Consider the following 144179-nt stretch of genomic DNA (forward strand, 5'->3'; position numbering starts at 1 on the left):
TTCTTAAAGGTACGCTTACATGACAATGCCCCCAGAACTCATCAGTTGATACTACAGACCCCTCTGTGAACCCCTTTCCCCTCTAACCCCCCCCCCCCTCCCATGCCAAGTCTCTTCTGCACACCTCCCCCACCTGAACTGCACCCCAGTCCTTCTTACCCTCCCGCTCCATCTCCCTCTTTCCCCAACAATCTCCACACTGAGATGCTGGCTTGCTGGACAGCCTCTTCTCGCTGACAAGGAACCTAGAGGAGTCTGGTTTCAAAGTGGTGCACACCTATCACGCAGAGCTTTATGCCCATCATTTACACTATGGAAATGAAACCAACAACATTACAGCCATGGTGGAGCCTCCAATGGTCACTGCAGCAGAGGTGGGAGCTATCAACATTTCACTGCTGCAGTGGAAGCTCAGATATAGACTGTGAGATCCATTGTTGGTGCTACGCAGGTTCAGACTATCTAAAGTTTTATGGAATGCTTTTTATAAAGACACTTCTACAACCATATCTTAAACAGAACTCAGCGCATACAGAATAAGACATTTACCATACTGAGGCACTCTCAATTACGACGAGAAAGCGAGGTCAGTAATCAAAGGCTTTAATAAACAGAGAACGGTGGCAGCATCCAAGAGAAGTGTGCTCGCAAAATGGAGTCTCATCTTAAATACTGTTTACAGGGGGCGTAGCCAGAGGCGGAGTCCCCCAGGGTTTCAAGTCTCTTAAAGGGGCAAGGTATTCCAATCATCACATTCACCCCCTGTTTAAAAAAAACACATAGTCCGTCGGGGATGAAGTGTTTTAAATTATAAGTTCAGTCTTTGTGGTGGTCTGATAGTCCATGCTGACTTTCGCTGCTCCGGTGGTGGCGCCGTGGATGCGGTCGGTTCCGATGGTGGTCTATCCGGGAGCACGGTTGACTGAGGCTTTGCCCGCCTTGGCGAGGGGGTGGTATCAGGAGTGATTAGGGTGGTCGGTGCCGGCTGGGGGGCAGGGGGCGCTATGGGGGGGGCGCTGTCGAAGTCGGCGGTCAGTGCGGGGCCGGGAGCGTCGGTAGAAGGGGGGGGGTCGGTGGGGAAAAAGTCGGGGTCGGTGGGAGGGTCGGTGGGGTCGGTGGAGTCGGTGGGAGAGTCAGCGGGTGCCAGGTCTCGCAGGGATACAGTATCCTGCCTGCCGCCGGGGTGCTTGACGTAGGCATAATGAGGGTTTGCGTGCAGCAGGTGGACCCTCTCGACTATGGGATCCGTTTTATGGCTCCTCACATGCCTCCGGAGTAGGACTGGACCCGGAGTCGTCAGCCAGGGTGGAAGCGAGACTCCAGAGGTGGACTTCCTGGGGAAGACAAACAAACGATTGTGAGGGGTCTCGTTCGTGGCCGTACAGAGGAGTGACCTAATGGAGTGCAGGGCATCGGGTAGGACCTCCTGCCAGCGGGCGATAGGGAGACTCCTTGACCGTAGGGCTCGGAGGACAGCCTTCCAAACTGTCGCGTTCTCCCTCTCCACTTGCCCATTTCCCCTCGGGTTATAGCTCGTTGTCCTGCTCGAGGCGATGCCCTTGCTGAGCAGGTACCGACGCAGCTCATCGCTCATGAACGATGTACCCCGGTCACTGTGAATATAAGCGGGGAAACCAAACAGAGCGAAGATGCTGCGCAGTGCCTTGATCACGGAGGACGAGGTAGTATCGGGGCAGGGGACAGCAAAAGGGAAGCGGGAGAATTCGTCGATGACGGTGAGGAAATAGATGTTGCGGTTGTTGGAAGGGAGAGGCCCTTTGAAGTCCACGCTTAGTCGCTCAAAGGGCCCAGAGGCCTTTATCAGACGGGCCTTGTCTGGTCGATAGAACTGCGGTTTGCATTCCGCACAGATCTGGCATGCCTTAGTCATGGCCTTGACCTCTCCTGTGGAGTAGGGCAGGTTGCGGGACTTGATGAAGTGGGCAAGCCGGGTGACCCCCGGGTGGCAGAGGTCATCGTAGATGGCTCTCAGGCGGTCCAATTGCACGTTGGCGCACGTGCAGTGGGACAGGGCATCTGGGGACTTGTTGAGCTTCCCCGGGCGATATTTAATATTGTACGTATAGGTGGAGAGCTCTATTCTCCACCTCAGAATCTTGTTGTTCTTTATTTTGCCCCGTTGTGCGTTATCGAACATAAAGGTGACCGACCGTTGGTCGGTGATGAGGGTGAACCTCCCACCAGCTAGGTAGTGCCTCCAGTGTCGCACGGCCTCCACTATGGCTTGTGCCTCCTTCTCGACTGCAGAGTGTCGAATTTCCGAGGCGTTGAGGGTTCGGGAGAAGAACGCTACTGGTCTGCCCGCTTGGTTGAAGGTAGCAGCCAGGGCGACGTCTGATGCATCGCTTTCTATTTGGAAGGGAATGGCTTCATCCACCACGTGCATGGCGGCCTTGATGATGCCGGCCTTGATACGGTTGAAAGCCGACTGGGCCTCATCCGTCAGGGGAAAAACCGTGGTCTTAATGAGTGGCCGGGCTTTGTCCACATATCTGGGGACCCACTGGGCGTAATAGGAGAAAAGCCCCAAGCACCGTTTGAGTGCCTTGAGGCTACGGGGGAGGGGGAGTTCCTTAAGGGGACGCATGCGGTCGGGGTCCGGGCCTAGGGCCCCGTTCTCCACGACGTAGCCGAGGATGGTGAGCCGGGTTGTGTGGAACACGCATTTCTCTTTGTTGTACGTGAGGTTGAGGGCCTGGGCAGTCTGAAGGAACTTCCTCAGGTTGGCGTCGTGGTCCTGCTGGTCATGGCCGCAGATGTCAACGCTGTCCAAGTACGGGAAGGTCGCCTGTAAGCCGTACTGGTCCACCATTTGATCCATCGCCCTCTGGAAAATGGAGACTCCGTTTGTAACACCAAAGGGTACCCTGAGGAAGTGAAACAGCCGACCGGCTGCTTCAAAAGCCGTGTAGGGGAGGTCCTCTGAGCGAATAGGGAGTTGATGGTAGGCCGATTTGAGGTCAACCGTGGAGAATACCCGATACTGGGTGATTTGAGTCACCATTTCAGCTATGCGGGGAAGTGGGTAAGCATCGAGTTGTGTGAAGCGGTTTATTGTCTGGCTATAATCCACAACCATGCGTTGCTTTTCCCCGGAGCGGACTACCAATACTTGGGCCCTCCAAGGGCTGTTGCTGGCCTCTATGACCCCCTCTTTTAGTAGCCGCTGAACCTTTGACTTGATAAAAGTCAAGTCTTGGGTACTGTACCGGCGACTCTTGGTGGCGATGGGCTTACAGTCGGGAGTGAGGTTCGCGAACAGGCGGGGTGGCGCAACTTTGAGTGTCGCCAGGCTGCATACTGTGAGTGGGGGCAGGGGTCCGCCGAACTGCAGTGTCAGGCTCCGGTGGCTGCACTGAAAGTCGAGGCCGAGCAGCAGGGGGGCGCAGAGTTGAGGAAAGATGTAAAGTTTAAAACGTGAGTATTTCACGCCTTGAATTGCGAGGTCCGCGACACAATACCCCGTGATTTGAACCAAATGGGACCGTGAGGCGAGGGCGATAGTTTGGGAGGCGGGGTGGATGCGCAGGGAGCAGCGCCTTACCGTGTCTGGGTGGATAAAGCTCTACCTGCTCCCGGAGTCGAACAGGCAGGGAGTGTCGTGGTCGTTGATTCGCACCTGCATCATCGAGTTTCGCAGGTGTTTCGGCCGCGATTGATCGAGTGTGATCGCTCCTAGATGCGGGCCGTCAGAGTCGAACTCACAAAATGGCCGCCCGGAGTCACAAGATGGCCGCCGCCGGGCGCACGTGTCGGGTTTCGAAGATGGCTGCCGCCAAGATGGCCGCTCCCATGACTCGCACGAGGTCGATGACGTGTCAGAAGTGGGCGTGTCCGGCCACAGCGCAGCCGCGTTGCGGGGTCTGTGAGGCCGGGAGTTTGATTTCTGGGCCTGATGAGGGTTTCGTTTGTGGCCTTTGGGCCCAGCCAGGCAGACTTTAGCGAAGTGCCCTTTCTTCCCGCAGTCGTTGCAGGTCGCGGATCGGGCCAGACAACGCTGGCGTAGGTGCTGGCCATGCCCACAGAAATAGCATGGGGAACCCCCGGAGTGAGTGGTTCATCGTGTGGCACAGGCCTGTAGCGTGGCCGAGTCTGGAGGGGATCGAGAGGGGTTCGTAAGGTCCGCAGAGTACGTACGGAGGTTACGGTGAGCCGTTTCGAGAGAAGAGGCGAGCGTTACCGTGCCTTGGAGACCCTTCACCCCGTCTTCTAGGAACCGCTGCCGGATGTACGATGACCTGATGCCGGACACAAGGGCGTCGCGGATATGTAAGTTCCTGTGTTCTTCAGCCGTCACTGCTTTGTGGTCGCAGTTCCTCGCGAGCGTGGTGAGTCTTTCCACGAACTCATCCAGTGTTTCCCCGGAACGCTGGCTGCAGTTTGAGAGCAAATGTCTGGCGTGTACCTCGTTAGTAGTTTTTATGAAGTGTTTCTTCAATATTACGATCGCCGCCTCATAGGTCGTAACGGTTTCGATCATGGCGGAGAGTCGGTGGCTCACCCGGCCATGTAGTAAGCGCAGCTTGCGAGCGCTGTCGATGCCAGACGGTGAGGAGTCCAGATAGTCCTCGAAACACCGGAGCCAATGTTTAAAAATTTCCGAGGCTTCCGGCGTCCTGCCGTCCAGGTTTAGTTTCTCTGGTTTCAGACCGCTGTCCATCTTGATGTGTTCTGTTTATTAAATTGAGGCACTCTCAATTACGACGCAAAAGCGAGGTCAGTAATCAAAGGCTTTAATAAAACCAACAACATTACAGCCATGGTGGAGCCTCAAATGGTCACTGCAGCAGAGGTGGGAGCTATCAACATTTCACTGCTGCAGTGGAAGCTCAGATACAGACTGTGAGATTCATTGTTGGTGCTACACAGGTTCAGACTATCTAAAGTTTTATGGAATGCTTTTTATAAAGACACTTCTACAACCATATCTTAAACAGAACTCAGCGCATACAGAATAAGACATTCACCATACTGAGGCACTCTCAATTACGACGAGAAAGCGAAGTCAGTAATCAAAGGCTTTAATAAACAGAGAACGGTGGCAGCATCCAAGAGAAATGTGCTCGCAAAATGGAGTCTCATCTTAAATACTGTTTACAGGGGGTGTAGCCAGAGGCGGAGTCTCCCAGGGTTCCAAGCCTCTTAAAGGGGCAAGGTATTCCGATCACCACACATACTATCAGCGACTGTTGTACCATTCACACCAGAGGCCGACATGAATCAGTCTGCATTCCATTAACGGGATTCAGATGAAACCCCAACCAGAATTGTCCCATGTTCAATTTTCTGCGCCATCCAGCGGGCCATCACTCCAGTCTGGAGTACATCCAGATCTTTATGGCGCAGATATGTCGGGACACACCTGGAAGAAGGCTTAGTGCAGCTTGTGGAAATCGGAAGATAGAGGTCACATTGAGGCTCAGCAGCATATAAAGCTTGAGTTGCATCCTCATTTAAATAATTGTAGCATTGAGATTATCAGGATCTCTGTAGGTCACCCCTTCGAGGTCCTCATCTGAGAATCCTGCTGCAGAACTCAACTGTGAACTTGCCCTGTGGTGAACTAGAACAAAGAACAAAGAAAAGTACAGCACAGGAACAGGCCTTTCGGCCCTCTAAGCCCATGGTGACCATGCTGCCCGACTACAATCTTCTACACTTCCTGGGTCTGTATCCCTCTATTCCCATCCTATTCATGTATTTGTCAAGATGCCCCTTAAATGTCACTATTGTCCCTGCTTCCACCACCTCTTCCGGCAGCGAGTTCCAGGCACCCACTACCCTCTGTGTAAAAAACTTGCCTCGTACATCTACTCTATACCTTGCCCTCGCACCTTAAACCTATGCCCCCTAGTAATTGACCCCTCTACCCTGGGGAAAAGCCTCTGACTATCCACTCTGTCTATGCGCCTCATAATTTTGTAGACCTCTATCAGGTCGCTCCTCAACCTCCGTCGTTCCAGTGAGAACAAACCGAGTTTATTCAACCGCTCCTCATAGCTAATGCCCTCAATACCAGGCAACATCCTGGTAAATATCTTTTGCACCCTCTCTAAAGCCTCCACATCCTTCTGGCAGTGTGGCAACCAGAATTGAACACTATATTCCAAGTGTGGCCGAACTAAGGTTCTATACAGTTGCAACATGACTTGCCAATTCTTATACTCAATGCCCCGGCCAATGAAGGCAAGCATGCCGTATGCCTTCTTGACTACCTTCTCCACCTGTGTTGCTCCTTTCAGTGACCTGTGGACCTGTACACCTAGATCTCTCTGACTTTCAATACTCTTGAGGGTTCTACCATTCGCTATATATTCCCTACTTGCATTAGACCTTCCAAAATGCATGACCTCACATTTGTCCGGATTAAACTCCATCTGCCATCTCTCCGTCCAAGTCTCCAAATGATCTAAATCCTGCTGTATCCTCTGACAGTCCTCATCGCTATCCGCAATTCCACCAACCTTTGTGTCGTCTGCAAACTTATTAATCAGACCAGTGGAAACTTACTAATCAGACCAGTAAAACAAGTGCCAAACAAGTTGCCCATTCTTCCTGGCTGCAGCCCACTTGTGCCATTACATGTAGATTCTGACTCTATACTCACCGGTGAAGCTTGTGCCGCACTATTGTCTGAGCTGGCGACTGAGAGTACCAGATTGAGTAATAGGGCTTCTACATCACTGCTATGCTGTTGCTCTCTCTCTTCCTCCTTGGGCTGCTATGTCTGGGCAGTGGCAGTTCTTTAATGTCTGAAAGCAGGAAATCAGAAGGGGAGATTTGAGTGAGGGAAGAGGGTTATTGGTGTGGGAAGCAATGGGTCCATGGTCACAACCTCTGCAGTCACATTTCGTGTCATATTGAAGGATGAGGATGAGGTGGGAGCTGAAAAGGGAATAATACAGTAACGTACAGCCATTTGTAATGTTCTCAACAATGCTCGATGCAACAGGCTTTGTTACACCCTGCTCCATCGGGCTCAGGAAATGCAGGCCTTCTTGACCCCTGTGCAGTTCTGCTGTGCTCCTAGTGATTCTGGACTTGAACCACAAGAAACTGGGAGAATGCTGGTGATTGTGTTTGGGTGATGTGCCTGCCGCAGCTGAATAGTTGAAGTTATGTGAAAGTATTGAAAGGTGCGTACAAGGCTGGATTGTGTGAGAATGAGGTAGAATATCTGGATGTTAGATGGGAGTCTTAAATGCCAGGGACTACTGCTGGGTGAGTGTTGTAGGTGCAATGAGAGGTGGTTCATGTGATGATGCAGTGACCTTGACCATTGCGTGAGCTCAACAAATCTCTTCCAACGCTGCTGCCAGGTCCTCTCGGCCAGATTCCAGGAATGAACCTTTCTGGTTTCCTGGGATCCCACAGAAACATGACCACTCTCTGTCTGTCTGCCTCCAGCATGAAGGCTCCCATCACTGCACCCATAAACCAAGAAACCTCTCTCTTCCCTGATGTTCGATTTGTACTTTCAACCAGGGTCAGTACAAGCTGCCAGCTATATCTCCCATCCACTCTCAGAAGCTGCTCTTCAAGAGAGTCTGATTGCTTTTACATAGAATTTACAGTGCAGAAGGAGGCCATTCGGCCCATCGAGTCTGCACCTGCTCTTGGAAAGAGCACCCTACCCCCTAAACAAGGTCAACACCTTCACCCTATCCCCATAACTCAGTAACCCTACCCAACACTAAGGGCAATTTTGGAAACTAAGGGCAATTTATCATGGCCAATCCACCTAACCCGCACACCTTTGGACTGTGGGAGGAAACCGGAGCACCCGGAGGAAACCCACGCACACAGGGAGGATGTGCAGACTCCGCACAGACAGTGACCGCCGGAATCGAACCTGCGACCCTGGAGCTGTGAAGCGATTGTGCTATCCACAATGTTACCGTGCTACTTAGTTGAGAGCTAAAAGCTAGTTGGAGCCTGTGCTAACAGCACACACTGTCAAACTCTTCTGAATGCTCAGCTAGCCAGCAATGTGGGTCCTGATCAGCCCAATGCTACAATAATTTAAAGGAGGATGCAACACTAGGGGCTGGTTTAGCTCACCAGGCTAAATCGCTGGCTTTTAAAGCAGACCAAGCAGGCCAGCAGCACGGTTCGATTCCCGTACCAGCCTCCCCGGACAGGCGCCGGAATGTGGCGACTAGGGGCTTTTCACAGTAACTTCATTGAAGCCTACTCGTGACAATAAGCGATTTTCATTTCATTTTCATTTCATTTCAACACAAGCTTTGTCTGCTGCTGCCTCAATGTGACCGGGCACAGGCTGTTCAAGTCTCAGGAACCTCCTGCCTGAAACCGGGCCGAACAGAATTTTGAGCCCAAAGTATTACATTAATATAGCATTGTTCACAATCTCAGGATGTCCCAAAGCTCTTTACAACCAATGAATTACATTTGAAGTGTGGCCAATGTTATAAAGTAAGAAGCACAACAGGTGATCTGTGCATAGTACAGGAGCTTCACAGTGATTAGCACTGCTGCTTCACAGCACTGGGGACCTGGGTTCAATTCCTGAGTTGGGCGACTGTCTGTTTGCAGGTTCTCCCAGTGTCTGCATGGGTTTCCTCCCACAGTCCAAAGATGTGCAGGTTAGGTGGATTGGCCATGATCAATGTGCGGGGTTACGGGGATATGGTGGTGGAGTGAATTGAGGTAGTATTATGGGCCAGGATTTAGAGAACCCCAAGGTGTATCATGGAGTTCACCTGACCCACAACTTTTAATGGATTTTGCTTATGGAGAGCACAAGGGCCCCCTCTACAGGTGTGATGCAACAGAGATCTAAAGTACTTCTAAAACAAAACAATGTTTATTCTATGAATCCAGTTAACACTTTATAAACACACAGTAAACATCTTAGCAACTATCAACTCAAATACTTCCCCCAAAGAATACAGTACTCTACAAGTAACCCTTAATCTTTCCTAGCAACGTCCATAAGCCAAACACCCTCTTTAACAAAGATAGCAGATTTAAATTCTCTACTGAGAGCAGTTATCACTTTTAAATTAGCAAGTGATCTGAAGACATTCTTTCTATGTCAAGAGAGATCAAAATTACACCTTGTTTGGCTGGATGCAGCTCCAACTCTGAAAACGAAACCAAACACACACTTTAGCTGCGAGCTCAAAAACAAAAGTAAAAGCAGACAGACAGCCCAGCTCTGCCCACACTCTGACATCACCGCAGCTATTTGATAACCAGTCATTTCTTAAAGGTACATCCACTACAGCTATTCGATAAATACCCATTTTTTAAAGGGAGAGGGCAGGCAGGGCCGGCCTCAGTACCGTCTCACCTGAAAGATGGCACTTGCCACATGGAGCACTCATTCACTGGAGTGTAACTTCATTGCAGTGATAATGTAAGCCTACTTCTGACACTAATAAATATTATTATTATTGTGTGCTGAAGTTTCTGGAGTGGGACTTTAAACACAATCTTCTGACTCAGAAGCATTAGTGCTACCAACTGGGCCACAGCTGATGCCTCCTTATTGTGATGGAATTGGTATTGATATTGGTTCAGTGGTAGCACTTTCATCTCTGAGTCAAAAGTCACCCAATCACATCCCATTTCGGATACTTTACGATATCATCTCAGCTGATGCTTCAATGCACGATTGATGGAGTGTCTATCTGGGAGTTTAATGTTGACAGCTCTGTTTCCTACTTTGCAACTTACTCAAAAACAGGTATTTTGTTGGCCGTTAAAGCATCTTGATGCATCCTGAGGTCATAAAAGCTGCTAGACAAATCAAGTTCTTTATTTTGAAGACATCCTAAACCCCAGTTCCATTTGCCTTCTCAAGTGGTTGTAAAAGATTGCGTGCACCAGTTTGTGAAAAGTTCAGTAAAATTCTTGAATGTTCACCCTACCCTGAGTGCTGGAAGCAGATTCAAAGGTAATTTTCGAAAAGGAATTGTGTATCTACTTGATAGGGAAAAGATTTCAGGGTAATGGGGAAGAGCAGGGAAGTGAAGCTAATTGGATAGTTCTTTCAAAGACTAAAACACTGGTACAATGGGCTGAATGGCCTCCTTTAGGGGCTGTATGATTCTATAATTCTTCTGGTGTCCTGATCTACATTCATCCCTCAGCCATCTCTATTGAAACACATCAGCTGACCATTCACTTCATTATAGTTAGTCTGACTTTTCTAAATATAAATTATTACCACACAGGGGCATTTCTCAAGTTGCAACAGTTTTAAAGCATTTCCTCAGTTGTGAAGTGCTTTAGATTGTCGTAATGTTGTACCAGACACTATATAAATTCCAGATTTTTCTTAGCCATTTTCTCTCTATCTCTGCTTTGTGTGGATGAAAACATTCCTGTGAATGTTCTTGAGCGTAGGGAGCTGAGAACTCGCGAGTCAACCCTATCGGCTGCACCGTTGGAAGCCGATGAGGCCAGTTCCCCTACAGAGGAAACCGTGCCTCCTGAACTGTCACTGGCCACTGACAATCTGCCTTCCTCAAAGGGTGTTGAGCCTATGGGAGGACTACGGAGCTCTGGGACCAACTGAATCTTTGATTAAACTTTCACTCCCCTGATGTCTTATACGATGTATATAGAACCTATACACAGTTATTGTGTAAAATGGAATAAGGGACACAATAATTTGAAGAGCTTCCTCAATGAAGTAAGCTTTTCAGGAAATATTTGCTCCCTCCACGATTGACCTTTTTGAAATACTCAGACCTATGACAAGGCGTCACATGCAGAAGGTGATTTACCATAAACTTATGGTGTACTGTTTTCCTTTTGTTGAAATAAGACGTTATCTTAAAATTGAAGTTTGCACACCTGGGTGGTTGCAATAAGCTTATGATGGAATCATGATGGTTTTGATAGAGAAAATAAGGTGACCCTGTTTCCAATTGCAGAATGGTCCGTAACTTCACAGATTTGAGGTGATTAGCAAAAGAACTAGAGGTGACAATATTTTTCAAATACATCGAGTTGTGGTCTGAAAGGGTGGTGGAAGTTGACTCAATCATAGGATTCAAAAGGGGATTGGCTAAATGTTTTAACGGATACTCATCTGGGATTGATTTACCGAGACTATGGCTGCCCTCCTAGGTGGGTGTAAAAGACCCCATGGCACCATTTTGAAGAATAGCGGAGTTCTCCCTTGTATCATAACAGAAACTGATTATATGGACATTATTGAGTACTGCTTGTGGGATGTTGCTGTGCACAAATTGCCAGCGGAATTGCTTTTATTTGTTCAGGGGATGGGAGCTTTGTTTGCTGGGCCAAGCATTTGTTATCCATTGAACTTAATGGTTTGCTAGGCCATTTCTCAGAGTCAACAACATTCCTGTAAGTCACATGCAAGTCAGGCCAGATAAGGGTGGCAGATTTCCTTCCCCAAAATGAACCAGATGGGTTTTTACTACAATTACTTCATCATTAGACTTTCAATTCCATATTTAGGATTTAAGCCCAGGTCCCTAGAGCAGTATCCTGGGTCTCTGAATTACTTGTCCAGTGACAATATCGCTACGCCACCAGTTCCCAACAACGACTGCCATTTAAAAAAATACTTGACTGTAAAATATTTTGAAGACAGGTGGTCATGAAGGTGCTATGGCATAAATGCTATACACATATATATTTATAAATGTAAGTCTTTCTTTTTAAACAGTACATGATATCCATAGTAATGAGAGGAATGCCTTGATTGTTATTAACCCAAAGAGCATGGGTGGGATTCTCCGTCGGCTGGCGTCAAAATCAGGAAAGGTGGTTGGGCGAAGAATCGGTTTTGAAGCCAAAATCATGATGGGCGCTGGTTTCACGCCAAATCACAATTCTCCGATGCCTCGACAATGCATCAATGAGTTCCACTCTGCAAGTACAGTAAACGCTGTTTGCATATCATTAGCGGGCCTAACCCATAATCTTCGGTGCCTCCTTGATTCTCTACCTCCACTGGGGGGAATTCACAATGTCGAGGTTCACATGTTTTTAATAATCGGGAAACAGGCACCGTGGCTGATGAGGGAGAGAAAGGAGGTAGGACATGCAGAGGCATGGACGCAGGCATGGTCCTGACACAGGCCGCAGAGCCGGGGTGACCCCCCCATGGGACTGGGGCGGTGTCCAGTCATGGACCACCATTGCCACGGCCTGCAAGGCAGCCATCTTGCTGCGCACCCTACTGACCACCCACCTTGGCCGCTGGTTCTGCAGAGTGACACCGGCAGTATGGGTGCCCCGGTGGGACAGGTGTTTGCGGGTGTGTATGGAGAGCCGGCTGTCCAACTGGCCGAGGAGGAGGTGGTGAAAAGGCAGCGCCGCATGAGGTCTCATGTGTAACGGCACCGCCTGCCACTCAAAGACCTGCCAGACAGGGCATGCTGTTGAAGGCTCTGGCTGAGCAGGGGGGACAGTGCGATATATCTGCCAGATCATGGCACACCTAACACCGTGGGGGAGGACACCCGCTCCTGATGGCCATCAATGTGACGGTCGCCATGGACCTCTAATGCCACCGTCCTTCCAGGCGCCCCGTTGGACCTCTCCGGGGTCTCACACAGCTCAATGCACAGGTGCATCTGCACCATCAAGCAGGCCCTATATGCTCAGTCAGTATTTTACATCCATTTCAATGTGGACAGAGCGCACACCAGGGTTCAACGCCATCGCCGAGATTCTCTGAGTCCAGGGGATGATCGATGGGATGCATCTGCACGATTCCCCCGTGTCTGCGTGGGTTTCCTCCAGGTGCTCCAGTTTCCTCACATAAGTCCCGAAAGACATGCTATTAGGTAATTTGGATATTCTGGGTTCTCCCTCCGTGTACCCGAACAGGCGCCAGAATGTGGCGACGGGGGTATTTTCACAGTAACTTCATTGCAGTGTTAATGTAAGCATACTTGTGACAATAAAGATTATTATTACTACAAGCACCTGCAGATGACAGGCCGATCTTCACAAACTGAAATGGGTTCCACTCAATGAACGTGCAGCTGGTGTGTGACCAAGAGCTACGCATCATGTGCCTCTGTGCCCGACACCCAGGCAGTGTGCATGACACCTTCATCCTGGCACACTTAACAGTTTCTGGCCTCTTCGATGCGCATCCCCGCCTGGGAGGTTGGTCCCTTGGCAATCCACTGTGGTTGATGATGCCTATCCAGAGGCCGCAGACCGATGCAGAGACCCGCTACAACAACGCCCATGTGAAGACCAGGGGCGTGATCGAACGGTGCGTTGGCATCCTGAAGATGCGGTTCAGGTGCCTGGACCACTTAGGGAGGGGCCCTTCAGTGTAGCGTAGTGTAGTAACCTGCTGCGTACTACACATCGTGCAGCAGAGGGGCGATGTGCTCGAAGAGGAAGATTACCGTGAGTCCTCGTCCAATGAGGAGGATACGGGGGAGGTCGATGATGGGCAGGACACTGGGCCCGGGCAGGCAGAGGAGGCCGCACAACATGTGCGGCAGGGCCAATCATAGAATTTACAGTGAAGGAAGCTGTTCGGCCCATCAAGTTTGCACCGACCTTTGGAAAGAGCACCCTACCCAAGCCCACACCTCCATCCTATCCCCATGACCCACCTAACCTTTTTGGACACTAAGGGCAATTTAGCATGGCCAATTCACCTAACCGACACATCTTTGGACTGTGGTAGGAAAACGGAGTCCCCGGAGGAAACCCACTGAGCACTGGCTTAACTGCAGTCCCTCGGCCAAGTCCACCCCCAACGTCCTCCCATTCCCCCACCGCCCCTCACCACCACCCCTGCGGCGGGCCCAGACCAGCCCACCCCTCACATCCTTCAGACAGAACACTGAAGCAGGTTGTAACATTGTACACAGGAGTTTAATGTGAAAGCATGTCTACAGATTCGTGCCCTCGCCCCTATCGCTACTCTGTGCTCTGCACCCCTGCCAATTTATTTGGTGTCTAATTTTCTGACCTTACGGGCCCTAATGGTACGCTTTGGTGGATCCGATGAGTGGAGGCAGCCTGGTATGATTCCCGCCCTGCAATCTGGATCCCCTGTGAACACAGAACATACATGATGTGGAGATGCCGGCATTGGACTGGGGTGGGCACAGTAAGAAGTCATACGACATGTCAGGTGACATAGAACATACAGTGCAGGAGGCCATTCGGCCCATCGAGTCTGCACCGACCCACTTAAGCCCTCACTTCCACCCTATCCCCGTAACCCAATCACCTCTCCTAACTTTTTTTTTTGGTTACTAAGGGCAAGTTATCATGGCCAATCCACCTAACCTGCACATCTTTGGAGTGTGGGAGGAAACCGGAGCACCCGGAGAAAACACACGGGGAGAATGTGCAGACTCCGCTCAGACAGTGACCCAGTGGGCAATCGAACCTGGGATCCTGGCGCTGTGAAGCCACAGTGCTAATCACTTGTACTACCGTGCTAGCGGCCATCTTCTGGGGTGACCGGGCCTGGATGGGCCCAGCTGCTGCTCGGGTGTCCCAGGCTAAGCGGTGCTGCTCTGGTCTGCCCGCTGACCGTGTGATGCGGGAACGACCGGGAGGGGGGGGTGGGGGGTGGGGGGCTGGGGGGAAGGGACCAATGTGCCGCATTGTTCCGGCAGCTCCCCTGAGTGTTAAGTAATGGATTAAGAGACATTCCAATTAGTTGTCTCATTTATGTTAAGTATCCAATAATTGACACTGATATGTGAAGGGGCTTCTGGTGGCCTTTGTGTGAGGTGATGTGATGTTAGAGTTAGAGTTGATGCACAGGAAGTGGACCACCTCCGACTGGGACTGCACCACCTCCCTCTGGGACTGGGCCACCTCCCTCTGTGTCTGCGCCACGTCGGCTAGAGCCTGGGCAATCCCGCTGGCACTCTCAGCCATGACCCGATCCGCTGTTACTGGGACACGCTCAGAGGTGCTGCTGCAATTTTCAGATGGCTGCCTGTGAGGTCGCAATCCTGTCCTGGGCCTCGGCCAGCACTTGCACAGAATGACTCGGGCCTTGGACATGCTGATCCATAGCCAAAACCGTCGCCCCCAATGCGGACGCCATCCATGCGGTTTTGGCCTGGGTGACATGCATGGTCGGTGCCATCTCCTGCTGTTGCACGTGGTTGGATTCCTCCACATGAGCCTGCAGGTCCTGGATGCTCGCCATCAATCCCTCAAGTAGTCCCTGGCTCTGTGACTGCATCTCCACAATCGATAGGACTGTCTGTTCTGTGGTGATATGCCTATGGGCTATATCGTAATTGGAAGGTGTGCGACCTCCAACCAGCAGGTGGTGGTACAGACACACCATGCGGTCTCTAGACTAAGGTAATACATGTGAATGGTCAGTGCTAGGTGCAAGCTCCAGAGGAGTAGTTAGCAGACTACATGATAACGTGCTCTGTATCAGATTGCTATCTTACCACACGAGACTCAATAAAAGATTCTGGTTTGGACAAGGCAAAGTGTTTGGTGAGTTCCTTCGTGAAGTACAAAGGACCAAATGCAACATGGTACCACGAGTGCTGAAGACTAAAGATAGCGAGGGCAGTGACAACGTTAGGCATTCGGCTTGAACCTCGGGCATTGCCCCAAGGCCCTCAAACGGTGCTTGGGCTTCTTCTCCAACTACGCCCAGTGGGTCCCTCAATATGCGGACAAAGCCCGCCCACTCTTTAGGGCCACACAATTTCCCCTGTCAGCCGAGGAACGCCAGGCCTTCAGCTGCATCAAGGAGGACATCGTCAAAGCGGTCATGCGGGCGGTGGATGAATCCACTCCATTCCAGGTTGAGAGCGACGCCTCAGAGGTAGCTCTAGCAGTCCCATTAAATCATGCAGGGAGACCAGTCGCATTTTTCTCCCGTACCCTCTCCGCTTCAGAACTCCGACACTCCTCAGTCGAGAAAGAAGCACAAGCCATTGTGGAGGCTATTCGTTACTGGAGGCACTAACACGCAGGTAGGAGGTTCACCCTCATCACTGACCAAAGATCGGTTGCCTTCATGTTTGACAACTCGCAAAGGGGCAAAATTAAAAATGACAAAATTCTGAGGTGGAGGATCGAACTCTCCAGCTACAATTACGACATTAAGTATCGACCCGGGAAGCTCAACAAGCCTCCGGATGCCCTATCCCGCGGGACATACGCCAGCGCGCATTGACCGATTGAAAGTCATCCACAATGACCTCTGGCACCCGAGGGTCACCCGGCTCGCCCACTACATCAGAGACCGAAACCTGCCTTTCTCCAACGAGGAGGTAAAAGCGGTCACCAGGGACTGCCCGATCTGTGCGGAGTGCAAACCGCACTTCTATAGACCAGACAGGGCCCACCTGGTCAAGGCCTCTAGGCCCTTTGAACGCCTCGCGATTGATTTCAAAAGGCACTCCCCTCAACTAACAAGAACGTTTACTTTCTAAACGTCATAGATGAGTTCTCCCGTTTCCCATTCGCTATCCCGTACCCCGACATGACCTCCCACACAGTCATTAGGGCCCCGCATAGCATCTTCACCCTGTTTGGTTTCCCCAGCTACGTACACAGCGCCCGGGGTTCGTCCATCATGAGCGACAAGCTGCATCAGTACCTGCTCGACAAGGGCATTGCCTTGAGCAGGACTACCAGCTACAACCCCAGGGGGAACGGGCAGGTGGAGAGGGAGAACGCGACGGTCTGGAAGACCGTCCTACTGACCCTCCAGTCTAGAAAGCTCCAAGTCTCCTAGTGGCAGGAAGTCCTCCCAGACGCGCTCCACGCTATTAGGTCCCTTTTGTGCACAGCGACCAATCAGACCCCTCACGAGAGGCTCTTCATTTTTTCCAGGGGCACTACCACGGAGGTCTCACTTCCGGCATGGCTGAGGACACCGGGCCCCGTACTTCTTAGGAAATACGTCAGGGCGCACAAAACCGACCCCCCTTGTTGGAAAGGTGCGCCTGCTCCACTTCAACCCCCAGTACGCATTTTTCGAGTTCCCTGACGGCCGTCAGGACACTGTATCCCTCCGGGATCTGGCACCCGCCGGATCCAGCGCCCCCTCGGCCCCCACAGAAGGACCCCTCACCCTACAACCCATGCTGCCACCCCCTCGCGCTCCCGAGCCCACGAGCTCGCTCCACCAGTTCCGCGCACCCACGCCGGCCAGTCCCCAGTCCCCGGTCGAACCAGGAGAGTATGAAGCTCGGATACAACCCTCCCTGGAGTCCGCCATCATACCCCAGCACACAACACCCATCCAGCCACCGCAAGAGGCTGAAACCCCGCTGCTCCGCAGATCACTGCGGACAGTTCGACCACCGGACTTTGTAAACCACCACCCCCGCCGGACTTGATTTTTTAGCAGGGGGTGAATGTGGTGAATATAACACGGTAAATTCACACTGTATATTGTAAGCGCAGTAGCGTTACCCGACCACTAGGGGGAGTAGCTCTGGGAATGCTCAGGAGCTTGTACAGGGCTCCACCCTTGGCTCCGCCCATGACTCCTCCCCCTAGTGCTGCTGTATAAATACCCTTGTCCAGAGTCAGCCTGCAGTTCACAGAGAGTTCATCAACAGGTAACAGGCTGGCTCTGAAGTAAGTTGATTAAAGCCTAGATTCATATCGGAAACACATGTCTGGTGAATTGATGGTTCCATCACACATGTCAGGAAGAAACCTGGTCTCAGTGCTGGTGGCCATTTTAAACGGCCGACAGGAGCTGCCGCCGCCATCTTGTGCCAAAAATGTGGCACTCGAAATGCCCCAATGCAATGTCCGGCCAATTGAAAAGTTTGTTCCAGGTGCAGCCGTGTTGGGCACTTTGCAAAACGATGTTTTACGCGTCCCACCATGGACCATTCACGAGCATGCATGCAGTAGATGAGATAGAAACGGAAGAACAGTTTATCATTGATCACATCGCGGGGAGAAACCAGAAAACTCTCAGAAACAAAGATGAAAACAAAATCGTAAAAAAGAATGAAGATAATAACACTCCGAAAACCTTTACGTCCGTACTGAAATCAAAGGTAATGCTAAATGATGCTTCGATTTGGTGTGACTGTGACCCTAAAGCGACAGCCAACCTCGTGAGTCGACATACTTTACAAAAGCTAAAAGTGCAGTGGGACTTAGCTGATTGGCAAGGGTTGATGATGGACTTCAGAACAAGAACTCTGGAGACTTTTGATGTTTGCGAACTAGTGCTCTCAGGACAGGTTAGTAACACACAATACTGTTTCACATTGTAGACATGGATGTGGACTCAGTATTTGGGATAAAATAGCGTGAATCCTTGAATCTAGTCAAGCGGATAAATATCCTAGAAGATTGCTGGTCACCTGAGCACAGTGAATCACTGCAAGGCATTACAGTGTGCTGGGTGTATGAGCGGGATTTAGAAGAAATCCTGATGGAGGATGACAAACTAGACAAAGGACGGAACTGCTGGTGAACATTTTGGAATTCTGGTTAACAGTCTTGAAGAACGTGCACAGGCTCAATGGCATGAACCCGTATTAAGGCATCTGCGAGATGTGAGTGTTAAATGGACAGAGAATGAAAAGCCGTGGAGTTTTACTCTGGAGTTTACATTCGGGCCTAATGAGTATTTCACGAATGAGATGATCACTAAAGTGTATCAGTTGGACTCATGGCTGCTGAAATCGTTTTTTGCTGAACCACAAATCATTGGCTGTACAGGCTGCACGATTGACTGTAGGGAGGGCAAAAATGTTACAGTAAGAACAATTCGAATGAAACCAAAGTACAGGAGTTAACAAGAACAGCAACAAGTCCATATTAAATGAATCGTTCTTCAATTTCATCAGTCCCACTGAAGTTCTACAGGGTGGGATCTTAAGCCAAGCTTTGCCGGCCAACAAAGGCTGATTTTGAACGTGGCGCTTTATTTCGAAAACAAATAGTTCTGTATGCAAATTTATATTTTTCTGGTGAAAAGGCTGACGATGATGCTGAATCAGAGGCCGATTATGATGAACATCTGCTTGAAGTTATCGACGATGATTCAGAAAGCGATGACATGGAAGGTGAGACGGAAGACGAACACTATGAGCTGCTTGCTTGCACGTTTCTTCTCCAGCAGCACAAATGAGGCACCAGCTCCGGTGGTCTGCAAGCAATGACGAGGTGGTCACGTGGGACGCCCAGACTAGGCTGGACTCTGTGGAGAATGGGAGTTTAGAGATGGCGCATGCAGAAATTGAAGATGCTGATATAACCAAATTAATTGATCCAGAACCACAAGAAGTCGTCCCAATCTTGGAAAAACTGGCCTCGGAGGTACGTGGTGACCCTTTACAAGTCCTTGAAACGGCTCATGTAATTTACTCCCAAGCAGTCGACGACACCGATGACAAATGGGAGGACATAAATGAAAGTGCTGATAACAGCGACGTGGAGATTGCAACAGTCGGCAACTCTAACACTGACTCTGTGGACGACCTGATGACTATCTCATTATGCAGCTCCACAAACCACTCACATATTTGCGAGTTTAATCAAGAAGACCCAGTACCATGATCAGCTCAGCCAGAAAGTATAGTCATCTCCAGTGACGAAGAGCAAGTCACCAATGCTCCAGCACACCAAGAAGAGGTGAAACCGACAAGCCCTGTTCCATCCTTCATGCTGGCACTAGAAACTGAGGTGATCCAGCATGTCGATGAGGCCACAGAAGTGGGTGTGGTCACACCACCCTGAGATGATGCGATGCCTAAACCTCTGCAAACAACTCAACACACAATGACAGTGAGTACCATGCCAGAGACTGCTACAAAGAAAAAAACAAAACCAAGAGACACACCAAAATACATCACCATGTCCTAAGAATTAAAAGAAAAAGAGGGGAAGACTGGGAGAACTACCTCATCCCACCAGCAACAAAAACAGTCGCAAGTAGCAAGCAACAGCATGCAAGAAACCAAAGAGAAAGCGACTGGTAATGCAAATATGGCAGTCTTGGACACAGGCCTTTCAACGGCACAGGGCGAAGCACAAGAGAAGGAAGACACCGACAAGTCATCCAGTCTCCGACGAGGTAGGCAACAGCTCAAAAGAATGAGATCTGTACAAAAGGAATGGACACTTGCCAGGCAAAGCATGTAAATAGACACTTTTGTAATACTTGCTCACACTACCAGCTACATGTAATGAATGTATAAGGTTTAATGTTACCTGTAAAAATAAAAATAATCTCAATGGTTTGTGAGGAAGGGGAATGTGGTGATATCCTATGGGCTATATCATAGTTGGATGGTGTGCGACCTCCAATCAGCAGGTGGAAGTGCAGACGCACCATGCAGTCTCTGGACTAAGGTCATGTGACCTCTGACTCCAATATAAAGGGCGACACATCCGGCCATCTTCAGAAGAAGATTGAGAGGGTTATAAGACATACATGTGAATGGTCAGTGCTAGGTGCAAGTTCCAGAGGAGTAGTAGCAGACTCCATGATAGCATGGTCTGTATCAGATTGCTATCTTACCACACAAGATTCAATAAAATATTCTGGTTTGGACAAGTCAAAGGGTTTGGTGCGTTCCTTTGTGAAGTACAAAGGACCAAATACAACATGTTCCAGGAGCCTTAAAATCGCCTGGAGTGGCCAGCTAGTTCCTGGGGTCGGCCCACCCTCCAACCATCCACCCCGTCAGGTGTTCTTACTCCACCTGATGTACCAGATCAGCAGTGTGGTGCGCACCAGATAGCGTCCCAGAAGCCTCTTCATTAAAGCGCCCAATCAAGGTGAGTGTCTCTGGGATGGTGGGGGATGTTGGAGATAGTTGTGACGGGATATCAAGTGTCATCCTCGGACTCAAGTTCAGGGGTGTCTTGAGTTACAGGAATATGGCTCCCGTCCGTGCTGCTCTCCTCCTCACTGCTCGACACTGGCTGGGGGCTCCGGCTGTGGCACTGGCTGGGGGTCACCAGATCGACCCACCCAATCACCAGCAGCTCCTGCAAGACACAAGACAAGACGCTTGATTAGACAGCAGGCTGAGAGGGGGGAGGTGGTGAGGGTGGTGTGGGGATGAGGGTGGTGTGCGAGCGAGGATGAGGATGATGCGGGGGTGGTGTTGGAGGGGGTGTGGTTGATGCACGTGTCACAAAGAACCGCAACTCAGCGGGGTTTCTTCCTCACCCGCAGCCGATCTCAAACCGAGACGTCCCTTTCCTCTGGGCCACGGACCACATCCAGGGCCCTCTGCCCAGCCACAGTGAGCGGCTACAGGTCTACGGTCCCTCTCCAGTTTTCTCCCCACTCCCGGCGGTTCTGGGTGGCCTTCTCCTTGGGGCAGAGGGTGGGGGGGGGGGGGGGGGGGGGGGGGGGGGGGGGGGGGGGGGGGGGAGAAACAGAAGATGCAGACCAGGGGGTGGGTAGCTCGGGGCCTGTGGCCAGACAACCAGGGGAGTAGGATTATGGGTGTGTGGGACGGGGGAAAGTGCCAGGGGCATAGTGTTGCCTAATCACCCAGGCCGCCCCGAGGTTGTGCAGTTTTCTCCGGCACTGCTGGCCAGTCAAGTTGGTGTTGCCCATGGCACTGGCCGCTCTGTCACCTGCGCCGAGTGATACACCATCAATAATAGACGACGAGTGATAAACGTAACTGAGGCTTTAATACACTAAACAGCAAGCCTCCTGCCTCTGGACCCGAACTGGGTCCGGAGGCGGAGATCTGCCACTTTTATACAGAAGCCTCGAGGGGAGGAGCCACAGGCGGAGCCAGCCTGGACAAGCCTAGGCATGTACGATACAGCACAATGAAAATAATACAATAACATGATTCACCACATTCACCCCCTGTTTAAAAAAGGTCCGACGGGAGTGAAGTGGTCTTAAAGGTCAAGTCTGTTGGGGGCCCTGACCTTCCGCTGTGACAACCTCAGTCCCGGCTGTGGTGTGGCCGGTGACGAGACCTGCGTGTCCGGGAGTGTGTTGACTTCTTCACCCAGATGATGAGTCGGCAAACGGGGCGGGGGGGGGGGGGGGGGGGGGGGCAGAGTATGGGCGGAGGTGGTGGTGCTTGTCCTCAGTGGGCCTGCGGCAGTCAGTTCGTGAGGGAGGTGGGCGGAGACGGTGTAAGGTGGGGTGTGGTGGTGATGGTCGCCGGGGAGCCTGCAGGAGCCAAATCCCGAACAGAGACCGTGTCCTGCCGCCCATCCTGGTGTGTCACGTAGGCATATTGGGGGTTTGCATGGAGCAGCAGGACCTTCTCGATGGGGTCGGTTTCATGGCTCCTCGTATGCTTGCGGAGAAGGAAGGGCCCCGGGACTGTCAGCCAGGACGGAAGTGGACTTCCTGGGGAAGGCAAACATAAGCTCATGAGGAGTCTGGTTAGTGGCTGTACATAGAAGCAACCGGATGGAGTGGAACGCATCGGGTAGGACCTCCTGCCAGCGGGAAGCTGGGAGACATCTAGACTGTAGGGCCAGGAGGTTGGCCTTCCAGACCGTTGCATTCTCCCTCTCCACATGTCCGTTTCCCAGGGGGTTATAGCTGGTCGTCCTGCTGGAGCCGATGCCTTTGCTAAGCAGGAACTGACGCAGCTCATCGCTCATAAAGGAGAAGCCCCGATCACTGTGGATATAGGCGGGGGACCTGAACAGGGTGAAAAGGCTGTGCAGGGCCTTGATAACAGAGGCAGAGGTCATGTCAGAGCAGGGGATGGCGAAGGGGAATCTGGAGTACTCGTCAACGATGATGAGGAAGTACACGTTACGGTCAGTGGAGGGGAGGGACTCTTTAAAGTCGATGCTGAGGCGCTCAAAGGGGCGAGAGGCCTTTACCAGGTGCGTCCTGTCCGGCCGATAGAAGTGCAGTTTGCATGCAGTGCAGACCTGGCAGTCCCTGGTCATGGTCCTGACCTCCTCGATGGAGTACGGCAGGTTGTGAGCCTTGATAAAGTGAAAAAACCGGGTGACAGAGGTCATTGTGGAGGGCCCCAAGTTGGTCTACTTGTGCGCTGGCACATGTACCACGGGAGAGGGCATCTGGGGGCTCATTGAGCTTCCCGGGCCGAATCAAGATGTCATAACTGTAGGTGGAGAGCTCGATCCTCCACCTCACGATCTTGTCGTTCTTGATCTTGCCCCGCTGTGTATTGTTAAACATGAAGGCAACCGACCGTTGGTCAGTGAGGAGAGTGAATCGCTTGCCGGCCAAGTAATACCTCCAATGTCTCACAGCTTCTACTATAGCTTGGACCTCCTTTTCGACGGAGGAGTGTCGAATTTCGGAGGCATGGAGGGTACGGGAGAAGAAAGCCACGGGCCTGCCCGCCTGGTTGAGTGTAGCGGCCAGAGCAAAGTCCGATGCATCGCTCTCCACTTGGAAAGGAATGGACTCGTCCACAGCGTGCATCGCGGCTTTGGCGATGTCTGCTTTGATACGATCGAAGGCCAGTCGGGCCTCACTCGTCAGAGGAAACGTGGTGGACTTGATTAGTGGGCGGGCCTTGTCCGTGTAGTTGGGAACCCACTGGGCACAATAAGAGAAGAAACTCAGGTATCTCTTCAGGGCCCTGGGGCAGTGGGGAAGGGGGACTTCCAGGAGGGGGCGCATGCAGTCGGGGTTGGGCTCTAGGACTCCGTGTTCCACGACGTAGCCGAGGATGGCCAGGCGGGTTGTGCGAAAGGCACATTTTTATCTATTATAAGTTAGGTTCAGGAGTTTCACGGTGTTGAGGAAGCAGCAGAGGTTCTCGTCATGGTCCTGCTGGTCACGGCTGCAGATGGTGACGTTGTCTAGGTACGGGAACGTGGCCCGCAGCCCGTACTTGTCAACCAGGCAGTCCATTTCGCTTTGGAAGACCGAGACCCCGTTGGTGACGCTGAAGGGAGCCCTATGGAAGTGATAGAGGCGGCCATCTGCCTTGAAGGCAATGTATTGGCGGTCCTCTGGGCGGATAGGGAGCTGGTGGTACGCAGACTTCAAGTCGACTGTAGAGAAGACTCGATACTGCACAATCTGATTGACCATGTCAGATATTCGGGGGAGGGGGTACGCATCGAGCTGTGTGAACCAGTTGATGGTCTGGCTATAATCGATGACCATCCGGTGCTTCTCCCCAGTCTTGATGACCACCACTTGGGCTCTCCGGGGGCAATTACTAACCTCGATGATCCCCTCTCGCAGGAGTCGCTGGACTTCTGACCTGATGAAGGCCCTGTCCTGGGCACTGTAGCATCTACTTCTGGTAGCAATGGGCTTACAGTCCAGGGTGAGGTTTGCGAAGAGGGAGGGTGGGGCAACCTTAAGGATCGCGAGGCTACAGACGGTGAGGGGGGAGCAGGGGTCCGTTGAACTTCAGGGTAAGGCTCTGGAGATGGCACTGGAAGTCGAGCCCCAGTAATAGGGCAGCGCAGAGATGGGGGAGGACGTAGAGCCTAAAGTTGGTGTACTCTACGCCTTGCACAGTAAGGGTCGCGTTACGGTACCCCCGGATCTCCACTGTGTGGGATCCGGAAGCCAGGGAGATTTTCTGGGTCACGGGTAGGATGGGAGGGAGCAGCGCCTTACCGTATCTGGGTGTATGAAGCTGTCTGTGCTCCAGGAGTTGAAAAGGCAGGCCGTCTCGTGCCCATTGATCCGGACGGTCATCGTGGACTTCGCGAAGTGGTGCGGACGGGACTAGCCGAGTGTGACGGAGGCGAGTGGGGTGTAAGATGGCGTCCAAGATGGCGGCCCCCATGGGTCGCACATGGCGGGTGAGGTGTAAGATGGCGTCCAAGGCCGTGGCCCCCGTGGGTCGCACGTGTCGGCCGAAATTAAAGATGGCTGCGCCCACGGGTCGCACGTGACGGGTGGAGCGGCAGCTGGGGGCGGCCCTGACAGGCAGCAGGTAGTGCTGCTGGACCTAGAAGATTTGGGGGGGGGGGGTTGTGCCTGGCAGGCATTGGCGAAGTGGCCCTTCTTCCCACAGACGTTACAGGTCGTGTTCCGTGCCGAGCAGCGTTGTCGGGGGTGATTACTCTGGCCGCAGAAGTAGCACTTTGGGACTCCGGTGTTGGCGGGCCGCTGTGCGGCTCAGGCTTGCGTCTCACCCAGGTCAGTTGATGGCTGCGCCTACGAGGCTCACGAGGGTGCCGTGCGGTCAGAGGTGCAGGTCCCCATGTTCTGGGAGGCCATCTCCAGTGAGTTGGAGAGTTGTGCTGTCTCTGGGAGGCCGAGTGTCCTCCCCTTCTAATAACCGCTGGCGGATATAGTTCGAGTGCATGCCCGCGACATAGGCATCTCTGATCAGCAGCTCCGTGTGCTGGGTAGCTGATATCACGCGGCAGTCACAGTTCCGGCAGAGGATGCGCAAGGCACACAGAAATTCCGCGAGTGATTCCCCAGGGCGTTGGTGTCTCGTGGCGAGGAGGTGCCTAGTATATACCTGGTTAACGGATTTCACATTATGTCCTTTTAGCGTTATTGCCTCCATGTACGAGGGGGCGTTCCTGGTGAGGTTAAAGCCACTTGGGCTCACCCGTTTGTGGAGGGCCTGCTTCTTCGGGAGGTCTGTGAAGTCTTCGTTAAAAGATGCGAGGTACGCCTCGATTCAAAAGTCTCTGTAGCGTCAGCTGCTTGTGGGTCCAGTTGCAAGCGATCAGCTTTGAGTGAGGAGTTCATCTTGAGTGAAGAGTCCAAATTTAGAAGTTTAGTGTATTAAATTGATACACCATCAATAATAGACGATGAGTGATAAACGTAACTGAGGCTTTAATACACTAAACAGCAAGCCTCCTGCCTCTGGACCCGAACTGGATCCGGAGGCGGAGACCTGCCACTTTTATACAGAAGCCCCGAGGGAAGGAGCCACAGGCGGAGCCAACCTGGACAAGCCCAGGCATGTACAATACAGCAGTGAATATAATACAATAACGTGGTTCACCACACCCAGGCACAGCAAATGGTGGCAGGTGGCAGCCTCCCTCCCTGGCCGGGGTACAGTGTCACCCACCTCTCCTCCGCAGTGTCCAGGAGGGTCTCCAGCTCGCCGTCCATAAATCATGGTGGTGCTCTCCTCGCTGCCATCTTGTTGGCTGGGAAGGTGTGTGGGGAGTGGAGTGTGTATATGTGGTTGCAGTTTGTCAACCTCCTGAGTGTCAATCGCGAATCCGGTGAATCGGGCACCGTTTCTCATTGGAAACGATTGTGTTCCACGTGGCGCTAGTGCTAGCCCCTCAACGGTCGGCGAATCGGTCCAAGTGCAGCGCCAGTGTTGCTGTCGTGGAAGTCCATGAATCCTGCGCCGGCGTCAACACTTAGTCTCGGGGGCAGCACAGTGGCGCAGTGGCCTCACGGCGTTGAAGTCCCAGGTTCAATCCCGGCTCTGGGTCACTGTCCGTGTGGAGTTTGCACATTCTCCCCGTGTTTGCGTGGGTTTCACCCCCACAACCCAAAAATGTGCAGGGTAGGTGGATTGACCACACTAAATTGCCCCTTAATTGGAAAAAATGAATTGGGTACTGTAAATTTATTTAAAAAAACACTTAGTCTCAAGAAGGGAGAATGCAGCCCCTAAGTCTCAGGAACAGAGAATCTGGCCTCTACCATCTGAAATCTTCCCTACTTAACTCTCGCCTCCTTAATTCCACTCTGGACCTAGCCCACCCCAGATGGCCCCTTTCTCCGCCCCTGACCATTTCATCTCTCACCCCTGCCACGTCACAACTATCTTCTAGCTTGGGGCTGTTTAGCACAGGGCTAAATTGCTGGCTTTGAAAGCAGACCAAGCAGGCCAGCAGCACGGTTCAATTCCCGTATTTCAAGTTTTGGAATGAGGAATTGATTTTGGAAGCTAGTGTAAAATGAAACATTGTTCTTTGCTCTCCTCCCCACTTTGGTTGTTATGGTTGCAGATGCGGTTAAACCATTAAGAGTGCAGGGGAAGTACACTTCTGCCAGAGTCACTTCCTGAAACCATTTGCAGTCTCCAGCGATGGTGGTATTGTGGTGAGCATGGCTGCCTCCCAAGCAGTTGACTTGGATTCGATTCCTGGCCATCGCAGTAATAAATTAGGGACTGGTTTAGCACACTGGGCTAAATCACTGGCTTTTAAAGCGGACCAAGGCAGGCCAGCAGCACGGTTCAATTCCCGTACCAGCCTCCCCGCACAGGCGCCGGAATGTGTCGACTAGGGGCTTTTCACAGTAACTTCATTTGAAGCCTACTCGTGTCAATAAGCGATTTTCATTTCATTTTCCATTTTCATTTGTTTGGTGCAGTACCTCCATACTTCCTCTTAATAAAATAATTTGTTTTTGAAAAAACACTTTTATTGGATTTTTTCAAATGTTTTTAATCAAAAGTTAGAATAAGACAAAACCAACACATGTATCAACAATCAACACCAATTACAACAACAACTGTAGTTTTGATTATCGTACGTAAAGATACAAAAGAAAAAAATTACAGAAAAAGCAGTAGCTGATTGGCAACCGAGGCATACAGGTGCCGAGGTATGCCCTCTGGGTCACGTGAGGTCAATATCTGGCTATGTGACCGAGAGGGAGTTTTTATCTAGTTATGGGGGGGGGGGGGGTCCCTGTTTGGGAGCCCCTGGTGGTCAACCAATACTGCTGTGTGGCCTTGGCCCCTGCCTTGGTTGCCTCCTGGCACTGGGCTTTGCTGGAGGGGGAGGCTGTGTCCTTTGGGTGCGCTTGCCACTGTGGCGGTTTTTGTCAATTGCTCTTTGTCCCTTCCAGTTCCTTCCTTCTACCTGTTCAGCATTTCCTGTGATGTCTTCTGCAACCCCCCCCAACTCTCCAGTCCGGTCTGGTCCTTCCCCACTCACTAATCCCGCAACCCCCCCCCGTTTCACACTCTGCTCTGGTGCCCCCCTCCCCCTGTTACTTTATTGGTTGTTGGTTCCAAACAGGTCTTGGAACAAGTGGCTGAATAGCCTCCATGTTTTGTGGAAGCCTTCTTCCGTCTAGCTTGAGAAATTCTGCCAGATCAGACAGCCAGTCTGCAGCCTTGGGTGGTGCTGTTGATCACCAGCCGAGCAGGAGTCTCCGGCGGGTGACCAGGGAAGCAATGACTAGAGCGTTCGTCCCTCTCCCCATGAAGAGCTCCGGCTGTTCTGATACCTTGACGATTGCCACTGCCACTAGTGGGCAAGGCTTAACCTTCACCTCCACGACCCTAGACATGGTCTCGAAGAAGCACTTCCAGTACCCAACAAGTCTGGGACAAGACCAGAACATGTGGGTGTGGTTGGTCGGATCTTCCTGGCACTGTTCACATTTGTCCTCCACCTTTGGGAAGAACACGCTCATTCTTGTCCTGGTTAGATGCATCCTGTGAACCACCTTTAGTTGCGTTAGGCTCAGCCCTTCGCACGTGGAGGTGAAGGTTTCCCTGTTTCGCTCCCGACTCGCTTTATCTCCTTACCTGTCCTCCCATTTCTTCTTTGTCTTGTCCAATAGTCAAAATTTATAATACCTTTGCGTTCGATAGTGAGGCAGACAGCAAGAGCTTCGATGAAGTAATAAATGCTTTGATTAGCGTTTCTCTCCAAAGAAAAATGAAATGTTCGAGCGTTATATCTTGCGCACGCGTACTCAGAAGGCAGGCAAATCTTTTGATAGTTTTCTAACCAACTTGCGGTTAAAGGCGCAGTCGTGCAATTTTAATACTTTAAAGTCGTCGATGATCCACGATCAGATAGTGTTCAGGATATCAAATGGAAAGGTACACGAGAGGCTATTGAGGGAAGAAGAGCTTCAACTAGAAAACGATATCAAGATTTGTCATGCACAGCAGATCAGCATGCTCAATCTGAAACATTTTGGTGCCAATCTGGAAGAACACGCCAGTGCCATAAGCTTAGTGATGCAGTCGAATAAGAAATGTGGTCTCAGTGCAGGCGGCCATTTTAAGTGGCTGACCGGGTTCACCATTTTATGCCAGCGATGCAGCAATTGACATTTGCCACGAGTGTCCAGCATTTGGGAAGGTGTGTTCCCAGTGTGGCAGAACAAATCACTTTGCAAGGCAATGTTTTTCATGTCCAACAGTAGACCAAACAGGATCAGTCAACGTGATTGATGAGATATGCCTTGAAGACCTGTTTTTCTGTTTTCGTTGATCTGATTTCGACTGAGGACGCGATGAGTCCGAATATGCAAAGTGAAGAAGTCTAACTTACCAGTTACAGCAATAATGATGGTGATGCTGATACCATAGAAGACAGATGGACAATTCCATTGATGCTGAATGACACATTGATCAAATGCAAGCTCGACACGGGAGCGAGGGACAGCTTTGCCCGATTTGAACGGGTTGCGAGTTAAACCTAAAGTAATTACAGACAAGACTACTGAAAGGCTACAAGGGGAATGAGATTGCGATGTTGAGAGCATGTGAGCTTAAAGCATGGGTAACACAACAGAAGTCACATCATACTATTTTCCATTGTGGACATGGAATGCCAGCCTATCATAAGAGCAGAAGCGTGTGAGGCACTGGAGCTAGTTGAGCGGCTGTACATTCCAGACACCACTGCGACAGAGGATGAATGCAAATGGGAATGAGCTGAAGAAAAGGAGGAGCCAAAAAGAATTCCAGAAATCTGGTTGATAGTCTTCAAAATATGGATTTTCTCAGTGACATGACACAGGAGCATGATGAACCGATCTTAAAGCATTTACAAGATTTAAAGGTGAAATTTTCAAATCTTGGATAGCAATGAGTTTAACTCTGGAGTTTACATTTGAGCCAAATGAGTATTTCACAAATGAAGCAGTGACAAAAACATACCGGATGGAGTCGCAGCCCGATGTGTCAGACTTTTTCTTCTTTGATGAACCAGAAATCACAGGGTGCCAGATCGACTGGAAGAAAGGAAAAAAACATTACATTGAAAACCACTAAAACAAAGCAGAAGCGTAAGGGTCGAGGCACTGGTAGAACAGCTACGAAAACTGTACCAAATTACTCTTGCTTTAATTTTGTTTAGTCCTCCTGAAATTCCAGAGCCTGGAGAGCTGGACGAAGGTTCTGCAGCAGACTCACTGCTGACTTTGAAATTGGTCACTTCTTGCATGAACACATAATTCCATGAGCAGTGTTATACTTTGCATAAGAAGCTATTGCAGATGATGATTATTACGAATATGATGCTTACGATGAGGAAAATGAAGAATCAGACAAAGAGCAAGACTATTAATTTAATTTATTTTGCATTAGTGAGGAGTTGACAACAAGTAGCATCCAATCTGTGCTGGACAACGATAATTGTGAAATCTCTAAGATGGAGTGTGCAGAGGCTGAAAGTGAGATTGCAGCAGCAGACAAATTAGCTGAGAGCAAATCAACAACGAACAGTCAACTGGCAAGTGAAGAAATAATCCCCATTTTGGAGAAATTGGTTCCAGAGAAGTACGATGAATTAGCCTATGCCCATGGAATGGTTCATGCAGTGGATTCCCAAGTACTCGAGGCCAGTCCATCAAAAATCTTACAGGAAGAACTGATGGATACATCTTTGTGCAGTTCTCCAACAAAAGACAAAGCATGTATTGTTATATCAGATGAGGATGAGCCACTAATTGAGGCTAAAATACAAAGTGAAGAAGCAATGCTTAATGTTGAGGACATTGATCTAGCTAAGATCATTCCTGAAGTCACAAACTTGCCAACAACTTCAAACGCGTCCAAAAGAATGCTGACATTAAATGCCTACCCAATTGATGGGTGTATGGTATAGAGTTCGAGTGCAGCACCATAGATCAACCAAAACTCCTCGATCAAGTAAAGGCTCCAGAAACAGCTATTACAGCAGAAGATTCGGAAACACCAAGGCCGGGAGTCTCCCTTCTGGGGACTAAGTCCCCACGCTGGTGGGAAAACCGGCGCCAACCACTCCGGCTTCAACAGCCCTCTAAAGTGCGTAATTCTCCGCATTTTCAGGAGCTAGGTGGACACCGGAGGGGTTGGCACCGCTCCAACCGGCGGCGAAGGGACGGGGCGAGTTCGTGCATGCACCGAAGGGCCGGTGTGAGCTGGCGCATGGGTGGAATGGCCGGCGTGATTCCGCGCATGCGCAGGCTGGCCGGCGTATTTTGGCGCATGCGCAGGGAGTTGTCTTCTCCGCGCCGACCATGGCGGAGCCCTACAGGGGCCAGCGTGGAAGAAAGAAGTGCCCCCACCGAAGAAGCCCGCCTGCAGATCAGTGAGCTCTGATAGTGGGTCAGGCCAACGTGGGGGTCCCCCCGCAGTCGATCCCCCCTGCGCCCTCCCCGAGGACTGCTCACGCATACTCACCTGCCAGGTCCCGCCGGTGCGTGAGTTGAGTGATTCACGCCGGTGGGACTGGCAAAAAATGGCCGGCCGCTACGAACGGCTCCCAACTGGCGTGGTGGGAATCCCGCCCGGCCCGAAAAACAGCGGCGGAGAATATGGCAGACGGTGCCGGGCTCACCGAGAGGTCGGAGAATTCCGCCCCCTTGGCCGAGATCACTAGCATGAATAATGCTTTCGGTGGACAGGCAGATGGGAATGTGAAATATACCAACTTCACAAATGATGGTTCTAAAGCTAAGAAAAAAAGAAGGAAGAGTAAGGGAAGCTGTGGTAGTATGACTAGGAGTATTACGGTACCTGGGAGTGTGAGCTGCCATTGGTGCAGAGGGCTTGCTGCCCATTGGCCCAAGTATCGTGTCGTCTGTATTCTCATTGGTCGAGAGGAAGGTAGCTCTGCCTACAAGGCGGGGTATAAGAACCCATGTACTCCAGCAGCCAGGTCATTTCTGTACTCCAGCTGCTGATTAAAGCCTTCGCTTCGGACTATTCCTTCGTTTCGTGTCCATTGATTGTGCATCAATTTAATCAGCAAGATTTTTAGAGGATGGAGCTCCGCATCTAGCCGGAGTGTCTTCGACTCAGCCCCCACGCAGCGAATGCAGCAGCTACATTTAAATACTGGCTGGCTTGTTTCAACAGTTACCTTAGTACGGCGGAAAACGTCCCGACGAAGGAGCAGAAACTGCACATCCTCCACTCGGATGTCGGCACCGCCACATACACGCTCATCGAGGACACGACAGACTACGACACAGCTATGGACCTACTCAAAGGACACTTCATACGGCCGGTAAATCAAGTCTACGCTCGGCACTTACTAACCACAATGCAACAGACCTTTGATGAGTCACTGGACAAATTTAACCATGCCCTCCTTGTGCTGGGGAGGAACTGCGGCTGCCCACAGGTATCTGCTGCTGAGCACACTGAACTCCTAATCCGAGACAGCTTTGTTGCAGACATGCAGTCATCGCAGATCCGCCAGAGACTGTTAGAAAGAGAAACCTTAAGCCTCATGGAGGCACGGGCCCTCGATACCTTCTAGATGTTGCAAACCGAAACGCACGCTTGTACGCCCCCGACCGCGTGGCGGCCCCCTGGACAGCGTGGAATTCAGCATCTCCCTCCCCCACGGACTCAGACTCCCCCCAGGCCTGCGCTGCAGGGTGCCCCGAAAAACCCGCGGAGACCCGCTGCTATTTTTGCGGCCCCGACAACGTTGCCCAGCCCGTTCCGCAACCTGCAAGAGCAGCGGGAAGAAAGGCCACTTTGTGGCCGTCTGCCAGGCAAAGGCGGTCGCTGTGGTCCCGGGCAGCGACCGCGGGACTCCCCCCCCTTCTCTATCTTCAGGGGCCCCGCGCGGCCCGCGGACCTCGCTGCCCCCATCCCCCAACGCCACGTGCGACCCCCGGGCGCCGCCATTTTGTCCACCCCCCACCATGTGTGGCCGACGGGCGCCGCCATCTTGGATCGGCACTGAGGACCCCGCGAGTGACTACTCCCTGCCTGATGAAGACTCCAACTATCTGCCATGACTCGCTTTAGTCACTCTGGACCAGTCTCGACCCCGCACCCTCTCTACGGCAACAACAAAGATTTTACTCAACGGCCACGAGATGAACGGCCTGCTGGACTCCGGGAGCACGGAGAGTTTCGTCCACCCCACCACGGTAAGATGCTGCACTCTCCCTGTCTACCCGGTTAAGTAAAAAATCACCCTGGCCTCCGGCTCTCATTCAGTACAGATCACGGGGTGTTGCATAGCAGATCGCAGGGTCCAGGGGAGGGAGTTTAAAAATGATAGGCTATACGTCCTCCCTCATCTCTGCGCAGCAGCACTCCTGGGGTTAGACTTCCAGTGTAACCTCCAGAGCCTAACATTTAACTTCGGCGGCCCCATCCCCCCCTCACTGTCTGCAGCCTTGCGACCCTCAAGGTCAATCCCCCGTCCTTGTTTGCAAACCTCACCCCGGATTGCAAGCCTGTCGCCACCAGGAGCAGACGGTACAGTGCATCAGGTCCGAAGTCCAACGGCTTCTGAAGGAAGAGGTCATCGAGGCTAGCAACAGCCCCAGGCGAGGTGGTAAAGACCGGAGAGAAGAATAGGATAGTCATAGACTACAGTCAGACCATCAACAGGTTTATGCAGCTGGACGTGTACCCTCTCCCCCGTATATTCGACCTGGTCAACAGGATCGCGCAGTACAAGGTCTTCTCCACGGTGGACCTCAGGTCCGCCTACCACCAGCTCCCCATCCGCACAAGCGATCGCAAGTACACTGCTTTCGAAACGGACGGGCGGCTCTACCACTACCACTCTATCACGAGACACAAACGGGGTCTCCGTCTTCCAAAGGGCGATGGACCGAATGGTCGACCAATACGTTTTATGGGCAACCTTCCCATATTTTGATAATATCACCACCTTTGGCCACGATCAGCAGGACCCCGACATCAACCTCCGCAAATTCCTCCAAACCGCGGAGCTCCTGAACCTGACCTACAACAAGGACAAATACGTGTTTAGCACCGACCGTCTAGCCATCCTCGGCTACATAGTGTGTAATGGAGTAATAGGCCCCGACCCGGAACGCATGCGCCCCCTAATGGAGCTCCTCCTCCCCCACTGCCCCAAAGCCCTCAAGCGCTGCCTTTGTTTTTTTTCCCATATTACGCCCAGTGGGTCCCCAATTACACTGACAAAGCCCGTCCCCTCATCCAATCAGCCACGTTCCCTCTGTTGATGGAGGCCCGCCAGGCCTTCAGCCGCATCAAAGCGGATATCACAAAGGCCACGATGCAAGCTATCGACGAGTCCCTCCCCTTCCAGGTCAAGAGCGACGTGTCCGATGCAGCTCTGGCAGCCACCCTCAACCAAGCGGGCAGACCCATGGCCTTCTTCTCCCGTACCATCCATGCTTCCGAAATCCGCCATTCCTCGGTCGAGAAGGAAGCATAGGCCATAGTGGAAGCTGTGCGACACTGGAGGCACTATCTTGCCGGCAGGAGGTTCACCCTCCTCACAGACCAACGGTCAGTGGCCTTCCTGTTTGACAACGCACAGAGGGGCAAGATAAAAACGACAAGATCTTGTTGTGGAGGATCGAATTCTCCACCTACGACATCTTGTATTGTCCTGGGAAGTTGAACGAGCCTCCCGACACCCTGTCCCGCGGCACCTGTGCCACCGCACAAGTGGACCGCCTTCGAACCCTCCACACGGACCTCTGCCACCTGGGAGTCACCCGCTTTTTTCACTTTGTCAAGACCTGCCCTACTCCATCGAGGAGGTCAGGACAGTCACAAGGGACTGCCACATCTGCACGGAGTGCAAGCTGCACTTCTACCGCCCCGATAAAGCGCATCTGATAAAGGCTTCCCGCCCCTTTAAATGCCTCAGCATGGACTTCAAGGGTCCCCTCCCCTCTACCAACCGCAACACGTACTTCCTCAACGTGATTGACGAGTACTCCCGCTTCCCATTCGCCATCCCCTGCCCCGACATGACCACACACACCATCATTAAACCCCTTCACACCATTTTCTCCCTGTTTGGATTCCCCGCTTACATTCACAGCGATAGGGGGTCCTCCTTTATGAGTGACAAACTGCGTCAATTCCTGCTCAGCAAGGGCATTGCCTCAAGCAGGATGACCAGTTACAACCCCCGGGGTAATGGACAGGTCGAGAGGGAGAACGGTACGGTCTGGAAGACCGTTCTGCTGGCCCTATGGTCCATAAATCTTCTAGTCTCCCGCTGGCAAGAGGTCCTCCCAGACACCCTCCATACAATCTGGTCGCTACTTTGCATATCCACTAACCAAACGCCTCATTAACGCCTTCTTGTTTTCCCCAGGAAGTCTTCCTCAGGGACCCCACTCCCGATCTGGCTGGCTCCCCCCGGGCCCATCCTGCTCCAGAAACACACGCGGGTGCACAAGTCGGACCTGTTGGTCGAGAGGGTCCAGCTGCTCCATGCGAACCTGCAGTATGCGTATGTGGAGTATCCCGACGGCCGACAGGACACAGTTTCCCTATGGGACCTGGCACCCGCCGGATCCCGACCACCGCCCCCGGCACCAGCCCCCCCCAACCCCCCTCCAGCCGCAACTGCTTCCAGCAGGCGCTCCCCCCCCCCTGGCCCGCCAACAACCTTACCCGCGCCGTCTAGAGGACCGGATTCCCCTTCCCCGGTCCAGCCCACTCCAGCTCTGCCTAGGGGTACGGATGCAGCCGGAGTCACAGATGCAGCCGGGATCATCGCTCCCGGAGTCACGGACGCCTGCATCTCCAACGTCTCCAGCGAAGCTCCGCAGGTCGCAGAGGATGTCCAAGGCCCTCGATCGGCTGATCGAGTCTATGTGAACTGTTAATGGACCTTGTTGCTTGTTCTCTCGTTTTTTTTCTCTCCCTCAAATCTGTATATAGTTTCAGGCCAGTGGGCAGCAGGCAGCCACCGTTGGAGAGGTTTGATCCAACATCACTAGTCATACTACCAGTCTCTTACCCACTTGCACGGGACACCCCCCCCCCCACGTCCTCATTCCTCGCGCACCCCCCCCCCCCCCCCGGTTCCTTTCTCAACAAGGGGTGAATGTGGTAGTATGACTAGGGGTATTACGGTACCTGGGAGTATGAGCTGCCATTGGTGCAGAGGGCTCGCTGCCCATTGGCCCAAGTATCGTGTCCTCTGCATTCCCATTGGTCGAGAGGAATGTAGCTCCGCCTACGAGGCGGGGTAGAAGAACCCGTGTTCCCCAGCAGCCAGGTAATTTCTGTACTCCTGCTGCTGGGCACACTTCTTGTTGATTAAAGCTTTGGACTATTCCTTCTTTTCGTGTCCATTGATTGTGCATCAGAAGCGTCGAGGACACAGTCTGTTGGTGGGGAGCAGCCGTGACAGTGAAGACATGAGCATCAGCAATATGGTCCTACAAGAACACCCGGAGTACGAAGCATCATTTCAAAAGGCTGAAAGAGCTGATGACTCACCAGACAGGAAATCGGTGTTTTGAATAATGGAACAAGATCACGAATTCGGTCAATGCGCAGGAGACCAAGAAAACATTGTTAACCTGAAAGACTGAACGTGTAATCATTGAATTTACAGTGCTGAAGGAGGACATTCGGCCCATCGAGTCTGCACCGGCCCTTGGGAAGAGCACCCTACCCATCCCATCCCTGCAACCCAGTAACCCCACTTAACCTTTTTGGGCACTAAGGGCAATTTAGCATGGCCAATCCACCTAACCCGCACATCTTTGGACTGTGGGAGGAAACCGGAGCACCCGGAGGAAACCTACGCAGACACAGGGAGAACGTGCAGACTCCACACAGACAGTGACCCAAGCCGGGAATCGAACCTGGGACCCTGGAGCCGTGAAGCAACTGTGCTAACCACTATGCTACCATGCTGGCCTGTAATGAACTGTGTATAGGGACATGTTTAAAATTGTTATGCATATCATGTTTTGTAAAGCACAGTTAGCTTTGTACATGTTGCATGTTTGAAATTGTTATGCATATCATGTTTGGTAGAGCAGTGTAAGTTATGGCAACTCTCCATCCGTGCCAGTTAGGGCAACAGAACTGGCAAGACTTACAGACATTTTAAAATAAGAAAGTTTCCTTCAAAAAGCCTGCAACAAAATGGCTAGAAGCAGCCAGACAGAGAAATACACATCACAAAATCATCCCAGAGAAGAACAAAGGGGACAATGGGCCAGGGCAGGGCCAACAGAAAAATTATGCCAGGTATGTGAATGGCTCAGAGTGAGCTGAGGAAGACAATAACTATGGAAATGAATTTCTGTCCAAACCAGACAGAAACCTATTCCACTAATGGCAAACTAATTCAAACTGTCCCAGTATCTCCTAGGAGTCATTTGCAAGCAATCAGGCAAGCTCTGGTAACGTCATCAGCTATTGTGAAGAAACTGATCAGGTTAACTTCTTCCTGAGGGTGATTAGCGCCCTTTTTGTCTTTGAAATCGATCAGTGGGAGGAGCCAGCCGGCTCCATTGAAACATGTGTGCTTAAAGACACAGGACACAGACAAGTGAGAGAGTGATCTTGGGTAGATTTTACTCAGAAGTTCCGATTGAGAAGTTTTGCACAGTACTGTAGTTTGGGCTGGAGGAGATTTGAGAACTAAGAAGAAACTCTAAAAACCTACGAAGGGACCACCACAAGGAAGAATTACGGGCCCAACAGGAGAAGCAAGTCTCCACGAACCAGGTGCAGAGGCAGACCGTAACAAACTAGGACCCAAGAAGCCAGAGGGGAGGCCGACGATTTTGTGTGTTTTTAAACAGACCCATTCAGCTAGGAAGTGGTGAGTATATTTTGTCAGTTTACAGAAACTCCCAATTAGGCTAGGCTTGTTGAGGAGGGGTGTTGAGGGACGGTATATAACAACCTCTTATAAAACATTGCTAAAACTGTTTAAAGTAAGGATTTTTCATTTCGTCATTAGTCCTAGTTCTCATAGACATAATTGCAAGTGTGTGTGTGTGTAGATTTCAATTTGGGTTGTGGATTTCAAAAACTGGATTTCCTTTTCCTTGAATAAATTACTTAATTTTAATTCACCTTGGTTGTGGTCTCGCCTGTTCTCTTATCGCTCGCCCTGGCCAAGTCACACTCAAATGCCAGGAAATAATTCCGCAGTTGAGAATCTTTGAGGGGGTCCGGGCGCCTCGAACCTCTCACCCAGGAGGAACCAGCTGGTTAGGGATAAACAGGAATTCCTCCTTCTCTCTCTCTTGTGAAGCAGCCCTAGTGAGGCACTTACAGGGTGGTAGTTTTTTCCACCGACAAGAGAGAGAGTCACACAGGTGTAGGTAGTGGTCAGGATAGCTGGTGTGGCATAAGGACAGAGTCACCGGTCAGGTATAAACGGTGAGCCTTGCTCACTCACCCTTGCGAAGCGGTCCCAATGTGATGCTCTCGGGTCTTTGATTTCAAAGATTGCAGGGGAGAGACATCCACAGCTATCTGTGACACCAATTCCAGCCGGGTGAGGGGTAAAAAGAACACCCTTCTACAGCAGTTATGTTTGTTAAAACATTCACATTTCCAAAGGAAGGGGGAATCTGGTGCTATGCATAGTAATGTATATAGTTAGATATAGGGCCTCCGACCAACAGGTGGGGACGATGATCCACCATGTGACTCCAGAGATCGGCAGTTGGTAGGAAGTTGTACAAGAGGGCAGTCGCATTAGAAGCAGCTCCAGGATGAGCAGCATGGTGCCGGTGGTTAGCACTGCTGCCTCACGGTGCCGAGGTCCCAGGTTCGATCCCGGCTCTGAATCATTGTCTGTGTGGATTTGGACATTCTCCCCATGTTTGTGTGTGGGTTTCACTGCCAAAACCCAAAGATGTACAGGGTAGGTGAATTGGCCACGCTAAATTGCCCCTTAATTGGAAGAAAATTAATTGGGTACTCTAAATTTATTTAAAAAAAGAAGCAGCTCCTGAAGAATTCACTTATCCGTTACCGTTTTTATTACAGTTCGTTAGTTATCTTACTGGATGTTCTATGTGCATCTTTACCACGACCACAACACAGAACATAACACCCGACTCCGAGCCCGTCCGCAGATAGTAGTCTGTATAATAGTGAGTGTCCTGGTACCTGGGGGGAATGTCGCTGTCTCTTCATGAGGAAGTTTTTGATTCAATTGTATCTTAGTTTGTTCTCTTTCGGGAGCTGGAACGTGTCCGTGAGGCCAATGGATAGAACTCCTAACCTTTTCAGGATACCGCTCACCATGACATACTGATCCCCCCCACCCCGGTCCGTAACCATCTTTGTCGCAGTGAATTTCCTCCTCTTATTGAGCAGTATGACGACTCCCCTAGCCCACGTCTCGTAGCATGCCTGGTATGACTGTCCCATCAGCTCTTTCATACCTTCAGTCTTTCATTCTCCCTCAGGTGTGTCTCTTGGAGGTAGATTACATCAGCCCTCAGGCTCTTCAGATGGGCAAAGACTCTGGATCTTTTCACTGGGCCGTTAAGCCCCCTGACATTCCAGGTGACTATCCCGACAGAAGCCTCTGGCGCCCCTTCCCCCACGGGGCCAGCCAAATTCACCAAGTGGATGTGGACCTGCACTCTGGGGTTTCCTTTTTTTGGGGGCCATCCAAAACGGCTGTTTTCGATATCCTTGGTCCCGTCGTTGCCATGTGCAACCTGTGCAACCAGCGTTCTATCCCCCCCCCCCCCCCCCCCCCCCCCGTTCCCCAGTCCGTCTATCGCTCTCCACCCCACTCCCAGAGCCTCTGGGCATCGCCTCTACCTTCTCTCCCTCCTTCCCCTTAACCTGTCGTTTTACGCCGCACCCCCCTCCAAGCACTCTCCTTTCCCGCTTTGGTATCTTTCTGTCCTCTCCCCCTCCTTCCTGGGACTTACATTTGTGCAAAAATGTGCAACTCCATTCTGTGCAATTATTCATTAACATCCATTATTACTGTCACTGCGGCTTCCCCAGCCCATGCTTACGTACAAACACCTGTGCTTCGCTTGGTGTGGTGGAATAAAGTTCCTTATTCTGGTAGGTTACCGCCAATTTGGCCAGGGACTGGACCTTGTTTTCAAACAGGCTGTTTTGGCTCCATTGTGTTTGGCCAGGTCTGCCCCAATGTCCTGGTACACTCACATCGTGTGTCCTTCCCATTTGCAAGGTCGCATGCATCTTGCCCAGTTCAGGGTTCGTTCCTTATCTTGGGGCTGGTGGAGCTTGGTGATGATGGCTCATGGTACTTATCCCGGCCAGAGCGACCTGTGGGCCCTGTCCACTTCTGGGAGCTTGCGGAAGCTTTCGCGCCTCCAACCAGCTTACTCAGCATTTGTGCCACATACTCAGCGTGGTTTCTGCCCTTGGTGTCCTCCGGCAGACCCAGAATCAGGAGATTATGGCGGCGTGACCAGTTATCTTGGTCCTTCACCTTCCCCTCGAGCACTCCTTGAGTTGCCATCAGCTTCCACTTCAATGAGGCAATCTGGTCATATTGGTTGGTAGCCGCCTTATCGAGCTCCTGCACTGTTGTCTCTTGCGTCTTCAGTCGCCGCTCCATCCTGTCAAACGCCTACATGAAGCAAGCCACAGCATCCGCGACCGCCGACTTCACCCTCACTGTAATTTCCTTTTTTAATGGCAACTCATTTTGAGCTCTAGGGTTAGGAGTTCTGTTGCTCATTATGCTCTCCTTAATTTGCTCTGTTTTAATTATGCTAGCTCAAGAGTCCCCAGGTATCTTTTCGATACCGCCACAAGGTTCAAAACCGAATACTGATCAAAGACTCGATACACCAGTTAATAAATTTCAAATCAATGCACATTTATTTACACAGTCAATTATACTCATGCACAAACTCTACTCACTAAACTACAACTACTACTAAAAGCCTATACTTAGCTTCGGGTGCCCACTCAGTCAGAGGAACAATGGCCGTTGTCCGGTCCTGAGGCTGCTGGCATCGAACTGGTATAGAATAGAAGCTAGGAGCGCCTATCTCGTAGCGTGCGTTGATTTTATACTTACTTGTCTGGTGCTTGGCAGGTCTCTTGTCGCTGAGAGCCAAGGCCAAGATAACGAAGATGAAGAAGAGGAGGATCTGTCTTGGGGGCTCCTTTTTATACCCCAAAGGGGCTTCGTGCTCTTTTGGACGGTCCTTGAACTTGGCCCCAATTAATTGGACCATGTCCTAATCATCTGTATTGATTTTCTCCAATAAAGGGGTCGTTGCTTGATCGCTGGGCGGGTCCTAGGTGACCATTGGCCTGCCTTTGTTTTAGTCTCCACTGGCGCCGGGGAGTCTGCTCTGGTATCGTTTGCTTAAATGTTTCTCTTTTGTCCCCGGAGATTGCTCATTACTATGCTACTGGCTTGTAGTATCGGTTTTGTCTGGGAGCTGCAAACTCTAATCCACAGACAAACCTTGCACCTGCTTGTTTTCTTAGCATTGTCCAATTTTCCCTTTACTCTCTGCAAGTGTCCATTTTGAAATCGGGACGTGGCCACCCCAGGTGGCTACACTCCTTCCTTGTGATCCTCGACGCGAAGCGTGAAGGATCACATTACTGCGTTGTCTTCATTCTCTGACCAAGCTAGGCTCTACACTGTCCTATACTATGCAATACAATTTAACCTAAATCATGTTAAATACATGCATCATCAAAAAAAACTCTACGGGGCGCTATGGCATTAAGGCATGCATTACAAAATAAAAAAATTGGAACCTCTAACTATTCTCAATAAACTACCCTCACTCAAACAATTCAAAAATATCCTAACATCTTAACTGTACAAAAATAGCAGCATACACATTTCTCTGGCTTGGCAGTCGAGCACAGAGATCACACTTCTTTATTGAGGCAAACAAACACACACCAAAAAAAGGATGGTCTTTAATCCATGTCAAGGGGTTCGGGGGTCTGGTGAAGTCCGAAGATAGGGGATCTAAACCTGTATACCAGGGTGCGAAAGCGGTAGGCTCTCCTTCGCCATTTTCTCATCCTAATGGTCTGCATGACACTGCAGAGTATTGCCAGTGCTAAAAGTGCTTCTACAACATATGAAAGTGAATACCAAGTGATAAACTTATCACACCAGGTTAGGGTACTGTTGACTGTTGCTGGCCTCTGTGTACTGCGGGGCAGGGAATCATTGACGGCCTGTGGGGTGGGGGTGAGGGGGTTTGCATCCACGCGCAACCAAAGGGATCCCGCTAAGATCCATGCAACAAAGATGGAGGTCGTCTTCATCTTCTCTTCTCCTCTTCTTTTCTTTTCTTCTCTTCTTTTCATTTCTTGTGGTAGTCTTTGAGTTTCCGGAATCCTGTGAACACAAGCATAATACCTGTTATTATCTTGCTTAAGATCTCGTGTGTTTGTCTGTCTGTCCTTTATTGCCAACTACCCTTTATAATTGGTCACCATCTGTGACTCCCTCATTTTTTTTAAAAACCAAATTGCTGGACAAGACATTCTAGAAAAATACTGACACAGTGCGAGCCGTCCCGCAGCCTGTGCAATTTACCATCCCAATGTTTGAGGATGTAAATAGCATGTGGAGGGCAACCCAAGGGTCGCTGTGAAACAAACCAAAAAATTTTGAACTGAAAGAGCCAAAATGAGGTGCGTATGGGCCGCGGCGGGTAAGAAATGGATGGATTCCCCGGTTAGGACGGTATGTGCTCTACCCGAGCGTAGCTGACCAGAGGGGGTCCTCAGGCAGGTCGGGGACCAGTGCCGTTTCTCCACTGCCTGAGTAACTGGCAAGAAGGGGTACGAATGTGGTCATCGTGGGGGTTGCAGTAATGCCTCTTCCGTCGAATCAGAAGAGCAGTTATGAACCGGTGTATGGGCAAGTTCTCAGAGGTTTCTGCGGATAAGCTAGTCGGTTGTCCGTGGACAAACTTGCTCCATTAACTGCCAGGGGGTGCTAAAGGAGTGGTGGCGTGGGGCGGTAAAAACGTGCAAATTCGAAACATTGAACACTTAACAGAAACACAAACAAACAAACATGCAACAAACTTGGTGCAGGTTCCATCAGAAAGGACACCGTATCTCTCTATTGGTTCCTTTTTAACCATCATCTGGACACCTCAGTTCTCAGTAGCGAACAGAGTCGCAAAGGGATTCGTTTGGTGGGAGTCATACTCAATGTCATCATCTTCTCCCAGCTGCCATACTCTCGACTGGAGTAACTTTGCCAAAGCTGCAAATTGGGGTCCATCTCATTGTTCCGGATGAGCCTGAACGAGTTGTCTCGATGCCAAAATCGAGTATCAAGTTTTGAACTGTAGGGGTTCAATCCGTAATCGTCGGGCGGTGGGTCTGGGTCAGGTGCTTTGATGTAGGTGATCTCAAAGAGGTCACTAGAATCATGCTCGGAATCGCTGGGAGTGGGGCTTGGTCAGGGGGATAGTCACAACGTGGTGTGCTGTGGCTGTCGTCAGTGCAGTCGCAATCACTCTCTGTCGCTGCTGGTTGGGGGCGGGGAGAGGCGGAGTCGTGTGTCTGGGGGTGGGGTTCAAGTGTCTGAGGACGGGCTGGACTGGCTTGGGGAGGGTAGGAATGCGTCTTCTGTGGGCGGGGCGTGGTCGTCTGCTGCTGTGAGCAGGATGTGATGTGTGTGGTTATTCTGCGAGCCATAAGCCTTGAGCTGGTTTATGTGAAACCACGCAGACTTTCCATTAGGATATGTGATCTTGTATACCGAGGGGCTTACTTTGTCCAAAATGGAGTACAGACCTGAGAATTTCTGTGAAAGGAATGAACTTGGGTTGTATAGGGAAAGCATCACTTGCTGCCCTACTGCAAACTCAGTGGCGTGCACTGTCTTATCGAAACAAGCCTTTCTCTGTTACTTCTGTGTTCCCAGTCTCACAGCTGCTGCGAGCTGGGTTGCCTTAACGTTCTCTATTAGCTGCTGTACAGCGTTTTCATGTGTGAGGGCTGTCACTGCGGGGCTGGTCAAATCCAATCCTAATAAATATTCTGTCCCTTTCATGGGCCGTCCGGTCATGAAAGTGTGGGGGGTGTATCCTGTGGACGTGGATACCGTGCTTCCTAAAAACATTAACGCAAATGGGAGGACTGAATCCCAGGTGCTGTTGTTTTGCTGAACCATTTTTCTGAGGGTGGCTTTAATGTCCTGTTCATTCGTTCGACGATACCACTTGACTGGGGTGGTATGCAATATGGAATTTTTGGGTTACACCGAAAATTGTGATGACGTTTTTCATAACTCGTCCTGTAAAATGGGAGCCTTGATCGGACTCTATACTGCAGGGAGTCCCCATCTTGTAAAGATGTGGTGGGTTAGGATTTTTGCGGTTGTCTTTGCTGTATTTGTTCACGATGGAAAAGCTTCCACCCATTTTGTGAAGTTGTCGATGAACACCAACACATACTTATATCCATTTCTGCAAGGGGGTAGGGGTCCTATGAAATCTATCTGGAGATTAGTCCAGGGGCCATTAACGGGGCGGGTATGACTAAGTTGAGCCTTTGCATATCTGCCCGGATTGTTCTGGGCACAGATTAAGCAATTCTCTATGTAGTGTGTCACATCGGCTTTTAAATTTGGCCACCAGCAGAGCGGTCTGAGGTGGTCTAAAGTGGGGTCAGTTCCCTGGTGTCCATGATTGTCATGGAATTGACAAATGAGCTGGTTCCTATCCTGCTTTGGAACTACGTAAACGCTGTCTTTCAGAATCACACCGTCATGTGTGGTTATGGAGTTCCTAAACTTGTCATAAGGGGCTGGGAAGGTTCCCTTTAAAACTTCCCTGAGTTTCTCATCCTGTTTCTGAGCCTGAGCTAAATCCTGTATGTTGGTCTGTGAGACCTGAACTGCGTGTACTGGGGTGCTCTCAGTGAGGTTCCAAAAATAACCATGTCTAGAACCTGCCTTCGCTAGGGCGTCTGCTTTAAAGTTACAGGGGAGGGGGGGGGGGGAAGAAAGGTGGTGACTGCGAACTTTAACAATGCCATATTTCCTGTCCTTTGTCTGCTCTAAAATATGGTGGAGTAATGGGGCTGAGGGTAGGGGTTTTCTGTCTGCGGAAACAAATCCTCTTGTTTCCCACAGGGGTAGGAATTCCGTGAGACTATTACAGACACACAAGCTGTCTGAATATATGTCTGCTGGCGTGGGGAACAAGTCGGGGTGGTCTACTATATATGCTATCGCTGCCAGTTCTGCTGCCTGCAAGCCTATTTGTCCTGGCAGCTTTAGGGAAATCTCTTCTAGGGCGCGCCCCTGCGCGTCCTCTACATAAATGCCGCAACCCGTTATTCGTTTGCCATTCAAAACTGTGGAGGAGCCATCCACATAAATTTTCAGGGGTGCGCACGTGTCTGTGGGTTGGGGTCTCTGGGGTGTGCTACCTCTCTTCCTGGGAGGTGTCTTCAGAATGAATGGGCCTATGTTGTGCTGTGTGGAGATAATCTCTCATTCATGAGGGGTGCCTGGGTACTGTAAATTGTCCGCAAGGAAAGTGTTCGTTTAACTGTGATGTCCCGTCCCTGTAAAAGAAGGGTCCAATGGGCTGCTCGGATTGGCTGACTGTGCCATCTTAAGTCGGCTGTCTAACAATAGCTGTGTTGGGGTGTGTTCAGTGAGGATGGTGATGGGGTTGAGTCCTGTAAAGCAGGCGAAGTATTGTGCTGCCGAAAAAACTGCGAGCAGGTGCCTTTCACAGGCAGAAAATCCTTGCTGGACAGGGTCTAAAACTTGTGAGGCGTATGCAACGGGTCGTAACTGGTCATGGCGTTCCTGGAGGAGCACGACCGAAAGGGTTCGGTCGGTGCTTGCTACTTCGATAGCGTACGAGGATAGGGGGTCTGGGGATCTGTAGTGCGGGGGCTGTGCTGAGTGCTCATTTTAAAGCATCCACGGCATCTGTATGCTGTGGAAGCCATTCCCAAGCTGCCTGCTTCTTGAGAAGTTCAGATAGGGGCGCTGCTTTCGTGGCGAAACCGTCGATATGGTTTCGTCAGTAGCCAACCATCCTAAAAATGACCGGAGGGCTGAGACATTGTGGGGAAGGGGCAGTTTGACGATCGAGTTAATTCTTTTTTGCTCGATCTCGCGTTTACCATGCGTGATAACTGTTCCCAAGTATATCACCTTTTCTTCCAAAATCTGGGCCTTTTTGGGATTTACCTTACAGCCAATTTCTTTCAGGATTCCCAGGAGTTCTGCGAGAAGCGAAATGTGCTCTGCTTTTGTGTCTGTCTGTAGTAGCAGGCCGTCTACATACTGGACCAGACAATCGGGGCGGGAAAATTTTACTAAACCTTTTGCCAGCTGTCGGTGGAAAATGGAGGGGAAGTTGTGGAAGGCACGTCCACGTGTACTGCTGTCCTTTAAATGTGAATGCAAATTTATACTGGCACGCTTTAGCTAATGGAATGGACCAAAAGCCGTTACTAATGTACAAACTGAAAATAATTTTGACTGGAGTCCCTGTTTGAGCATGGTCTCGGGACTCGTGGCTACGGTGGGGGCTGCTGCTGGGGTTACTTTGTTCAGTTCCCGGTAATCAATGGTCAGTCGCCATAATCCATCCAGTTTCCTGATGGGCCAAATAGGGGCATTATTAGTGGAGGCTACTGATCTCAGTACGCCCTGGTCTAATAAACTGTCTATCACTTTCGAGATTTCTCCCTCTGCTTCCTGGGGAAATCCGTACTGCTTCTGGGGTCTGGGGTCAGGACCTGTGATCTGCACAGAGCCAGCCAATTCTGCCACAGTCGTGCTTGTGCTGTGCAAATGCTGCTTTGTGTTCTTGCAGGACTGCCCTAACCTGTCTGTCTGTACTAATGGTTCGCGGGTCGAACCAGAAGTCTCCTACTGAGCTGATTCTATTCTCATACTCTTCTGTGAGCGTGGCGGGGGCTCGTGCTGCCTTTGCCATTTTCCATACACACTTATTGACTGGATCAAAGGAAAGGTTGTGGGAGCTCATAAAATCGATGCCTAAAATATGTTCTGCTGTGCGGGGCTGATCAACTAACACTATGGGGTGCTTGGTTGTTATGTTACCGATTTGTATCGCTATGGGGGCTGTGATGTGTCCCTGTTGTAAGTGACCTGTAAAGCTGCTGAATGTAGTGGTGTCTGTTGTGGGCCATGTGTCCCTCTGGAACATCGTGGAGGAATTGATTGTGGTGTGGGACCCTCCCGTGTCCCAAAGAAATTCTACGGGCTGACCCTGGACTTTGCCTGCTACGACCGGTCGACCGGACTTATCCCAAAGGGTGTCACAGACCCAAGTTGGGGAGCCCGAACACCGTCAGTCTGTGCTGTTCATGTCTCCAATGTCTGAACGGGCGCTAACACTATGGATAGGCTTTGCCCTATTCCTATTTAGGGTGCCAGTCTGTTGGCCTCTCTGTTGTTTCTGTGGCGCATTGCACTCTCGCGCAAAGTGTCCTAACTGTCCACAGTTATAACACTCCTGTGATTTGGGCTGGGGTGGGCTGTTCCTACTCTCATTTACCCATGTGGGGTTCTGGTGCGCTTTAACTGTATGCATGTCTGCATCTGCCTGCTCTTCCTCGGGTTTGTTGAATGTGGTTTTGCTGTGAACGGATTGCTCCCAAGTGCGGGACAACCTTTTCAAAACCCATTTCTCATTGTGGGCCTCATCTGAGGGGTCGTAATTCGTGCAAGCTCTCTGTCCTGCCTCTGTTGCATGGGAGACCAGGATTCGAGTCCACTTGGCCATGTTATCTGCGGACAAATGGGAGCGGGCTAATTCTCCAAAAACTGCTGTGAAGTGTATCCACAAGCGTCCAGCAAACGCTGTGGGATGCTCTGTTTTCTTTTGCCTACATCTGTTTAGGCCTTCTACCGGGTCTCCTCTGTTGTAGCCGATTGCATCAAGGATCGCTGTGTGCATCTCTGTTAGGGTGCTTCCTCCTACATTCTGTGGGTCGGGAAGGGTTGCCACGACTGAAGGGTCGAGGCTTAAAACTGTGAGCTTTACCTGTTGTCTCTCGTCCAGGCCATACATGGTGGCCTGCTGTTTTACTTAAACGAGAAATTGGTGGAGGTCTGAAGTGGGGAGGAACGGTGTAATGTTTCCACACGCGTCCCGTAATTGGGTCACGGTTAAGGGGGTTGTGTACAGAAACTCTGCTTCTCCTTCTGCTGCGGCCCTGCGGTGCGTGGTTACTGGGTTCATGGGGGTATGTTCTGCCTGTTCAGTGGGGGGTTGGGGTGCTCCCCTTTTCTGGGGTTTCTCCAGCGTACGTGCTCCATGTACGTATCTATGGCCCAGTTCATTTAATTCCTGCCAATCGGGGCCATTTTTCTGATCTAATTGGGGTCCGAATGTACTCTGAAATCCATTTTGAACTGAAAGCAGGGATTGCAGTTCAGCAATTTGCTTCCGGCACTTTGAGTGGTCTACGGAGCTCTGCCTTTGTTCCGTTGTAGAAGCATGGAGTGCTCATAGGGCTGCTTTTAAATCATTGCACTGTTTCTGCAATGTTTCTACCTGCTGCTCGGTTTCCTGTCTTACCAAGACCGCACGTTGTGTGTCCTGGTAGGCCTCATCGTACTGCGTCTGGAAGCTACTTAAGTGCGCAAGACAAGACTGGTGTGCCCTCTTGGCATCATCCACAGCTCTGTCCTTTGCTGCTAACTTCTCTCTCCCTCTGTTCTCCTTCTCTATCTCACTCACGTCTACCTCGCTGGTTCTATCTCTCTCCTCTATCTCTTTACGGAGCGTCCGAACGACGTCCTCTGTGCCTCACAATTGTGCCAGGCAGGACACGATTGCCATCGGCTTGCGAGCTTTTCCCAAGCACTTCTTGTGGATCTCTGTCAGGTTCTCCCACCAAGTATGTCCTATACTCCCGGGACCTGTTTCCTCATTAGCGCAGAATTAACTCCAAAGGGGCCATCCTTTCCCTTTGAGGTATTTCCTAATTTCCTCTTCCCAAACGGGACACTGTCCTACCCTACTGGTCGTTGCGACCTCGAATTCCTGGGGGTTCATAAGACGTTCCATTGCCTTCATTACCATCTTCCCTATCTCTGGGTTCTCTACTAAATTTGGATCACGGGGGGTAAAGCAGTGATATAGATACGGGTACAGCTTACGCTAATTTCCGGCGTACAAAACTCCCGACAGTTTTACGCAACAAAATCTCTCGGGTTTATCTTGTATCCCTGTTAGTACGCATGCATTAACACACTTCCGAATTCTGGAGGCTTGATCAGTATTGCTCAAACACTTGTGGTTTTTCTGTTTCCAATTGGATCTCTAATTCAAATTTTGGGTTCTCTCGGAGAGGTGGGGCCACTTCTAAGTCGAGTCCCGTCAGATGTTGCCTGTAAATGTTGCTCGTTATGCTCTCCTTAATTTGCTCTGTTTTAATTATGCTTGCTCAAGAGTCGCCAAGTATCTTTTCGATACCGCCATATGGTTCAAAACCGAATACTGATCAAAGACTCGATACACCAGTTAGTAAGTTTGAAATCAATGCACATTTATTTACACACAGTCAATTATACTCATGCACAAACTCTACTCACTAAACTACAACTACTACTAAAAGCCTATCCTTAGCTTCGGGTGCCCACTCAGTCAGAGGAACAATGGCCGTTGTCCGGTTCTGAGGCTGCTGGCATCGAACTGGTATAGAGTAGTAGCTGGGAGCGCCTATCTCGTAGCGTGCGTTGACTTCAGACTTACTTGTCTGGTGCTTGGCGGGTCTCTCGTCGCTGAGAGCCAAGGCCAAGATGATGGGCCTCACGGTAGCATGGTGGTTAGCATCAATGCTTCACAGCTCCAGGGTCCCAGGTTCGATTCCCGGCTGGGTCATTGTCTGTGTGGAGTCTGCACGTCCTCCCTGTGTGTGCGTGGGTTTCCTCCGGGTGCTCCGGTTTCCTCCCACAGTCCAAAGATGTGCGGGTTAGGTGGATTGGCCATGCTAAATTGCCCGTAGTGTAAGGTTAATGGGGGGATTGTTGGGTTACGGGTATACGGGGTTACGTGGGTTTAAGTAGGGTGATCATTGCTCGGCACAACATTGAGGGCCGAAGGGCCTGTTCTGTGCTGTACTGTTCTATGTTAAGATGTTCTTTTGGGCGGTCCTTGAACTTGGCCCCAATTAATTGGACCATGTCCTAATCATCTGTATTGATTTTCTCCAATAAAGGGGTCGTTGCTTGATCGCTGGGCGGGCTTGCCTTTGTTTTAGTCTCCACTGGTGCCGGGGAGTCTGCTCTGGTATCGTTTGCTTAAATGTTTCTCTTTTGTCCCCAGAGATAGCTCATTACTATGCTAATGGCTTGTAGTATCGGTTTTGTCTGGGAGCTGCAAACTCTAATCCACAGACAAACCTTGCACCTGCTTGTTTTCTTAGCATTGTCCAATTTTCCCTTTACTCTCTGCAAGTGTCCATTTTGAAATCGGGACGTGGCCACCCCAGGTGGCTACAGTTCCATTCATTGGCCTGTTGGCGGGAGGCCGGTGTTGGTTTCGGCGACCCGTCTCATTCAGCCATGTCTTGCTATGCCTCACTCCGCGTGTCCGCTGCCTCTATCTTTCTCTTCTGGCTCCTGCTAATTTAATCTTCTCTTCAGCCCTTTGACTGATTTGAGGTCATATTTCTGCTTCGGTGGTGGGTTTGGAGGTTGGCGAAAGTGGGGGGGGGGGGGGGGGGGGGGGGGGGGGGGGGGGGGGGGGTTAAATGGTTTATTGAGCCATTTCCGGGCTAAATGTGCCTAATTCCAAGTTTCCAAGAGGAGAGCCACCTTTCCGGCTACAGTGGAGAATAAAACAAAGGCAGGCCAACGGTCACCTAGGACCAGCCCAGCGATCAAGCAACGACCCCTTTATTGGAGAAAATCAATACAGATGATTAGGACATGGCCCCAATTAATTGGACTAAGTTAAAGGACCACCCAAAAGAGCGCAAAGCCCCTTTGGGGTATAAAAAGGAGCCCCCAAGACACATCCTCCTCTTCTTCATCTTCATCATCTTGGCCTTGGCTCTCAGCGACGAGAGACCCGCCAAGCACCAGACAAGTAAGTCTGCTCAGCACATCCCCACCACCAGAAATCCTTCGTCTATCTCAAATACTTGAAATGTGTCTATGAAAGTAAAACAGAATTGTTGAACAAAATTACTAATATCAGTCACTCTGGAAAAAACTGAAAGGGGGTAAGCGCTGCAATCTAGGAAAATGCTTGATAAAAAACTGATACTAATTCATACCAACAAAACACAGAAACATATGGGGCTGGATTCTCCAATTGGCAATGCTGAAATCGTGTTCGGCCGGAGAATCACAGTTCCCGACGAAATCGGAGGTGGCGCCGCTTTTCTGATGCACCGCCCTCTCCAAAGGGGCGTACTCAGAGTACGCCGCGCTGCGTATCGACAGCCTCAGGACATTGCCTGAGGCCCGTCCCCTGATGCCCCGACCGGCCGAGTTCCCGCTGACGCCGGTCGCGTGTGGTCTCATCCATTGCAAACTCGGCGTGGCGGTTGTGGACTCAGTCCAGCACCGCCACAGTCAAGGGAGGACCGATCCGCGGGCGGGGGGGGGGGACTTTATTAAGGTGTAGGAGGCACTGTGGGGGGATGGTCCAGGGCAGCGAAATGGCCAATGGGGGGATCAGTATTTTGCAGGCCGGATCTGTGGGCGGCCTCCGCCATGTAGCACGGCACCCCTGCAGGCCGCCGCGGTGTGCATGCGCGGCCACATACCTGGCAATTCTCCAGACCAGATCGGCAGCTAGAGCCGGGTGCTCTAAGCTGCCGGCATGCTAGCCCCTAGCAAAACGAAGAATCGGTGACTGTTTTACGCCATTTTTTTTGGCGTAAAACGCCGGCGTGGGGACATAGCCTCAGAATCGGAGAATCCAGCCCATGATGTTGAAGACATTGGATTATTAGCAGAACAACATTGTATGCGAGTTGGCTGCAGTAGATAGGGAGCATATATATGATGACCAGGTACCTATAAATGAGGTAATGACATTTCTCAATCTCAGATTTTCACTTTAGCAACCTTGGAAATAAGGGATGGCTAGGGCATTGAAGGCCATTAAAATTGAAAGAGCTGGAGTTACCCTATTATTTTTGAAAATTTTGTCTTCAATTTCTTTGCACCAGCCCATTAATCTTGCACTGGGACCCCACTGTAAGTGGGAGATTGTCAGCGGCAGAGAGCATGTGTGTCTGGAAGACTTGCCCTGCCCTTGAGCGGGCAATGACCCTCTTTGCCCTGACCTTTAATAGTTAGGGCAGAATCAGCTCTTTTGCTTGTCAGGTGGTTGCCTATGTCCTGTGCTCAGATCCTGGGGGTCCCACTTCATGGGGTATGTGGGGGTTAAGGAGGAGGGACAAGAAAAATGGTTCTTGTAAACTGCTCTTTGGAAAACCCCAGGAACAAAATTCAACTGCTGCTCAGTCAACTCCTTTTGCACAAGAGCTGATGATGTTCATTCTGCTAGAGCTTTCATGGTGTGAGAGCAGGTCAGAAAACTAGGTGGACTCACCTTTCCACCACATAAACAACCTGTATGTCAGGTTCACCATGCGTTTTCAGGTCATGTGAGGCAAGAGTGAGGAAATTAATGAGATGGGAAATTCCTTTCACTTGGTTCGAGCCCTTGCCACTTGGTTGGAGTGGACGCAGGCTTAATTCAACCAAGTTGACATTTGTATTGTGATGGAGGCTCAGTGATTCCTGGTTGGGCCAGAATTTGCTTCTTCACCAAGGGTTCTGCAGTTAACCTTTGATTCAACCCACCATTCGAGCCTAGAATTTTGACACCCATTATTTTGTGCTATTATAAAATTGCATTATTTACTTAATTGTGTTACTTCTCTTGTTATATAATTTGGAAAAACAAGTTACAAATATAGGCTGTCAGCAGGTTGCATGGAGTGTGTAAAATTGATCACCATGGCGACACTGTGCAAGCCGTCAACCTCCCACCGCAGATTTTTACCCACGGGTAGAGGCATCAGGATGCCACTCACCCATGGACCATTTGATTCCCTTGAGAGGCCAATTAATAGCTACTTAAGGCCTTTCTCCCACTGCTTTCTGGGATTTAGCAGTGGGTCCCAAGTCTAAGTGCCCAGGTAAAATCTTGGGGCCTTGTTGCTGGGTTGAAGTGGCTTCTGTTCAGTCTCCCAGTGCCCAACAGAAATCCTGCCAGACATTAGTCCCCTTACCGTGTGTTCATTCCCCCCTAACCCCCGCTCTATTAAAACCAGCACCGCATATTCCCACTTCACATGGAGCCTGCTGGCCTGGTCCTGGCAAAATCCTCAACTTAACTTCTAGTCTAGCAACAGGGCATGTCTCTGGCAATTGTCTGTCATCCCAGCAGTGACCAACGCTCCCGGCGGGGTTGTTGGCACTGGAGAACTGCTGGCCAGTTGATTGGCTGGTGGCTCTCGGGGCGGGACTTCTTTGTGAACAAGGTGGAAGCCCCATCCCAAGCCAATTAACAGGCTATCTGCTGCTAAATGGCTGTGGCTGAACCGTAACCCTTAAGCCAAGGGCAGGGCTGCTGCCATCCATGTAAAAGATCCCCCCCCCCCCAAAATTGCTATCATAATCCTCTGTCAATGTTTGTGAGCTGGGTGGGAACGGGATGGTGAGACATTTGTTCCCCAGCACTGGCCTTGCTGAGTCTTCTGTTGTCAGATCTATTTAACTATTTATGACAAATTGGCATTTGCTGCAATGGGACCATGCTTTTGAGGTCTTCTACTGCAGGAAATGAAAAGCTGATAGGAAAGATGCAGCGGCTCTACCTGCTCAGGAGGTTAAACACCAGTCCGCTCAGAATGGGACCCCGACATATAGAAATTTATGAGGCTCCTGTCTTTCTCCAGCAAACCTGTCATTCATTGAATCACAACAAACAGTTCAAATGGAGCCAGCAGGGGCCTCACGGTAGCATGGTGGTTAGCATCAATGCTTCACAGCTCCAGTGGTCCCAGGTTCGATTCCCGGCTGGGTCACTGTCTGTGTGGAGTCTGCACGTCCTCCCCGTTTGTGCGTGGGTTTCGTCCGGGTGCTCCGGTTTCCTCCCACAGTCCAAAGATGTGCGGGTTAGGTGGATTGGCCATGCTAAATTGCCCGTAGTGTAAGGTTAATGGGGGGATTGTTGGGTTACGGGTATACGGGTTACGTGGGTTTAAGTAGGGTGATCATTGCTCGGCACAACATCGAGGGCTGAAGGGCCTGTTCTGTGCTGTACTGTTCTATGTTCTATCTACTTCCGGAGGGGCTCTGTAGGGGGAAGACGTGCATGGGGCAGCTCCCGCTACAGAACTAGGTTTTTTCTTATTTTCTGCTTGTTTTTCTTGCTTGTTTTGTCCGGGGGGGTTTTAATCCTTGTGTGTTATCTCTTCTGTGCACACTTTAAAAAAAAAAACGGAGAGGGGAGAAGAGAAAGGGAGAAAAGAGGAAAAGAAAGAAAGGACCCACGCAGCGCTGTCCCGGAGGTACGAGCAGGGGAAAACAAAAGGCCGCAAAGGACCGGACAGCAGTGGCCCTTGGGAGCGAGAGCAGCCGCAGACTTGGAGGCAGACGTGGGGATCCCCCCCCCCCCCCCCCCGCCCCCCGAACAGAGCAAGTGCCTCGGAGCGCGGACCTGAAAGCCGGCCCCGACCGCGTCTCCCCCCACCCCGCACAGAAGAGCGTGGACGGCCGAGGAGAAGCAGCACCGAGCCAGCAGGAACTATCTGCGAACAATCCCCCCCCCCCCCCCCGCGCAGAAGCAGGCGACCCGAACCAAAACGGGGACCGAGCCAGCAGCAAGGACACCCCCCCCCCCCCCCCCAGCGGCAACCACCACGAGGCAGGTGGCGGAACAAAGAGGGAGTCCCAACCCGACCAGAAGCCTCTCTCTCTCCTGACCCTGGTGAGTGAGGAGGGGAAAAGGAAAAGAAGAACTTCTTTTTCCAAATAAAAAAAGAGACTTTGGAAAGAAACCTTTAAAGGGAGGGGGAAAAAATTTCCTCTTTTTGTCTGTTTTTTCTTTTTCCTCCCACTTTAAAAAAAAAACTTACCTAAAAAAAAATTTCAGAAGGGAGCCAGAGCAGGGGGAGACGGGGCACCAAAAGCAAACAAGACAACACTATGCGAGCCCGTTCAGATGAGCCAATGTCACACGAAGCGGGGGAACCAAAGCCACGCTGCAACAAAAAGACCTGGTCAGACACAGGAGTATTTCCCCCCCTGGGCCAGAGGGGAACTGGAAGGCAGCCTTTGCCGAGGCGCTGAGGGAACATCAGCAGGGAAACAAGACAGAGACCAGAGCAGACATGGAGGCCGCAGTACAGGCCGCAATGACCAAGGCCCTGGTGGAGGTGCAGAGCAGAGAAGAAACTGGAAGCCCAAGAGAAGAAATTGGATGCCCAAGAGGAGAAACTGGAAGCCCAAGAGGCGACCATTAAGGAGCTGGAAAAGGCCGCAACTGACATGAGCGACCGGATGATGGCCCTGTTGAGAGAGGCAGCGAGACTGGGCACAACGCAGGGGAGCCTGAAGGGCAGGGTAGACGACCAGGAAAACCACTCAAGACGACAAAATGTCAGGATAGTGGGCCTACTAGAGGGGATCGAAGGTAGAAATCCCATGGCCTACGTGGCTGTGATGCTGGGCAACTTAGTGGGGAGGGAAACTTTTCCCGACCCACCAGAAATGGACAGAGCACACCGGTCACTACGCCTGAAGCCCAAGGTGGGGGACGGCCCGAGGGCAGTTATAGCTAAACTGCACCGGTACAGAGACAGGGAAACAATCCTTCGCTGGGCCAGGAAAAACAGAACTTGCAAATGGGAAAGACTTCATTAGAATTTACGAGGACATTGGGGCAGACCTCGCCAGGCGACGGGCCGAATTCAATAGAGCGAAAGCAGCTCTTCACAAGAGCAATGGCCGTTTTGGTATGCTGTACCCAGCGAAACTCTGGGTCACATACCAAAAAAGAGTATTTCTTCACAGCCCCCGCCAAAGCAAACAAGTTTATCGAGGAACACGGGCTGGAAAAACAACAGCGAGGGTAGAAATATGGGGCCCCAGGCAAGGGACAACAGCATGCTGACGGAGGCGGGGGGAGCGGTGAGGCAACGCCACCCCTCCCCCCACCCCACCCCCCCAGGGCGTGTCCACCTGAACAAAGAGCAAACCAGTACCTGAGGGATCGCCACAGATGGGCGACCAGGCCCCAGCACGAGGGAACGAGAGCAGCGGAGAAGGGAGAGCAAGCGAGGAGAGCACAGGGTAGGATGGGGGAAGAGCGGGCAGAAAAACGCAGAGGCTGGGCAAAGGAGAAGCGAGACAGAAACTCCCGAGAGGGTGGTCACCGCACTAGCAGGAAAGCTAGCGCTGGGGACATACAACAAAGCAGGGCCGCAGCGCACCCCCAACAGGGGGAAGGCGCCAGGCAGGGAGGGGGGGAAACCACTCAACAGAGGCGGGAGAGCAAACGGCGATAGGAGCAGGGGAAAGAGGGACAAAGGAGGGATATATGGGAGAGGGGGAGGAAAGGGAGGGATCAGGGAGAGGGGGCACAGGAAGGGAGGGACCCGGGGGGTGGGGAACACTGGGGCGGAGGGACAAACAAGGCCAGAAAAGGAACAACAATAGGGCTACAAAGTGCCACAACAGAGGGCTCGGAACAAGGAATCGCTACAAGCATCCACCCAGTACAGTCTCTGGGCGAAGGGAGGCCGCCAGAGCGCAGGGGGCTACCCGCATGGCAGTCGCACAGCGGGCGGCCATGTTGGGTACCCCCTGGGCGAAGGGAATCCCTGGAGCGCAGGGGCCCGACCGCACGGAGAGAGCAGCGACAGCGGCCATCCTGGACGGCCCCAGAACAAAGGGGAGGGCAGGGGCGCGTCCACCAGGTAAATATTGTTAATCCTACAGAAGCGAAGGGACAGAAGCCCCCAACCAGGATAGTCACCTAGAACGTAAGGGGCCCAACGGCCCAGTGAATAGATCCAGAATCCTCACCCACTTAAGAAATATGAAGGCCGACATAATCTTCCTCCAAGAGACGCACCTGAGAGAGCAGGACTAACTGCGGGTAAGAAAGGGCTGGGTGGGACAGACCTACCATTCCTGCTACAGGACGAGGGCCAGGGGGGTGGCAATACTGATCAGCAAATGGATGATGTTTAAGGTGATAAAGACTGTTACGGACCCAGGGGGAAGGTACGTCATGGTCAGCGGGGCCCTGGATGGGGCACTGGTAGTACTAGTTAACGTGTACCCGCCCAACTGGGACGACACGAGCTTCATCAAGCAGACCATGGCGGAAATCCCAGACACAGCGACGCACCGACCAATCATGGTGGGGGACTTCAACTGTGTACAGGATCCAATGACTGATGGATCAAACCCCAAAACAGGGAAAACCTCAAGCATGGCAAGGGAACTCAGTCACTTTATGGAACAGATGGGAGCGGTGGAGCCCTGGAGGTTCACCCACCCAGGGGAGAAGGAGTTCTCCTTCTTCTCCCCAGTACACAACGTATACACCAGAATTGACTTCTTTGTGGTGGGAAAAACGGTGCTTCCGGGGATAGACAAAGTGGGATACTCCGCAATGGTGATATTAGACCACGCCCCACACTACATGGACGTGAGGCTGGAGATGGGCAGGGCCCAATGCCCCACATGGAGGTTGGACATTGCCCTACTAGCTGGTGGGGGACTTCACTGTTCCCGCTGCTGTTCGCTCTAGCGATCGAGCCACTAGCAATTGCGCTCAGAGCGGCAAAAAGCTGGAGGGGGATCCAAATGGGCGGCAGAGAGCACAGAGTCTCACTCTATGCGGATGACCTCCTCCTGTACATTTCAGACCCACAAAGCACCATGGACGGCATCATCGCGCTCCTGAAAGAGTTTGGTGCCTTCTCGGGCTACAAACTCGACATGAGCAAAAGCGAGATCTTCCCAGTATACCCGCGGGGGGGGGGGGGGGGGGGGGGGGCAGCACTAAAGGGTCTGCCGTTCAAACAAGCCCGACACAAATTCCGCTAACTGGGGATCCAAATAGCCCATGACTGGAAAGGGATCCACAAATGGAACCACACCAGTCTGACAGAGGAAGTAAAAAAGGACCTGCAAAAATGGAACACACTCCCACTCACCCTCGCGGGGAGGAGTCCAGACGATCAAAATGAATGTGCTACCCAGGTACCTCTTCCTATTCAGATCCATCCCGATCTACATCCCCAAGGCCTTTTTCAAAGCACTAGACAAACTAATCATGGCATTCGTATGGGGGGGGGGGGGGGGGGGGAAGAAACAATGGTAGAATCCCAAAGAAGGTCTTACCAAAAACAAAATCCAGGGGGGGGGGGGCTTGCCCTCCAAACCGTGTAAGGGGATGGATCCAGGAGCCAGAAGCCGAATGGGTGCGCGCGGAGGAGACCTCCTGCAGGGGGACCTCCCTCCGGGCCCTCGCCATGGTGGCACTCCCATCCCCACCCAAAAAACACTCCAGCAGCCCGGTGGGAATAGCCACCCTCCAATCCTGGAACCAACTACGGCAGCAATTTGGCCTGACCAAAATGTCGGGTAAAGCTCCCATCTGCAACAACCATAGGTTCACGCCAGCGCTGACTGACGCCACCTTCAAAAGGTGGGGACAGGTCAGAGGGACACTGACAGTCAGGGACCTATACACGGACGGCAGGATCGCAACACTGGGCGAACTGACAGAGAAATTCCAGTTTGCCAGGGGGAACAAGCTAAGGTACCTGCAACTAAAAAACTTCCTACGAAAGGAGACAAGGACGTACCCACAACCACAAAGACAAACACTACTGGACGCAAGCATACTAGATAAATTAAACTGTAGCGACATGTATGACCGACTGGTAGAAGGGGCCGACACCGTACTGGATGCAACAAGAATGAAGTGGGAGGAGGACCTGGGGATTGAAATAGGGTGGGGTCTCTGGAGCGAAGCACTGCATAGGGTCAACTCCACCTCCACGTGCGCAAGTCTCAGCCTGACGCAACTGAAAGTGGTACATAGAGCCCACTTAACAAGAACCCGTATGAGTAGGTTCTTCCCAAAGATGGAGGGCAGATGTGCACGGTGCCAAAGAGGCCCGGCCAACCACGCCCACATGTTCTGGTCTTGCCCCAGACTTGTGGAGTACTGGACAGCCTTCTTCGAGGCCATGTCCAAAGTGATGGGGGTGAGGGTGGAGCCATGCCCAAAAGTGGCGGTCTTCGGGGTTTCAGACCAGCCAGATCTATTCCTGGGGAGAAGGGCAAACTCCCTTGCCTTTGCCTCCCTGATCGCCCGCTGTAGAATCCTGTTTGGCTGGCGGTCAGCAGCACCACCCAAAGCTGCAGACTGGCTGTCCGACCACTCGGAATCTCTCCAAATGGAGAAAATCAAATTCGACATCCGAGTCAGACGACGGCTTCCACAGAACGTGGGAGCCATTCACCCAATTGTTCCAGGATCTGTTTGTGGCCAACGAACAAGCAGAAGAGCAGCCAGGTAGCCAAGAAACGGGAAAGTAGCCAAAGCATGAGAGGGAGAGATAGACCCGGAAGGGGGGGGCAGCTAAATCTAAGAGGAAGGAAAGGCGAACCACGGGGGGAGGGGGGGCAGAAGCCGGCGAAGGGGGGTAGAGGGAAGAGAAAGGGAACAATAGAGAGCCGGGGAGGGGGGAGGCAGGGAAACATTAACAAATGTGGCATCCACAGGAACAGAGAAAACGGGGAAGACGGGAGGGCCGCAGAAGCGGAAGTGCGCACGAGACGACAACGGCAGCAACTCCGTCCGGGAGAAGCAAGGGACAACACCACGAACAGATGCCTACTTATGTGTGTAAATAATTTTGCCAAGTGTACAGAGCTGCTGCTGTTGAGCGGGGGCATAATACCGTCTGTTGACTTCTTGGGGAAAATTAAAACGTCAGCAGCAGCAGCGATCCAAAGCGGGGGGTGGTGAGTGCTCCGTTGGAGGGTGTGGGAAGACTGAGGCGCATGGGGTAACGTCTAGTTAATTGCTATTGTATATTCTCTTTCTGCACTATGTTAATGTTCACTCTATTTTGTTGTGTTAGGATTATTACTATTTATTATGAAAAATGTTGCAAAACTTTAATTAAAATATTTTTTAAAAAAGAGATGTGTGGCCTCCTGCAGCTGCTACCAGAATGGGAGTAGCTCTGGTGTGCACACACATTTATATGCTGCACATGACGAGCACATTAAATATGGCGGCACCAACGGGCCGCACGTGGTCTGCGGGGACAAAAATGGCGCCACCTACGGGTTGCACATGGGGGGTGTAGGAACGCTGGGCCTAGAAACATCAGCAAAATGTCCCTTATTTCCGCAAGTCTTGCAGGTTGTGCTCTGCGCCCGGCAGCGCTGCCAGGGATGTTTGGTCTGTCCGCAGAAGTAGCATTTGGGCCCCCTGGGGTTGGCTGGCTGCCGCGCGGCACAGGCCTATGGTGGGCTGGGGGCGGTAGCTGGTTGGGCCCACAATGTTGTCATGTGAGAATACCTTTAAGAAATGGATGTTTAAGCAATGTATCTTTAGGAAATGAAGCAGCTCATATTACTGAACTGATGTCAGTGGGTGGAACTGGGTTTTTAGTTCAGCCATTTTGCAATGTTTTAGTTTCAGTTTTGAGGAAAAGAGTTTGGGTGTATCTGTGTTTTTGCAGTAAGCTGGATCTGCTGTGACCTCTGCCAGGAAAGACTATCTTTGAATCATTTGGGTGATTTAAACTCTTAATGTATTTCTGTTTAAAGGTGTTAAGTCTTTTGGAGGTTTAAAGGAAATTTTGAGGGATTATTTAGTGTTGTATTATTTTTGGGGTTATCTTTGAAGTAAGGGGTGTTAAATGATCCAATGTTTATTTAAAAAGGTTAAGTTGAATTCATGGAATAAACATTGTTTTTTGTTTAAAAACCCACGTGTCCATAATTGTAATGCCACACCTGGAGACCAAGCTGTGTGCTTCAAAAGCAACAATACATTAAAGCGAGAGGCTGGTTGAACTCCATGATACATTTTGGGGTTCTGAAAACGCCGCTCCCATAACAATGTCCATGAGGGTGCCGTGCAGTCGGGGGCGTACGACTGTACGTTATGGAAGGCTACTGTTAGCGAATTCACGAGCTGCCTGGTTGCCGCAAGGTGAAGCGTACCCCCTTCCAATATGCGCTGGCGGTTGTACGCCAACCCCATGCCCATAACAAAAGTGTCTCTGGTTAAAAGTTCTGTATGCCCGACTGCCGCAACTGCCTGGCAGTCACAGTTTCTCGCCAGGATGTGCAGGGTACGCCAGAAATCGTCTAAGGACTCGCCTCGTGGACAGGAGGTGCTTGGTGTAGAGTTTGTTAACCGGCCGAACGTAATGTCCTTTCAGGAGCTCCATTGCTTCAGCGTAAGTGGGCGCATCCCGGATAAGGGGAAAAATATCACAGCTCACCTGTGAATAAAGGACCCGGAGCTTCTGTGCGTCTGAGGGTTGTTCAGCTGATGATCAGGGGTAGCTTTCGAAACAGGCTAGCCAGTGGTCGAAGGCCGACATGGCATTGGCTGCTTGAGGGTGCAGCTGTAGGCAATCAGGCTTGATACGAAGTTCCATCGCTGTAAAATCTCTGCTCAATAACTTGATGCACTATCAATTACTACAAAGACGAGAGTAGAGAATAATTGAGGCTTTATTGAGCAGAGATGTGTGGCCTCCTGTAGCTGCTACCAGAATGGGAGCAGCTCCAGTGTGCACACACATTTATACGCCGCCTACTGGGCGGAGCCAGCAGGCAGGGATTTACCCCTGTACCTCTAGTACAGGAGCCTTACCGTACTACATCTAATATACAGTTACTACATCTAATATACAGTTAGTGGTGACTATCACACGGGTGATATGGGTTAAAATTCGACTTGGAATATTTCAATTTCAGAGAATAGGTGTATGTCGTTTAATAGGCCTCAGTGTGTGTCATTTTATGGGCATCAATGCGTGTTATCATCAGGGTGAATTATATTTTATGGAGCCTATGATTTTGTCGTAAAAGTAATGGTGGCCTCAGTGTTACCAACGTGTAAATTTGATGGCGACTTCTGGCAACCACACATGCATAGTTGAATGTGGAAGTTGCTGTTTGAGTCACCGTGTTCCTACAGAAGCTGATCTGTAACACTACCTTCATAGATAGATAGAACAGTACAGCACAGAACAGGCCCTTCGGCCCTCGATGCTGTGCCGAGCAATGATCACCCTACTCAAACCCACGTATCCACTCTATACCCGTAACCCAACAACCCTCCCTTAACATTACTTTTTAGGACACTACGGGCAATTTAGCATGGCCAATCCACCTAACCCGCACATCTTTGGACTGTGGGAGGAAACCGGAGCACCCGGAGGAAACCCACGCACACACGGGGAGGACGTGCAGACTCCGCACAGACAGTGACCCAGCCGGGAATCGAACCTGGAACCCTGGAGCTGTGAAGCATTTATGCTAACCACCATGCTACCGTGCTGCCCATCTTGTCAGGAATCTCAGCATTGAAATGCCTGAAATAGTAAGAAATTGCTGCATTTAACAGAATTCGCAGTGCGGCATGGTGGCACAGTGGTTAGCACTACTGCCTCACGGCACTGAGGACACGAGTTTGATCCCGGCCCCGGGTCACTGTCCGGGTGGAGTTTGCACATTCGCCCGTGTCTATGTGGATCACACTCCCACGAACCCAAAAGGTGTGGCCACGCAAAATTGCCCCTTAATTGGGAAAAAAAGAATTGGGTACTCAAAAAAATCTTTTAAATAAATAAACATAGAACATACAGTGCAGAAGGAGGCCATTCGGCCCATCGAGTCTGCACCGACCCACTTTCCACCCTATCCCCGTAACCCAATAACCCCATCTAACCTTTTTTTGGTCACTAAGGGCAATTTATCATGGTCAATCCACCTAACCTGCACGTCTTTGGACTGTGGGAGGAAACCGGAGCACCCGGAGGAAACCCACGGAGACACGGGGAAAACGTGCAGATTCCGCACAGACAGTGACCCAGTGGGGAATCAAACCTGGGACCCTGGTGCTGTGAAGCCACAGTGCTATCCACTTGTGCTACCGTGCTGCCCAAACTGAAAATAACTGAATTTGCAAGAGACTGTTCGGACTTTTTCTTTCCAGTGTACATTTTTAATGATGTAATAAGTTTAATTACTTTCAGACCTCTCATGGTATTGAAAATAAACAATTCACAAAATTAATATCTAATCATTTGGTAGACAGAACTTGAGTATTGCTGCAAAAAGATATTTTTACAGAATTGTCATGGCACAGAAGGACATTTGGCCCATTGTGTCTGCACCGGCTCTCCAAAGTAGCACTGTGGCTTAGTGCCATTCCCTGTCTTTTCCATGTACCCCTGAACATTGTTTCTATTCAAGTAATTATCTAATTCCCTCTTGAATGCCTTGATTGAACCAACCTTCACCACACTTCCAGGGAGTGCATTTCAGATGTGAACCACGCATATGAAAATGTTTTTTCTCACATCACATTGCTTCTTTTTCAAATCGCTAAAGCCACGCCCTCTCGTTCTTGATCCTTTCACAAGCAGGAACAATTTCCCCCCCATCTACTTTGTTAAGTCCCCTGATTATTTTGAACACCTCTATGCTTTTCTCCTTGGAGGGAAGGTCTCTCCAGTCGTTCCCCATAACGGAAGTTTCTCATCCCTGGAACCATTCCTGTAAACCTGTTTCGAACTCTCCAATGCATTCACATCCTTCCTATAGTGTGGCGGCCAGAACTGTACACTATGCTCCAGCAACGGTCTAACTCAGTGATTGTTAAACTCGGGGGCGGGTCGCGGGCAGGTGTCGGGAGTGTCGCGGAGCTCTCCTTCGCGGCGCTCTTGATCGTGCAAATCCGTGCGCATCAGCCGGCTTTTAATAATGCCAGCTGCAAGCGGCCTTCAAAATGGCCGCGAATATGTTTACAAAATGCAGCTGCATGCGTGCCTGGGGCCTGCTGATTTGCGAGAGGGCTTGTTCCGTGGGGGGGCTTCTTTCCTCCACGCCAGACTCCTGTGGGGCTCCGCCATATTGTCCTGGGGCCGGTGCGGCAAAGAGAACCCCAACGCATGCGTGGAAATACGCCGGCCGGTCTGCCCATGCGCGGAAATACGCCGGCCAGTCCGCGCATGTGCAAGATCATGGCCTTTCCGCGCATGCATGAACTCGCGCTTCAGCGCTGGCTGGAGCGGCGCCAGCCCCTCCGCCGTCCACCTAGCCCCCGAAAGTTTGGAGAATTCCACACTTTCGGGGGCTGTTGACGCTGGAGTGGTTGGCACCGGTTTTTCCGCCGCCGGACATTCCCCCAATGTCCGGGAAACAACAACTTTATACTGTTTGAGAAAACAGTGCTGATAGGTTGGCAAATTGACTCTGATTGGTAGAGGCGATGCCATAGAGCAGGGGTGGGCAAACTACGGCCCGCGGGCCGCATGCGGCCCGCCAAAGGTATTTCTGCGGCCCACCAAGTCATTTAAAAAAACAAAAAAAAAATTTTTTTTTTTTTTTTTTTTAATTTTTTTTTTTTAATTTTTTTTTTAAAGGTTAATGGGTGGGGGGGCTGTTGGGTTACTTACTGGCATAGGGTGGATACGTTGACTTGAGTAGGGTGATCATTGCTTGGCACAACATCGAGGGCCGAAGGGCCTGTTCTGTGCTGTACTGTTCTATGTTCTATATGAGGCGCCCAGAATCATAACCGGGTGAAGTAATTATTTTACTTAATATACTATGCGGCCCTTTGTGAATTGTGAATTTCTGAATGCGGCCCTTGCACGGAAAAGTTTGCCCACCCCTGCCATAGAGAATGCACCAGTTGATGATGATTTATAGGGGGTGATTTACTGGCCTCTTCTTGCCTGACCTGGTTTAACAATGAGGCCGGTGAGTCTTGCGAGAGACCTCTTACAAGATTCTTGATGCTTGAGGCCTCTCGAGACTGAGGCTCCAGGGGCACAGCAGACCACCACAACGGTAATCATGGGTGATTTTAACATACATATTGACTGGATTAATCAAATTAGCAAGGGTAACCTTAAGGGAGATTTGAGTATATGAAGGATTGTTTCTTAAGAGTATTATGGAGCCAACTAGGGAGCAGGTTATTTTAGGTTTAGTATTACTTAACAAAGAAGGAGTGATAAATAGTTTTGTTGTGAAGGATTTTCTTGGAAGGAGGGATCACACCATGCTAGAATTTCAAATTTAGATTGAGCGAGAAAAGACAGAGTGCCATACCAAGGTTTTAGCTTTGGGCAGAGCTAATTATACAGGCCTGAGGAAAGAGTTGGCCCAAGTAGAATGGGCACAAATAATTGAGGGTAGGATAGAACATAGAACATACACTGCAGAAGGAGACCATTCGGCCCATCGAGTCTGCACCGACACACGTAAGCCCTCACTTCCACCCTATCTCCGTAACCCAATACCCCTCCTCAACTTTTTGGACACTAAGGGCAATTTAACATGGCCAATCCACCTAACCTGCACATCTTTAGACTGTGGGAGGAGACCGGAAACCCACGCAGACACGGGGAGAACGTGAAGACTCCGCAATGACAGTGACCCAGCAGGGAATCAAACCTGGGACCCTGGTGCTGTGAAGCCACAGTGCTAGCCACATGTGCTACCGTGCTGCCCAGTTGAGGAACAACGGTGGATGATCAGGGAGATATTAAATACCTCTCAATTAAAGTATATTCCTGAGAGGAAAAGGAAATGTAAAAGGGGGAAAAATGTTCCATGGCTCAAAAAGGAAGTCAAAGAGGACATAAAGGCAAAAACTAGGGCATACCATACTGCAAAAGATAATGGTAAAATGGAGGATTGGGAGAACTTTAAGGTTCAGCAAAAGGCTGCTGAAAATAAAATCAAAAGAGCCAAGCTGAACTGTGAAAGAAATCTAGCAGCAACCATGAAATTATTCCTACTGGATAAGATTCTTACAATTCTACTACTACTGAACATTGGAACAGTGCTGTTGAAAGACTTCCATCTTACAAGTACTCATTGAAATACGACCTTTACAAGGCCAACCCCTGATTCTGATACAAATCTCCAGTCACACTTTAAAAAATGTAAGCAAACTGCCAGAGAATGAAAGAAAAGCAACAGTTTATTAGATATTGCTGATTTAGCTCACTAGGCTAAATCACTGGCTTACCAAGCAGACCAGCAGCACGGTTCGATTCCCATATCACCCTCCCCGGACAGGCGCCGGAATGAAATGAAATGAAAATCGCTTATTGTCACGAGTAGGCTTCAATGAAGTTACTGTGAAAAGCCCCTAGTCGCCACATTCCGGCGCCTGTCCGGGGAGGCTGGTACGGGAATCGAACCGTGCTGCTGGCCTGCTTGGTCTGTTTTAAAAGCCAGCGATTTAGCTCAGTGAGCTAAACCAGACCCTGTGGAATGTGGTAACTAGGGGCTTTTCACAGTAACTTCATTGAAGCCTACTCGTGGCAATAAGCGATTTTCATTTTTATTTAATTTCATTACTTCAGAACCCTACACTAGAATGGGAATTGTTCCTGAACAATGTGATTTGCAATCCCTTCCTCAAATGGAGGATGGGGACCCCGAAGAAGAAAGTGACAATACTTCCCAACACAATCTCAGAGACTACTAATCCTTCAATGAAAATACTCCAACCAGATCAATTACTTAAATCCTTTGCAGGGATAGGACAAGTGAAAGGAAAATTTCAGGAGTCCATATATATCCCCGAACAAACCACAGCAATTCCTTAGGGACCCCAAACTGCACAATATGCAGAAGCAAAATTGGTTCCGCTCCCAAAGCAATTCATCAATCGTTAATGGGCTGGCACTGGCGCCACGTGGAACATGAACGATTCCAATGAAAAACGATGTTGGATTCGATGGGGTCTGGATTGACACTTAAGAGGCCGACCAGCTGCATATTAACACTCCATTCCCCACACATGCTGATCCCAGCCAACAAGATGGCAACACGGAGCGAGGCACTATGGTTTGCGACATGAGCTGTGTGGTGAATGTGATTCACACGGGATTATAATCTGTATATATATATGTGTCTATATTGTAAGTGCAGTTGCACTACCTGACCACCAGGGGGAGTAGCTCTGGGAATACTCGAGAGTTGTACTGGGCTTCTCCCTTGGCTCCGCCCAGGACTCATCCCCCGGGAGCTGCTGTATAAAGATCAGTGCCACAGGGTTAGCCGGCCAGTTCACCGAAAGTTCAATGGCTAACAGGCTGGCTCTGTTGTAAGTATATTAAAACCGCTATTCTAATCCTACAAGCACGTGTCCGTAGAATTGTTGGTTCCAACAAGCTAGAAATCATGCTGGATGCCGTGGAGGAGAAGAGGGCTACACTGGGGTGGGAAGGAGGTTATCACCTGCCGCCATCCATCAGGCCCAGGTGCCATGTACCCCACGATAGGACTGGACAGCAGTGCCGCAAATAACTACACCCTGGCGGACAGGGTGACCAGACAGCATTGTTCCCTACCTGCCAGGGGTCTGGATGGTCCCAATCCTGCATCATATGCCAACTCCCATACCGCCCACCATGGCTGGGTGCCCTGGCCATGGAGGCCACCAGCTCCCTGTGCTGCATGCGCCTGACTGCTTAACACTGTGTGCCTTCTGTCTCCCCCCAGGAGAAGGCGGCCCACAACCGCCGGGAGAGGGAAAAGATCAGAGGGGGACTGGCGGACCTGAGGCCTCTCACCGCAGCGGAGCAACGGGCACTGGAGCTGGTTGGTGGGCTGGGGAGAAGACAGTCATTGAGGCGGAGGTTGACATCGGGCGAGCAAGTGAGACCCCCCGAGTTGAAGTTCCCCATGGCACGTGTGTCACCACCCACCACCCCCACACCCCTCACCCCCGCACAATCCCATCCACCCACACTCCTGATCCAATCATGCGTTATGTCTTGTGCCTTGCAGGATCGGCTGGCGATGAGGCGGGCCATTCTGGTGTCCCCACCGCCCAACCCCAATCCCAAGCGGATAGCTTTGAGGAAGATGACACGGACAGCGACGAGAGCTCTCGAATCACGCCCGAGACACTCCGGGGCACCAGTCCAGGATGACACTGACCTTCCCACACAGCTATCTCCACGATCAGAGACACACTTTCCTCGGTTGGGCATGTTCGTGAAAAGGCACCTGGGGCATTATCTGGTGTGCATCACACACGTGCTGTTGTACATCAGATGCAGGTAGGAAACCCCCGAGAGGTCAGTATGTAGGAAAGCGGCCCGACCCCAGGGACTAGCTGCCGACTGGACAATTTCAGGCTTCTGGAAAGGGTGGTTCCATCGATAGTACAGATGCAGTCAAAGAGGCAGGGTCTGCATGAGGGGTCATCAGTAACCATCCAGCACCTACAGGTGCAATTGGAGGAGTCCCAACAGTCTGTAGGAGCAGGGGGCGGTTCTGACCATGCTGTTGTCACCCAGACCAGCACCGTGGTGTCCACGGTGGAGGCCTTGGGGGCAAAGGTATCGGGAATGGGTTAAGATCTCCAAGGCCTGGGGCATCTATGCCGGGTGTGAATGAGTCCCAGGACAGGACTACCCTGTCACAGGCAGCCATGTACCAGAGCCACCTGGACATTGTAACGGAGGTCCAGGGCGTGGCTCAGTCACAGCAGGTCATGGCTGAAGGCGTTGACAGAATTGCCCAGCCGCTGGCTGACCTGAACCACGCCCTTGGAGAGGAGGCACAGTCACTGGCTGATTTGGCACAGACACAGATGTTGATGGCATAGTCACTGGGTGATGTGGCACAGTCCCAGTGGAATGTAGTGCACTCCATGTGCTGTACGGCCGTGAGCAGTGAGATCCTGGTCGCAACTGGAGAGGCAGGGTTGGCAGCGCCAGGTGGCGGGGAGCCTCGGGGGTTAGCTCCGTTTGCACCACTATCCCAAGGAGTAGCCTGGGGGCCATCGGGCATCCCGGTGGTGGAGGTGATGGGGCCCATCCCGCAGGGGTGGTGCTCGAACACCACAGCGCCTCGGACTCCTCACCCCCATCTGTCCCTGACGCATCTGGTGGGTAAAACAGGGCAGCACCATGGCACCTGACTGCTGCCAGGCCCATACAGGAGCGATGACCCCAGAAGACGGCCGCCAAAGGGGACCCAGGTCACAGGGTGGGAATCCTAGCAGGCCGTCCCCACTCCTGATGTACCACCTGGGGATCCAACTAGCCACAGCATTAGGGCTCGTAAGGCCAGAAAGGTAGACACCAGTTAATTTCGCACAGGTGCGATAGGTGCTAGGACACAGACATGTATACATACGTTCACCATTTCACAAGAAACACCTGTTCACAACCTGCCTCGGTGCTCTGTTAGAACAGCATGAGGGATGGCCAGGACTGGGCTGGCTGCAGAGGGGGCGCTGGGGACGTTGTGGGTGAGCTTGAGGCAGTTCAGCCAGCGCTCACCGCTCTGGTGCCCCACACCATTCCTCTCAGGCCCATATCTCCACGTCTGCCACCCCAAGGGTTTGGTGGGGACTGTGTGATGGAATGGCCACCTCGCATGCAGGGATTGCCCAGGTGGCCGGTGGGAAGTGCGACCGTGGACAGGCATCAGACGTTGTTCATCGCAGAACCGGTCGTCATCACCCGCTGGACTGCACCCACTGTTACTGGCAATCCAGGGCCCACACCCCATAGTGAGGCAGGTAGGAATCATGGAGGAGGTTCGGGGGGCGGGAGAGAGGTGATCGACCATGGGGGTGGGATGGGATGTCTGTGCTGCTGGCCAGGCCCCCTAGTCGATAATCCTGGTGGCAATTAGAGCGTCCCCTGCACAGTAGCCCAGGCGTGCACACTGTGTGGCCTCCAGTGCCTGCCCAAGCCCCATGTCTTGCCTGCCCATCCTCGCCCTCCCCGCATCCTCGTCGTCGTACAAGGCCTGCCATTCATCGTCCTCCTCCAGCATGTCGCCTCTCTGCTGCTTGTGGAGGGCGTAGCAGGCCACTTGGTGCGGTAGATCCTCATAGCGCTATACTGGAGGGCCCCTCCAGACCAGTCCAGATACCTGAATTGCACCTGCAGGATGGCGAAGCATGCTTGACCACTGTGGGATGGTCACTGCATTGGCATCGTTGTAGCGGGTCTCCACTTCGGTCTGTGGCCTCCAGATAGGCGTCATCAGCCAAGACCGCAGGGGAAAACCCCTATCGCCTTGGAGCCAACCCCTCAGCTGGGGGTGCGCCTCAAAGAGGTCAGGAACCGTCGAGTGTGCCAGGATAAGGCATTGTGGACACTGTCCGGGTATCGGACATTAATGTGCATGATGTGCATCTCATGGTCACACACCAGCTGCGCATTCATCGAGTGGAACCCCTTTTGTGAAAACCGGCCCATCGATTACCCCCTGGACATCTCGGCGATGATGGAATACCCCAATGCCTGGGCATCCTGGTGGACTCAGTCCACATTCAATTTGATATATTGTGTCGAGTGGGCATATAGGGCCTCCTTGATGGTGCAGCTGCACCTATGCACCGAGGTCTGTGAGATTCTGGACAGGTTCCCACTTGGCGCCTGAAAGGAACCCATCGCGTAAAGGTTCAGGGTGGCCATTGGGAGCAGGTGACCTCCCCATAACCCAATGATACTAGGTGCGCCATGATCTGGCAGATATGTTGTACTGCCCCCTGCTCACCCGGTGTCTTCGGCGGAATGCCCGGTCTGGTAGGTCTTCGAATAACAGGCGCTGCCAGTACACACATGGGCTGATGCGGTGCTGCTTTCCCACCTCCTCCTCGGCCTGTTGGCCGGCTGGCTCTCCACCCTCACCAGTTGCCTCCTGTTCCACTGGGGCAGGCTCCTCCTTGAGCAGCTCCAGCTCGTACAGCCGCAGTGCATCCCCCAGGGCTGCGGTGACTGGGATGAAGGCCACCCTTCCTGGTTGAATTCCGAAGTCCATTGTCTGCAGGGGGTGAAAGGCAGACATGTTAGCATGGTGCGTACCCTGTGCCCAACCAGGTCCATTGGGCTACACAGTGGTCTGTCTGCATTGCAGACCCTGCCCCCGCACGTCCCCCTCCCACTCCAACAACTGTCCATTCCCACTGGCGCTCTGCCCTCCACACCCCTGGCCCCATCGGTGGCCGACACTGTGGAGCCTCTGTCCCTGCTGCTCGTCTCTGCTGCCAGGGGTACTTTTGGCTGGTGCTACCCATGCCAGCGGTACGCTTTCGGCCCCCTTCTATGCCCTCCTGTAGCGGCTACTGTGGACGTTGCCCTTGGGTGGGCCGAGTGATGCCCTGCTGGCGGTTGGCGACTAGCTGGGGGGTGGTTGGCTTTGGTGGGATGGAGTGTGGAATGTGGGGAGTGGTGTGTGGGGTAGGAGTGTGGGGTTGGTGGAGTGGAGGGATGGGGTACAGGGTGGTTAGTGATGTGGGGGCACCCATACTGCCAGTGTCACTCTGCTCAACCATGGGAAATGGTGGGTGGTCAGTGGGATTCCCAGCAAGATGGCTGCCTTGCAGGCTGCGGCAATGCTGGTCTGTGCCTGGACACCCTAGTCCAGTGAGAGTGACCCCGACGCCAAAGACCATGCCCTGGTCATCGCCTACTGCCACCCCTCCCCCCCCCCCCCCCCACCCCAACCCTGGCAGATACACCCCATGGCAGGATCGGCAGCCCACGGTCACGCCTCTGCATGCTTACCTCCTCTCTCTAACTTTATCGGCCACGCTACCTGTTTCCCAGCTTTTGAAACCACATATGAAACACACCGTCACCGGCGGAGGTGGAGCATTTCAGAGGCAGCGGAGAATACCGGATCAGCTAATGATATGTGGATTCCATTTACTGTACCTGCGGAGCAGAGCACATTGAAGCCGCTGCCGAGGCACCGAAGCATGGCATTCTCCCGGGTGCCTGGCGCTGGCCATGATTTAGACTAAATGCACGATTCTCCATCCAATCGCCTTTCCCGATTCTGGTATCGTCAACAGAGAATCCCGCCCTTAGGTTATGAATGTGACTATATGCGAAGCACTACATAGGGTCAACTCTACCTCCACATGCACAAGACTCAACCTAACAGGGCAGCACAGTTGCACAGTGGTTGGTCCCAGGTTCAATCCTGGCTCTGGGCCACTGTCCGTGTGGAGTTTGCACATTCTCCCCATGCTTGTGTGAGTTTCGCCCCCACAACCCAAAGACGTGCAGGCTAGATGGATTGGCCACCCTAAATTGCCCCTTAATTGGAAAAAATTAATTGGGTACTCTAAATTTAAAAAAATTACTCAACCTAACGCAACTAAAAATGGTACATATGAGCCCACTTGACCAGAACCCGAATGAGTAAGTTCGTCCCGGAGGTGGAGGATAGATGTGTACATGCCAAAGAGACCCGGCCAATCACGTCCACATGTTCTGGTCTTGCCCCAGACTTGTTGGGTACTGGCCAGCCTTCTTTGAGGCAATGTTCAAAGTGGTGGGGATGAGTGTGGAGCCATGCCCGAAAGTGGCATTCTTCGGGGTATCAGATTGTTAATTCCTGGCTAATTTGCTGTCAGTCTAGATTCAATAAAATCTGAGATGGATTTGCAGGTATCATATCATTTAATAATAACTAACTTGCAAGGCTGGCTTACTGGTAGGACTCCAGAACACACACAGCCGTCTCCTAGGAGCCCCACCACAAGAGAGATCGTATACAAAGAAGCTTCTGCAGATATATTCAAAATCACAGTAAGATTCACATATAAGCTTCCCATTGGTCATTCTATACACCTCCTGACCTGGCCCTATATCCTAATTGGTCACTTTGCATTGTGCCCAGCATCCTTTTCAGCATGTTCACCACGAGGTTACCATCCCCCGAGCCATGCTTTGCTCATCTCTTTGTTCTCTGTCTGTGACCACATTACCCTCAGGGTCCTACTGTCCATCCTCTTCGTTTTCTCACTTCCTCAAGATCAGCTAGATCTCTTCTTGGGGAGGAGGGCGGACGCCCTTGTCTTTGCCTCCCTGATAGCCTGCCGTCGAATCCTGTTCGGCTGATGGTCAGCAGCACCACCTAAAGCTGCAGATTGGCTGTCCGATCTATCGGAATTTCTCCAAATGGAGAAAATCAAATTTGCTATCCGAGGGTCGGAAGATGGCTTCCTCAAAACATAGGAGTCTTTCACCTGACAATTCGGGCAGCACGGTAGCACAGTGGCTAGCACTGTGGGTTCACACACCAGAGGCGGCATTCTCCCCTACCCGGCGTGACGGAGGGTCCCGGAGTAGGGGAGTGGCGCCAACCACTCAGGGGTCGGGCCTCCCCAAAGGTGGGTAATTCTCCCCACCTTTGGGGGCCAGCCCCGCGCTGGTGCGGTTGCCACCAGAAGACTGGCACAAAAAACCGGCGCCCCCGGCAGCGGGGCTGGGCGAAAGGCTTTCGCCGGTCTGCGCATGCGCCGGCAGTGACGTCAGCGGCAGCTGGCCGCTGACGTCACTGCCGGCGCATGTGCGATGTGGAGTTCTCTTCCACCTCCGCCATGGCGGAGGCCGTGGCGGACGCGGAAGAACATAGTGCAGCCAGGGCCCTGGCCCGGTGTCTGAGCGGGGGGCCCTGATCGCGGGCCAGGCCACCGTGGGGGCACCCCCGGGGTTCAATCGCCCCCCCAGGACCCCGGGGGCCTGCTCGCGCCGCTGAGCCCGCTGTTCCAGAGGTGGTTTAAACCCTGGCGGCGGGAGAGGCCTCCCAACGGCGGGACTTCGGCCCATCCGGGCCGGAGAATCACCGCAGAGGCCTCTCCGATCGGAGTGGCGAGATTCCGCCACCGCCACTTCCCGGGTGGCGGAGAATCTCTGCCATGGTGGGGGCGGGATTTTAGGCGCCCCCAGGCGATTCTCCGACCCTGCTGGGGGTCGGAGAATTTCGCCCGAGGATCCCAGGTTTGATTCCCTGCTGGGACACTGTCTGTGCGGAGTCTGCACGTTCTCCCCGAGTCTGCGTGGGTTTCCTCCGGGTGCTCCAGTTTCCTCCCACAGTCCACAGGCGTGCAGGTTACATTAGTTTGGGGGGGGGGGGGTGTGGCGTTGGAGGGTTGGGGAGGAGGGGAAGTGTGTGTGTTAATGTGTGATTCCTGATTCCTTTTTGTCATTTGTTTATGTGAACATGCGGGCTAATGTTTGGCGTTTAGTGGGAGGATGGGATCGTTGTTATTGATATGGGGATTTACATATTCGTTACTGATTATTGTTTATTGTTGGTGGGTGTAAATTTGGGAGAAAATGTGAAAAAGGAGAATAAAAATATTCAAAAAAAAAGACATGCAGGTTAGGTGGATTGGCCATGCTAAATTGCCCTTCGTGTCCAAAAAGGTTAGTAGGGGTTACTGGGTTACGGGGATTGGGTGGAAGTGAGGGCTTAAGTGGGTTGGTGCAGACTCAATGGGCCGAATGGCCTCGTTCTGCACTGTATGTTTTATGTTCTATTCCAGGACCTGTTTGCGGCCAACAAACAAATAAACATGTAGCCAAGAGTCAGGCGAAAGTAGCCAGGACAGGACAGAAGAGAGAGGAGGGAGCGAGAGGGTGTAGCCAAACCAAGCAGGAAATAGAAGGCAGTAACAGAGAAGAAAGGGATGGGAGGGGAGCCAGAAGGGAGGAAAGAGGAAGGAACACAAACTGGGGGGGGGAGAGTGCAGGAAACAACAACAACCACAACAAGCACAGCAAGGCGAAAGTGAGAAAGGAAGGACAGGAAGAAGGAACGACAGATGGCAGAGGCTGAGGCAAATTGACAAAAACCAAAAAACCTCCGGTTTGGTTTTGTGTAGAAAAAGAGAAGCAGAGAAGAAAGACCCACTTTTCTACTATGTGTTATGAAATGTTTTACTTCCTCTGTTTTTTGTTTTTCTGTGTGTACATTTGGAAGTATATCATGCATAAAACATTAAAAAAAATGAATGTGGCTATATGGGAATGAGCCCAATCTCATCAACGTCTCCTTCAGACAGTCTGAAAAAGGAATATATATATGAAAAAATACAATATAAAATTGATTCTAGTCACAATGGTTCCACTTCGCTACCCCAACAAAAAGAGGAACAATCTTAGGGAGCTTGTGGATATACACCTGTGAATAGCAGGAAAGGGCCTGCTGACATTTCCCTCTATGGAAGACTAGAAAAGGAACTAAGGGCTACTCGGTTAACCCTTAACAATTCGGATAAGTTTAAGATAATTTGTAATTATCTAATGAACCTATGCAAAAAGAGATCAATCAAACTAAAAGGAAATAGAGACTAAAGTAAATCCGGAGAAGGAAAAACAATTGGGAATCAGCTCATCAACTCGGCCTCGGCCTCATGCACAATATAGTCACTGCTGCCACCACAGCGAGGGACAGAACACCAAATGCATTCATTAGAACCATAGAAATGAAATTTCTAGTGGTCAGGAAAACAAATGTTACCATCTTTTCTACAGAAAATGAAAACATTACCCCTTGTAGACCAGCACAGTTTGTGAAGGATTGAATCCATGAAATCTTCAATGAATTTGGGGATGTTCTTGGACATGATTATCTTCCAATATAAAACGGAACTGAGAATGGATTACAAGATAGTCCTTTAGCAGGGAAGAAGGAAGTCAATGTTAGTAAAGGTGAGAGGACAAACTTGAATAAGAACAACTCAGTAATTCAAAGGAATTTAAGTCTATCAAGAGAGGAATGTGATGAATATCACACTGGCCATAGAATTCAGATTAAAATAAAGAAATTTATAAGAATCAGAAATTAATACACAGTGTGTTTAACCCAAGTAGAGTAAAAATTATTCAAGCACAAATATCTGTTTAGGAGTCACTATGCACCTGGAGAAACGTTACCTCACCCTTCACCTAATTAAATTGCCTCAAAGACTCTAAGAAAAGTATCCGTGGTTTGACAGGACATAAACCCCTTTTAATTACTGGATTGAAATTGTGGCTATAAACCATAACAAGAGGCCCTCACACTAGATAACAAATAAGGCCAATTAAGTAACACTCGCTCTAAATCATATACGATTCCCTGAAACATAGGAGATAGGAAGCGAGAGTCAGTCTTAAAACTTGCTGTTCAACTATATATTTGGAAACTCGACATCTCAGAGGTAAACAAAATAAAATAATTTTTAGAATGAACTATTGACTGAGCATATATTAAAATGTTTGACACTCAAATCAATATCAGCTTTGATTATCAATATAACCCGACAAAATTGTCAAGAAAGCGCTCATTAGACAGATAACTCATAGGACAGGCTATTCACAGAATAAGAAAAGGAAAGGTGCAAGATAGACAGTTTTGCAAAGCTAATCACTCTTCACTCACCCTGCCAGTGGCCCCACCGATTCCAGCGGCCCGCGCCAAATGCGCCGGCGCAAATGGCGCGATTCTCCGCACCTCAGAGAATCGCACGCTGGCGTCGGGACGTCGTGGCACGTTTGTGGCGATTCTCCGGCGCGGAGCTCGGAGAAACGCCCACACAGTCTCTCGGACTGTGTGGGTATGATTTTATACCGTAGAAATGTACTAGTTAATTATACAGAGAGATATTTTCGGATTTTCCATGTTTAAATATATACTTCTCTGAAAGAAGTTAATTTGTTAGTAGATTCCGATTTTTGAACTCTGTATTTTGTATTTTATAATCGAGAATGTTTTACATGATAAACATCCACTAAAAAATATAAGCTGTGCATTCTACTTTAAATAAGTCTTAGATTCCAGACACTCATTTCGGGAGACTTAAGTGATAAAGGATCCACGACCCAAAAAGGTATACGGTTTGGCAATGAGTGACTTATCCAAACAATCTTCCATCAGGCGGTGACTGAAGTCTGTTTGTCTGTTTAAGCACTGGATTGGTAATCTCCCTCTAGTGAGGGCTCATTCAGTGCCTTGCAGAAAGAGAGGGCTGGATTCTCCGTTTCAGAGACTAAGGGCGGAATTCTCTGTTCCCACGCGGCATCAGGAAGGCCGTCGTGAACTCGGCCGAGTTTCATGACGGCCTCGGAGGCCGCTCCTCGCACCCTATTCACCAGCCCACAGGGGGCTAGGAGCAGCGCTCCGTAAATCTCGGCCGCCGGGCCTTGACGCTTGCGTCAAGGCGGAGCGCCGAGAATGACGCGACGGCGGCGCCTAAGTGACGTCAGCCGCGCATGCACAGGTTGTCCGGCTCCAACCCGCGCATGCGCGGTTGCCGTCTTCCCCTCCACTGCCCCGCAAGACGTGGCGGCTTGATCTTGCGGGGTGGTGGAGGAGAAAGAGTGCGTTGCTTGGAGACGCCGGCCCGACAATCGGTGGGCACCAATTGCGGGCCAGTCCCCTCCCGAGCACGGCCGTGGTGCTCACTCCCCTCTCCGCCCCCCCACAAGCCACAAAGATTTGGCGCCATGTTCACAACGGCAGCGACCAGGTGTGGTTGCCGCCGGCATGAACAGGTCGGGAACGTCAGGCCGCTCGGCCCATCCAGGCCGGAGAATCGCCGGTCGCCGTGAAATAAGGCGATCGCCGATTCTGTGAGCGGGGGGTGGGGAGGGGGGGGGGGAGGAGGAGAATCGCGGGGGGTGCCAGGGCGGAGTGTCGTGAGTGGCCCTTCTGCGATTTTCTCACCCGGCATGGGGAGCAGAGAATCGAGCCCTAAGCGCTGACACGGGACTGAATCATTGGAGTTCTACGACCACGGAAGCTGCGCTGTCCTGGGGCAATTCAGGATCCTTTAATGGGCTAGCACCGGTGCCAGATGGAATGAGATCAATTTCAATGAGAAATGAGGGTGGGATTCTCCGTTCCTAAGACTAAGTGTTGACGCCAGGGCAGGATTCGTGGACTTTCACGACAGCAATATTGGTGCCGAACCTGGATTGATTCGGTGATTGTGGAGGGGCTAGCACCTGCGCCACGTGGAACAGTCAATTCCAATGAAAAACGGTGTAGTATTCGCCGGGCCTGTGATTGACACTCGGGAGGTTGACAAGCTGCAGCCGCAAATACACATTACAATCCCCACATACACTCACCCCCGCACTGTTTATACTGGAGCGCACCCATAGAGCTGATGGGTCAACTGGGGCCAGAGGACACCTAGGGGGTGAGGGGTGGCCTGGGGGGACACCCATATGATCCGTGGCCCTAAGTTCACAGTAGGCTGTTGGCAGAGTACGCAGCAGCATGGCTGCCTTGCCGGCTGCGGCAATAGTGTTCCGTGCACATCCACCTCAACCCCACAGCCCACCTCCTAGTTATCCCCTGCTACACCCCCCAGCCCTGGCAGAAGCTCCCCGACCAATGGCACGACTGTCAGCAAACTATGGCAATGTTGGGCACTTTCCGTGCCCCCTCACTCTCCCTCAGCAGCGGAACATCAGGTGTAGGTAGGAACCTCCGAGGGAGAGGACGGTCAGAGGACGTGCGAACCCCAGGGACTAGCTACCATCTCGGGGTCTCTGCCTTCTGGATAGGGTGGTCCCATCGATGCAGACACAGAGCGAAGGATCACATGAAAGGTTGTCAGCAACCATCCATCGCCTGCAAGTGCAGTTGGAGAAGTCCAACCGTCTGCAGGAACAGAGTTGGTGCCGGCAATACGTGCCATTCAATCCAACACCGCAGGGATGCCGTCCGCGGTGGAGGCTTTGGGGGCAAAGGTATCGCCCATGTGTCAAGATGTCCAAGGTCTGGGGCACTCTGTCGGCGCTGGCCGAGGCTCAGGACAGGGCTGCCTGGTCACAGGCAGCTATGTACCAGGGCTACCTGGACATTGCAGCGACACTCCAGAACTTGGCCTCGTGACAACGGGTCATGTTTGCGGGCGTCAACAGCATTGTCCGGGCGCTGGCTGACCTGAGCAAGTCACAGAGTCATCTGGCACAGTCACAGAGGGACATGGCACAGTCACAGAGGGACATGGCACAGTCACAGAGGGACATGGCACAGTCACAGAGGGAGGTGACCCAGTCCCTGTATTCCATGGCTGCAAGCATGGAGATCCTGGTTGAGACGAGAGCGGACCTCCAGGACCGGCAGCGCAGGTGGTGAGGGTGCCTCCGGAGAATGCTCAGGCTGCACCTCCATTCCAAGGAATAGCCCAGGGACCATCGGGCATCCTGAGGGAGGAGCGGCCTGTGCCGGGTAGGGCATGCCCGGACAGTACCCAGGCACAGGATTTCACTACCAAGTTAACAGTGCAAACGTGGCAGTGCAAACATGGCAGTACCACCTTGTACCGGGGACAGTGGCAGGGAAGGCCCTCATGGGAAGTTGGGGGTTTCCATTTAGATATTGTGGAGTGGGGGAGGGGGAAGTGGGCAGTGGTAGAGGAACTTGCTGGCACGGGGTGGGGTGGGGATACTGAGGGAGGTGAATGGCGGCAATACTTCCGCGATGGTGGTTTGGGAACCCCCAATGATTTCTGGGTGGAGGGGGGAGCACCCGATTATTGTCCGTCGAGTGATGGGAGTGCTGGGAGTCTCCCCGATAAAGTTGGGGGTGGTGGGAGACGTGGATTAACACTTTTGTTCTGACCGGGGTGGTGTGGAGAAAATGTGGGGGAACAGGGCTACATAATCTGCTCCTGCAGAGAGTTGGCACAGACACAGTTGATTGAATGGCATCCTTCAGTGCTTTAATCATTTTGTGATTCTGTGGTGTCTTCCTCTCAGTTGCTCCCTTCTATAGTAAGAAGTCTTACAACACCAGGTTAAAGTCCAACATGTTTGTTTCAAACACTAGCTTTCGGAGCGCTGCTCCTTCCTCAGGTGAATGAAGAGGTCTTGTAAGACTTCTTTCTGTGCTCACCCCAGTCCAATGCTGGCATCTCCACATCATGGCTCCCTTCTATGTTCGCCCTACTGATTTGCTACCCTCTCCTGTTCCCTTTCCTTCTCCTTCCCACTCTTATACTCCCCTCTCTGTTGCTCTCTTTTCTGCTTCTCCCTTTTCTTGATTATCTCCCTTCTCCTTTGCTCCCCTCTCCAATTCCCGTCTAACCTGCTCCCCTCTCAACCATTCCCCTCTATTCTGCTCTCCTCTCCCTTGCTCCACCATACGTCAGGAGCCGAATTAGGCTCCAACTGCCTGCTCCTTCGGGGATTCCTATCTCCATCTGTTGTGCTGCAGTATGTGTGGCATGTGCACCAAAAGGTGACCCATAAGACGTAGGAGCAGAATTAGACCACTCGGCCCATCGAATCTCCTCTGCCATTCAATCATGGCTGATATTTTTCTCATCCTCATTCTCCTGCCTTCTCCCCACGACCCCCAATTCCCTTAATAATCAAGAACCTATCTATCTCTATCTTAAAGACACTCGGTGAATTAGCTTCCACAGCGTCCTGCGGCAAAGAGTTCCACAGATTTACTACCCACTGGCTGAAGAAATTCGTCCTCATCTCTGTTTTGAAGGATCGTCCCTTTAGTCTGAGATTGTGTCCTCTGTTTCTATTTTTTCCCAAATAATAATCTTTATCTTTATTGTCACAAGTAGGCTTACATTAACACTGCAATGAAGTTACTATGAAAAGCCCCAAGTCGCCACATTCCTGCGCCTGTTCGGGTACACAGAGGAAGAATTCAGAGTGCCCAATTCACCAAATAGTAAGTCTTTCCGGAATTGTGGGAGTGAACTGGAGCACACGGAGGAAATCCACGCCAATACTCGGAAAACGTGCAGACTGCACAGACAGTGACCAAAGCAGGGAATTGAACCTGAGGCCCTAGCCCTGTGAAGCAACAGTGCTAACCACTGTGCTACCGTGCCGCCTACAAGTGGAAACATCCTCTCCACGCCCAGGCCTTGCAGTATCCTGTAAATTTCAATAAAAGCCTTCTACACTCCAACAAGTACAAAACCAGAGTCCTCAAAATTTCCTCATACAACAAGTTCTTCATTCCAGGGATCATTCTTGTGAACCTCTGGAAAATTTCCAAGGCCAGCACATCCTTCCTTAGATACCGGGCCCAAAACAGCTCACAATACTCCAAATGGGGTCTGACCAGAGCCATATACAGTCTCAGAAGTGTATCCCTGGTCTTGTATTCTAGCCCACACAACATGAATGCTAACATTGCATTTGCCTTCCTAATTGCCGAACGAACCTGCACGTTAACCTTAAGAAAATCTTGAACAAGGACTTCCAAGTCCCTTTGTGCTTCTGATTTCCTAAGCATTTCCCCATTTAGAAAATAGTCTATGGACGGAATTCTCCCCCCCCCCCCCCCCCCCACGCCAGGTGGGAGAATCGCTGGGGCGCTGCGCGAGTCCCGCCACACTGCCCCGGCACCTGCACGCGATTCTCTCCCCCCCCCCCCAAACCAGCGCAGCGAGAATCATGGCTGGCCGCTCGGAGAATCGCCGCTCGCCGTTTGCAAAAGGCGAGCGCCGATTCTCCGGCCTAGATGGGCTGAGCGGCCGCCCCAACACGACAGGTTCCCACCAGCGCCGTGCACACCTGGTCGCTGCTGGCGGGAACTGCGCAGGAACGCTGGGGGTGGGGCGGCCTGTGGTGGGAGGGAGGGGGGGTCCGATGGGGTCTGGCCCGCGATCGGGGCCCATCGATCGGCAGGGCAATCTCCCGAAAGGAGAACCTCCTTTCCTCCGCCGCCCCGCAAGATCCATCCGCCATCTTCTTGCGGGGCGGCCTCGGGGAGGACAGCAACCGCGCATGCGCGGGTGACTTCATTTACGCGACGCCGGCCGCGTCATTTACGCGGCGCCAAGGCTCAGTGTACATAAAATACACAACGCCGCTCCTAGCCCCCCGGGGGCAGGAGAATAGGGGGCTGGGAGCGGGCTCCGACGCCGGAGTGAAACACTCCGGTTTTCACTCCGGCGTCAGGACTTTGTCTCCATTTAGGAGAATCGCGCCCTAGTCTCTATCCCTCCTTCCAAAATGCATTACCTCACAATTTTCCACATTGTATTCCACCTGCCACTTCTTTGCCCACTTTCCTAGCCTGTCTAAGTCCTTCTGTAGCCCCCGCTTCCTCAATACTATGTTCCTCTACATATCTTTGCAGCATATGCAAACTTAGCAACAGTGCCTTCAGTTCCTTTTTCCAGATCATTAATGTATATTGTGGAAAGTTGTGGTCCCAGCACTGAGGCACACCACTAGTCAGCGGCTGTCATCCTGAAAAAGACCCCTTTATCCCCATTCTCTGCCTTCTGCCAGCCAGCCAATCCTCTATCCATGCTAGGTTCTTAGCTTTAACACCATGATCTCATCTTTAATGGACTAAAATCTTACCAATGACCAAAGTCAGGCTAACTGGCCTAAAACTTCCCGTCTTCTGTGTCCCTCCCTTCTTAAACAGTGGTGTTCCATTAGCCGCTTTCCAATCCTCTGGGACCCTCCCTGCCTCCAGTGATTCCTGAAAGATCACCACCAATGTCTCCACAATCTCCTCAGCTATCTCCTTTAGAACGCTGGGGTGTAGTCCATCTGGTCCAGGTGATTTATCCACATTTAAAACTTTCAGTTTCCCCAGAACCTTCTGCTTTGTGATGGCCACTACACTCACCTGTGCCCCGATTCCAAAAATGAAAATCGCTTATAGTCACAAGTCGGCTTCAAATGAAGTTACTGTGAAAAGTCCCTAGTTGCCACTTTCCGGCGCCTGGTCGGGGTGGCTGGTACGGGAATTTAACCGCGCTGATGGCCTGCCTTGGTCTGCTTTAAAAGCCAGCGATTTAGCCCAGTGTGCTAAACCAGCTTCTCCCGGAGCTCTGGCACCCCACTGGTGTCTTCCACCGTGAAGACTGGTGCAAAGTAACTATTCAGTTCTTCTGTCATGTCTTTGTTTCATATTATTACTTCTCCAGCCTCATTTTCCAGTGGTCCAATGTCTATTTTAGCCTCTCTTATCTTTTATATATTGATCAAAAACTCTTCCTATCTTCCTCTATATTACTAGTTAGCTTACACTCATATTTCATCTATTCCAATTGCTTTTTTAGTTGTCCACTGTTCGCTTTTAAAGGCTTCCCAATCCTCTGGCTTCCCACAAAGCCTCGCCACTTTGTCTGCTTTTTCTTTTTCTTTTAAGCTGTCCTTGACTTGCCTAGTCTGCCATGGATCACTCTGTCCCCTTAGCATGTTTCCTCTTCCTTGGGATGAATTTCTGGTGTGCCTCCGAATAACCCCCAAAAACTCCTGCCATTGCTGTTCCCTGCTAGGTTACTTTCAAATAAACTCTGGCCAGCTCTTTGTCATTACCCTTATTTAATTATAAAACCGTTACATTTGTTTCCAGCTTCTACCTCTCAAACTGCTGGGTAAAAACTATCATATTGCGGTCATTGCTCCCTAAAGGTTCGTTCACCTTAAGTTCCCTAATCAAGTGCGCCTCATTACACATCACCAAATCTAGAATTGCCTGTTCCCCAGTAGGCTCTGTCACAAACTACTCCAAAAAACAATCTCTTAGACATTCCACAAATTCTTTGTAATATTGTCATTTTTACATGTCTTTTCTATCTCTTGATTTATTTTCTGCCACCACATCCTGACTACTGCGAGAGGACTGTACATAACTCCTATCAGGGTCTTTTTACCTTTGCGATTCCTCAACTCTACCCTCACAGATTCTATGCCTTCTGATTCTATATTGCTTCTTGCTATCGATTTAACTTCATTCCTTACTAACAATGCAACCACCCCCTCTGCCCATCCTTTCGATCGGATACATATCCTTGGAGATTCAGATTCCAGCCCTGATCCCCTGTGCTAAATTTGAAAATTCATTCAAATTACTGATTAGAAATTGTGTTGAGACTGAGGTAACAAGGGTAGAAGTGCAGGTTAATGAGGACTTTCAACTAGTTAAAGGAGCTGAGGGCTCAGGAGAGGTTAGTAAAGTTTCCAGACCATGTAATGGAACAGGGAGTATAGAAGGTGGCAGGAATCTAACATCTCTGATGCCCACAACATCGTACCGGGCAATTTCAATGTGCGCAACAAGCTCATTTACCTTGTTCCCTATACTCGTGCATTTATGTACGATACCCTTAGTCCTGCATTGACCACCTCCCTTCTCATGCTTGTCACCTATTTTGCTCTGCCTGAGGTTAGATTCCTGCCACCTTCTATACTCCCTGTTCCATTACATGGTCTGGAAACTTTACTAACCTCTCCTGAGCCCTCAGCTCCTTTAACTAGTTGAAAGTCCTCATTAACCTGCACTTCTACCCTTGTTACCTCAGTCTCAACATAATTTCTAATCAGTAATTTGAATGAATTTTCAAATTTAGCACAGATCCCTATTATGTTAATCATGCCATAGCTCTCCTGTGATGTCACTTAAGTTTTTTTTCTGACCGAACTCGATGTCAGTTTCAGAGAATCGAGAGTAGCCACTGACCTTCCCCCACACTGCACTGACCTACCCCCACACCACACTGACCTTCACATCAACACACAGACCTTCCCGTCAACGTACTGACCTTCCCATCAATGCACTGACCTTCCCCCACACCGCACTGACCTTCCCACACACCGCACTGACCTTCCCCCACACTGCACTGACATTATCCCACACCGCACTGACCTTCCCCCACACAGCACTGACCTTCCCACACACTGCACTGACCTTCCCCCACACCACACTGACCTTCCCCCACACTGCACTGGCCTTCCCCCACACCGCACTGACCTTCCCCCACACTGCACTGACCTTCCCCCACACCGCACTGACCTTCCCCCACACCGCACTGATCTTCCCCCAGACCGAACTGACCTTCCCCCACACCGCACTGACCTTCCCTCACACCGCACTGACCTTCCCCCACACTGCACTGACCTTCCCCCACACCGCACCGACCTTCCCCCACACTGCACTGACCTTCCCCCACACCGCACTGACCTTCCCCCACACCGCACTGATCTTCCCCCAGACCAAACTGACCTTCCCCCACACCGCACTGACCTTCCCTCACACCGCACTGACCTTCCCCCACACTGCACTGACCTTCCCCCACACCGCACTGACCTTCCCCCACACCGCACTGACCTTCCCCCATATCGCACTGACCTTCCCACACACCTCACTGACCTTCCCACACACCGCACTGACCTTCCCCCACACCGCACTGACCTTCCCCCACACCGCACTGACCTTCCCCCACACTGCACTGACCTTCCCCCACACCGCACTGACCTTCCCCCACACCGCACTGACCTTCCCCCACACCACACTGACCTTCCCCCACACCGCACTGATCTTCCTCCACACCAACCATCCCCCACACCGCACTGACCTTCCCCCACACTGCACTGACCTTCCCCCACACCGCACTGACCTTCCCCCACACTGCACTGACCTTCCCCCACACCGCACTGACCTTCCCCCACACCGCACTGATCTTCCCCCAGACCGAACTGACCTTCCCCCACACCGCACTGACCTTCCCTCACACCGCACTGACCTTCCCCCACACTGCACTGACCTTGCCCCACACCGCACTGACCTTCCCCCACACTGCACTGACCTTCCCCCACACCGCACTGACCTTCCCCCACACCGCACTGATCTTCCCCCAGACCGAACTGACCTTCCCCCACACCGCACTGACCTTCCCCCACACCGCACTGACCTTCCCTCACACCGCACTGACCTTCCCCCACACCGCACTGACCTTCCCCCACACCGCACTGACCTTCCCCCATATCGCACTGACCTTCCCACACACCTCACTGACCTTCCCACACACCGCACTGACCTTCCCCCACACCGCACTGACCTTCCCCCACACCGCACTGACCTTCCCCCACACCGCACTGACCTTCCCCCACACCACACTGACCTTCCCCCACACCGCACTGATCTTCCTCCACACCAACCATCCCCCACACCGCACTGACCTTCCCCCACACCTCACTGACCTTCCCCCACACCGCACTGACCTTCCCTCACATTGCACTGACCTTCCCCCACACCGCACTGACCTTCCCCCACACCGCACTGATCTTCCCCGACACCAACCATCCCCCACACCGCACTGACCTTCCCCACACCGCACTGACCTTCCCCCACACCGCACTGACCTTCCCCCACATCACTCTCCTGCTCCAGCAGGATGACCAGCTACAACCCCGGGGCAACGGACAGGTGGAGAGGGAGAACGCGACAGTCTGGAAGGCTGTCCGCCTGGCCCTACGGTCTAGACGTCTCCCAGTCTCCCGCTGGCAGGAGGTCCTCTCCGATGCGCTCCACTCCATCCGGTCGCTCCTGTGCACTGCCACCAACGAGACCCCTCAGGAACATATGTTTGCCATCCCCAGGATGTCCACCTCCAGGGTCTGGCTCCCGTGCTGGCTGATAGTCCAAGGGCCCATCCTCCTCCATGCGAGGAGTCATAAATCAGATCCCCTCGTTGAGAAGGCCCTGCTCCTCCATGCCAATCCATAATATGCCTTGATGGCACATCATGACGGGTGGCAGGACACAGTCTCCCTTCGGGATTTGGCACCTGTAGGTTCCCCAGCGACCATCACCACCACCCCCAACCCTACACCGTTACCCTCCACCACTACCCAGCTACATCCACCCGCAGGCCCACCGGCGATCATCACCACCACCCCCACCCATACACAGCCCCCCCCCCCCTCCACTGACTCAACTACCGGGTGAAGAAGAGGACAACACACTCCCGGATGCGCAGGTCTCAACACCAGTGCCCACACCACAGCCGGGACTGAGGCGATCACGGGGGAAGGTCAAGGCCCCCGACAGACTTGATCTTAAATCCTCTTCACCCCCATTGGGCTTTTTTTTTAAACAGGGGGTGAATGTGGTAAACCACTGTAGTGTATAATATGTGTATTGTGGTAAACGGCTCCTGTATTATATGTAATGTGGTAAATACTGCCCGATGGCTCCGCCTCCCCGGGGCCCGGTATAAAGGTGGCTGGTCTCTGCCTCTGACCCAGTTCGGGATCAGAGACCCAGAGGCTTTCTGTTTAGTTTATTAAAGCCTCAGTTACATTCACACTTGTTTTGTGTTCATTAATGGCTCATCACCCCCATACCACATTGACCTTTCCCCACACGGCTCTCACCTTCTCCCACACTGTTCTCATCTTCCCCCATACTGCTCCCACCTTTCCCTACACTGCTCCCACCTCTCCCCACACAGCACTCTGCTTCTCCTGGTCACAGCTCCTGAAATGAAAGCCTCAGACCCCGAGGTAAAGTTTTTTTATAGCACTTACCTTCCCTCACACTGCACTCTGCTTCTCCTGGTCACAGCTCCTGAAATGAAAGCTCTAGACCCTGACCCTCTATCCTGCTCCCCTCTCCCCTCAGCTTTGTTCCCCTGCTCCACCCTCCCTGGTCCTCCTCTATCCTGTTCCCCTCTCCCCTGGCCCTCTCCCCCGCTCCACTCCCCTCCACTCTCCCTTGTTCCTCTCATTCCTGCTCCCCTCTCCTGGTTTCCCTCTATCTTGCACCCCTCTATACTGCTCCCCTGTTCCAGTCACCCTGGTTCCCCTCGATCTGGCTCTCCTCTCTCCTGCGTTCTAATTAAATGCAAAGTCAGGGAGTTGGTGCAAGCTTCCTTACTCTCCTGAATCTTTGTTGATTTTAAGCCAACAGCCACCCTCAGCATCCAAACCGTTCACGTGATTCAAGTTCTCCTGCAGAGAATTCCAGGGCAGAGTCTGATCTAGCAAGTGTGAGTTACAATATTTCAATGTCGAATCATGTATAACAAGAATCATCAAAGGAAAGAAATAAAGGATGGAAAAAGTAAAAATAAATGTGAAGGGATAAGACGTCATACTTGTAAAAGTGAATTTTCAATACCAAAGAGGTTGTTAAAAAATCACCTACTCGAGAATGGACAAGTCCTGACATTTTACCTTGTGTTTCGTGTGAATAACACCCCATCCTAGATTTGTGAACCGTTTCTTTATAATGCAGTTTTCTTGCTTTCGCTTATGAGAATTAATTCCCTTTTGTAGTGCAATAAAAAATGAATCATTTGTTAGAAAATCTGCTGTTTTATCATAATAACCCAATGTTAGGGCGGCATGGTGGCACAGTGGTTAGCACTGCTGCCTCACGGCGCCAAGGTCCCAGGTTTGATCCCGTCTCTGGGTCACTGTCCGTGTGGAGTTTGCATATTCTCCCTGTGTTTGTGTCGGTTTCGCCCCCACAACCCAAAGATGTGCAGGGTACAAAAGAGAAAATGCTGGAAAATCTCAGCAGGTCTGGCAGCATTTGTAGGCAGAGAAAAGAGCTAATGTTTCGAGTCCAATGACTCTTTGTCAAAGCTGTCCAACACTAAGAGAGAAATGGAAAGCAGTGAAGGTGGATAGCCGGGGAGGGACATATGGAAATCCTGTTGGAGAGAAGAGCAGTACTTCTACAGGGTAGGCATTCCTGGAAGAGAAGTGGCAGTGAGTTAAACACTGGATAAAAGCAAATTACTGTGGGTGCTGGAATCTGAAACAAAAGAGAAAATGCTGGAAAATCTCAGCAGGTCTGGCAGCATCTGTAGGGAGAGAAAAGAGCTAATTTTTCAAGTCCAATGACTCTTGTCAAAGCACATGGATGTGCAGAGTTGGTGAATCGGCCTCACTAAATTGCCCCTTAATTGGAAAAAATGAATTGGGTACTCTAAATTTATTAAAAAATCATAATAACCCAATGCAGATTAGGGACTACCTCTGCTATAAATGGCCTTACTCTAAATAAAGATTACATCTGCTTCCTGCATATTTCTTATTTGATAGTAGTTCTGCAAAACAGGTTATCCGGTATATTATACCCTTCAATTTGCTTCAGAGTCAGCTCAGCTTCATGGATTAAAGAAGAGAAAATAAGAAAAACAAAAGAAAATCAGAGAAGTTTACTAATTTCTTTTTATTGGATTTACGAGGGACATGATTGTGACTTAGAAAGCACAGTATTGAAGAGACGCAGGGTAAGAATAACCGTCCCTTGTTTTTAAGCAGGCAAAAAGTATAGAATGAACTATGATCATCTAAAATTGACATCAATTGATATTTTCATAATTTTTAAGATTCTAAGTAAAGAGGTCTTGAGGAGTTTAGGGAACACACTTCATAATTAATAAATAATGAAATAATTGTCGAGACAAAAAAATTAATTAAGTGCAAGTTTAAACACCTTCATGATTAATTGAGTAAAGGAGGCTCTCTATTGTAATCTTTTGACTACTTGGTAGGTCTAAAATTGGCAATTGTAATTGATGGCTTGAAAAAATAACCCGCTAGCAATTTGATATGTGGATCTATATAGGTTCCAAAGACTTCCACAATTATTTGCAACATAATGAACAATTTTGGATTTCAGATTTTGAGTTACATTATGCGTGTTGTGTGCAAAACTGTAAAGGAACTTGTTACAATCTTTCACCTAATTCTCAACAGACTAATTTCAAGATTGATTTTTAATGGCGAGCTTTTTAAAAAAATGTAAATTTAGAATACCCGTACCAAATTCAGTTTGTCCAATTAAGGGACAATTTAGCGTGACCAATCCACCTTCCCTGCACATCTTTGGGTTGTGGGGACGAAACCCATGCAAAAAGAGGGAGAATGTGCAAACTCCACATGGATAGTGACCCAGAGCCGGGGTCGAACCTAGGACCTTGGCGCCGTGAGGCCGCAGTGCTAACCACTGCGCCACCATGCTGCCCTAATGGCTAGCTATTTTACATTGCAATTGCTGTGTTTTAAAAAAAATTCTTTACTTACAGCTCCAATTTTAGATTAATACCCAAAATATTCTTATCATTGGTTTTTTGCAAAATATTATTTTTAACAGATTTGCTTTATGCAACTCCAGAAATGGAATTAGATAAGGAATCTTATCTAATTAGCTTGTATGATAACCAGGGTATGTTCTGGCTCTTGTTAAAATTCACTTCGTAGGCAACCAATTTGGTGAAAATATAATGGGGCAGGCGTATGCTGGAAGCTGCACAGGTCTGTGAGACTCATGTCTTAGGGTGGGTCCCAACCGTGGAAACCTTGGTCGGAATTCTCAGGCCGTTGGGATTCTCTTTTCCTGCCAGTAGTGCACCCCCGCCCACCGGTTTCGAGGATTTCTGTGGGAGGTCTCCCTATTTGAAGGAACCTTGGGCGGGGTCCCTCAAGTTACTGGGTCCCTGTGAGGGGGTGTCTCCCTATTTAGGGGTTCCCGGGGGAAGGTAGGTTGGCTCGCCCCTGTACTTGGGGGAAGAGGGAGCTCCCAGAAAACCTGGGGTAGGTGGCTGAACTGCAGCACGGGGGGGGGGGGGGGGGGGGGTGGGGCTAATTTGCAGTACTGGGCCTGGTGACCGGTCGCGGGACTTCGCAATTGGGCCGCCCGCCCTAACGGAATCGCAAATCACGGCAATTCAGCTCCAGCGGGAGAACATATTCTTCCAAACTGAGAATTTCACCCAGTGTTTAAATATAGCTGTTTTTTCACTGTTAGTTTGCAATTGATCGCTTTAAAAAGAGAACTGGGGCGAAATACTCCGCCTCCTGATTCTGCAAATGCGAACTGCAATCGGTCAGAGAATTGGGAGACAGCAAAAATTAAGGCCCTCACCGATTCGGGACCCATTTTCCGGTCCCTTCATGCTGGCCATCCCACCTCACGGGTCCACATGCCCTTTGGGGTGATGGGTGTGGGTGGGCGGTTATGGAGATGGTGAGCTGTAATGGGTCATTCACTGGGTATGTTGTCCCACAAGGCGGCCTCACACTTCTGGCCCCATTCCCTGCTGGGATTTACCTCTGGGATTGTGCCACGTCCCTCTGTGGCCTAGGTCAGTCAGTGCCCGGCCAATGCTCTCAACACTCTCAGCCATGACCCTTTGTGAATGGGCCAAGCTCTGGAGTGCCGCAGAAATGTCCATGTGGGCTCGGCTCATAGTTTCCTGCGGCTGGGATCGCCTGTCTTGAGTCTCAGCCATTGATCACAGAGATTGCCCCAAACCTTGCATGTTTTGACCCATGGCTGTGACATTTTGACCCAAGTCTTCCACTGCGGACGCTCCCCATTCACTGTTGGCCTAAGTACCACGTATTGTTGGCATCGTCTCCTGTGTCTGGACTCCTCCAGCTGCACTTGCAGGCGCCGGAAAGTTGCTGACACCCCTTCCTGTAACTCCTGGCTCTGCATCTGAATCTCCATCAGTCATGGGATAATACTTTATTGAAGCGCGATACCTGTCCAGACTACAGTGTTTCCTGGGATCGGGCAGCTCTCCGCCTGCCCACTCCCTCGGGGGTTTCTACCTCCACCTGATGTGCTGTAGTATGTGTGACATGTGCACCAAAAGCTGACCGATAAGACCATAAACATAGGAGCAGAATTAGGCCACTCGGCCCATCGAGTCTGCTCCGCCATTCAATCATGGCTGATATTTTTCTCATCCCCATTTTCCTGCCTTCTACCCATAACCCCTGATTCCCTTATTAATCAAGAACCTATCTACTCTGTCTTAAAGCCACTCAGTGATTTGTCCTCCACAGCCTTCATGGCAAAGAGTTCCACAGATTCACAACCCTCTAGCTGAAGGAATTCCTCCTCTCTGTTTTAAAGGTTTGTCCCTTTAAGTCTGAGATTGTGTCCTCTGGTTCTAGTTTTTCCGATATTAATCTTTATTGTCACAAGCAGGCTGACATTAACACTGCAACAAAGTTACTGTGAAAAGCCCCGAGTCACCACATTCTGGCGCCTGTTCGGGCACACAGAGGGAGAATTCAGAATGTCCAATTCACCTAACAAGCATGTCTTTCGGGACTTGTGGGAGGAAACCAGAGCACTCAGAGGAAACTCACGCAAACACAGGGAGAACGCGCAGACTCTGCACAGACAGTGACCCAAGCCGGGAAACGAACCTGGGATGCTGGTGCTGTGCTACTGTGCCACCTAGAAGTGGAAACATCCTCTCCACGCCAACTCTATCAAGACCTCTCAGTAGCCTGTAAGTTCAATAAGATCCCACCTCATCCTTCTAAACTCCAACGAATACAGACCCAGAGTCCTCAACCGTTCCTCATACGACAAGCTCTTCATTCCAGGGATCATTCTTGTGAACCTACTCTGGACCCTTTCCAAGGCCAGCACATCCTTCTTTAGATACGAGGCCCAAAACTGCTCACAATACTTCAAATGGGTCTGACCAGAACCTACTGCAGCCTCAGAAGTACATTCTGCTCTTGTGTTTTAGCCCTCTTGACATAAATGCTAACATTGCATTTGCATTCCTAACTGCTGATTGAACCTGCATGTTAACCTTAAGGGAATCTTGAACAAAGACTCTCAAGTCCCTTTGTGCTTCTGATTTCCTAAACATTTCCCCATTTAGAAAATAGTCTGTGCCTCCATTCCTCCTTCCAAAGTGCATAACCTCACTCTTTTCCACATTGTATTGCATCTGCCACTTCTTTGCCCACTCTCCTAGTGGACCCCAAACTCTGAATTCCGGACATCCGCTCATATCATCTGGATCAGGTGCAGGTCCCCACCCTGTGGCACCCACCCACCCTCCAGAGCTGTGTCCCATCCCCTGGGTGTTCGGATCTCGGTTGCTGCGTGTGTAATGTTGCCTCTCACAGTGTTCAAGCACAGTGTCCACGCATCATGGTTTGATTGGGATGCTAGGCAATGACTCGCACATGCTACATGGCCCGCCCACCCAGGGGAATCTACTTGGGTTGTGTGAAGTCCACAGGGGCTGGTTTAGCCCAGGGATAAATCGCTGGCTTTGAAAGCAGACCAAGGCAGGTCAGCAACACGGCTCAATTCCCATACCAGCTGGGGGAGGGGGGATCCCAGGGTGTTGGGCCGTGGCACAGGCTGACAACCCTCCCCCCCCAATGGGACTGGGGTGGTGTCCAGGGATGGACTGCCATTGCTGTGCCATTGCCGAGCCATTGCTCCCGCACCCCACTGACCACCCACCTTGGTCCCTGGTTCTGCAGAGTGCCACCAGCCGTATGAGTGCATCCACCCCACCAGCCCTGCATCCCACCTACTGCCATGCTACCACCCCCTCCAACCAGCTGCCACTCATCAGCAGGGCATCTTGCGGCTAACCCATGGGCAACGCCCACAGTAGCCCCTACCGGGGTGCGCTGGACGGGGGCCGCGGAGAATACTGCTGGCAAAGCGAAGCCGATAGAATCTCCGGCAGCAGTGCACCCCTCACCGATGAACTCAATGCATTCCATACTCGGTTCAAACAGGAAACCATCAAACCATTGTCAACAACCCCAGAAGTCTCAGACACACTCAGACCTACCGTCACAGCTTCAGAAGTCAGATCGGCCATCTTGGAAGTGAATCGTCGGTAAGCGATGAATCTGACGGAGTCTCTGGTCGTGCAGTCAGATCCTGCGCGGACACCTTCAACCTCTCCCTACTCCATTCCAAGGTTCCCACCTGCTTCATGAAGACCAACATTATACCGGTGCCAAAGAAGAACCAGGCAACATGCCTCAATGACTATCGTCTGGTGGCCTTGACATCGATCATTATGAAGTGCTTCGAGTGGTTAGTCATGAGGCACCTCAACTCCGTACTCCCAGAATGCCTAGATCCACATCAATTCGCATACCGTCACAACCAATCCACAGCAGACACCATTTCCCTAGCCCGACACTCATCCCTGGCGAATCTCTACAACAAGGAATCCTATATCAGATTCCTATTCATTGACTACAGCTCCACCTTCAACACCATAATCCCAGCCAAGCTCAAATCAAAGCTCCAAAACCTAGAACTTGGTTCCTCCCTCTGCAACTAAATCCTTGACTTTCTGACTGATCAGTACTGATCACAATCAGTAAGGATAAACACCTCCTCCACAATAGTCCTCAATACTGGGGCCCTGCAAGTCTGCGTACTTAGCTCCCTACTATACTCCCTATACACAGTCACAACTGTTTTGCAAAATTCGGCTCCAACTCCATCGACAAATTTGCTGATGGCACAACTGTAGTGGGTCGGATCTCGAACAACGATGAGTGAGAATATGATGAGTTAGAGAATCTATTAGAGTGGTGTAATGACAACAATCTCTCCCTCAATGTCAGCAAAACTAAATAGCTGGTCATTGACTTCAGGAAGCAAAGTAACACACACACCCCTCTCTGCATCAACGGTGCCGAGGTGGAGATAGTTGGCAACTTCAAATTCCTAGGTGTGCACATCACCAACATTCTATCCTGGTCCACCCACATCGACGACCAAGAAAACACTGGGTGAAATTCTCAGGAAACTAAGGAAATGCAGCATGTTCACATTGACTCTTACCAACTTTTACAGATGTACCATAGAAAGCATCCAATCTGGCTGCATCACAGCCTGGTATGGCAACCGCTTGGCCCAAGACCGTAAGAAACTACATAGTCATGAATACATCCCAGTCCATCTCACGAACCCACCACCCATCCATTGACGTCTACACCTCTCGCTGCCACCCGGCTTATTTCCTCTTCCAACTTCTTCCATCGGGCAGGAGATACAAAAGTCTGAGAACACGCACAAACAGATTCAAAAACAACTTCATCCTCGCAGTTACCAGACTCCTAAATTACCCTCTTATGGACTGATCCGATCTCTTCACACATCTGATCTACTGAGTAGCACTACACTCCTATGTGCTTCACCCAATGCCTGTGTCTATGTATTTACACTATAGGCGGAATTCTCCGCTCCCGGGAAAAACCGGGAGGGCCGGGAATTCTCCCCTCCCGGCGGGGCTAGGAGCGGCGCTCCGCAAATCTCGGCCGTGGGGGCGTCGCGCCGAGAATGACGCAGCCGGCGCGCCTAATGATGTCAGCCGCGCATGCGCAGGTTGGCCGGTTCCAACCCATGCATGCGCGGCTGACGCCATGACGCTGACGGCATGAACCCGCGCATGCGCGGTGGCCGTCTTTCCTCTCAGCCGCCCCGCAAGACATGGCAGCTTGATGTGGCGGGGCGGCGGAGGGGAAATAGTGCGTCCGATTTGGACGCCGGCCCGACGATCGGTGGGCACCGAACACGGGCCTGTCCCCCCCCCCCCCCCCCCCCCCGAGCACAGTCGTGATGCTCTTTCCTTTCTAGGCTACCTACAAGCCCCAAATGGGCTTCTCACTCCCGTTTCACGACGGCAGCAAGCAGGTGTGTTTGCCGCCGTCGTGAAACAGCCGCGAACGGCAGGCCGCTCGGCCCATCCGGGTCGGAGAATCGGCGCTCGCCATGAAAAACGCCGAGCTCCGAGCCGGGGGTGGGGGGATCGCGAGGGGGGCGTGAATTTTGTCGGGGGGCCCTCCCGCGATTCTCCCACGCCGCATGGGGAGCCGAGAATCGCGCCCTATGTATTTATGTTTGCCCTATGTTTTTTTCATGTATGGAATGATCTGTTTGGACTCTAAGCAGAACAATACTTTTCACTGTACCTCAGTACATGTGACAATAAACAAACCCCTATCCCATAACCCAGAACCTGACCTGCAAATTCCTGGACATTAAGGGGCAATTTATCATAGGCAATGCAACTAACCTGCACATCTTCGGACTGTTGGGAGGAAACAGGAGTACTGCTGGAAACCATGCAGACACGGGGAGAATGCGCAAACTCCACATAGACAGAGGCTGCAATTGAACTTGGGTCCCTGGTGCTGTGAGGCAGCAGTGCTAACCACTGTGCCACCGTGCCACATGTACAGAGCAAACCCTTTGTTGTGAATGACCAAGTTGTTAACCGCTCATACCCACACTGGCGGTTCACTTTTATACTCTGGCTGTAAGTCCACCTCATTTTTAAAGCTATTTTTCAAGGCTTCATAGGTCCTCCTATACGTCGCCATTAACAATTTGTGTGACACCTCTGAAATATGGCATGTGAGACTAATATAGTTATATCATTGACATGGGGCGGAATTCTCCGCTCCCGGGAAAAATCGGGAGGGCCGTCGTGAACTCGGCCGAGTTTCACGACGGCCTCGGAGGCCGCTCCTCGCCCCCTATTCTCCCCTCCCAGCGGGGCTAGGAGCGGTGCTCCGTAAATCTCGGCCGCGGGGTCGTTGCGCCGAGAATGATGCGACCGGCGCGCCTAATGACGTCAGCCGTGCATGCGCAGGTTGGCCGGCGCCAACCCGTGCATGCGCGGCTGACGTCACGACGCTGACAGCTTGAACCCGCGCATGTGCGGTGGCCGTCTTTCCCCTCAACCGCCCTGCAAGACGTGGCGGCTTGATCTTGCGGGGCGGCGGAGGGGAAATAGTGTGTCTGATTGAGACGCCGGCCCGACAATCGGTGGGCACCGATCGCGGGCATGTCCCCTCCCAAGCACAGTCGTAGCGCTCATTCCCCACCAGGCCCCCTACAAGCCCCAAACGGGCATCTCCACACCCGTTTCACGACGGCAGCGACCAGGTGTGGTTGCCGCCGTCGTGAAACGGTCGCGAACGGGAGGCCGCTCGGCCCATCCGGATCAGAGAACCGCCGTCGCCGTGAAAAACGACGAGCGGCGATTCTTCCAAGCGGTGGGGGAGGGGGAGGGGGGAGGGGGGGTGGGGAGAATCACGGGGGACGCGAGGGGGGGCGTGAAATTTGTCAGGGGGCCTTCCCGCGATTCTCCCACGCGGCGTGGGGAGCGGAGAATCGTGCCCGTGGCGTATGCCATTATTTCTGACCCTTTCTCAATTAAAATAATGCCCCAAACCTTCCTGAATAAACCAACTGTAGTTCTTTAACGTAGCGCCTACTGCCTGTGGTTTTCTGTTCCTGCATATCAGTTTCCATCTGACGAATATTAATAATGCTGTTGCAGCAGAGAATTGGCCAATGAAAATTCCTTTCAGCAATATGTTCTTTCCCGCAACATATAAAGTAAAAGTAATTTGCTTAAGGCCAATCGATTAACTTATTTGCTGCAATCTTGCCTAAATTTTCTTTCCAAGTCAATCTTTAATAAGCACCAATGTAAATAAATAAATAACCTTTATTGACACAAGTAGGCTTACATTAACACTGCAATGAAGTTACTGTGAAAAGCCCCTAGTCGCCACATTCCAGCGCCTGTTCGGGTACACAGAGGGAGAATTCAGAAATCGCAGCTGGTACGGGAATTGAACCGACGCTGCTGGCCTTGTTGTGCATCACAAACCAGCTATCTAGCCCACTGAGCTACACCACCCATCTTCGGCAGCACATATACTAAAATTAGAATGATACAGAAAATATTAGCATGGCCCCTGCGCAAGGATGACACACATATTTGTGAAGTATTCCATATTTTACACTTTCAAAAAAAAACAAGCACCAATGTACTTTAACATTCACATATATCTTGTGCCCTAAAATTAATGTCTTACTTTTACTGTCTATTGAAATGTATGGGGCGGGATTCTCCTTCAGCCGACACCGGAATCGGGAAATCTGATTGAGCAGAGAATAGGTTCCGGCGCCAAAATCGCAATGGGCCCCGGTATCATGGCAAATCGCAATTCTCTGTCACCTCGCCAGCAGCAATGTGTTCCAGGATGCACGTACAGTAGCTGCTGTTGGCATATCATTAGCCGGCACGACCTGGTATTCTCTGGGGCCTCCACAATTCTCAGCCTCCAATGAGCCGAATTCCCGGTGACACAGTTCACTTGTGCTTTTAAAAATCGTGAAACCAGCGCCTGGCTGTTGTGGGAGAGAGGAGGCAGGGCACGGAAAACGTGGCCATGGACTGCCGGTCCTGCCACTGGTCGGGCTGGCTGGGGTTGGGTCTCTGCCAGGACTTTGGTTGAGGAGGGAGGGGGGGGGGGGGGGGCGCGGAGGGAGGGGGGGGGTGGGGGGGGGGGGTGGAATGGCCCATGTGGCTGGGTTGACACCCGATGGGCCTTGGGCAGTGTCCAGGCATGGACCGCTATTGCCACGGCCTGCAGGGCACCCATCTTATTGCGCACCTTACTGACCACCCACCTTTGGCCCCTGGTTCTGCAGAGTGACACCGGCCATATAGGTGCCCCCACCCCCGCACTCCACCCTCCACTATACCCACCACCCAACCGGCCGCCACCCGCCAGTGAGGCATCAGGCAGCCCACCCAGGGCAACGCCCACTGTAGCCCCTATGGGGGTGCCGGACGGGGGCCGTGGAGTATACCACTGACAAGGCAACGCAAGCTGACAGTACCTCTGACAGCAGGGACGGGCACCAGGGCCAGAGTCCCTAAGGTGCTGGGCAGCAACGGGGCCAGGGGTGCAGTGATTGGGGGGGGGTCGACATGAGGGTGCAGGGTCCGCAGTGTCAGCCGGGGCCACCGTGAAGGCCATTGGACCCGGTTCGGCACGGGGATACGCACCATGTTAACGTGTCTGTCTTTTACCCCTGCAGACAATGCATATTAGAATTCAACCAGCAATGGTAGTTGTAATGAACTCCAATTGGCTTTATTGGTTGGCCAATTGGAGTATGAGCTCCCTCAATGATAGCTCATTGAGGGGGCCCATATAAGCACCTGTGTAGGTTTTGTGAGCCAGTCTTAAGTTGACTGGACTGCTAGCAGCACTGTTTGTAGCTGCCCCTGTAATATCGTTATTGTAAATAAATATTGGTGTGGTGACGGAACTCCTGCCTCCCGTGGATTACGACAGTAGTCTTCCTCCTAGTCGCTGCAGCTCTGGGGATGCCCTGCAGCTGTACGAGCTGGCACTGCTCGAGGAGAAGAAAGCTGCAGCAGCGGAGCGTGCCCTAGAGGAATAAGGGGCAGCCGCCCAGATAGAGAGTAGGCCACCCAACAAGCGGAGGAGAAGGCTCAAAGGTGGTGCCGCACGAGACCTCGCGTTTACCAGCAGTGCCTGTCAACCGAAGAGCTGCTGACCGGGATGATTAAACAAGTTCCAAGAAACCATGGGGACAAAGACCACCAACACCTACTGATCCTCCATATGCAGGTTATGTCAGCTGCAACCAGGAGCACATCCATGCTCAATGCATGAACTGGTAACTTCTCCCATAGGTTCTGTGAAAGGAAATGCCATGTAGCATTTCACCTAGCTATCTGCTTGTGCAGCTTACTTTAGTGTTCTCTGGCCCTTCTTAACCCATCCAAATCAAACAGCTCATCCAAATGGTACCAATATAATCTTTTCATTACTTAAAGTCAGCAATCAAAATTATTCAAAGCCTCAGTTTTACAAGAGTGGAAAATGCAAAAGCTGTCTAAATCTTTTGTAGAAATTTAAACTAGTTATCAATCCAGTCAGTTGGCTCTTTCCGAATATTTTCCACAGTTTTTCTATGTCAGCAGACTAAAACTGGACTGGACTGAGTATTCTACATTCTTATTAAAGGCAGCACACAAATATTAGTATTTTTCATTTCACCCGGACCTACTGGCTCACAAGGCCTACCGGCGGCTGCCGTGGAGTGAGTTGTTGCACATTTGCTGACTCCCGCTTGAGGTGGATTTTTTTTGGTCCTTTCCCACCCGAATTGTGTGGCATTGGATGGCAAAAGGTGCATGAGCACTGAAGGAATGTAAAACTTCTCTGGTGGGACTGGTGAATCGGACGAGAAGTGCAACGAGAAAGAGACAGCAGCTTGAGCAAGAGAGTATTTGTGGTGCGAAACAGAAGAAGATGGCGATGATTGTGCGGGGTGGGGGGAGAATTTCTCAACAGCAAGTTTTCCAGCAGCAGAGGAGGCCTTAGAGGATCTGGCTAAGGTACTGGAGCTGCTTCGGAGGGGGGAATGATGGGTAGTCAGAGGCCCTGGGTAGGGCCGCTATGCCAATTAAATGCATGGAGCAGAGGCAGGAGACACAGGGCCTGGTGATTCAAAAGGTGGAGGAGACAATGGGGGAGAGCATGAGGATTGGTTGACCTCGTTGGAGGCAGAGATGGGGATGGGAACCAGCAGTCAGAAAAGGCTGTGGGAGTAACTGGAGGATCTCGAGAACCGCTCCAGGAGACAAAATCTTTGGATCCTGGCGATGCCTGAGGGCATCGAGGGAGTGGAGGCCACCAAGTACGTTCTGAACATGCTGGAGAAGTTGATGGGGAGGGGGTCTTTGACCATCTTCTTGAAGTGGATCGAGCACACAGGATGCTGAGGAGGAGGCTGCAGATGGGGGAGCCGCCAAGGGTGATGGTTGTGAAGCTGCTTCGTTTTCTTGACAAGAAAATGCTTTTGATGTCGGCGAGGCAGACGAAGAAGTGCATTTGGGAGGAGAATGAGCTGAAAGTGGAGTTGGCCAGGAGGAGGGTCGTGTACAAACAGATCAAGACTGCCCTCTGCTAGAAGGGCGTGAAGTTTGGGGTTCTGTACCCCGCTCGTCTGCGGGTTACGCACCATAACCAAGAGTTCTATTTTGACTCGTCGGAGGAGGCAAAGGACTTAATGAGAGACTATGGACTGGGAGGAGTATGAGAACATTGAACCTTAGAGCGGTGTTATGTATAAAATGTGGGCAATCAGGATAGGTGGATTGGAGAAGGTTATGACAGGGGTTGTGGTGAGAGTGAGTGAGCCTTTTATTTTTCCTTGCATGTTTGTTTGGAGGAATTGGGGTTGAAGGGCGGATTGGGGTAGGGGGGAATGATGGGTAGTCAGAGGCCCCGGGCGGGGGCCACTATGATAGCTGGTTGGGCTAGGTAAGGGGAGTGAAATGAGGGATTGCCAGGATGAGAGATTGGGGGAGGAAGAATGGGTTGGTTTTTTGTTTGGTTATGGGAAGGGTTGCTAATGTGGGTGTGGCACACCTGGTTAAGGAGGGATGGTGGCGGACAATTTGGGGCATGTCTGGAAAAGTGAGAGACGTGGACCGGGGAGCTGACTAAAGAGGGGTGAAAGCTGATCGGCAGGGGAAGGGGAGCCGCCGACCCAGTTGGTTACATGGCAAATGTGGGGTTAAATGGACCGGTTAAATGGTTGGGTGTTGTTGCACACTTGAGGAGTTTGAAGGCGAATGCTGGGAGGCTTCAGATGAGGCTGAGGAAGGGATGGGTAGGGCAGGTGTTCCACTCGGGGTTGGAGATGAAGACGAGGGAGGTGGCAGTGCAGGTCGACAAGAATGTGGCTTTCGATGTTGGCAATATTGTAGCCGATCCTGGGGGCAGATGAGTGATGGTTAATGAGAAGCTGGAGGAGACACCAGTGGTTCTGGTGAATGTCGATGCCCCAAATTGGGACATGGACTTTATGAGGTGGGTGTTTTTGAAGATTCTAGGTCTGGACACGCACAGTGGACCCAGTGGACGTTACATGTGGGCTTGTTGCCGGAAGAGGAGGGTGTGCTAAAGGGTGCAGGCAGCCATCCAAGGTCACATGGAGTTTGATGACACGGATGAGATCACAGCCTCCACGCTGTGGGAGACACTTCTGGCAGTAGTTATGGGTGAATTTATCATGATTTGGGAGCAAAGGGAGCAGGTGGAGCGAGAGGAGAGAGCAAGGCTGGTGGATGAGATTTTAAGGATTGGAGGTATTCGGTTGCACCAGAGAAAGGGCTACTAAAGGAGAGACAGAGGCTCCAGATGGAGTTTGGGTTGGTGACTATGGGGAAGGCGGTAGGGCAATTGCAGTAGGCCAGTGTACAAGTATGGGGAAAAAGCGAGCAAGATGTTGTTGCACCAACTGAGGAAGGAGGCAGCGACGAGGGAGATTAGAAGGGCGAGGGATGAGAGAGGCAAGGTGATGCTGGACCCAGAGGGGTAAATGTGGTGTTTGAGGACTTCTACAGAGGTTTGTATGAGTCGGAGCCCCCATCTGGTGAGGAAGGCATGAGGCAGTTCTTGGATGGGCTGGAGTTCCCAAGGGTGGAGGAGGAGAAGGTGCAGTGGTTGGGGGCCCCAGTTGGGCTGAGGGAGGTGATGGACTGCTCAGGCTTGATGCAGGCGGGAAGGCCTCGGGGCCGGATGGGTTTCCATTCAAGCTCTACAAGAAATTTGGTGTGGAGCTGGGGCCTCTACTAGAGTAGGTGTACAATGAGTCAAGGAGAAGGGGGGATGGCCCTCCACATTGTTGCAGGTGTCCATTTCGCTGATCTTATAGAAAGGCAAGGACCCAGAGCAGTGTGGTCGTACTGCACAATTTCACTGCTAAACATGGATGTGAAGTTGCTAGCAAAGGTGTTAGTATCGTGGATACAGCATTGTGTGCCAGGGTATTAGGGGAGGACCAGGCAGGGTTTGTGAAGGGGCCACAGCTGTCGTCAAATGTATGAGGGTTGCTCAATGTCATTATGATGACCTCGGAGTGGCAGTAGGTCGAAGTGGTGATGGCAATGGATGCGGAGAGGCTTTTGCTCGGGCTGACTGGGTGTATTTGTTGGAGGTGCTAGGTTGGTTTGGGTTTGGCGTATTGGGTTCGGCTGCTGTATAGGGCGCCAATGGCTAGTGTCCAGACGAACAGGACGCGTTTGGGGTACTTTGGGCTGAATTGGTGCATGAGGCAGGGGTGCTCTCTCCACTGCTTTGTGCTCTAGCAATAGAGCCGCTGGCAATGGCACTTAGGGCGTCGAGGGGTTGAAGAGGGATTTGAGTGGGGAGGGGTCGAACACAGAGTCTTGTTGTATGTTGTCGATCTTCTGTTATACATTTCGGACCTGGTGGGCAGCTTTGATAGAATCATGGAGATCCTGAGGAAATTTGGCCATTTTTCAGAGTATAAATTGAACATGGGGAAAAAGCAAGGTGTTCCCTATTAACACTAGAGGGCAGGAGAGGAGGAATGGGGAGTTGCCGTTCCGGGTGGTGGGGGCCAGTTTTCTGTATCTCGAGATACGTGTGGCACAACTGCATAAACTGAATTTGGCACGACTGTGAATAGAATTTTAAGAATTGGGATGTGTTGCTGCTGACACTGGCTGGGTGCATGCTGACTGTTAAAATTACAGTGCTGCCCAGGTTCTTGTTCGTGCTCCAGAACCTCCCCATATTTGTTCCCAAGTCGTTTCTAGGAAGGTGAACGGGATAATTTCAGGGTTTGCGTGGGCAGGGAAGACCCCACGGTTGAGAAAGGCGTTTTTGGAGAGGGGGAGGGGCTGGCATTGCCAAGCTTGAACTATTACTGGGCTGCGAATATTACAATGGTTAGGAAATGGGCAGTGGAGGAGGGATCAGTATGGGAGCGGATTTGGATTTGTTTATTGTCACGTGTACTGAGGTACAGTGAAAAACATTTTTCTGCGAGCAGCTCAACAGATCATCAAGTACATGGGAAGAAAAGGGAATAAAAGAAAATACATAATAGGGCAACACAAGGTATACAATGTAACTACATGAGCACCGGCATCGGGTGAAGGGTCATTCAGGAGTCTGGTAACAGCAGGGAAGAAGCTGTTTTTGAGTCTGTTTGTGCGTGTTGTCAGACTTCTGTGTCTCCTGCCCGATGGAAGAAGTTGGAAGAGTGAGTACGCCAGGTGGGAGGGGTCTTTGATTATGCAGCCCCCTTTCCCCTAACAACGGGAGGTGTAGATGGAGTCAATGGATGGGAGGCAGGTTCATGTGATGGGCTGGGCGGTGTTCACGACTCTCTGAAGTTTCTTGCGGTCCTGGGCCGAGCAGTTGCCATACCAGGCTGTGATGCAGCCAGATAGGATGCTTTCTATGGTGCATTAAAAGATGGTAAGGGTTAATGTGGAAATGCCAAATTTCCTTTGTTTCCTGAGGAAGTATAGGCACTGTTGTGCTTTCTTGGTGGTAGCGTCGCATGGGTGGACCAGGACAGATTTTTGGAGATGTGCATCCTGAGGAATTTGAAACTGCTAACCATCTCCACCTCGGCCCCGTTGATGCTGACAGGGGTGTGTACAGTACTTTGCTTCCTGAAGTCAATGACCAGCTCTTTAGTTTTGCTGGCATTGAGGGAGAGAATGTTGTCGCTGCACCACTCCACTAGGTTCTCTATCTCCCTCCTGTATTCTGACTCATCGTCATTCGAGATCCGGCCCACTATGGTCGTATCGTCAGCAAACCTGTAGATGGAGTTGGAACCAAATTTTGCCACGCAGTTGTGTGTGTACAGGGAGTAGAGTAGGGGGCTAAGCACGCAGCCTTGCGGGGCCCCGGTATTGAGGACTATTGTGGAGGAGGTGTTGTTGTTTATTCTTACTGATTGTGGTCTGTTGGTCAGAAAATCGAGGATCCAGTTGCAGAGTGGTGAGCCAAGTCCTAGGTTTTGGAGCTTTGATATGAGCTTGGCTGGGATTATGGTGTTGAAGGCGGAGCTGTAGTTAATAAATAGGAGTCTGATGTAGGAGTCCTTGTTGTCGAGATGCTCTCGGAATGAGTGTACGGCCAGGGAAATGGCGTCTGCTGTGGACTGGTTGCGATGGTATGCAGATTGCAGTGGATTAAGGTGTTCTGGGAGTATGGAGGTGATGCGCTTCATGATCAACCTCTCGAAGCACTCCATTACGGCTGAAGTCAGGACCACTGGACAGTAGTCATTGAGGCACGTTGCCTGGTTCTTCTTTGGTACCAGTATAATGGTGGTCTTCTTGAAGCAGGTGGGGACCTCGCAGTGGAGTAGGGACAGGTTAAAGATGTCCGCGAATACCTCTGCCAGCTGCTCCGCGCAGACTCTGAGTACACGACCAGGGATCCTGTCCGGGACCGTCGCCTTCTGAGGGTTCACTTTCAGGAAGGCCGATCTGACTTCGGAAGCTGTGATGGTGGGTATGGGTGAGTTTTGAGCTGCCGGGGCACTCGACAGCGGATTGTTGGTTACCTGCTCGAAACGAGAATAGAATGCATTGAGTTCATCGGGGAGGGGCGCGCTGCTACCGGAGCTACTGCTCGGCTTCGCTTTGTAGCCCATTATGTTGTTTAGTCCTCTCGGCGAGAGTCTGTCTGTGACTCAAGCTTGGTTTGATATTCTCTCTTGGCATCTCGGATGGCTTTGCGGTGGTTGTACTTGGATTTCTTGTATAGGTCAGGGTCGTCTGACTTGAACACCTCAGATCTGTCCTTCAGTAGGGAGTCAATCTCATGATTGAGCCATGTTTCCGGTTGGGGAATGTACGTACTGCTTTCTTTGGCACGCAGTCATCCACACATTTGCTGATGAAGTCTGTGACGGTGGTGGCATACTCATTTTGGTTGGTCGCTGAGTTCTTAAATATGGACCAGTCCACTGTCTCTAAGCAGTCACGTAAGAGCTCTTCTGTATCCTCGGACCAGCACTGCACAACCTTCTTTGCTGGATTCTCCCGCTTGAGTTTCTGCTTGTATGCCGGGAGAAGGAACACCGTCTTATGATCCGATTTCCCAAAGTGCGGTCGGGGGATGGAACGGCAGGCACCCTTGATTTGTGAGTAGCAGTGGTCAAGAGTGTTGTCGCCCCTGGTGGGACAGGAGATGTGCTGGTGGAATTTTGGCTGAAGGATACGTCATGAAGGGGCCAAGTTAGAGGACACTGTTGTTGGCGCTCCTTGCTGGTCCAGTATTCCGTGAGGCTGGTAGTGGTCTCAGCATTGTGAATTTGGAAACAGTGTAGTCAACACTTAGGGTTGGAAGGCAAGTCTCTGTGGGCGCCAATATGCAATAATCATAGATTTGTACTGGTGGGGCTGTATGAAAGGTTCCGGGGTGGCATCAAATGGGGATAGAGTACTTCAGGGACTTGTTTGTATGGAAAACGTTAGCAGGCCTGGAAGAGCTGGAGGAAACATACGAGTTGCCTCAGGGGAATGGGTTCAGGTACCTTCAGGTGAGGGACTTGGTGAGGAGAGAGGTGCCATCTTTCCCGGGGCTGCTGCCTCCAGTGCTCCAAGATAAGCTGCTGTCCGAGGATGACATTAGGGAGGGGAAAGTGTCAGATTTTTATAGAGAGTTGATAGAAAGGGAGGGCGCTCCGGTGGGGGAGATCAAGCGCAAATGGGAGGAGGTGTGGGCCGAAAGCACTGCGGAGGGTGGACGCATCCTTATCATGTGCGAGGTTAAGCCTCGTCCAGCTTAAGGTAATGTATAGGGCCCACGCTACAGTGGCACTAATGAGCTGGTTCTTTCCAGGATTGGTGTGGGAGGAGTCCGGGGAGCCTACGAATCACATCCACGTGGTCTGGGCGTGTCCAAAGCTGAGGGGGTTCTGGCAGGGGTTCTCGGATGTTATGTCGGGAGGGACTCGGAACCACCAAAGGTAGGGGTGTGGGCGAGCAACCTGGCAGAATTCCTGTACTTGGAGAAGGTCAAGTTCACCTTACGAGGAGTGGAAGAGGGGTTCACCCGGAGGTGGAAGCCTTTTATTGATTTCTTGAAGGTGAATTGAGGCATCAGCAGTGGGTGATTTAGGAGTTTGTTTCTGATTTTGTAGTTGTTTTGGGGGGGGGGGTGGTGAGAAGAGTTGTGGGCATGGTATCAGGGGTTGCTGTGCGCCTGTGTTTTTTTGTTTCTGTGGATTTCTGATTTTCTGATATTTCTACTTGTGCATGCAAAATGCCTTTAATAAAAATGTTTTTATAAAAAACTTAAAATAACAAACTGATATGGACATTCAGACATTATGTACAGGTTCCTTCTTGTTCGGCCTTAATCATAAAACCCTGAAGGATGTAAATATACTTGGCATTCCCCCTACATGTGTCAATAACACTGCCTTTCAAAGGTATTTGCCGATCACTGCCTCCCGCCTGGATCCCTCTTGTAATCTGCCTGTACAATTATTTTTAATGTCTGTGAATATGTAGTCAGTTGTTCCAATCTCTTCTCATAGACCATTGATAAAGACAGGGAAGAGCAACATTGCAAACATTAAACTCTGGGCGCAATCGAATGGCCATGCCCGAAAGACAGCTCGCCGTGGCGCAGCAGGGCTGATAGACCCCGCTCGGATCTACCCGGTTCGCAATACCTCGCGAGATCTAACGTAAATCCCACCCATTGTGGGCAGGATCACTTTTAGGCAAATCTGCATATTAAAGCGAGACAGCTAGTGTCACTTTAATGGGCAAATTCCTGAGTTACCCGTTGCATGGGATATACATCCTTCGTCTCTGAGACCTTGGGGGATCGGAGGCCTCCAGGTGCATGACCTTTGGACAGGGTAGTCCTGGCACTGCTGATGCCACCCAGGCACTGCTGATGCCACCCAGGCACTGCCAGCCTGGGTGTCAGCCTGGCACTACCAAGGTGCCCAGGTGGCACTGCCAACTGGCATGCGCACTGTCAGGGTGGCAGGATGGTGTTTTTTCTGTGCTGGCGATCAGGCTGGAGGTCATTGCTCCGGTGCGGGGTGAGTGCGGGGAGCCTCCCATCGTGCATTGGGGCTTGGGGGGGGGAGGTCGCGTCAGGGGCCTAAGAGAACGTGACACCATTTACAAGTGGCATCCCAATCTCTCGCAATACTGAGGAGATCCGGCTGTTCTGTTCTGTCTTTGCAATTTCCAATTATTCACACAGAACACTTGGTGACTTAACTAGAATGATGATTTATTGATGAACGCGTAGAAATATAACAAATAGAATACTATACAGACTAGGTTACTATTTGACTTCAGTGAAATTTCCTGGAACTACCCTCTGTGCGATTGTCCTGTTGTATGCCTTACTACCAACTGGCTAGTGGTCCCACATCACGTGACCGATGTCTGACATCACCAGCTGGTTGGAGGTCACATTGCTAACTACGTATTATACTATTCACAGGCATATCATCACATTCCCCCTTCCAGAGGTGTTAAAATTTCTAAACAGAAACATGATTTGTATTATCGTTTAACTCATGTGGCATATGTATACACAGAATTAACTGTGTTTCAATTAACATGATATGCCTGCTAAATGTGTCCCTTGAGCATCGCCCACAGGATCACCCCGCTGATCTTCTGGGCTCGTCAGCTTTCTGGAAGACTGGTTTCTGAGCCAGTCTTTTCTGCCTTATCCTTTTGGAGCGATGCGTCCTGAAAACCAGTATCCTTGCTGGCCATGCCTCCGTCATGAGCTTCTGCTTCACCAGCTTTTTAAATGTCTTTAGGCGATGCTTTTTGCTGTTGCATCCCTTCTCGGTGTCCTGCGCAGACTGGACGACCCTTGCGATCACCTCATCATTCTCGCCAAACAATCTTACTAGCGTTTCATAGTTATCCTCATCTGCTCACCCTTCGAGCCTTTACTTTCTTCATCATATTCATGGTCTTCGTAAATATCGGAGTTAATATCATCATAATCATTATCTTCATAAATATCATCATAATCATTATCTTCATAAATATCATCTTAGTCCTTATCATCGGAGTCAATATCATCATACTCATCATCATCGTCTTCTGTGAAGTATTACACTGCTCATTAAATTGTGTGTTCATGCAGGAATTGACCTATTTTCAAATCAGCAGCGAGTCTTTCTGCAGAGCTTCCTTCTAACAATCCATGCTCTGGAACCTCAGGAGTGAAGAAGTTGAAAAAAAGAGTAATCTTGTACAGTTTTCGTAATTGCTCTGAGTAGCCCAACTCTTATGCGACTGCTTCCTTTTCATGGTTCTCAGTGTGACATTTTCTCCTTTCTTCCAGTCGATGTGGCAGCCTGTGTACCCTGTGATTGCAAATACGAAGAAGCCTGACCCATCGGGCCACGATTCCATCTGGTATGTCTTTACGAGCATCTCATTTGTGAAGTACTCATTCAATTCAAACTCGAACTCCAGAATGAAGCTGACTGGCTGTCCCGGATCTGAGAAATTTACAGCCACATCTTGTAGATGCTGCAGGATGGGCTCACCATGTCACTGAGCATATTCTCATGTTTGAAGACCGCTCACCAGAACTCTGCATTTTCCTTTGGATCCTCCATCTGTCTGTGGTTGATCTTTCTCCACTTTCACTGTCGCTCATATCTTATTGGATAATTGCGTCTCTGTATCGAGCTGCGACTCACAGCAATCTTCTGTCGCTTCGCTGACTGGGATGTACAGCCACTCAACTAGGTTCAGGACTCACATTTCAGGTCTACAATGGAAAATGGTATGATATGACTTCTGTTGTGGACCCATGCTTCGAGATCACATTCCCCAGCGTCTCACTCTCATTCCCAATCTAGTATATCAGCAGTCTTGGTTGATTTACGACTTTCGGTGAAACGCGCAGCCCGTGCAAATTGCACAGACTGTCGAGCTTGCATTTTATCAGTGTGTGGTTCAGCATCACTGGAATTGTCCATCTGTTTTCAACGGTATCAGATGGACCATCACTGTTATTCCAACTGGTCATTTACATTCGGACTCATTGTGTCCTTGGTTGAAATTAGATCAACGAAAAATAATTCTTCAAGGGGCATCTTATCAATTACATTGATTGACCCTCTTTGGCCTAATGCAGGAGGCAAAAAACATTGTTTTGCAAAATGATTTGTACTGTACGGACACCTGGAGCATACTTTTCCACATGCTGGACATGGCCGTGTGTGCTGCCATATTTCTGGCATAAGATGGTAGCTCCAGTCGTCCACTTAAAATAGCCGCTTGCACCGAGACTACTTTTTTTATTGAACTGTGTCACAGTGCTGATGGCCCTGACATCGTCTTCCATGTTGGCGCCAAAACGTTTCAAACTGAGTGTACTGATCTGCTGTGCACCAACTCACTCACATGGCAAATCTTTTTTTTTTTTTTTTTTTTTAATTTTTTTTAAAAAAATATTTAGATTAGCCAATTATTTTTTCCAATTAAGGGGCAATTTAGCGTGGCCAATTCACCTACCCTGCACATTTTTGGGTTGTGGGGGCGAAACCCACGCAGACACGGGGAGAACGTGCAAACTCCACACGGACAGTGACCCAGAGCCGGGATCGAACCTGGGACCTCAGCGCCGTGAGGCGGTTGTGCTAACCACTAGGCCACCGTGCTGCCCTTCACATGGCAAATCTTAATCGCATTTTACAACTACAGGTCTTCTTCCCCAGCAACTCAAGGAGCTTATCATTCAATATGCCAAATACTATTTCCTTGCGGATCATTGATGATTTTAGATTACTGAAATTGAAGGACTGGGCCTTCAGCCTCAAGTCGATTACAAAGCTGACAAAAGATTTGCCTGGTTCTGAGTATGCGTACGAAAAATGTGTTTTTCAAATGTTTCATTTTTTTGGAGAGCAAGCCAATCAAAGTACTTTATCACCTCATCATATCTCTTGCTTTCCTCTTTGCTATCAAAAACAAAGGTATTGTAGATTTTGATTGCTTCTGGACCTGCAACCACGAGCAGCAATTCAATGCGCCTCTCGTCAGGATGTGCCTGCAGGCCTAGGGCTGGAACATAAGAGCCTAAACTGCTGTTTCAAAACACACCAGTTTTGGCTACGTTACCCAGACTTGAGGCTGGTGCCTTTAAACATTCCATCTCAAACTTCACCGTTGTTTATTGCGTTGAGTCAACAATGGGCGTAGTTCACCAGATCGGTGGAAGAATCTTCTGTTTTTCATTCTTTGGCCAGTTTGCACCTCGTCTTTTCTGCTGTTACTATTAAATGTTCAACACACCTGGTACCATGTTGTGTTCTGTGGTCTTGCCGTTGCAATGATGCACACAGAACATTTGGTGACTTAACAAGAATGATGATTTATTGATGAACACATGGAAAGATAACAAACAGATTACTATACAGACTAGGTTACTATTTGACTTCCATTAACTCTCCTGGAACTCCCTCTGTACGACCGTCCTGTTGCACACCTTACTACCAACTGGCGAGTGTCCCACATCACGTGACCGATGTCTAACATCACCAGCTGGCTGGAGGTCACATTGCTAACTACAATTCTATTCACAGGCATATCACCACATTTCCCCTTCCTTTGGAGATGTTAACATTTCTACACAGAAACATGGGCCGGGATTCTCCCCTACCCGGCGGGGCGGGGGCTCCCAGCGTGTCGGAGTGGCGTGAACCACTCCGGCGTCCGGCCGCCCCATAGGTGCGGAATTCTCCGCACCTTTAGGGGCCAAGCCCTCACATTGAGGGGCTAGGCCCGCGCCGGAGTGGTTCCCATTCTGCCGGCTGGCGTGAACGGCCTTTGGTACCACACCAGCCGGGGCCGAAAGGACTTCACCGGCTGGCGTAAGTCCGCGCATGTGCCAGTGCGTCAGCGGCTGCTGCGTCATACCGCCGAATGCGCAGGGAAGGGGGTCTCTTCCGCCTCTGCCATGGTGAAGCTCATGGCGGAGGGGGAAGAAAAAGAGTGCCCACACGGCAGAGGCCCGCCCGCCGATCGGTGGCCCCGATCGCGGGCCAGGCCACCGTGGGGGCACCCCCCAGGGTCAGATCGCTCTGCGTCCCCCCCCCCCCCCCCCCACAGGACCCCGGAGCCCGCCCGCGCTGCCAATCCCGCCGGTCAGGTTGGTGGTTTAAACCACGCCGGCGGGAGAGGCCTGTTAGCGGCGGGACTTCGGCCCATCGCGGGCCGGAGAATCGCCATGGGGGGCCAGCCGACCGGCGCGATTCCCACCCCCGCCGAATCTCAGGGGGGCGGAGAATTCGGGACACGGCGGGGGCGGGATTGACGCCGGCCCCGGGCGATTCCGCCCATGATTTGTACTATCGTTTAATTCATGTGGCATATGTATATACACATTTAACTGTGCTTCAATTAACATGATATACCTGCTAATGTGTCCTTCTATATGTACAATACTATTTACAGGATTATTACCAAACCGGCGAGCGGAGATCTTCAGTGTAGAAAATGGGGCTATGTGTGGACTCGGACATGCGTTCTGTACTTTGGCCCCTTATCAAATGCAAGTCGGGTTTTATAGCATGTGTTTCTCGGCGCTGTGAGGGCCGGGGAACACACGGCTAAATGTCTTCGCGATGGGACTTAGTTCCCACTTAGTTAAATCCCGCCCAGTCTGTTGAACTCTTAGTGCCCAGTTCTAATGAGTTTTGCAGTCCTTCAGCTTGATCCTTCAAGTTGTGGAGACAGAAGGGGAATTGTTACTAAAACAGAAAACCTATAACAGTTGCCTGATTCGCTGCCACCAGTTTACTGCTTCCACTGCAGGTGCTGTCCCCAGATACTAAAAAAACACTTATATAGACTTTGTTCTTTACTGAGTAACTCCATGGTTAGCACTGCTGTCTCACAACGCCTCACAGTTTCCTCTGGGTGCTCCGGTTTCCTGCCACAGTCCAATGATGTGCAGGTTAGGTGGATTGGCCATGTAAAATTTCCCTTAATGTCCAAAGGGATAGATGGAATTACAGGGACCACAGTGAGCACTATTTTGCTTTGTTGCTCAGGAAGGTGTGGAACTGCATTCTTACAAATCACAGGGGGGAGGGGGGGGGGGGGGGGGGGGCAGAGAGTAAGCCCTCAAAAACAGGAAATTCAGTTTGCAGTCTGACTGAATTAGGATGGAGCCCAAAATATTAATTCCCCGACATGGGTTTAAATGCCAAGATTAAGACAGCAACGTGCTTGGAGCATGTTGAGCCTCATATTGGTCTGTGGTGGGCTCACACTTGCAACATATGTGCATGCCATATATACTCATTAGTATGAAATGTTTTCTATTAACATCCTGACTTCAAGATGAAACAAGTGGCGCACACGAATCTGACGGCACTTGATTCGTGGGTCATTTAAATCTGGATTTTTTTCCTGAATTTTGTGGGAATGGCAGCTTGCATGGCGGCTCGGGATGGCAAAAGTGAGTCGGTGGGGTGGCAGAAAGTTATGTAGAGAGGGGTGAGGGGAAACATGGAGGTGGAGATGAAGGGCCTGCCTTCCTGCGAGGTGCTCTAGTTGTGGACAATGGAAGGGTCAAAATTCTCACTGCTCAACAGTTCAACGTGTGAAATCCATGGACAGATGTATTCCCATTACATTGCCCACCTTCATCACAAAGTTCAATTGCAGGATGACTATTGGTCTCAAAAGTCCAATATTCATGCAACTTTAGGGGCAGGAGGAGAGATGTGACAAAGTATAGCTCTCGTCAGAACAGTAAATAGATATCATAATGCCAGCGGCAGGCAGTACTAGAGGGAGAGGCTGGTCAGGATGTAGCCACCCAGAGAAGACATGGTGGAAGCCATGGTTTCAATTGCAATGTGTTAATTTAGAAAAATAATATGAACGCAGTTTAAATTTGAAGTTTTTCAGTAAGTGGCATATTTTGATTTGTCAGATCACTGAAATTATTTGTAGCTTATCATTGCTAATTCTGCAGTTCTGAGTAGCTGGATCAGCATTTCAAGTTTTAATTTTTTTAAATTTCAGGAGCCTCTGAAGAAGAACAATGAAAGCTCCCTCTCTGTGGATCCTTCTTCTTGTATGTACTTTTATACCAACAGTTTTCTTAGAAAGGAACTCTCCCCTATACAATGCCTGTCAAAAATGCAACTCTGACAACATCTGCAACTGCTCTTCGTTGAAGATAGAGAATATTCCACATGTATCGGAAAATGTGCTTTGGTTTGATCTGTCTCACAACAAGATTTCACAAATTAACGACACTGATTTCATAAGATATGTGAAATTGAAAGGACTCGTACTGCGATCAAATCAAATCCAGTCTATTGCTGACCAGGCATTCCAGCACAACGCAGAACTGGAGTATCTTGACTTGTCAAATAATCTTCTGATTCAACTGTCACCCAATTGGTTTAAATATCTTTCCAAATTACTATCTCTCAATATTACAGGGAATAATTACACAGATTTGGGACCAGGGAGAATTTTCTCAAATCTGACACAACTCAGATCGTTAGAATTTGGCAACCCTTATCTTTCTCGTCTCAAGGAAGATGATTTTGTAGGAGTTACACAGCTGGAGGAGTTCATTGTAACAGCAGAGAAATTACTTGTGTATCAGAATGGAAGTTTCAGTTCATTCAGAAATATAAGCCATGCTGCCTTGAGTTTGCACGACATATTTCAGAATAAACCAGACCAAGCTCAGCAGATTCTTGCTGATTTGTTAAGATCCACCACCCACATCGAGCTGAGAGACTTAGTATTTCCTGACAAAACGGACAATCCAATATTTCCCACAGTGAACAATTCAGCAGTGAGTAAATTTACCTTCAGAAATAATTCTCTTAGTGATAGTATCGTGCTTAGTTTTATGAATTCGATGCTAAATACAAAATTGTCTGAACTAGTCGTGGTAGATTGTGAGCTTTCAGGAACTGGAAATTGGAAAGTTGAAAAATCCATAAGAAGCAACTTTCTACATTCAATAATATTAAGTAACATATCCATTAAAAAGTTTTATTTATTTTATGATCTTTCAGGTATTAGCTCTTTACTTGTATCCATTAAAATAGCTAAACTTACAAAGGTAACCATGCACCTGATGCCCTGCACTGTATCCAAAATGTTAAAAAATGTCGAGTTCCTTGATTTAACTGACAATTTGCTCAAAGATGGTGGTATGCGGGAAACTGTTTGTTCAGGAGCTTGGCCTTCTGTGCGTTATCTTATTTTGAGAAAGAATGATTTGAAATACCTGGATGTAACAAGCTCAAAATTATCCACACTTTCTAAGCTTACCCATTTAGATTTGAGTCAGAATAGGTTTCATGACATGACTTCATGCAAATGGTCAGAAAATCTACAATTTCTGAACCTTTCGAGCTGTGAGATAAAACATATAAAAGAATGCATCCCTCCAAATGTTGAAGTATTGGATTTAAGTAACAATGCCCTCTGCAGTTTTGATGTTAATCTCCCTTTGCTCAGAGAATTAAATGTGTCCAATAATAAGTTTAAAATGTTACTAGGTGATGGCTACTTACCAAAGATGGAAATTCTGAAGATTGGCAATAATAAACTTACCTCACTCACAGATGAAGAAATTACGATGTTTAAGAAGCTTCAATTTTTAGAGGCTGGGAAAAATAATTACATTTGTTCATGTGAATTTCTGTTTTATATGAATAACGGCATAACCATACAACTGTTGGACCAAACAGAGAATTACATCTGCGATTCACCTCTGTTTCTCAGGGGAATGGTGGTACAAAATACGAAGCGCTCTTTTTTTGACTGTCATACAACATTGTCTCTAGCCTTACTGTGTGCTGGCATATGTTTGGCAATAGCAATTAGTGGGATGCTGTGCTACAAGTATAATTGGATCTGGTATATCCAAATGACATGGGCATGGCTGAAGGCAAAGAGGAAACCAAAGAAAGTGAGGAATAATGATGTTTGTTATGATGCCTTTGTTTCGTACAGTGAGATGGACTCCGAGTGGGTGGAAAGCTTCCTGGTAAGAGAGTTAGAAAGTGCTCATCCACCTCTGACACTCTGCCTTCATAAGCGTGATTTCATCCCAGGAAAGTGGATTATTGACAACATTATCGAGTCTATTGAGAAAAGCAGGAAAACCCTGTTTGTTCTGTCTCAACATTTTGTTCAAAGTGAATGGTGCAAGTATGAGCTTGACTATATCCATTTCCGTCTATTTGATGAAAACGATGATACAGCTATACTTGTTCTGTTGGAATCGATTCAAAAGGAGACCATTCCTCAGAGATTCTGCAAACTTCGGAAACTGATGAACACAAAAACCTATTTGGAATGGCCGCAGGATGAAGTAGAACAGCAAATCTTCTGGTTTAATTTAAGAGTTGCATTACAAGGAGATAACACTTCTAGTTTATAGTTTCAATATTTTCTCCTAGTAAAGAAAGCCTCATCATTGAATAACATTGCCCAAACTGCAGCAGCAGTGATTCTTCAGCTTGGACCAATCACTAACATAACGGTGATGCCATGATGGCAACAAACTAAATTAAAGAGAGCTTGTCTTTAAATTGAAATAAATGGCTATAATCAACTCCAAACCACTTTTGTGCCGCAAAGGTCAGAAAATTATTTTGTGCATAGGCATTTGGAACTCTGGTTTGGCAAGATCAAAAGGGATGAACAAATGTATTTGCCTTGTCAAACGCATCATCCAAGCTATCACTGACTGCAAAACATCTTATTAAATCTGCTGCTGGAAAGTTTTGTATCCAAGATTCCTGATCTGTAAAGTAGTCAAGGGGAACTCTAGAATCTCTCTATTCCCAGAATTGTCTACTCAGTTATGACCATCTGCTCTCCATTTCCACCTTGGTCTTTTCTCTCCAGAATCATTGCTTCACTTGCATGCCAACTAGATAACTGGCAACATAGTATATGCAGTCATCAAAAACTGACAATTCATATGGGCCCTAATTGGGGGAGGTAAAAAGTGGTTACACCGGAATTGTGCTTTAAAAGATAGACATATAAGCGTCCCTTCAACTGGGACTGAGGAAAAACAATCCATAACTACTAGAAAACTTGCGGTGTAAGTCAAATGTTAAAGGCATAAAATTGGCTGTGCATTTCTAAGTGGCGAGGTCCGGGCCATGCCTTCATGGAAAATAAATGGATTGCACATTAAAAATTATGTTGGTTCATTTTGATTGTTCGCAATTAACAGATTTTTAATTTTAAAGAAGGAAAATACAGTGATATTTTGACTTACAGTGGAATCACTCATCAGTTACTTCACCAGCCACTCTCCCACATACAAACCTCACTGTCCTAATTAACAACGGCACTCTGTCCCTTCGAGACCCACAGGTATGCTGTATCCCATTGACCTATCCCTCCTTCCATAGCTATGCTCTTTTCTAACAATTCCAGTTCATACAGACACTCATCTTCTCCAATCTTGTCAACTGCCGCTCTTTCCCCCTTACCCCTCCATTCTACCAACATTCCTTTGGCACTATGTTTCAACTTCACTCCAGTACATCCCCATTTTCCTCTTCCTCTCTAATCATTGGTCTACATTTTGTTCCTTTGCTGTCTCCCCTTCATGCTGTTCTCTCCTCTACTACTAAGTTCCATTCTGCCCAAAAACATTTAGGATGGACATAGATGGGAGAATTAAAGGTGGACCAGGTTGTCAGGAAGGGTAATTGAGACAGGACATAAGAGTTGATTAATGACCAGTTGACATTGATAAATAGAGTAGGATTGATCGACTAGAAAAATGAACTCAAATCCATTTGAAGGCATTCTTTATTTGTGGGCAATGTTTCAGGGGAAAAAAGTATACCATAGAAAACACATCAAATAACAATGGTACAAAAATAATAAAAAGGTTTAATAACGTATTCATTTGGTTTTGTTGGTAGTTTGTCAATTTTAGTGGAACTAGCTAGTTTTGTACTTCTTGATTTTTAATTATGGCGGTCTGCCAAAAACCAACATCTAAGCTTTGAAATAGTTACACTAGTTCTTAATATTAAATTCATGAGAACAACTTTGACATGCACATCAAGCAATAATTCTTAAGTGTATACTGTTTTCTGCAAGTTTACAAGCAGCTGTCCAAAGTAATTTTGGAAAAAGGCTTCTTCCACTGCGGCCAGAAAGATCATGCAAAAAGGTTGGAACTTGCAAATGATAAACTCTTAGCATACTTTGTAAGTATCTAATGCATATCAAAAATAAGTAGCATTTCGGCACTTATTGACACAGCAACACTTAATTGATTGGCAGGGGAGCCTAGCAGGGAAGACAGTGTAACAGCAATGGCAGGGCTTTGGTTTTTGTTTCAGGAGGCACAGCAGAAATTCATCCCAAGGAGGAGGAAACATAAGGGGAGGACAATGCATCCATGGCTGACGAGGGAAGTCAACGACAGCATAAAAGAAAAAGAAAAAGCATGCAAGGTGGTGAGGATTAGTGTGATGCCAGAGGATTGGGAAGCCTTTAAAAGCGAGCAGAGCACAATTAAAAAAGCAATAAAGGAGTAGATGAAATATGAGTGTAAGCTAGCCAGCAATATAAAAGAAGATCGGAACAGACTTTTCAATATATAAAAGTAAGAGAGGCAAAAATAGACATTGGACCACTGGAAAATAAGACTGGAGAAGTAATAACAGGAAACAAAGAAATGACAGAGGAACTGAATTGTTACTTTGCATCAGTCTTCATGGTGGAAGATACTAGTGGGATGCCAGAGTTCCAGGAGAATCAGGGGGCACAGGTGAGTGTAGTGGCCATCACTAAGGAGAAGGTTCCAGGGAAATTGAAAGGTTTAAAGGTGGATAAATCACCTGGACGGATGGACTACACCCCAGGGTTCTAAAGGAGATAGCTGAGGAGATTGTGGAGGCATTGGTGGTGATCTTTCAGGAATGAATGGAGGCAGAGAGGGTCCCAGAGGACTGGAAAATGGTTAATGTAACATCCCTGTTTAAGAAGTGAGTGAGGCAGAATACGGGACATTATAGACTGGTTAGCCTGAATTCAGTCATTGGTAAGATTTCAGAGTCCATTATTAAAGATGAGATTGCTTGGGCAGCATGATGGTGCAGTGTGTTCGACCTGCAGCCTCACGGCGCCAAGGTCCCAGGTTCAATCCCGGCTCTGGGTCACTGTTTGTGTGGATTCTCCCCGTGTTTACGTGGGTTTCACCCCCACAACCCAAAGATTTACAAGATAGGTCGATTGGCCACACTAAATTGCCCCTTAATTGGAAAAAATGAATTGGCTACTCTAAATTTATTTTTAAAAAAATGAGATTGCAGAGTACTTGGAAGTGCATAATAAAATAGGACTGAGTCAGCACGGCTTCGTCAAGGGGACGTCATGTCTGACAAATCTGTTAGAATTCTTTGAGGAGGTAACAAGTAATTTAAACAAAGGAGTGGATGCGGTCTATTTAGATTTCCAGAAGGCCTTTGGCAAGGTGCCGTATCGGAGGCTGTTAAATAAGTTACGAGCCCGTGGTGTTAAGGGTAAGATCCTGGCATGGATAGAGGACTGGCTGACTGGCAGAAGTCAGAGAGTTAGGAGAAAGGGGTCATTTTCAAGATGACAGCCGGTGTCTAGTAGTGTGTCTCAGCGGCAGTGTTGAGACTACAACTTTTCACAATATATATTAATGATCTGGAACAAGGAATTGAGGACACTGCTAAGTTTGCAGATGATACAAAGATATGCAGAGGGACAGGTAGCATTGAGGAAGCGTGGGGGGGGGGGGGGGGGGGGGGCCTGCAGAAGACTTGGACAGGCTAGAAGAGTCGGCTAAGAAGTGGCAGTTGAAATGCAATGTGGAAAAGGTTATGCATTTTGGTAGGAAGAATGCAGACGTAGACTACTTTCGAAGTGGGAAACTGTTTAGTCAGAAGCACAAAGATTCTTAGGAGTCGTAGTTCAAGATTCTCTTAAGGTTAACGTGTTGATTCATTCGGCAGTTAGGAAGGTAAATGCAATGTTAGCATTAGAGGGCTAGAGTACAAGAGCAGGGATGTATTTCTGAGGCTGTATAAGGTTCTGGTCAGACCCCATTTGAAGTATTGGGAACAGTTTTGGGCCCCATATCTAAGGAAGGATGTGCTAGATTTGGAAAGGGTCCAGAGGAGGCTCACAAGAATGATGCCTGGAATGAAAAGCTTGTCATATGAGGAGCAGTTGAGGACTCTGGGTCTGTACTGTTGCAGTTTCGAAGGATATGGGGGGACCTCATTGAAACTTACAGAATACTGAGAGGTCTAGATAGTGGATGTGGATACAATGTTTCCACTAGTAGGAAAAACTAGAACCCAAGGGCACAGCCTCAGACTAAAGGGGCGATCCTTTAAAGTTGAGATGAGGAGGAATTTCTTCAGCCAGAGGGTGGTGAATCTGTGACATTTGCCGCAGAAGACTGTGGAGGCCAAATCACTGAGTGTGTTTAAGACGGAGATAGATAGGTTCTTGATTAATAAGGAGACCAGCGGTGAGGGGAAGGAGGCAGGAGAATGGTGATGAGAAACATATCAGCCATGATTGAATGCTGGAGAAGACCTGATGGGCCGAATGGCCTAATTCTGCTCCTCTGTCTTATGGTCTTAATTATTTCATAGGATTAATACAGCACAAAAGGAGGCCATTCAGCCTGTCGCGTCTGTGGCAACGCTCTGCAAGAGAAATTTAGTTAATCCCACTAGCCGGCCTTTTCTCCACAGCACTGCAAGCGTGTTTTCCTTCAGGTGCTTATCCACTTCATCATTGAAAGCCATAATTGAATCTGCCACCACCACTGTTTCAGGCAGAGCATTCCAAATTGCAGCTACTTGCTGCATAATGTCTTCTTTCATGTTGCCTTTAATCTTTTTGGTAAGCACTTTAAATCTGTGCCTTCTGGTTCTTAACCCTTCCACCACAGGGATGGTTTTTCTCCATTTTCTCTGTCCTCCTCATGATTTGAGACAACTCCATCGGATCCCCACTCACACATTTCTCACACGAAGGAACTGTACCAGCCTCTCTAGTCTATCCACATAACTGAAGCCTCTCACCCCTGCAGCCAATCCTGAAAATACTTTCTGCATCCTCTCCAAATCCTTCACATTCTTCCTAAAGTGCGGTGCCCAGAATCAGACACAATGCTCCAGTTGAGGCCAATCAGTATTTTATGACGGTTCAGCATTTGTTCCTTGCCTTTGTACTTATTTTATTCTTTCTCAGGATGTCGGCATCACTGACAAGGCCAATATTTCTTGCCCATTCTTCATAATAATAATCTTTATTAGTGTCATAAGTAGGCTTACATTAACACTTCAATAAAGTTGCTGTGAAAAGCCCCTAGTCGCCACACTCCGGTGCCTGTTCGGGTACACTGAAGGACAATTCACCCAACAGCACATCTTTTGGAACTTGTTACCCTTGAGAAGATGGTGGTGAGCTATATGTCTCGATTTATAAAACACAGTATCCCATTTGCCTTTGTAACTACTTCCTCTGCTACCTGCATTACTTATATATGTATACCCTCAGGACTCCGTGATACCGTCGGAATTGTACCCTTTATTTTACATTGCATCTCCTCGTTCTTCCCACAGGAATATATCACTTCACACATGTCAATGTTAAATCTCATTTGCTACTTATCTGTTCATTCCACCAACCTATGTCTTCCGCAGTTCCCCTATCACTACCCTCCCACTGGGAGGAGACCCACTTACAAATATTTTATCATCTGCAAATTTTGAAGTTGTGACTTCTCCACCCAAATCTAGGTCATTAATAAAGCTGTGGTCTTAGTACTAACCCTTGGGGAAACACCACTGTTTACCTTCCTCCAATCTGTTCACCAACACTCTCTTTCCTGTCCCTCAGCCAACTTCATATCCATGCACTCACTGTCCCTTTTATTCCATGGATTTCAACTTTGATGACAGGTCTATCATTTGGCACTTTATTAAATGATTTTTTGGAAGTCCATATACATTGTGTCAATGACATGACCCTCATCAACATTTTCTGATCCTTCATCAAAAAAAAACAATTAAAATTTAACAAATCCATGCTGGCTTTCCTTAATTAATTTAGACCAGTTTAAGTGACCGTTCTGGACTGGTCAATTCTAAAAACTTTCCACTACACCAAGGTTATCCAGGGTTATAGGCTTATATGCCTTGGAAATTCTCAGGCAATTAAATAATAAAAGAATCTACTTTTGGGAAATATGTTCAAACAAATCTGCAAATGATATGGATGCAGTATGCCTTTAGATAAATATTTTAAATGTCACATCTACTTTTTCCTTTATTTTAATCATGTTGCATATATTTGAATCATTGTGTGTATATTTAAACTGTGCATGAAAATTGTAAAATGTGAATTGTTTCAATAAGGATTGTGCTGCACAAGCAATGGGAAAGGTATCATTGATTAAATAAAATATTTACAACAATTCTTAATATTTAAAATAAAAATCAATGTCAAAATCAAATCAACTGTGGGCTGTGCACAGACTGTTAAACGTCCCGCCCTGTGTCAGTATTTTGGTAAGGACGAGCACACAATCTAACTGTGAGCTTCCTGACTTAATCCACTGCTACATATTTCCAACTAAATACAATCAAACCCAATGTGCGCAATTTAATGGCTGCATTGCTCTTAAGCGAGAGCGCGATTAGGCCATTATATCGTGAAATGCCAGAATTCAGAACTGTGCCAGGTGCCAATCTGCTTGCGATCAAACCGGCCCACTCCCCTTGGTAAAATCAGGATCTCGCCCAAGTGTGGCGAGAAACCAATAATCACGATTTAAGCCCAATCTCCATACATTTAATGAGAGTGACCCTCTATCTAATTGCCACCTATGACCTAACCACCTCCCCAGCAAGTGATCACGTGGGTGCTGATTAGGACACCTTTTTAAAAATGTGGAGCTGGCGGAAGGGCTGCTGTGGGGATCCGAGGAGGTGAATAGGCAACTTCGCTCACAGGCAAAGAGCCAGGGCCACTGGGTTGATGCCCCGGTGCTCTGAGGGGGGATGGAGGTGCCCCTCGGGGCTGAGTCTCGGTCGGGGAGGACTGCCATCATGGAAGCGGGGGGGGGGGGGGGTGGGTTTGTGGGGCAGGTGGAGGGTAGATGTGTGTCTCAGCACCTGTGGGTCCTTCATGCCAACCGCTGGACCATTTGGTCGACTCCAGGGACAACCACACCTCCGGCCCGCCTGCCCCTCCGACCACCCATAACTCCCACCACTGGCCACGGAGGCCTCTGGCCACGCGGCTGAAGGCTATTGCGAATTAGGAATTGGCAATCGTAGTTAAGTGAACACTTGACACCTCCCAAGTGGATCCCCGTGGCATGTGGGAGTTATTGCCTCGCATCCCAATCAGACCATGATGCCTGGACACTGTCCCTAAACCCTGCAGGAAGAAATGCCATGGACACAGCGACCAACTTCTGAACAACCAAGGCTGGGCCCCAGCACTTGGAACATCTCCGTGACCAGAGGGTGGGTGAGCACACCAGGGAGGGGACCTGCACCTGGTTCAGATAACGCTAGGTGCGATTGGGGGTACAGGGTGTGGGGTTCAGTCAGCAGGAGCCCCAGCTGCAGCTGGGGATGCGTAGGCATGGCAGGTTGGTGGGGGGGGGGGGGGGGGGGGGGGAGCAATGGGGGAATGGACGGTCCCGGGGTGGAAGTCACTGCTGCTCGTCAGTTTCACACCCTCTCCCAATTCCTTAAAAGGGTTGGACAATATCTTGGACCTTGCGGAAACTGCTGTAGTGGTGCTGCTGGCAGGCCTTTCTGCCTCCCTGTGATGTAATTCACTACTAGCTTTATCCTGACAGGGGCCCAACACCCTGATGATAATGCCTGTGCCTAGTCGGGGTAACGGTTCTCTTCTAACTGGACTGCCCATGCTCAATGGAAAGACCTCCTTATTTTATCATGTGCTCAAATTCTATCTGAGGTTATTTGGGGTTTGTCGATTCTCCCAAAGTAAGCTGTTCGAGACTGTAATTTGTAAAAGCCATTATTTCTTATTTACAGCTTCTATACATATTAAGAACTCGGCACAAAGTTGGAACTTATTTCTAAAGATCTTTGTTACTCAGTCATGGGGCTGGTTTAGCACAGTGGGCTAAATCGCTGACTTGTAATACAGAACAATGCCAGCAGTGCATGGGGAGAACGTGCAGACTCTGCACAGACAGTGACCCAGCGGGGGATCGAACCTGGGACCCTGGCAATGTGAAGCCACAGTGCTATCCACTTGTGCTACCATGCTGCCTACATCTTTGGGTTGTGGGGGCGAAACCCACGCAAACGCGGGGAGAATGTGCAAACTTCACACGGACAAAAACCCAGAGTCGAGATCGAACCTGGGACCTCGGCGCTGTGAGGCAGCAATGCGAACCACGTGCTGCCCTTATTACAAGTATCATAAGAAGGAACTTAACAAGGGGTTTTACACTTCAAGGAGGTGAGTTTCAATCTGATCTGATTTTGGCTAATGGAATATCTGCACTTTAGATCTAATAGGAAATGGTCTGAAGCTTCTGGAGTTCTTTGGAGATAAAGTAGCCTTTTGGAGAGATAGGGTATGATTTTGGATATGATCCTTGGGCATCTTTAAAAGTAATCAAATGTCTTTTGGCAAAGGAAAGTGTCCTTTAGGTATGTTAAAAGTAGACATGGATGTGCATAAAAAGTGCATAAACTAATTGAAATGATCAGGAGAATTAGCACTACCAATTGCTGAGAATGCCCTGCCTTTTAAATTAGTAAAATCTGTTTGTAATGCTAAAAAAAAAAATCAGTGTTCGCTATTTCACTTTGTTCTATTGAGGGTCATCATTACAGGGTTAATGCTGCATCGTTGATTTCACAACATATCATCGTCATAGCAGGGTGCCACTTCAATTTGGTTGGCATTTCCAGTATTAAAAATTTATTGATGTGAGAGTATGAATGCAAATACTTGTTTTCATATGGAATTAAATTAAGTTAAACGTAGTGAATGTTTTCTTAAACATGTTCTTAAAACATTTTCTTAAAAATGTTTTTTTAAATAGTGAATTCATCAATAGACAATCTGAAAATAAATTATATTTATTCAGTTTGTTTCAGATATCTCTTGATCAGTATTTTTGAGTTGCAATACAGAGACTTTTTAAAGTTTGTTTTATCCAAGCAAATACAGAGTACTGAGTTGAATTTAATACAAATCACAGCTCTAAATGGTTCTTCGAATTGAACACAGAAAGTTGAAAATAAAACAAAATAGCTGTTCAAAGCGAAAGTGCAGAAAAGATAGTTGCAGGAGTTCAGGTAGTTGATTCCGGAATGGATTGTTCAAACCGGCACGTATTTTTTAAAGATTATTGCTGTCACTAATGTCTCTCCCCTTTCTGGTGTGATTGGGTTAAAGTTCTTTCATAGTTAATTCAATTCAATATCTATTTGTCAATTAAATTTTGAATATGGGGCGATTTGAAATAAGTCTTTCTTATGGACTTTATCGGTTGCCATGAAAACAGTTTCTGGGAACACAGCCCAGAAACTTTAACCTTGGTCTGTCAAGGTTCATTACCTTGATTATTCTCATGGGAAACAGCATCTTTCACTGTCTGGCTTGAAATGTGGGTATTTTACAAGAAGCCATTTTAGATCTTGGGCCATTTATTCCTTTAATTTGTTATATACTAAAAGGTAGATTCTTTACTAAAAAGGTAGATTCTATCAGAGGGGCATAGGTAGGCATGATGGTATGGAACCTTGCAGGGGGTGAGTGACAGCATGAGGTGGTGGGTTGAACTGGAGTAATTGGTAATGACTTTAATTTTTAAAAATTTTTTGCTTTTTGATATTTTCAACAAAGTGCTGGAGCACTGAGGCTGGTCTTTTGTCTATGCTGCCTCCACTTCTGGCAGCCTCCAAATAGTTAGTGGAATCTCCCGCCATGGCTACCATTTTCACCCACACTCCCGCTGCCCTCCATCAGAGCTTCAGGGGCACTATTTCCCTAGCTGTGCTTGTGGAACCTGGAATTGCACAGACTCTGTGCTCCTGATAGAGTAGACAGTCCGAGACTTTTTCCCCGGGTGGAACAAACCATTACAAGGTGACATAAATTTAAGGTAAATGGTGGAAGATATAGGGGGGATGTCAGAGGTAGGTTCTTTACCTAGAGAGTAGTGGGGCATGGAATGCATTGCCTGTGGAAGTAGTTGAGTCGGAAACGTTAGGGACCTTCAAGCGGCTATTGGATAGGTATATGAATTATGGTAGAATAATGGAGTGTAGTTTAATTTGTTCTTAAGGGCAGCACGGTAGCATTGTGGATAGCACAATGGCTTCACAGCTCCAGGGTCCCAGGTTCGATTCCTGGCTTGGGTCACTGTCTGTGTGGAGTCTGCACATCCTCCCCGTGTGTGCGTAGGTTTCCTCCGGGTGCTCCGGTTTCCTCCCACAGTCCAAAGATGTGCAGGTTAGGTGGATTGCCCTTAGTGTCCAAAATTGCCCTTAGTGTTGGGTGGGGTTACTGGGTTATGGGGATAGCGTGGAGGTGTTGACCTTGGGTAGGGTGCTCTTTCCAGGAGCCGGTGCAGACCTGATGGGCCGAATGGCCTCCTTCTGCACTGTAAATTCTATGATCTCTATGATCTATGATCTCTGACTCGGGATCAAAACATTCAAGTCCAAGTATCACTTATGTGCTGAACATTGTTGCATTGCTGCAGGAGCCAGTTGGACTGTGTCATATAATTTGTCCCTTGTGGAGAAGTTTATGCAGAAAAGCAGTCTATCAGGCAATGAGCCACACTTAACCTCCTCGAGGCCCGGAGGGAAAAGGAGATGGTGGATTCTGTCAGATGGTTGGCGGAGCAGACGGTCAGTCTTTTCAGTCTTTTGGCAGAATGCTTCACTGCCAGATTTTCAATACAAGCATCAAGGTATAGATTGGCTGGTGGTTAGAAAGGCCCTCCAATTCAGATCCTTCCTGTATGGCCAAAGTCTCACCCCTTCATGCTGCCATTGAGGCGACGGGGGTGGAGGGAGGGGGGAGATGGGGTAGGCATGAAGAAACAGTACACCACTTAATTCTGGAATAAGCCTTTGCAAAGAAGATCTGGAAAGTGGTGCAATTGTTTTTGTCGAAGTTCAGTCACAGATGGTCTCAGTGCACTATGGGTTGTTCCCAGGGATGTACAATGATATAAACATTAAATTCTGCTGGCGGACCATCAACTTGGTGAAAGATGCTCTTTGGTCTAACCAAAATCGATTTGTCGTGCAGTGGCCTAATTCTGCTCCTATGTCTTATGGTCTTATGGACAGTCAAGTGTTGCAGACTGGCACATTCCAAGGTCCAGTACTGTGTGCTGAGGGACACACTAAATCTTGGAGTAGTCAAGGTGCAGAACCCTTTTCTCAATTGTTAAGGGCCTTTCCTGTTGATTCCCTTATTTTCATTTCTTTTATTTTACCATTATCATTTTTGATCCATGGATGCTTAATGGACATATAACTTTCGGTTGAGCAGAGGAAGTGATGAACTCAAAGTTACAAAATAGTACACTGTACTAGCTTTCGAACAGCAGAACTCCGACTTTTTGACACCCGAGAGACTGGAGGGATTTGGTTTGATTGATTGGCTGGTGGCCAATGAATGGGCAAAAGGCTGTATTCTGTCCGGTAACAGGCGGTGATCGGGTCCTGACTGATTGGGATGGTTTCAGAGGATGTAGGAAAGATGAATTGGATTGTGGATGCTCAGAGAAGAAGCTGTCTCTCTCCCTCTCTCGCTTTCTCCAGAAAAGTTTCAGAGCTGCTGTATTTTTGAGTCTGCAGAGAACCTGGATGAATCTACAGTGAAAACCATTCCAGACTGAAAGCAGAAACCTCGAACTGAAAGAAAGTGTGCTAAAAGACAACCATCTAAAACAAAGACTCATCCTTTTACTTTCATCATTATTTTACACCCCTCTGTGTTTGCTTGTCTTATATATATATTTATTGTTTGCATATTTAAGTATATGATGTGCAGATGCTGGCATTGGACTTGGGTGAGCACAGTAAGAAGTCTGACAACACCAGGTTAAAGTCCAACAGGTTTATTTGGAATCACTCGCTTTCGAAGCGTTGCTCCTTCATCAGGCAAGTGAAGAGGTAGGTTATACAAACACATATATAGACAAAGCCAATGATGCAAGATGATACTTAGAATGCAAGTCTTTGCAGGTAATTAAGTCTTTACAGGTCCAGACGATGCAACTGCAGAGAGGGATAATCACAGTGGTGTAAATTGTTTCAAGACAGGACAGTTGGTAGGATTTTGCAAGCCCAGGCCAGATGGTTGGGCGGGGGGTGGGGGGGGGGGGGGGGGGTTAACGTAGTGAGACATGAATCCAAGGCCCTTGTTGAGGCCGTACTCATACGTGTGGAACATGGCAGTTTGTAATCAATTTCTGCTCGACAATTCTGCATTGACGTGTGTCCTGAAGGCCGCATTGGAGAATGCTTACCCAAAAATCAGAGGCTGTATGCCCTTGAATGCTTCCCCGACTGGAAGGGAACATTCCTGCCTGGTGATTGTCGCGCGATGTCCGTTCATCCATTGTCGCAGCGAGTGCATGGTTTCGCCAATGTACCACGCCTCGGGACATCCTTTCCTGCAGCGCATGAGGCAGACAATGTTGGCAGTGTCGCACAAGTATGTACCTGGTGGGTGGTGTTCGCACGTGGTATCCATGTAGATGCCTGCCACGTCTTGCAGAGGTTGCCATGGCAGGGTTGTGCAGTGTTGTGGCCACTGCTCTCCTGGAGGCTGGGTAGTTTGCTGCAAACAACAGTCTGTTTGAGGTTGAGCGGTTGTTTGAAGGCAAGTAGTGGGAATGTGGGGATGGCCTGAGCAAGATGTTTGTCTTCACCGATGACATGTTGTAGGCTCCAAAGATGATGTTGTCGTTTCTCCGCTCCGGGGAAGTACTAGACGACAAAGGGTACTATGTCGGTTGTGTCCCTTGTTTGTCTTCTGAGGTCAGTGCGTTTTTTTTGCTGTGGCGTGTTGGAACTGTCGATCCATGTGTCGCGAGCCATATCCCGTTCTTACGCGGGTGTCTTTCAGCGTCTGTAGATGTCTGTTACATTCCTCGTCTGAGCAGCTCCTGTGTATACAAAGGGCTTGTCCATGAGGGATGGCTTCTTTAATGTGTTTGGGGTGGAAGCTGGAGAATTGGTGCATCGGAGATTATCTGTGGGCTTGTGGCAAAACAATGTGCTGTGCTGAGGTGACCGTCCTTGATAGAGATGCGTGTGTCCAAGAATGCAAACGATTCTGGAAAGTAGTCCATGTTGAATCTGATGGTGGTGTGGAACTTACTGATGTCATTGTGCAGTCGTTTCAGTGATTCTTCACCGTGGGTCCAAATGAAAAGGATGTCATTGATGTATCTGGTGCATTGCGTCGATTGAAGGTCCTGTGTGGTGAAGAGGTCTTGTTCAAACTTGTGCACGAGGATGTTAACGGATTGAGGTTCGACTTTGGTTCCCATGACATAGTTATTGTCATTAATAAAAATTAATTGTGTTTACATTTACAAACCCAGTGACTGTAGTTATTGGGCAGCCAAGGATCAAAGACTTCTAAAAATTAGTGTTAATTTCAATTGTGTTGCGACTCTGGGCAGGTGGGTCTGGAATTGACTGTGCACTAGCTCAGGGGGTCATAACACAATGAGGATTAAGTCAAGATGTGGAGATGCCAGCGTTGGACTGGGGTGAGCACAGTAAGAAGTCTTACAACACCAGGTTAAAGTCCAACAGGTTTGTTTCAAATCACTAGCTTTCGGAGCACTGCTCCTTCCTCAGGTTTATTTTATATTTATTTTATATTTCTGTTTCTTAAAACATTAATTAAAATTTGAAGGACTGAAAGTCCACAATTGTAAAATGCGATTTCCAGTGCTAGAGTGATTGTTTGATTATTCAGGCTGTTAAAATTCATGCACACTTGAATGGACAAGATCTAAGTTGTCCCTAAGTGTTTAGTGGATATCTAATGGATAAATACCGTAACTTCACATCCTTTAAGTGCTTGATTGCCAAGGTTCTCAGAAGGATTCTGCGTAAATGAAGTTTCCAAGAGGGAAGGGAAAATCTGATAGCAAAATCCTGATTTCTAATAAAAGCAAATGATTGGGGATGCTGAAATTTGAAGCAGAAAATGCTGGAAAATCTCAGCAGGTCTGACAGCATCTATGGAGAGAGAACAGAGCAAACATTTTGAATCTGTATGACTCTTTGTCAAAGATAGAGAACTGGAAATAGGATCAGATTTATATTTTAGCTGGGGTGGAGGTCAGAACGGTGAAGGCTGGTTAGAAGGCCAGTGATAGGTGGAGATTAGTGAGAGATTGACAAAGGTGTCATGAACAAAAATGCAAAGCAAATGTAAATGGTGGTGATCTTGGCTAAGAAGAGTGCGTGTCACTGGCTGTATGGGTGCCCCCAACCCCCAGCCAGCACCCTCTGCCATACATCCCACCATCCCCGAAAGGCCGGCATCCACCATGGGGCATCACGCAGCCCACCCAAGAGCAATGCCCACAGTAGCCCCGACGGGGGAAGGGGCGCACCGGACGTGGGCCACGGAGCGTACCGCTGACAAGGGCAGCTCCAGCCAACAATGCTGCCAGCACCAGGGACGGGCTCCAGGGCCAGCCTGTTCGAGTGTGATGGAATCACCTTGCTTTTATCACAGATACTGATTTGTACTTTTCGATGTGGAATATTTCAAATGGATTCTGGAGAATTCTGGTTATGAAGGAAGATCAATGCAAGTTCGCATTTACCTTTGAGGAGCAAAACTATTGTTTGCCTCAGGAATTTTACAATGTTCTGATCATTTTCCACAAACATATGGCAAAGGCACATAAGGGATTTCCAAGACCAGAGTGTTTGCTTCAGAATATGCATCTGTTTCTAGCTATTAGTTTCGATGAACATTTAATCTCCCCAGAGATAGATTTATAGAATGTGGGTCCCTGGGTCCACCATCATTTCTGCCCCCCAACGCCCCACCAACCTGAAGCCCCTCCTGATACCATCCACCCACCCTCGCAAAGGTGGAAGCCACAAATATGCACAAATAGATAACTGCTTTTTAACTTGTAAAAACACACCTGTATGAATAATTGGTGAATTGAAATCCAAGTTTACCTCTTGTCAGAATGACGATAAAGATGTTCAATATTGTAATGTGAGTTTTGAGAAGAGCAAACATGGAACTTGTTGATGAGCAACAAGATGGAAAAATCAGCCGATGACATCGCTGCAGCACAGGCCAGTGCAGGACAGAATGGGCCAGTCCAGTGCAGGAGCAAATACTCCAATCAACAAGATTGCATACACTGCCGTTCAGCATATTTCAGAGTCTCATTCAGTTTCAAAAATAAAAGCTAACTTCCTTACTTCTTCTCACAAAATCAAAGAAGTTATTGCCGTAAATTCACGTGAGTGGAGTGTCCAGTGAGTCCAAGTCCAATATCAGTCTGACAGGATTCCGTTTGTTGTCCAAGAGACTTTCTCAGTCTTGAGAGCTATGGTGGCTGGAACTACCAGCATTTGACCAGCTGCAGCCATTATATCAAACTAGCAATGGCTCATTTTGAAAAACAGAATTTAAACAAGAGAATATGGGAGCCGGACTGATTTTTAAGATTTTCTTCTTTCATTAGTTGTTGGCATGGCAATTTAGATTGCATTGTATCTTTACAGAATCACCAATTCCATCATCATAGATAATATCTTGTAAAGATGGACTTTCAATTGTCAATACTGCTAAACTTGTCAAATGTTTCTGACTGAAAGATGTGCAGGTTAAGTGGATTGGTCATGATCCATGCACGGGGTTACATGAATACGGCAGGGCAGTAGGCTTAGGAGAGTGTTCTTTTGGGGGGTTGGTGCAGGATCGATGGGCTGAATGGCCTCCTCACTGTAAGAATTCTATGGATCTATGGATATGGATTCATTGTACTTTACAAATAATTTTTAACTTTTCAGTAAAGTACAGTTCAACGGAAGTGTTCATAACAGGCATTAAAAAAAATATTTTTGGAATTGTTTCCAAATTTGGAAAGCATTGCCAGCAAACCGTCACTTACAAGTCTGTACAAATCAGCTGTCGATCTCGAAGAACAAAGCTCATCATTACTGCTGAAATTAATTCATTTTTGATTTCATCTTTAAAAAGATTTGTCCATGTCCCTCAGTAGTATTCACTTAATTTCTTACGGCAGTGGCTTTTAGCATTATCATCCAAACTTCTGTAAAAAAGCAAACAAAATAAATCAACATTTGTCTTCAAAAATTAGAAATTTACTTCTACTCTGCAATTGTACCATTACTGTGTCACAAATACACTTGACAGTCTCAATGATGATCTTCTCTTTCCCCTTTAAATTAATTTCAAATAATCAAAAAATACCTTCCTGCGTCTTGTACACTCATCATCAGAGGGACCTAGATTTTCTTTTAACATTAGAGCCTCTGCTTCCACCAAACTATAATTATTTTGAATTTCCATGGCAAAACCTTTAAATGAGGTCAACAATTGTGAAGCATTCAATAAAATTCCATCAACATTTTGCAGCAATTTGACACTGGCGTCACAAATTAATTTGACTGTCAAATGTTTTCCATTTGCCTATTCCAAGTGTGAACAAAATCAGCTACGGGCGACATGGTGGCACAGTGGTTAGCATGCGGACCCGGGTTTGATCCCAGCCCCAGGCCACTGTCTGTGTGCAGCTTGCACATTCTCCCTGTGTCTGCGTGGGTTTCACCCCCACAACCCAAAGATGTGCAGGTGGATTGGCCACATTAAATTGCCCCTTAATTGGAAAAAAATAATTGGGTATTCTAAATTTATTTTAAAAAAGGATTCAGCTACAGCGTTACAGATTAAATTCAAGGAGTGACTGACTTGCACTGTTCAGTCTTGCCTCAATATTTCCATGGCCATATTTGCCGCATTATTGAAGCTTTGTTGTGACAATTTTTGATGTCCATGCCTAAATTTTCAACAATTTTCAAAACAGTTGTCTCAAGACACTAAGTGTGGGATTGTAGTTGCACAAAAAACAAAGAAATTGCTCTACAACTTCACCATCGCTGGTCACATATCTTAAAATTAAGATTTTAAGATAAATGGTCCATATAACTCATATCTGGTGTTGCTTTATGGAATAGTATTTGACATCTTAGACTTCAGTAGTGGACTGGTTTCTGAGCTGCTCTGTCATTATAGTTATGAAGTCATCTTGGGTTTGGGGTGTTAAAAAGTTGGTCTTTCCTGAGCCACAATATTTTTTGAGAAGTTCAATTTCATTGAGATAGTCAAGGCAGGCTAAAAAATAATTACCTCTTCGATTTGGCAATGATGACTTGTCATGTTCTCTTAGAGGTAGCCCCAAAGACAGCAGTTTAAGTGCGGCAACAACACAGCCCAGCACTTTTCTCCAATAAGAACATTCTTTTTCAAACTGAGCTGATAACGTGGAATCAATCCTTCCAGATAATTTAGATCTTTGAACAAACACATACATAGCTTTAATATGAGCTTTGGAAGTTTCATGACTCTGGAACAGTTCCTACAGATTGGAGGTTAGATACAACAAGGAATTATAGACCAGTCAGTCTGACTTCATTAGTGAGGAAAATTCGACAGTCCATTATTTGTTTTTAAATTGTCCAATTGAGGGGCAATTTAGCATGGCCAATCCACCTACCCGCATATCTTTGGGTTGTGGGAGTGAGACCCACGCAGCCTCAGGGAGAAGGTGCAAACTCCATACAGACAGTGACCCAGGGCTGGAATCAAAACCCTGCCACGAGGCAGCAGTGCTAACCACTTTTAGAGTCCATTATGAAAGATTTCATAGCAGAGCACTTGGAAAACAGTGGCAGAATCTGACGGAGTTAGCATTGATTTACAAAAGGGAAATCATGCTTGGCAAACCTACTAGAATTCTTCAAGGATGTAACCAGTAGAGTTGATGAGGGGGAGCCAGTGGATGTGGTTTATTTTGACTTTCAGGAGGCTTTCGACAAAGTCTCACATAAGAGAACAGCATGTAAAATTAAAGTGCATGGGATTTGGGGTAATATATTGAGATCTATGGAATACTGGTTGGCAGACAGGAAAAAAAAGGACCAAATGGGTTGTTTTCCAAATGCAAAGCAGTGACTAGTGGGGTACAGCATTATAATGATCAAGGGCGGCATGGTGGCACAGTGATTAGCACTGCTGCCTCACAGTGCCAGAGATCCAGGTTCAATTCTGGCCTTGGATGACTATCCATGTGAAGTTTGCATGTTCTCCCCATGTCTGCGAGGGTTTCCTCCAGGTGCTCCGGTTTCCTCCCATAGTCCAAAGATATGCATGTTAGGTGGATTGGCCAAGCTAAATTGCCCATTAGTGTCTAAAATGTTAGGTGGGGTTACGCGTTCCAAGGATGGGGCAGGGGAGTTGTCTTTAGGAGGGTCGTGCAGACTTGATGGTCCGAATGACTCCTTTTACACTATAGAAATTCTATAATTCTATGAACTCACCACAAGGATTGGTGCTGGGACTCCACATCTATTCACGATATATATTAATGGCTTAGATGAGGGAACTAAATGTAATATCTCAAAATTTGCTGATAACACAAAGCAGGGGGGAGGGGGCGGCAGAGGGTGAGCTGTGAGGAGAATACAGAAATGCTTCAGTATGATTTGGACAAGCTGATTGAGTGGTCAAATGCAGTATAATGTGGATAAATGTGAGGTTACCCACTTAGGCAGCAAAAACAGGAAGGCAGATTATCTGAATGGCTATAGTTTGAGAGAGGGGAATGTGCAACGAGACCCGGTGTCCTCATTCACCAGTTGCTGAAGGTAAGCATACAGCAGGTGGCAAAGGAGGCAAATGGTATGTCGGCCTTCATAGCGAGAAGATTTGAGTACAGGAGCAGGGATGTTTGATGCAATTAAACAGGACCTTGATGAGACCACACCTGGAATATTGTGTGCAGTTTTGATATCCTTAGCTGAGAAATTATGTTCTTGCTCTAGAAGGAGTGTAGAGAAGATTTACCAGACTGATTCCAGGGATCGCGGGACTGACAAATAAGAGATTGAGTCAGTTTGGAATATATTCGTTGGAGTTCAGAAGAATGAGGGGCGATCTCATAGAAACCTATAAAATTCTAACAGGACTAGACAAGGTAGATGCAAGAAGGATGTTCCCGATGGTGGGGGTGTCCAGAATCAGGAGTCAAAGTCAGAGTTTATGGTGCAGACCATTTATGGTTGAGATGAGGAGATGTGTCTTTACCCAGAGAGTGGCAAATCTGTGGAATTCACTACCACAGAAAAATTCTTCATCCCATTTCTCTTCACCATCAGAAAATGGAACTTCCGAAGATTTTGGTCTCCAACCTAAATCTCTTTTCTCAAATTTTCCATATTGCCTGTTTTATCATAGAAATGATGGAATTATTAGAATCCCTACAGTACAGAAAGAGGCCATTCAGCCCATCGAGTCTGCACCAAGCCTTTGAAAGGCCACTCTATCTTCTGCCCTGCAACGTCACCCAAAGTGGCAATTTAGCCACCAAGCCATCATTTATTTAGTGCAAAATATTCCATCATGCCAGTGGAACAAATTTTAGTCATCAGGAAAAGTCTTCAGAGTAAGTTTCTTCCCTCACTTTAACAAAAGAACCAGCAATATCTTGTACTTCGTTGTCATTTCAGAGTCCATTTCTTGTTCAATTTTTGCAGGTGATGTGGTGTCTCTGGAAATCAGCAAGTCTAAGTCATCAGATAATTCAGCCATACCTTTGGATGAGGATGAATGTTTGTGCACCATTCGATACTTTGATCTTTTTAAAAGTAAAATGAGAAATTTTCTTTTTGCCTAACCCCATCCTCTTGAAAAAAAAATGAAATTATAATCACTTATTGTCACAAGTAGGCTTCAAATGAAGTTACTGTGAAAAGCCCCTAGTCACCACATTCTGGTGCCTGTTCGGGGAGGCTGGTACGGGAATTGAACCGTGCTGCTGGCCTGCCATTGTCTGCTTTAAAAGCCATTGATTTAGCCCTGTGGTAAACCAAACCCATCTTGCCTTGCCTTCAATCTTCTGCATTTTGACTGCCAGATTGATTGTCGCTTCATATTGCTCAAGAAACTGATCTTGATTTTAGGCAACTAATTAATTGCCTGAAAGAGCAAATTTTGTTTTGCAGTCAATCAATCCCACCTCATCATCAGGTTCAAACTCCGCAAAATTTGGATTAATTTTGATTCTGATCATTGATTTCAAACAGCTCTCACTCTGCTCGCCTCCTGTCCATCCCCCCCCCCCCCCTTCCCTGTGGACCCTCAACTCTATCTCCATAATGCACCTGGCCCTCACACACTCTCCCTCCCTGCAAGTGTGGAACCCATCCCTTTCAAACACCCCTCTCTCGCCCGGGATCTTCAAGGCAGCCTCCTGCCTCACTGGTTGTGGCCGCCGCGCCTCTCCCTCACATCGGGGCGTGCCTGTGGCTTGCCTGGGTCCGCTCCTCTGCTGGTTGGCTTTATTGGCGGCGTCTCGCGCCTGTACCTGTTGCTGGCTCTCAACGGCTGACCTCGTGCTTGATTTGGCGGCTGTTCCTTGCTGGCGTGGGACCGCTCGCGCCGGCGCAAAACCACCCGTCCCACCTGTTGAACAGTTGACCACGCGGTTTGATTCAGCGGCAGCGCCTCACGTGCTCGTTATGGCCTGAGTCCGCTCGTGCCGGCGCGGGCCGCTCCCTCCTCGCCTCTCGTCGTAGTCTCGCGCACGCGTACCTCTACCTCAGGCTAACCGTTGATGGCCACCCCACCCACCATCACAGTGTGCAGAGATTGCTGCACTCGTAACTGCTGCCTGGAAACCCCCAATTCGGCCACGAACATTTGGCAAAAGAACAAATAAGCACTGTTTTCAGTGCCTGTTCTGGCTGGAGTGGATTCAGGACCTGCCTGCCTTTGGGCAGAGAAAAGGAGATGAAGAAAAAGACGGAGAGGAAGGAAAAGATTGTCATTAGAGATGTCAAATGTGAAGTGTCAGAGAGACATACATGCAACTTGAAAAAGCAGGCATCCAAGGTAAAGTTGAGGTTCTCGGAAGGGATGCTCACCCGAAGAGGACAAATGAAGCTGGGAATTTATTGCAACAGGAAGAAAGAAGATCTTAAGTTGCAGATAGTGCTTTGCGTTCTTGTCGCTTTTTGGACCCCTGATGCTGGCAATCATCACACTTTAAGCTTGGAAAAGTGAGGGCTCTTTATGTTTAATACTTGCCATGCTGCCTTGTACAAAAGAAGAACTGATTTGAACCATGTCCGTTATGCATCACATGACTCTAACGCAACCGTAAAATGTCGTCTCCTGGAAAATTTACTTACAAAAATTAGTTCCTATATAATTATTTCCGCGGTCTTTATTGTCATGTACAGATAATACAACAATATATAACAGAGACTAAGCAAAAACACTTAATCTCAGCTGAAATAAGTCAAAAGCTTGGGCTGATAACCCTCCACGTACAAGTAGAGGTTTTCAGTGTTTTTATATGACACCCAGCCAATGACTGCTGAACAGATTCTGACAAATTGCAAAGATTTGTGAACAGGCCTTAAATGTGTTCCTGGTATCTTGAAGTCAATAAGAGTATGAGACAAACTTAACATTTTCTGAGGAAACTTTGAGCTGCCCTCAAGCCCAACTTGAGACGCTTGAAAATATAGTAGTAAATAAGAAAGTGACAACTCCCAGCTTGGATTAACAGCATGGGCATAGTGAAAACATCTTGGAAGCTCAAAGTGCGCAGAGATCCAAAGGACCTTAATAAGATTTCATTATCCTATGCCAACCACGGATGAAATTCAGCCTCAACTTGTCAAAGCAAAGGTTTTTACATCATCCGGCATGTCGTTTAAATCACTGGTTTGTAAAGGCTGATTCTACACTCTTCCCATTCACCATTATACCTGTTAATGATGCCTGGGAACACAGTGATCTCTTCACAATGGATCAGCAAATGGCTTCTGGTCTTGTTACAAAGAGGCATTGGCAACATGCCATGACAGACTACACCTTTACCTGAGCTTTTGTTTTATGAAGGGAATCCTCATAAATCTCCGTTCTCCCCCAATGAGCCTTTGATGTGAAGGACGGATGTTGGCATGTGAAGTTGGGTGAAGAGCAGTTTTCTGAATGTGTGCTGGATATAATTTGGGAGGTAGAGGTGATTCTGCATTGCATTCGCCATTCCTATTGCTCTGGAAGAATGCAGTGCAGATGGCATGAGATGGTCAACGATCTTCCAGGAGGTTTCACACAAAAGGTTGTACAAGTATCAAAACCATGGGTAAACCAGGAGCTGGAGCTGTTCCACAATACTCTCCCTGGCTCAGTTAACTGTTTTCAATATGGTTCTTATGTCATTTTTGTAACTGGATGGAACATGTGGGTGATCTATCATCTATGGTAAATTCACAGGTAGCTGCCAGCTCAAAAACGAAAGTAAAAGCAGACAGACAGCCCAGCTCCACCCACACTCTGACATCACTGCAGCTATTTGATAAACAGCAATTTCTTAAAGGTACTTCCACTACAGCTATTTGATAAACACCATTTCTTAAAGGTACTCTCACCTGCCACTATCACATCTACACATCCAGGAACCTTTACTTTCTGCACGGCAATACAAGTTGGTGCTTTTCATGCAATGCTTTGTTAGATTAAATATCATGGATGTTCTTGATGTTATTTGTGAACTTTTACCTCCAATCGTCCTATGGACTCAATTTGAAGTACTTCCACGTATCCTTTGTGTTCATTGGTGACATCAATAGAACAAAGGGCAAAACCCCCTAAACCCGAGAATTATCATCCTGCTTACTAGGCATGTCTACGTAGCATAATATGGCCATGCTTTCTATAACTATGCCCATTCCCTATTCGAAAATGAAAAATGAAAATTTTCATTTTTCAAGTCAATATTCAAGTCAAACCAATCCTTCAGATGGACATCAGTCACAGGATTTGGTATCTGATTATTTACAGCAACTGTTAATCCCTTCTGTACCTGATCTAAGAAAAAACTTGCATATATGTCACATGTCCTAGTTCTCAATATCTGTTCTTCGCCCTGGGTTAATTCACTAACCATATCAATTATTTCTTATTTTACCTTTTGGAAGTTTTTAGTAATATCCACTATGGTTTTAAGGTTTTCCTGCAACTCCATAATTTGATCCATACTTCCATTGTTTACTAGAATCATAGAATCTCTCCAGTGCAGAAGGAGACCATTCAGCCCATCGAGTCTGCACCAGCCCTTGCTCCGATAGAGCACCCTACCTAGGCCAATCCCCCACCTCTATCCCCATAACCCCACTAACCTTTTGGGAAATATTAGCATGGTCAATCCACCTAACCTTCACATCTTTGGACTGTGGGAGGAAACCAGAACATCCGCAGGAAACACACTGACATGGGAGTACGTGCAAACTCCACACAGTCGCCCAAGCCGGAATTGAACCCGGGTCCCTGGCGCTGTGAGACCAGTGCTAACCACTGTGCCACCATGCCACCCACACAATATTCCCTTCAATTGTTTTCTCATAGCTTTGTCAAGTTTCCATATTAATTCTCTTTTAAAAATTATGTTTATTGAAGTTTTACATAATAACAAAATTACGAACAATCAACAGGAAGGCAAGAGTGTAAGAAATTAAAGTAAATCTAAAACAAAAACACATAAGCAATTTAAACGCTGTTGCTCATTTTGGGTGAGTGTGCTTAACACTCACTTGGCTCTGTTTCTTGTTCTAAGCTCTGGAGTCGCCAGGTGCCGTAAAGACACCGTCACAAGTCTCAAGGTCAAGTTCAAAGCAATAAAGCTGTACACCAATTAGTAAGTCCAAAACAATTAGAGTTTATTATAACACAACTATAATAACACTCATGCACACGCTAAAGATTAAACTTACTTCTACCACTAAACAACTAATACTTAGCTAAGAAGGGACTGCGAGGTCAGGGAACAAGGCCTTTGTTCTGGTCTGGTCTTCAGGCTTCGGATCACTATTGGTCGGCAAGGGTGTAAGTAATGCCAGTTTCAGGTAGCGGTCGTTGTTTGGCACTTACTTATTGGCGGCTGCTGCTCGACGGCTGATGTAGAAGACAGGGGTCTGGAGGCTGGAGTCGGAGGCCGGAGACAGGAGACTGAACCATGTGTGGGGCCTCTCTTTTATAGGTCCCAGGGGGTCCGCGCCCCTTTGGGCGGGCTCCCTCACCTGCTGGGGATCGATTGGGCCTCTTCCCAATCGATATGGTTTGAACCCCCCAATCCTAGGGCCGTTCCTTGATCGCTGGGGCGGTTCTTAGGACTTATTGTCCTGGGCATCTCTGGCTCCACCGTGTCTGGTCTGCTATTGAATGTATCAATTGATACTTAATTTGTGTCCATTGTACCTGGGACTGGCCCGGTATCACCTCATTAATATGCTAACTGCTTTCCATTTACAACGCTGCCTGATCTCTGCAACTGTCGGGAAACCGGTTTCTGCAATTGTCTCAATGCATAATTGCTCTGCAAGCTGTTTGCTCTTTAACATGTCCGTTTTCCCTGCACTCTTTGCAGTCTTCCATTTTGTGTTCGTTAGTGTCCATCTTAGATGGCTACAACACTATAATTAAACTCCCTAACAGCTGGCAGTATCTAGATCCTTAAAAAAGGAAATAAATGGTTTCCATCTCAGGTAGAATCTCTCCACTGACCCTGTAATGGTGAATATGATGTTCTCTAAATGTAGAACTGAAATTAAGTTGCCCAACCAGGCAGAGACACTCGGCGGAATGGGAGACGTCCAACCAAGCAATATTCACCTCCGGGCTATCTGAGGCAAAGGTGACAACGTTCGCCTATACCCCAGAGTGAAACACCGATGAATCCAAAACCCCATGTATGGCTACCAGTGGACATGGGTTTAAATCTAACCAGATTATCTCCAACAAGGTTCTAAAAAATGAAGCCTAGAAGCTGTCGAGTTTGGGTTAACTGGGGCAAGTGAACAGAGATTACGCCTGTCCTCAACGTTGGGAAAAACCCACTCATCCTTGCCTTTGTCAAGTGCACCCTGTGTAACATCTTAAATTGAATTAGGCTCAACCGGGCACATAAGGATGTGGAGTTGACCCTGTTAAGGGCCTTCCTCCAAGCCTCACTAGTAAGTGTAGGACCCAGTTCACATTCCCATCTAGCGCTCACCCCATTTAGTGCGGAGGTTTCCGACCAGACAATATGGCCACATAGGTCCGAAATAGACCTCTCACCAGGGTGAGTCAAGGATAAAATTCTCTTCAACAAGAAGGAAGGTGGAGCCAAAGGAAAGGAAGGGAAAACTGGGAGAGAAGTCTTGAAAATAATGAAAAGGCTAGAATTGAGTAGCTCAGTTTGTCAGAAAGCTCTTTAAAACTAGCAACCCCTCTCCCCAAACTCCACAAACAGGTCCCCAAAATGCTCAAGTTTCTTCGCTTTCCAAGGTTTCAGTGATGGGCCCAAACCAGAAGATAAGAAAAGATGATTGTTACAAATAGGGGCCAGTGAAGACAGGGAAAGGAGCAGAAAATGTTGTCAAAACTGTTTCCAAATCCTAAGAGAAGAGGCCACCACTGGGTTTGCGGAAAATCTAGAGAGAGAAAAGGGCAATGGTACAGTAACTATGGCTTGGAGAGTCAAAGTAGTGCAAGAGCAAGCCTCCATTTGGCCCCAAATAGAATCCGGGTCACTGATCCACAGCCAAAGTTTTTGGATGTTAGCAGCCCAGTAATAAACAATAAATTTGGAAGGGCCAAGCCCCCTGTCTGTTTGTCCCTCTGGAGTAGAATGCTGCGGACTCTTACCCACCCAAATAGAAGCAGGTATCAATTTGTTAACCTTAATGATAAAGGATTTGAGCAGAAACATTGGGAGACATTGAAAGAGAAATAAAAGCCTTGGAACTACGTTCATTTTAATTGTTTGAATCCTACATGCCAATGATAGTGGAAGATTGTTCCACCTCTGTAAGTCTGTTTTATCATTATTGATCAGGCTTGAGTAATTCAACTTGTAGCCATCTCAGATGGCCACCTGCAAAGGACCATGGGAATTATGGCCAACCCAGGACTCAGACAGACTCAGAGCTTGTGTGTGTATTTGCAACCCAGATAGCTAGACACGATCAAAGCCCCCGCTCGTTTGCATCCTAATGGCCCATTTCCCCAGAACAAAAGAACTGTACTCAGGTAACCGATACAGATACAGACTAATCGGCGCCACTCCCTTTATTCAGGGAGCCCAAACAGCCAAGGGCAATGACTGCTAAGGACATGCCCAGCCATCAAGGCACCCGCCCCTTTATTGGCCAAAATCAAAGGCAGTGATCGAAGCCTGTCGAATTATTGGGTCCAAGTTAAGGACCGCCCCAAAGAGTGCAAAATCCCAGAGGGATAAGAAAAGACACAGCCATGTGTTCGGTCTCTCTTGGATCCGGCCTATGCCAACCCAAGTGCAGCAGAACGACCAGACAGACAAGTTCAAGACCAACGATCGCTACCAGACGGATGAGCCCAGCAGAAACAGAGCCACTTCTTCCACCCAGCCACGCAAGATCCGGACAAAGGCCTTGTCCATCTGCATAGAGCCGATTGCCCTGAAATGAAGTATAGGTTATTGTAGTTGTTAGGCGTAGTTTAACTTGTAGTGTTTTGTGTTGCATGTCGAAGAAATCCTTGTGTGTAAATAAACCATCTTTGAACTTGAACTGAGTAACTGGTTGCGTGGTCCTTTGATCGATATCTGGTAAAGCCTTGTTGTGGTGTTATTTGATACCTGACGACTCTAAAGCGCATCATTATTAATTGGCAACATTATTGGCGACTCTGGTTCCGATTGGCAACAAACTTATGAAATAAGACCCAGTTGTGGTCCACCTGGGCTCCCCAAGTAGCGAAAACTTGTATTAGAGAGGCAGAAAAATAACAAACTAATTGGGTTTGCCTTTCAGGGGGGTTAACCGGAAAATATTCGTGCCTAGATTAATTTTTTTTAAAATCTTCATTGTCACAAGTAGGTTTACATTAACACTACAATGAAGTTACTGTGAAAAGCCCCCAGTCGCCACATTCCAGCGCCTGTTTGGGTACACAGAGGGAGAATTCAGAATATCCAATTCACTTAAGACCATAAGACCATAAGACATAGGAGTGGAAGTAAGGCCATTCGGCCCATCGAGTCCACTCCGCCATTCAATCATGGCTGATGGGCATTTCAACTCCACCTATCAGCATTCTCCCCGTAGCTCTTAATTCCTCGCGACATCAAGAATTTATCTATCTCTGCCTTGAAGCCATTTAGCGTCCCGGCATCCACTGCACTCCGCGGCAATGAATTCCACAGGCCCACCACTCTCTGGCTTAAGAAATGTCTCCGCATTTCTGTTCTGAATTTACCCCCTCTAATTCTAAGGCTGTGCCCACGGGTCCTCGACTCCTCGCCTAACGGAAACAGTTTCTTTGCGTCCACCCTTTCTAAGCCATGTATTATCTTGTAAGTTTCTATTAGATCTCCCCTTAACCTTCTAAACTCCAATGAATACAATCCCAGGATCCTCAGCCGTTCATCATATGTTAGACCCGCCATTCCAGGGATCATCCGTGTGAATCTCCGCTGGACACGCTCCAGTGCCAGTATGTCCTTCCTGAGATGTGGGGCCCAAAACTGGACACAGTACTCCAAATGGGGCCTAACCAGAGCCTTATAAAGGCTCAGTAGCACATCGCTGCTTTTATATTCCAACCCTCTTGAGATAAATGACAACATTGCATTCGCTTTCTTAATCACAGATTCAACCTGCATGTTTACCTTTAGGGAATCCTCGACTAGCACTCCCAGATCCCTTTGTACTTTGGCATTATGAATTTTCTCACCGTTTAGAAAGTAGTCTGTGCTTGGATTCTTTTTTCCAAAGTGCAAGACCTCACATTTTCTCACGTTGAATTGCATCAGCCATTTCCTGCACCACTCTCCCAAACTGTCTAGATCCTTCTGCGGCCTCCCCACTTCCTCAGCACTACCTGCCTGACCACCTAACTTCATATCATCGGCAAACTTCGCTAGAATGCCCCCAGTCCCTTCATCCAGATCATTAATATATATGGTGAACAGCTGCGGCCCCAACACTGAACCCTGTGGGACACCGCTGGTCACCGGCTGCCATTCCGAAAAAGAACCTTTTATCCCAACTCTCTGCCTTCTGTCAGACAGCCAATCCTCAACCCATGCCAGTAGCTCACCTCGAACACCATGGACCCTCACCTTACTCAGCAGCCTCCTGTGTGGCACCTTATCAAAGGCCTTTTGGAAATCCAGATAGACCACATCCACTGGGTTTCCCTGGTCTAACCTACTTGTCACCTCCTCAAAGAATTCTAACAGGTTCGTCAGGCACGACCTCCCCTTACTAAATCCATGTTGACTTGTTCTAATCCGACCCTGCTCTTCCAAGAATTTAGAAATCTCATCCTTAACGATCGATTCTAGAATTTTACCAACAACCGAGGTTAGGCTAATTGGCCTATAATTTTCCATCTTTTGTCTTGATCCTTTCTTGAACAAGGGGGTTACAACAGCGATCTTCCAATCGTCCGGGACTTTCCCTGACTCCAGTGATTTTTGAAAGATCTCAACCAACGCTTCCGCTATTTCTTCAGCCACCTCCCTCAGAACTCTAGGGTGTAGCCCATCGGGGCCAGGAGATTTGTCAATTTTAAGACCTTTTAGCTTTTTTAGCACCATCTCTTTTGTAATGGCAACCATACTCAACTCAGCCCCCTGACCCTCTATAATTTTTGGGATATTACTCATGTCTTCCACTGTGAAGACAGACGCAAAGTACTTATTAAGTTCTCCAGCCATTTCCTCATCTCCCATCACTAGCCTTCCGGAATCAGTTTG

At 49.4% G+C, this 144179-nt stretch overlaps 1 protein-coding gene and 1 non-coding gene across 3 annotated transcripts; both read left to right on the top strand.

The window, feature by feature from the left end:
* Window positions 1–37382: 37382 nt before the first annotated feature.
* Window positions 37383–117195, top strand: LOC119963232 (toll-like receptor 2). Of its 2 annotated transcripts, none has more exons than XM_038792032.1 (2): window positions 37383–37641; window positions 113084–117195. In XM_038792032.1, the coding sequence occupies exon 2, from the start codon at window positions 113103–113105 to the stop codon at window positions 115473–115475; it is 2373 nt and encodes a 790-aa protein (XP_038647960.1). In that variant the 5' UTR covers window positions 37383–37641; window positions 113084–113102; the 3' UTR covers window positions 115476–117195. The 2 variants fall into 2 exon arrangements, with proteins under 2 accessions (XP_038647960.1, XP_038647959.1); XM_038792031.1 differs by lacking the exon at window positions 37383–37641 and adding an exon at window positions 88677–88843.
* On the top strand, window positions 97071–97172 carry LOC119964003. The gene has a single exon (XR_005460245.1). It is a non-coding gene; the product is annotated as a U6 spliceosomal RNA (small nuclear RNA).
* Window positions 117196–144179: the final 26984 nt, after the last annotated feature.

The sequence above is a fragment of the Scyliorhinus canicula genome, chromosome 3 (assembly GCF_902713615.1).
Source record: "Scyliorhinus canicula chromosome 3, sScyCan1.1, whole genome shotgun sequence".
Taxonomy (NCBI): Eukaryota; Metazoa; Chordata; class Chondrichthyes; order Carcharhiniformes; family Scyliorhinidae; genus Scyliorhinus; species Scyliorhinus canicula.

Bases quoted from the DNA above. Each gene is read 5' to 3' on its own strand.
- LOC119963232 (XM_038792032.1), top strand. From the start codon at position 113,103: ATGAAAGCTCCCTCTCTGTGGATCCTTCTTCTTGTATGTACTTTTATA.